This window comes from Talpa occidentalis, unplaced genomic scaffold (genome assembly GCF_014898055.3).
Source record: "Talpa occidentalis isolate TD23 unplaced genomic scaffold, MPIMG_talOcc4v2.1 talOcc4.8, whole genome shotgun sequence".
Taxonomy (NCBI): domain Eukaryota; kingdom Metazoa; phylum Chordata; class Mammalia; order Eulipotyphla; family Talpidae; genus Talpa; species Talpa occidentalis.
Window position 1 is genome coordinate 61,991,887 of NW_023605194.1, and position 137,043 is coordinate 62,128,929.

The 137,043-nt window shown below is 38.6% G+C and overlaps 3 protein-coding genes, 1 non-coding gene and 1 pseudogene across 4 annotated transcripts; 3 read left to right on the forward strand and 2 right to left on the reverse strand.

The window, feature by feature from the left end:
- Window positions 1-15,322: 15,322 nt before the first annotated feature.
- On the forward strand, window positions 15,323-31,991 carry LIPN (lipase family member N). The gene is made up of 10 exons (XM_037496512.2): window positions 15,323-15,495; window positions 15,827-15,942; window positions 16,917-17,034; window positions 19,422-19,620; window positions 21,783-21,892; window positions 23,441-23,577; window positions 25,271-25,417; window positions 26,888-26,959; window positions 27,487-27,558; window positions 31,510-31,991. The coding sequence occupies exons 1-10, from the start codon at window positions 15,450-15,452 to the stop codon at window positions 31,741-31,743; spliced, it is 1,251 nt and encodes a 416-aa protein (XP_037352409.1). The 5' UTR covers window positions 15,323-15,449; the 3' UTR covers window positions 31,744-31,991.
- Window positions 31,992-53,626: 21,635 nt separating this feature from the next.
- Window positions 53,627-53,731, forward strand: LOC119234949 (U6 spliceosomal RNA). The gene has a single exon (XR_005122722.1). It is a non-coding gene; the product is annotated as a U6 spliceosomal RNA (small nuclear RNA).
- Window positions 53,732-62,211: 8,480 nt separating this feature from the next.
- Window positions 62,212-89,433, forward strand: LIPM (lipase family member M). Its single transcript, XM_037496526.2, has 10 exons — window positions 62,212-62,315; window positions 64,449-64,657; window positions 68,319-68,436; window positions 77,464-77,662; window positions 78,486-78,595; window positions 82,919-83,055; window positions 83,171-83,317; window positions 85,157-85,228; window positions 86,302-86,373; window positions 89,015-89,433. The coding sequence occupies exons 2-10, from the start codon at window positions 64,511-64,513 to the stop codon at window positions 89,285-89,287; spliced, it is 1,275 nt and encodes a 424-aa protein (XP_037352423.1). The 5' UTR covers window positions 62,212-62,315; window positions 64,449-64,510; the 3' UTR covers window positions 89,288-89,433.
- A 2,424-nt stretch (window positions 89,434-91,857) lies between these two features.
- ANKRD22 (ankyrin repeat domain 22) lies at window positions 91,858-119,351 on the reverse strand. The gene is made up of 6 exons (XM_037496640.1): window positions 119,207-119,351; window positions 98,941-99,132; window positions 96,726-96,833; window positions 93,880-93,957; window positions 92,608-92,706; window positions 91,858-92,131 (listed from the first exon to the last, which is right to left on the reverse strand). The coding sequence occupies exons 1-6, from the start codon at window positions 119,225-119,227 to the stop codon at window positions 92,054-92,056; spliced, it is 576 nt and encodes a 191-aa protein (XP_037352537.1). The 5' UTR covers window positions 119,228-119,351; the 3' UTR covers window positions 91,858-92,053.
- Window positions 98,413-98,832, reverse strand: LOC119233934 (ubiquitin-conjugating enzyme E2 variant 1-like; annotated as a pseudogene).
- Window positions 119,352-137,043: the final 17,692 nt, after the last annotated feature.

The following is a 137,043-nucleotide window of genomic DNA, read 5'->3' on the forward strand; positions in this document are numbered from 1 at the left end:
AAAAAAAAATGAATCCAAATAAAGATGGGAAATTAATTCACGTCTCAATACTTAGTTACAATAGTAATGAGGTTCCGGCTTGAACTAATTCTTAAAAATATCATTCTACATAGAAAGAGAACAGATGATGGCCACACACAACTTACAGGTGGGGTTCCAAGTCAAATAGTGGAGAACAAGACCCCTCTTCCTCATCACGAAATAAGGAACCCTACTGCCAGTCCCCAAATTGAACACAGTCTTACTCAGCCTTTATGTTGAGTTGCTAGGCCTTTAAGTACTATCAGCCACCGGCTTTCACTATTTCCATGTAAATTCATCAAAATTCCATTGGTGTAATAATTGTGGAAAAACTTTCTGCAAAAGCTGTTAATACCATAATAGATGAATTGGGCAAATTCAGCTAACCTGTCAGTTCCATTTTTTGGTTTACCATCTCAATATAAGTTTTCTCTGCTCATAAAACACACCCAAAAACAAACAAAAAAGACAAAATCTAAGTTCTTAGTTTTCACAGTGCCCCCAAACTCTGCATGGATTGGTAGTCTTCATGAAACTTCACGTGGGAGCAGAGCGCTTTCTGGTCTGGGTAGAGTTTTCCACAGATGCTGCAGGAGCTGCCCTCATCCTCCTGTGTGAGTCCAAGGCATGGCTGCTGAGCAGTGTGTGGATGAGAAAGATTTACCAGAACTTGCATTCGAAGTGCTTCTCCCCTGAGCGCTGTCCACACTGTGTGCAGTATGATGCCCAAGACGGTGAAATTCTCTGTACAAAACTCAGTGGTAGGGTTGGTCTTCAGAGCAGACTGTCATGTTTGTTTAGGCAGGAAGATTGAGAGAAGCATTGGTGCGCTTGTGAGGCCAGTGCTTCTTGTGCGAGTGCAGAATATGGACTGGAGCTTCCCCAGCTTCTCAAACGATTATTTGCAGAGAGCAGAGGGAAATTTCCCTTGTCCACACAGGAGGTGGTGGCACTTGAGAGGCCAGTGTAATATTTGTGGGTAAATACTTTTCCCTATCTTTCATTTTACTCTACTTTCTGCAGACTTCAGAGAGCCCAGACACCTACTTTTCCTGCTCTGTGAGCTGAAGGCTCAGGGAATGTCCAAAACTTTTAATAACAATCTCTGTTCCACGCAAGGAGCTCTTGGTTCTGGTAGATCGTTTTGCATAAAATATCTGCTTTGATAGTCCTCTACAACTAGGTTCTACTCCCTGGAAAAGAACACAGTTGACAAAGGACATCCCGTTGCCCAGATCTCCTTTTCCATCTATAAAGTGGCTCAAATGATCTACCTTCTGCTAGATGTGAAAGTCCTTATCCAGAGTTTGAGGAAGAGAATCAGACCAACATGTCTGTGGGAGCAAGGAGGCAGAAAATCGCGTGGTGCTGGCGAGTTAAGTGCTCCAGGCTGGGAATAACCCAGTGAACTAAGTGCAGACTCTCCAAGAGAGGGCTTCCCTTTCAAAACCCTGGGGCCGTGCTCATGTCCCTTGTGTACTAGGGTAGACCACAGCTCCCTAGTGGGGCTTCCTTGTGAGGCTCACAAGGAAGGTGCTGTCCAGATGGTGAAGGAGGGAATAGTCTGTGGGAGAGATTGGAAATCCTCCTGTGCAGGATTAGGGTGATCTGGAGTGACCCTAGAGTGGGAACAGCTGCTCAGTGTTGGCTGCTAAGTGTTGACAGCTGCAGGTGGGTGGCACACCTTGTTGAGGGGCCTGGCCTCCCCTGAAGAAGCCTTCTGAGCCCCAGTGGGCATCAGGTCTTCCAGAGCACTGCCGGAGAGCAGGAGACTCCAGGATCCTGAGGGGCAATGCGGGCTAAAGACAGATAGACCACGGACCTGTAATTTATTTTCAGCAGGAGTCTCAAGATACATCACCCACACTCTCATCAATCAATTTAATGTATTTGTTTGGTTTTGTATTACATGTCAGGGATCTGAACACTGCCACCTTCTGACAGGGAGAAAACTTTAACAAGGGATCATTTTCCAGCTTCACTATAAGACTACCAGGAGCAGGACTTAGTGATAGGCTATCCTTGTAATCCCTACCAAAAGAAATTTCCAAAGAATTCTTCAAAGTTGCAGGTCATTAATTTAAAATTAATGCCCTTCTTATGTATTAGAGTCTGGAGGTATGGGATGAAACAAAGGAAACTGAGTCCTTACCTATACCATTTGTATTGAGTATAAGATATGTGGAAAATATATCTTAATTCCCAGTGAGGGGAGTGATAAAAATATCTAACATTGGGGCCTCCCTGGTGGCACAAGGGGCTAAGTCTCAGCACTCTGAAGCCACTGCAGCGCAAGTTTGATCCTCAGCCAGGGAGCTACCCATACGGCGCAGCAGACCTCTCTTGACTTGCCTGCTGCTCCCCTCAGCAGTGTATTTCAGTCAATCTGCCTGTTATGTTCCCCTCTGTCTCTGGTGAATCCTCTCACCCTTCACACCTCTGGCCTGCACTCCAGTTATTCTATGTAAAAATAAATAAAATTAAAAAAAAATCTAAGATTATTTAATCCTTACTATGCACTTATTGACTTACATAACATTGACCAAAGTAATTTATCCTTCCCACATGTCTGTTATAGCAGTACTATGCTCACCTTATTTTGCAGAAGACAGCCACTGCTCAGAAAACCTAAATACATGTTCAGGTCAAATATTGAAGAATTAGTAGCAAATCTAGGTCTTAACCACAGAGTTTTCTAAATCCACATCCCAGGCTATAAGCATTTTCCTGTGCTGTCTCCTTAAAGATAAAGACCCAGGACACCAAAAAAACTTTGTCCTGGCCAGGGAAGTTCATGCTTGCTAGAGAATTTTTACAACTCTTTACAGTGGGCAAGGCCAGGATTTTAGTCAGAATTAGTGTAAACAGAAACAAAAGCAAACTATGTCACCTGTGAACAGAAAGGGAGTTGCTGAAGCAGCAACAGGGGCAGAAGATGGAGTGGATAGTGCTAAGACAGAGCAGGAGTTTACACAAGTATGTAAAACAGGCTACCCAAGTTCTGAGTCAAAACTGGCCTGGATAGTATTCATCTGACAAATGTGTTGACAGGCTTGTTGTGATCATTTTTCCAAACCACACACTTTAAGGTAGCAGCCAGGAGTCATCCACTTGACCCTACCCAGTGTAATTCCTCTCAATGAAACCCTGCCCTGCAATATTGGAGAGTTATTCAAGCTTCAACAGAAACTCTCCTCCCTTCTATACTTACTAGAATCAGCAATTTTGAGAAGTCACCACCTTCTATCAGTAAGGCTTTTCCCTAGCCTCACATTTGAGATTTCTTATATGCAGCTGAATATTTTCACACATTTTGGGTTCACCTTCAAGATCCAGTCCTTACAGTGTTGGTACCAGCTACTGAATCCTGTTCAACAATATGGTGTCAGATGTCTATTTGATTTGCTAAAACAAACCAGTTGGGTGAGCCCTCCTCTCAAGCACGTCACGGATACTACTGAAAGTTATAAAGAGCATCATCATGAAAAATCACTGTCATTTCTGTGGCAATTTATGCTCTTTCTAAATAGCTTTCATAAGGATGGTTACCTTTCCTGTTATTGATTGAAGGATATTATGGACATACTGTGGAAAGAATGGTCATGTTAGTCATGTTAGTGTTAGACACAGAAACTCTGGAGTCAGCTCCACTGCTTATTAGTCGTGTGACCCTGAAAAAGTCATTTATCAATGATTCCAACAATCCCCTTTTCTACAAAATGGAGATACTCATACCCCACTTGCTATCATGAAGACCATAGATATGTACAAAGCATATATTTGTACAGCACAGAACTTAATCATGGAACCATTATTATACATTATTGTTTTTATGCCAAATTAATTACTCACTGTAATGCATTTTTCTTATTTGTAAAATAGAAATAATATTAATACTTCTACCTTTTGAGTATTATGTGATGATGTTTTGAAAGAATTTAATATGATACCAGTTATACAGACAGGGGTTAATAAATATTATGATTTATAAAATTCTACTTAAAAATAATGGCCTAATATCTTTGTTTTTATTTTTTTTATTTTTTAAAGATTTGGAGTATAGGCCAGAGGTGTGGGAGGGTGAGAGGATTCACCAGAGACAGAGTGGGGAGCAGAACAGGCAGACAAACTGAAAACACTGCTGAGGGGAGCAGCCGGCGCAACAGGAGAGGTCTGATGCGCCATGTGGGAATGTTCCTGGCCGGCCAGGAATCGAACCCCTGCTGCAGAGGCTGCAGACAGCTTAGCTTCATAGCACTGCGCTCAACCGGCTGCACCACGGGGGAGGCCCCCTAATACTTTTAATCATGACCAAAATCCTATATGGAAATTAGAATTCTTAATTTAGTATACCAATTACTTAAGTGATATTACAAAGTTGTATTTTATCATAAGATCTATTTACTTAATCTCTTAAGATCTGGATGTATTTCATCTTAATAATACTAACAGAAATCACCTCTACCTATCATTTTTAGTCACTCAATATTTGCCAGGCACTATACTAAGTGTTTCCATTGATTCTCACAATAGTCCTGAAGATGGATTCCATGTACCCTCGTTTTACAGATGAGAAGATTGAATGAATATTTATGACTTTTTGAAGCGACAGAGCCAGGGGTGAAGTGAAAGCCATTTTCTTTTCTTTTTTTTTTTTTTTTAAAGTGATAAGTGGTTTTATTTTATTTTGTGTTAAACATCAGGGTGAGATGGAACCGGATGAAAAATTTTTTTAATAATTAATTTTTTATATTTTAAATCATTATTCATTTTTAAATAATATTTGCTTGCCCCCACCTCCCCCAGGTGTAGTCCCCATAGAATTTCCTTCACCAGTGCACCCGTGCACCATCACCTCAGTCCCCTGTGCTCCTCCCTCCCTCCCTCTGATCCCTCTCCCTCCTCCCCTGCAGTGTATCTCTGATTTATAATTGTATGTTTTTGCTTTGTTGTGTTTTGTACTGTTATTATTTTTTTACACTGATGTTTTATTTGGTTCCCCTATACTCCTGCTATAAGTGAAGCCGTCTGATATTTTCTTTTTCCTTCTGGCTTTTTTCACTGAGCATAATTCCTCTAGTTCCATCCACATTGCTGTAAATGGCATGAGTTTATCTTTCTTGATTGCTGAATATTTCATTGTGTATATATACCACATCTTCCTAATGCAGAAAGTCATTTTCATACATTGTTAATTAACCATGGCATTATGTTGTCTCTTGAAGTGTAATATTACCAGCGTAAAAGAATGTGTCAACAATCATTCTCCACTCTTTCATTCAATAAATTAAATAACTTCTAGTATTTTATTCAATGCTGTACAGTCTGCTATGGGGGTGGAGAAGGGAAAGAAATAGAATGTGTGTATGAGGATGGGGGATTAATATTTGAGTTTCTGTTATGTGTCAACTACCTAACAAAACAAACATCTCATTTAGTCCTCATTGTGAGAATTATAGATTATAAGTTAGATATTAGTATCCCCATTTCTCACATGAAGAAGCCCAAGATCAAATAACTAACTGATTACTCTAGTTCTCAAGATCGCTTCCATATACTCCCAAGGTTACGTTCTAGGTATCGGTGTTATCATATGTACATGAAATATAACAATATATCATTACATACACTAAATTCCACATGAATGGTTAGGCACAAAGAGTTATTGAACCTTAAAGGAAAATCATAATAAGCTACAGAGTCAGAAGAAGACATCACAAAGGAGGAAAGAATGACCTAAATTGTAAAGGAAGCTTTGCATTATTCTACAGACATAAGAAGGGGCAGAGAACAAGCAGGCTACCTGGTTTCCAACTGAACTTGGTCATGCAACCAGCTGTCTGATGGCAGTAGATTTGCCTGTCTCATTCCTGATTGTACCCATTTACCCAGATACAGAGGCAGTGATCAATAAATAGTTGGGTGCCTGGGAGTGTCCTTTTTGTCCTCCAAGCACTTGATTGGGTCCTAGAGAAATTGGGGTACTTTTAAGAGAGCTAATTAATATACATTTGGCTAAGACTCATTTCTCAAGAATTACTTGGCATAAATAAAGGGGCAGTAGCTATGAGGGGGAGGTTGTTAAATGAGATCTCAGCCTTGGCAGAAGGCTGGCTGATAGGGATGTACATCTTTGGTGACTCTGGCTTATCAGATTGGCATATTACAACATTCCATCTTGTCAGTGTCCCAGAAATGATAGCACTTGTACTTGATTAGCCACATAACTGAAATTTACAAGAAGAAGCTGCAAAACATTATGTGTTTATTTAATTAAAAAAAATATAGTTGTCAAAGAACTATATTGACTTTTGGGTTAAATTAATACATTCTTTCTCTGTAACAAAACATATGGGAAATCCCCAGTATGAAAATGTTGCTTTAGAAGGAAGAACAAAATCAAAGGAGGTAGATGGTCTGACAAGATACATCATCACTTACACAATCATTCAATTACATCGAGTATTTCCACAAGGAAATAATAGTCTAAACACTTTATGTGAATGATCTCATTTAATCTTCAAAATAGTCTTACAAAATGGTAGATTTCTCATCTCTTAGTTACAGACTACTGAACTGAAGCTTGGAGGTATTGGACAACATAACACAAAATAGGGCCTCCCCTGGTGGCGCAGCGGTTGAGCGGTGGGCTACAAAGCTGCCCGCAGCCTCTGCAGCGCAGGCTCGATCCCTGACCCCCAGAGAGGGTCCCAAATGGCACGCAGACCTCTCCTGCCATGCCCGCTGCTCCCCTCAGCAGTGTATTTCGTCAGTCTGCCTGTTCTGCTCCCCACTCTGGCTCTGGTGAATTCTCTCACCCTCCAGCGCTTCTGACTGTACCCAGTGCTTGTATAAATAAATAAATCTTTTTTAAAAAAGAAAATGGCATATGCTCTACTGCTCTTTATATAATTAAATCCTTCATTATAATTGTGATGAATCTATAACAAGAAGTGTCACCTAATCAAGGTGAAGAGGGATGTTTTCTCTAAGGAAATTAAATTTCCACAGAAGTCTGCAAAATGTGCCAGATATTTCACACAGGGTACTAATGCAGATAGCAGCAAGCTAGACTGATTGGAAAAAATTAAGAAGCACAGGTAGAAAGTCAGACACCACAGGATTCCACTCATACATGGTACATAAATAAATAAAACAAATGAAATAAATAAAACAAAATCAAACTTTTAGGCTAGGAGACCAAATTAATGGTTACCAGAGGGAGGGAAAGATGGGTAAGAAGGGTAACTGTATGTTGATGGATGGAATTAATCTTTTAGTGGTGACTATCATACAGTAAATGCATTTAATGGTATACACTTGAAACCTATATAATGTCACAAACAAATGTTACTTCAAAAATTAATAAACAAATGGAAATAATATATCAAGGGGGGAAATGAAACACAGGAAGTCAGGGATAGAGTAGAGCAATGTGGACTAGAAGAGGTAGATAAAGACTTCTTTTTAGGCCTTCCTAATCACTCACAAAATTTTGAATGCAATGCCACTAAAGATTTTTAATCTCAAGGGTACCTAAATAATTAGAAGTGTGATTAAAAATGATAATATCTGCACGTAGAAGTGATATAGGAAATCTAGCTAGAATGTTGGAATGAACCACAAATCCCCCCCAAATAACCAAAGTAATACTAACTACCACCCCCCCAATGCCTATATCTCACTCTCAAGCTTCAAACTATACCACAAAGTTACAGTAATCAAGAGAGTATGTTATGGTAATAAAAACAGACACAGACCAATGAAATATAATTGAGAGCTCAGAAATAAATCTATGGACAGTTAATATATGGACAGTTAATATATGACAAAAGAGCAAAGACATTACAAAGGGGAAAGGAAAAATTCCTCAACACATCTTGGGAAAATTAGCCACATGCAAAAGAAGTAAACTAGATCATTATCTCACACCATACACAAAAATTAACTTAAAACAAATTAAAACCTTGGATGTAACACTGAAATTGTAAAATATAAAGAAGAAAACATAGGTAAAAATACTCTAAGACATTAACTTTATACATGTCTTTGAGGACTCAACTCCACAGTCAAGGTAAAAAAATGAAAATAAACAAATGAGACTACATCAAACTAAAAAGACTCTGCACAGTAAAAGATAGCATTGTTAATATAAAAAGACAGCTACCAAGTGGGACAAAATGTTTGCATTTCATACATCTGACAAGGGGCTAACACTCAAGATCTACAAAGAACTCATACACTTCAACAAAGAGAAAGCAAATAACCCAATCAAAAAATAAGCAGGGAAACTAAACAAATAGTTCTCCAAAGAATACCAAAGATGGCCAACAGGCACATGAAGAAAATTTTAATCATCACTTATCATCAGGGAAATGCAAATCAGAGCTACAATGAGATAGCATCTTACTTCAGTGAAAATTACCCATATCAGGAAGATCAAAAACAAGTGTTAGCAAGGGTATGGAGAAAAAGGAACTTTCCTACACTGTTGGTGGGAATGTAGGCTGTTTCAACCCTGTCGAAAACATTATAGAGGTTTCTCAAAATATTAAAAATAAATCTGCCATGTGACCCAGCAATTCCACACCTTGTTATGTACCCAAAGAATTTGAGAATACTAATTTGAAGGGGTAAATGAAATGCACTCTTTTGTTCACTGCCATACTATGTCCAATAGCCAACTTATAAAAACAACCTAAGTGCCCAAAAACAAATGAGTGGATTAAAAAGATGAGTTATATACATACAATGGAATACAACTCAGCTACTTTTTTTTAAGATTTATTTATTCATTTATTTATTTATACAAGTACCGGGGTACAGGCCAGATGCACGGGAGGGTGAAAGGATTCACCAGAGACAGAGCCTGGAACAGAGCAGGCAGACTGACAAAATACATTGCTGAGGGGAGCAGTGGGCGAGACAGGAGAGGTCTGCTCGCCATGTGGGTTGCCATGTGGGTTACTCCAAGGCTGGTGGGAATCGAACCAGCACTGCAGAGGCTGCAGACAGCTTCACAGCGCTGTGTTCAACTGCATGTGCCACCAGGGAGGCCCAAGAACACTTAAATATTAATAAGTAAATATTATCAAACTAGGGTCACTGTAATAAAGTAATAAGTTAATGTTTTTCTAGTTTTATTGACCTTGGGAACACTAGTGGATAGTGCACTTTTGATAAAAAGTTGTAGCTAAATGTTATGTTTGTGCACTTGTCTCTTTTATTGGACAATAATATTCAAAAGTTATGGGAGCAGAATTAAGGAAGAACTTGAGAAGATACTTTCAATAATGGAAAGTTTGTTAGATATTCAATTCAAATCAAGTAAATGATACAAAGTTATGCATTTGGGATGAGTCGTGGAAAACAATCTGTTTGAAGAAACACTTTAGAAAATGAGAACAAAAGAATGGGAATGCATAGCTGATTTTTTCATGCAGCCACTTGTAACACTTGACTGTTGACAATTGAAATATTGTTAGTTCTAGTGGAGATGAATTATAAGTGTAATATAATTATCAGATTTCAAAGACAGTGCAAAAAATTGAAACATGTGCACACTGAAATAATATTTTGTAGATTGCATATTGAAATAATATTTTGTATCTATTGCATTAAATGAAATATAATATACAACTTGATTAAATCCATTTCTTAAAACTTTCAAAGAATATAACTATAAGGAAAAAAATACATATATATACTTCTATTGAACATTACTGCATTAAACAACACTGCTTAGGAAAAAGTTTAAGGTAATTATATTCAAAAAATCTGTTTATTTGTAGGAAAACTTGAATAATTCTACATTGATAAGATGTTTAAATGTATGGAGAAATGAGAGAATATAGATTGTGTGAAAGATACCAGATTGTTCCATAGTAGTCACCAAGTTCAAAGATGATTTGGAAGCTGAATAACAGGAAAACTGATATTAAACCATACTTTTTTATTGTATTAGTGTGCAGTGGAATTTATGAATAATAGTTTTAAACAATAGTTCCAACTGGAACCTACTCTAATTTGATACAACAACAAAACAAGATTGGTTTTTCCTGTAAATTTACTCTTCTATTAAATTTTCTATGTAAAAATATCCTTTGAAACAGTCTGAGGAGCATAGAGGGCCAGTAGAATTTATGTCCAAACTGGTGGCCTGTTAAAATAAAAATACCGGACACAAAGTAAATAATAAATAATTAGGAATTCACTGTTAATAATAACAATGTTAACATTCCTCAGTAACTAGGCAACATTCTCTAGATTGTTATATTCATTTATTCACTCAACTGTATTTTTAATGTTCATCGTGATTAGGAGAGAAGGAAATTAAGTTATTATGATACTGAAAGACATCTACACATTTTCAGGGGTGCTGAGAAATTTGAAGGAATTTGAGAGTAATTTAACAAAATAGAACTCAGCAGAGAAAAAGAGCATATTATCCAAACAAGCAACATTACCTCTTTGCACATTCCAGTCACCAATTATTTACTTAGACAAATTGGTGAGACTGAAGATCCAACCTGAATTTTTGCCTAAGTGAGCTGTGTATGTTTTTCTTTTTTTAAAAAAAAAAAAATCTGCCACTTGGGGCCTTCCTGGTGGCATAGGAGTTAAGTCTAGCGCTATGAAGCTATCTCCAGCTACTATGTCAGGGAGCTAACCCTCCACACACAGGGCAGCAGACCTCTCTCCTGCCTCGCCTGCTGTTCTGTTCCCCATTCTGTCTCTGGTGAATCCTCTCACCGCCCCAGGCACTTCTGGCCCACACTCCAGTTCTTGTGTGCATAAATAAATGAAAATAAATCTTAAAAAAAAAAAGTCCCATTTGAATATACCTCCTACAGAAATTCAAATACAAAGTAGGCTCTAGAGAATACCATACATAGACTCTGCACATTAAGTAAGCAGTTAGGCAAGTAAACCTGTTGGGAGGAATGATGGTATAAATATTCCTCCTGTTGAGTGCTATGGCCCCTCCTCCTCATTCTCACAAAGCTTTGATCTTGCCTGCAATACAGTCCTGATCCTGCCACTTGGGATGTGGATATCATCAAGGACAATCACTGGCACTGCTGGTAATATCTTCTCTTTAAATATAAATGATCTTTCCTTTAAGCATTTTGAATTAGGGTGGATGTATGTTCAGGTAGCATAATATGGCCTCCTTTCAGAAATATTTAATCATTCAGTTATTTATGATGGCTAGAACTTTTTGTCATTTCTCTCTTCATAACAAACTCTGAAATTGTTTTTTTTTATTTTTTTAAAGATCTATTTAATTTATTTATGTATATAAGAACTGAAGTGTAGGCCAGAGGTGTGGGAGGTGAGAGGATTCACCAGAGAAAGAGTGGGGAGCAGAACAGGCAGATCTACTGAGATACACTGCTGAGGGGAGCAGCGGATTAGACAGGAGAGGTCTGCTGTGCCATGTGGGTTAGCTCCCTGGCCGGGGATGGAACTCTGGCCATAGAGGTGGGCCATCACAGTGATAGCACTGAGATTTAACCCATAGGCCACCAGGCAGGCCCAGTTACCCTGAATTTGGAGGTGAATTTAGTATAGTGGAACTGCAAAAGAAATTCATTAATTTAATTTATTTCGGTCACTTAATGTTGATACATTAAAGGGAACATGCTCCACTTTAATAGCTAGTCTCAAAAACATTATTTTATAGATAGCATGAGCATTGCCAACTCTGGTTTGTGGGTAAAGAAATAAAGTTTCTAAAGGTGATTTTAGAAAAGTGCCTTTTCTAAAGCCAAACTGCTAATTTAATCATTTTACACATTACACACACACACACTTGTGTTTTTATTGAGTCTTATTTGAGTTTTAAGATACATACTTTATTAAATAAATCATCTAATAAGAAAATACAAATTCTGTGTTCTTATTCACAATAAGTATTTTATTCCAAGGTAAAATCTATCTCAAGAGTGCAAGATTTCAAAATTATGTCTTTTTCTAAAATTCTAACTAGTTTCTATTGTGTTGGTTATGATCTTAATCTTTTTACATTTGAGTTGTTTTCAAGAGGAAATTATGCATCCTTTGATACAAAGTCATGTATTCAGAAAAAAAAAAGTCTGTGTAGAAAGAAGTAAAAATATAAGTAAAAAAAGATGAGACCTGATAGCAAATGTATTGAACTAGAACGTTAGAAGGAAAATTATTATTTTCACAGACAGACATCAAATTCAAGGACTTATGTTCAACCATGAATTTTCAATCATCTTGATAATCAAATGGGCAGCCATCATTCAGCAATTTGCTCTGGCTGTGATATGATCCTTAAATCAAGAAATAAGAAATACCACACAACTTCTGAAAAGTTCTTTCTTAATCTGTATTTTGACCAAGAGTCCTTTCCAGCTCAAATATCATCTAATTTTATGAGAAAAAGGCAGGCAAATGTTCAGCTTCTAGAGAGTAAGAGAGACTGTATTTCATAGAGCCAAGGAAGAAGTTTCAATGGATTTCACTTTGATTCATTTCAATGTATTGAATACTTACTAAAATAGCAAGTCTTTTAAGAAGAGTGATTAAGAAGTAATTTAAGAAAAGAATTAAAAGGATGCTCCAGATCATTCAGATGATCTTCAAAACTGAGAAAAGAATATGAGAAAGCAAAGGTATAGAAATTTTGAGGTTTGAGCTGCTGAACAATCTTTACAAGCTGATGAGATTCACTATATTGGTAGTATTTTCACATGAAGTCACGACAACAAATCAACATCACTAAAAATATCATCATGCTTTCTAAAACTCTCCAAAGAGCCCATTGACATTTTGTTAAAAGATACTGGTTTAACCCAGGACAGATTGCAAGCAAGTCCACACACCTCTACCACTGTATTGTCCATCAGCGCAAAGCATGACTGAGTCTTTCATCAAAGACTGAATGAATATGGAGTGCTACTATTCCCACAGTCAAGAGCTTCTTTTTACTCTTGTTTGTTTGATTAGCATGAAATTTCCCATTCAAGTGGAACAGATCTTAGGATCTAGACAAATATAAATAACATCTTTGTTTTTGAAAGGATTAGAAAATGAATCCAAACTAACACAACTGAAACTACTGAATCATGCTTAGACTTCCCTGATCTTCTCCATGTTAGGAAATGAAAGAGATTCTGTTGCTACTTGAACTCGATATCATACAAAGTAAAGTGGAAAAGTGAGGCAGATGTGCCTCTATTACATAATGTTTCAGGTGGGGTTTAGAGAGAATTGTCTTCATTCACCTCAAGCCTCAATTTCTGCCTCTGATATGGTAGGGGTAATATGGTATGTGGGTCAGCACCCACAGTGATTGATACCAAAGTTGACAGCAGACCAAACCCTTTGGCATATGGGTCAGTTTCCTGTGCCATGCTGCTAGTTCCATTTTTTTAAATATTTATTTATTTATGCATACAAGAGCTAGGGTACAGGCCAGAGGTGTGGGGGGTGAGAGGACCCACCAGAGACAGAGTGGGGAACAGAACAGGCAGACTCACTGAAATACACTGCTGAGGGGAGCAGCGGGCGAGACAGGAGAGGGCTCCTGCACCATGTGGGTTGCTCCCTGACCGGCCAGGGCATCAAACTCATGCTGTAGTGGCTGCGGATAGCCTCATAGTCTGTGTCTTAAACCCTTGCACCACCAGGGAGACCCCCCCAATTTTTTCTGAACCGCAAGTGTCACAAGTCAGAATGGCCTCATCTTCTGAATTTACTTACTGTCTATCACATCCCTACACACAAAATTGTTGACAGCAGTATTTTCATAGACATCACTTTATTTGACCCTCATAATAATGCTGTGGTTTGGGGCCTCCCTGGTGGCACAAGGCGTTAAGTCTTAGTGCTATCAAGCTATTGGCAGCTTCTGTAGCATGAGTTCTATCCCCAGCCAGGGAGCTGACCCACATGGCAAAGCAGACTTCTGTCTCACCCGCTGCTCCCCTCAGCAGTGTATTTCAGTCAATCTGCCTGTTCTGCTCCCTACTCTGTCTCTGGTGAATCCTCTCACTGACCCACCCCCGCACCTCTGGCCTACACCTCAGTCTTGTGTGCATAAATAAATAAATCTTAAAAAAATGCTGCGGGGTCAAAAAGGAAGGTATTATTACCTTTGATTTTGTCTATTAGGATCCTGAATACTTTCTACTTCCCCACTTGATGCACTGGTTTGAAAATATCACTGAGCCCTCCCATCAGTGACAAACACAGTGGAAACATGGAAGATTCTGCCAAACTGGTTTTATGGCACCATGTCGACCACTATTGCCCAATCTGCAAGCATTTCGTGTGTCTGGAAGACGCCCTAGGTGTGTGTCATCAACTAGGGTTTCCTCATGTCCACAGGCTTCCTGTCTTTCAACTCTCTAGCTTCTAACTGTTAATGTGACCACATTTCATTCTTCAGCCTGATGTTACACACAAAAGTTCAGAAGTTCCTAACCAATAAGGAGTCCTTGGGGAGAAGGAAAGTCCCATAACTAGGTAAGATCATCATTTCTCACAAGTGGGGGAGCATTGGGAGAAGTCAGGTGCAATGGCTCTGCAGAGGACTGCAGTGTTCCTGTTCTAGTTCTTTCACCTGTTGGCTCTGTGACCTAGGAAAGGTACTCAGTCTTTCTAAGCCTTTGGGGTTTTTTCCCCCCAGGATAATAACAGTACCTACTTCATGGAGTTTCTTCAAGGTTTAATTATCATATCTGAAGTGTTTAGAACAGTATCTGGCATAAGTATCGATAATATTAGCTATAATTAGTTTCTAAGAGTTTTGATTATATCACTATTTACAGATGTAAAATAATCTTTGGCCTGATAGCAAATATATAGCAAGCTATTTAACTTCAGAAGTAAAGTCTGAATTTCTAGAAGTTAGTCATTCATTTATTATAGTAAAGAAAGTTTCTCTGATATTACTCTTTTACTTATTCTTAGATTAAGAAAAATAGCCAAAGTATTAAGAACTTCCACAGCACTTAGCACTTTATGTATATTGTATTACTTAATTCTCTCTATAACCCTATAGGTATGTTACATTAGTGTCCCAATTTTACCAGCAAGGGAAACAAAACACAAAGCTACTGAATTACTTGTTCAAGGTCAGACGTCTTCTCTAAAATGAGCCTGAACTTCAAATTCAGACCGCTGGACTACAGTACTCATAAAATGAGCTCTCTATGCTCTGATGGTGTCAGCCTGGCTTTGAAGAGACATGCACTCAAACCGTGCCAAGGAAGGGAGGCTGCACATTTATAAATGCAAAATCGCTTCGGGTATCCACAAGAGAAATAACCACATCACTAGAACCTGATCCTAAGCTGTTTGGTTTGGTTGAAGCTTCATTGTTATTATTCTTTATTGTTTATGAGAAACTGGGTTAGACTAGGGGAGAGCTCCATTTTTATCTTTGCCACAGAATGGAAACTTGTCTTCTGGATCTCTCTGTATCCCGGCAATTCACAGGTGAGCAAAGACCCAACATAGTTGAAAAACTTCGATTTAAATAAGAGTGAAAAAGGCTTTTAACTAGCTTAAGTTCATTTATTCTTAAGAACTATGTAAAGGCAGTTTACATAGTTAAACATAATAGTAGTAGTAGTACTAGTAGTAATAATAATAATAATACCACAGTTAGCTCATTGTGTTTACTCTTTGTGTTTACTCTTTACTTCTTCCACACTTCCTAAGGTTTTTTTCATATATTAATAAAGTTTTCACTAAGGCATTGTTTTCATTTCATTCATCAACTTTGATAGGTAAAATTAATCTGTGTTTATTAAATGTTTTTTGTCAGGCTTTCCCATGATGTGGCTGTTTTTAACAACAACCTCTTTGATTTGTGGAACTTTAAATGCTGGTGAATTGCTTAATTTGGAAAATGAAGCAAATCCTGAAGTGTGGATGAATATTGTAAGCCATGGAAAATTTTATTTATTTATTTATTTATTTTAAGATTTATTTTTATTTATACAAGAACTGGGGTACAGGCCAGAGACATGGGAGGGTGAGAGAATTCACCAGAGATAGAGCAGAGAGCAGAACAGACTGACAGAAAACACTGCTGAGAGGAGCAGCGGGAGAGACAGTAGAGGTCTGTGTGCCATCTGGATATCTCCCTGGCCGGCCAGGAATCGAACACACGCTGCAGAGACTGCAGACAGCTTCACAGCATTGCACTCAACCTGCTGCACCAACTGGGAGGCCCAGACATGGAAAATTTTAAAGAACATCAAACAAAATAGACTAATGGCTTGGGAGGTTATTAAAGGTCCTGTTATGGTAGAAAATCTCTGCTAAGGAAGTGGTTTTTAACATTTCCCTAAAAATCAAGCTAGGTTGATCTGCTTTTTTTTTTTTTTAAAGATTTATTTATTTATCATACAAGAACTGGGGTGCAGGCCAGAGGTGTGGGTGGTGAGAGGATTCACCAGCGACAGAGTGGGGAACAGAACAGGCAGACTGACTGAAATACACTGCTGAGGGGAGCAGCAGGCGAGACAGGAGAGGTCTGCTGCACCATGTGGGTAGCTGCCTGGCTGGCCTGGATCAAACTAGTGCTACAGAGGCTGTGGATTTCTTCATAGTGTGGTGCTTAACCCCTTGTACCACCAGGGAGGCCCCAAGAATATAGTTTAGTCAGAAGAAAGGATCAAGGCTAAATTTTATCTCCACCTACCTCCCCTACATTTGCCAATCATACACATTTTTTTAGCATTCTGCTTTTTTAAAACAAGGTTTTCTATAGTAAATGAATTTTATAGATACCTTAGTTTACAGATTTTTAGATATTCTACCCCAGTGAGCATAGTCCAGATGTTTTGTTCTGGTTTCTTCTGAGGCCTTAGGGAAGACAAGTAGCTAATGCCTTTATTTTCACTGAGCAGAGTGAAATCATCACCTACAATGGCTACCCCAGTGAAGAGTATGAAGTCACCACTAAAGATGGTTATATACTCAGCGTCAACAGAATTCCCCATGGGCAAAAAGATGACAGGAGTACAGGTACAGGATATGTCTTTCCTGCATGTGACTAAAATTTAGTGCGCTCATCAGGAGAGTGATTTATTAAAATTGCTTGGAATTTTGAATTGGCCTTTAAATCGTTAACTGGGAGTCTGGTTCCCTCTAAATCTCTGATGACAGGCAAGAACGTAAAAATATAAAACAATGGGCAAGACTGATCTTGCTAATTGTAACCGGCTTTATTATTACGGTGTAAATGCAAAGGTGGAGACTACAATCTAAATTCATCACTGATTTCTCATGTGGAAACTCATTGTGTCCTTGGAAAGTGAACTTCCTCATGTTGGACAGAGGTTTGCTATATTTATAAAGTTGATTGTGGGGTACCCCAAGAGACTTTCCCAGGTTGTCACTAGACTCACTAGATCTCCCTCCACAGGATAAAAAAATATCAAGTTAAATGACAGCAGCATTTCTGAAACTTTTTCCAGGAAAGAAGCCTTCACATTCACATAAAATTTGACAGATGGTTTATGGGATGAAAGTGCATGGTGTTCATAAGACCTGAATTACAGAATAATGAACCAGCCTTGCAAAAGCAGAGGAGTCACTTTCTTGAAAAGGGGGACGATAACTGCAAAGCCTGTGAGGAAGGAGAGATGAGAATAAACCAAATGTCTGGCAAGGCTCAAATCTTTTGCTGGTGCTGAGTGTTACTAATACATCACTCTGCATCTTCTCTACTGACATCTACATTCAAATTTTTTTTCTTAATTTTTATTTTTCTGCTGTGTCATATGTGGGTCAACTCTGCCCATAGAACATAGCACTGAGATTTAACCGTGAGGACGCCAGGGAGGCTCCCAGCATCTGCATTCAGAAGCACTATATTGTTCAATATTCTTTCCCTGTGAGAAAGAAATTTGTAATTCCAGGGTTTCAGAATGAAAATGGGAGTGAGGCATGCATAAAGTTATCAGATAAAATAGGAGATGCTCATTTTAAGCTGAATCTCAGATAAACAACAGATACATTTTTCATGTAAGTCCCACTTTAGGAGATACAAAAAATTGTTCGTTGTTTATCCAAAATTTAAATGTATTAGGGTATTCTGGGTATTTTTATTTTCTCTTTATACTAAATCTGGTGATACCAGGTATTGGGGAGAGGAGGCTATGCAATATATATTTCAAAGCCTTTATTTGCTTAGAAAGGGAGATTTTTGGGAGAAGATTTAGAATTAGAAACCATGTATATTATTAGGTATAATAATGAGGTATGTTATTGTAAATGCTTTAATGAATTCAATCAGTTAAATTTATTAGTAACCCTGTAAGGTTGGTACTTTTATTTTTTTTAAGATTTTATTGATTTATGCATATAAGACTGGGGTGTAAGCCAGAGGTGTGATGGGGGGCTGGTGGTGAGAGGATTCACCAGAGACAGGGTGGGGAGTAGAACAGGCAGATCTACTGAAATACACTGCAGAGGGGAGCAGCAGGCAAGGCAGGAGAGCTGTGCTGCACCATGTGGTTTGCTCCCTGGCTGGTGGAATTGAACTCAGTGCTGCAGTGGCTGGCAATGCTTGATAATGCTGTCTTTAACCCCTGCACCACCAGAGAGGCCCCATATTGGTACTTGTAATAGTTATTTTGCAGATGGTGAAACTGAAGTAAAACAGCCTATGTAGAAGGCTTGAAGTCACACAAATAGCAAGTGACAGAACTAGAATTCAACCCAGGTGGACTGACATCAGAGCCTGTGCTCTTAATCATTAAATTATTGTCCTTTTTCTGACTTTTCAACCCTGTTCTCCTTATCTCCCTAAACACCCTTTCCTTCGGAAATTTGAGAGTTGGTAAAGGGATGTTGGGCTGACTTAATATCATTTTCAAATGCTCGCTAGTGGGCTAAGGCTGAGGGTTGTGCATTTGTGCTTACCTCTTCTCCTTTCCTGGACAGGTATAATATCCCAGTAAATGTGATAACTTTCATGTCTTTGTAAGTCAAATCTGAGAAATATGTAAATGTGAATGCAGAAAGCAGGGCAGTTACAAGCACATGCTTTGGCAGGAAACAGATCCGGGCTTGAGTCCTTATTGGCCGATGACCCCTTAGGAAAGTCACTTAACTACCGTAATGCTCAGTTTCCACATCTGCAGAATGAGGATCCTTAAAATAGTACTGCTTCATAGTTACTATTTAATAAGCTCATAGATGTAAATCAGTTGGCATAGCACCAGGTACCAAGTATGTGCCAAGAGACTTAAATCATGGGATGACATGCTCTCCAGCAATGACAAGGGCAAAAGGAAAGGCTGTTTTGTCTTTTGTATTTTCATGTGTGTGTGTGTGTGTATATGTGTTTCTATCATGTTTCTGAGATGCTCTATTTGTTAACTCTCTCTCTCTCCCCGCCCCTCCAGGTCCCCGGCCAGTTGTATACATGCAGCATGCCCTATTTGCAGACAATGCTTCCTGGCTCGAGAATTACGCCAATGGCAGTCTTGGATTCCTTCTAGCAGATGCGGGTTATGACGTGTGGATGGGAAACAGTCGCGGGAACACTTGGTCAAGAAGACACAAAACACTCTCAGTGACTGATGAGGAATTCTGGGCCTTTAGGTAACTGTATTTAGGAAAAATCATGAAGGATGTTTTAGACAATCTCTTTAAATAGAATAGGATGGATATTAATAATAGTATATTATAATTGAAGTCATATAGCCCCTTGTAGTTGCCACTAACACCTCAAAGAAGAGCAATAGCTGGAAGCTTTGATTTCTACTGACTCGCCCACCGGCAAATGATAGCATTTTAAAAGATCACTTTAACATCTAATTATATCCAATTCTATACATTATAGTCCTATATACATCCCTTCCTGACCTGAGGGACAGTTCAGGAAAATCCAGTGACCTGCACATGCCCTTATTCAACCAATGTTTATTGAGTGCCTACTAAGTACATTATTCTAGACCCTGAGCATTCAAGAGTCAGCAAAGGTGTTGCTCTCACAAGGCTTGCATTCATTCTAGCAATGCCACTACAAATCTTTTTCTCGTCCCATCAACTTTACAAAGATGATTTGTATCAGCTATGTCTTATTTAGAGAGCCGGCTTATATATAACATGATTTTCCTAAAACTCCAAAATTAGGTCTTTAAATATCTTGTTAATGGGAAAAGGAAAAGAATCTTTTTGTATTCTGACTTTTTCTTAGTAAAAGTGTATGCTACTGTCACCACAATGGGGCTGATGCCCCAAATCAGCTTCCTTTTGCAGGCCTCCTACTGGAAAAGACTATGCATTTCCACCACAGTAATGAAATATTTAACACCTGCTGACAAGTTGAGAGGAAAGGAAGGATAGAACAAATTGTCAGGATCAGAAGATTTGGGCAGGAGCAAACATCGGGAAATATTTTGTGTCATGGGTCCTGGGTTGGCAACCTAGAATTTTTTATAGTAAGGCATCACTCAATTCTCTTATATATTTTTAAAAGATTTATTTTTCTTATTTTTGCACAGAAGATTTGAGGCATAGGCCAGAGATGTGGAGGAAGGGGGACGGTGAAAGGGTTCACCAGAGACCGAGTGGGGAGTAGAACAGGAGGATCTACTGAAGTACACTGCTGAGGGGAGCAGAGGGCGGGACAAGAGAGGTCTGCTGTGCCGTGTGTCAACTCCCTGGCTGGGGATCAAACTCTTGCTGCAGTGGCTGCCAATAGCTTGATAGTGCTGAGACTAAACCCCTTGCACCATCAGGGAGGTCCCCATTCTCTTATATTTAGGGATATCAACCTAGAGATTTCATTACCTGGTCTTTTGATTTTAACAAACAGGCTTCTAGCTTATGGAATACTGTTGTGTAGGCCTTTGGTTCTCCTGGTTTAATGTCAGCTGAAAGGTACAATAGGATTTTGGTATATTTGAACGTAGCTCCATTTGGACAGAACTATTAATGATAGCAACACCTTAATGGATGTCTGTTAATAGTCGGAATCAGGGCCTCCCCAGTGGCACAGCAGTTGAGCGCTGGGCTGCGAAGCTGCCCGCAGCCTCTGCAGCACCAGTTTGATTCCTGGCCCCCGGCAGGGGTCCCACATGGCGCGCAGACCTCTCCTGCTGCCCGCTGCTCCCCTCAGCAGTGTACTTCGGTCCTTCTGCCTGTTCTGCTCCCCGCTCTGGCTCTGGTGAATTCTCTCACCCTTCCGCACTTCTGACTATACCCAGTGTTTGTATAAATAAATAAATAAATCTTAAAAAAAATAGTCGGAATCATTCCTTTCATGCTATCCAACCCTGAGGGCAGCCTGCTATGCAACAGACTCGACCATGTTTCATAGGTGAGGAAACTTGGGCTCAGAGCATCTGGATGACTTATCAAAAGTCACTTAGCTAGTCAATGGTAGAATCATAATTTGCAATTAACCTTGTTTCCAAAGCTGCCTATTAAAGGGCCCTAAAAGTCTTAAAGCTACAAGAGGAGTCTAAAGTAGAGACATGCAGGCAAGGTGAGGAGAGGAAAGTGAAAGATATACCAGAGAAGAGAATAAAATAAGGACTGGTAAGACTGACCTCAGGTAGGATGCTTACGTTTTGAGGTCATGCTTGTTGATAGAAAGCAAAATACACCAATGCAGCAAACAAAATCTATATCAGTCCAGATTTAATTGAATAAGTATACATGCCAAATTAGTGAACAGCACAGAATCCTTTGTGTAAAACTAAGTGCTCTGAGATTTAAACTTGATTGTATTTATCATATCCTGTTTCAATTTGCAGTTTTGATGAAATGGCCAAATATGATCTCCCAGGAATAATAGACTTCATTGTAAGTAAAACTGGTCAGGAGAGGTTGTACTTCGTTGGACATTCACTTGGCACCACGATAGGTATGTTTACGAGGGTCAGAGTTTTACAAGAGTTAACCTTTAAGTTGCAACAGACTAACTGCCAACAACACCCTTAATCCTGTGTGCTGTGCTGGGCCCATAGCTCTGATGCCCTGAGTAACTGTGAATTCCAGAATTTCAGAGACCGTGAGTAGGGCACTTTCCTCCACTTACGCTCACAGCACCAATTTGTATAATGGTGATATAATTTCTCAGGAGTAACCTGTGCCCAAAACCCAAAGAAGTGTTTCCAAAGAGTAAGTTTCTACATCTCCTCTGAACTGAAAAAGTAAGACTTAATGTCATGAAATCTGTCTTGAGAATGGTATATATGCCTCAATCATATCTTTCTCAAAATCCACATGATACTTAAAAAAATAAACATTTTTTATAGAAGGAGGGGCTTATACTTTTATATGAGCAAATTGAAAAATACAATAATGTTTTGTGAGTTGGAATACTAAAGTTACTATAATAAATCAACTGATTTTATTTATTTAGCATGTGATTCAATATTTAAAGAACAGCAATGCAATTTTAGCATTTTGAAGGCTAAAACCCTATTCTTTGAAAATGTACTTCTTAATAGTTTCCTGGACTCTTTTGGAAAGAAATCCTTAATCTAGCTCCAAAAAAAAAAGAGATAAAGAGGCTCATACTCTTAGAAATGTGAATACTTTGGTTTGGATGAAATTTCAGAAGACAATAATTATTCTTACAATGATGTCATTATCACTTACCATCAATAGCAGATATATATTTATCAGTACTTTATGTTTGTAGGCAGCTTACAATCTTAGAACATGCAAGGAGCCTCTGCTATGGCCATGCACACATGTGCGCGCACGCGCACACACACACACACACACACACGCAGTGGAAGGGGTCCCAGAAGACAACTCTGGGAACCTAAATGCACAGATATTCTAAGCTGCTATTCCTTTGTGGTTCTGGGCTCTGCCTCATCCTTACAAGATAGAAATGGGTACAGTGTTATTGCTGGAAGATGACAGTGAATGGAGACACCTGGTCCTTACTAAGACTGCTGTGGAACAAGGGAGTGTCCTTCCCATTTAGGAGCAGGGAAGATTTTGAGGGGTTGGTAAATATCAAGTGAAGTCCTGGGAGCAATGAAATCTCATTCTGCTACGAGGAAGTTATTCTATTATGGAATAACTGGAAGATAGTACAAAAGAATTAACTGTTTCACCTCCCACAAGCTGATTCTTCATTCTGGAAACTCCATGGCTGAGTGTGGCATCTCCATGTTGGGGGTGACATTGCGAGCATATTTGGCAAAGGAGCTTGCCCAGCTTACCTAGCAGGAGTGGTCACTTCAGCACCTTACCCCTCACTTCCACAGTCCAGTTAAATTATCCAGAGTAAGAGAACAATGGAAAATTGAGAGTAGAGAGGGTTTCCAATCCATCCCAAAATCATTGCAAAAGAAGAATAAAAGTGACAAAGCTAAGTTTCACTTCTGTTAGTAGAAACATTGCCTAAGTTTTTACAATTTTTACAAGATTGTCTTGTTTCCTATTCTCTCAGGGTTTGTAGCCTTTTCCACCATGCCTGAACTGGCACAAAGAATCAAAATGAATTTTGTCTTGAGTCCTGTGGTCTCATTCAAATATCCCACGGGTATTTTTACCAGTTTTTTTCTACTTCCAAATTCCATAATCAAGGTAGGCTTTTCCTTTTGTCAAAATGTATCCAAGGATCTCATATTAGATCACAGGTTCTTATTATTTCAAAATATATTCTGAACTAAAGGTAGAAAATTTAGACGAAATTTCCAGAAGCGAGATTCTGTGCTTAAGTGTATGCAGGGGCTGTGTGTCCATTTGGTGCATGTTTGTACCAGAGTTTACAGTTTCCACGGGCAATTTACACCACTCAGTCTTGAACAGCACTGAATATTTATAAAGAATTATTCACTGAGCTAAATGTTATATCTGTGAGGGTTTACTCACAAGTTTTCTTATTCCAGTGAGCAGGTCAGTGAATTCACAATGCCCAAGTGGAAGACATTTTTCAAATGATATGTTATGAATTTGATGTTAGCTAAGACTGATTAATAAACCCTTCCCAAGTGGAAATGTGTTCTAATTTACTAAAGTTAATATTCCACAGCCTGCATATTTACTACTCAATTATTTATTCAAATACTTATTATTTTCCAAACATAGGGAAAGTATTTTGATTACTAACTGTAGATTTGGGATTTTATTCATTAAAAGTATTTTTTTTCTGTTTGCCTTTTGTTTTTCTAAAAAGGTCACTGCCACAGTAAACTGTATTTTACCAAAATTACCCTTTAAATTTGTGGTCAAGAGTAAAATATATTTGGGGCAAAATGAAGTCAAGGAGACCCCTGTGACCTACTGTGGTTTGGGTATCACAATAATTCATAAGCAAAGTAAGCCCTCGCTTGGCTTGGAGTAGTAGAAATAGAAAAAAATACATTTATTTAGCACAAGGAAGAATTTGCAATGATTGATTCGATAGGATTGACTGAGTAATAATGGTTGTATTGTATTGTTGACTATAAGCTCAAAAGATGTAACTTCCTTTTTGTATGGTTGACAGTTTGAATTCAAAGTGCATTATATTGGTTAATTTTGGATATGTTCTACATTTGAGCAGAGTTGAGTAGATACACTAGCTAAATTAAATTTAGATATAGGCACATCTATCTCTAGATAGACCAGTTTCGCATTTGTATTGCTCTGTCTGCAGAGCACATATCATCCCTGGCTTAGTGCATTTTCATATCCCGATTGCCAAATTTTCTACTTCCTTTGCTCTCATTTTTGACCCTTCCTGGCATTCATCACATCTGCTGACCCTAGAAACTCCAGGTGTCTCACCAAAGATCCCTACCATGCTTATAAGTACTAAAAGTTTTAGCCTTGCAGCCTTCTATGACATCATCATCTATTTTTTTCTGTCCAGTGGCACCTGCAGTACACCATTCCCTGCTCTCCAGCATAACAGTTGGCTAACTCTGGGCACATGGTTAATAGGCATAGCTTTTTCTTCCTAATAAAGGTAACATTTGATCTTGAGGGGAAACTGTTCCACCTTTCTTACCAATTAATGAGAAATAAAAAAAAATGGCAATCTCCAGTTACATAGAATGCAGGGGAACTTCACCATGGAGAAGTGAATTTAGAGGATCCTTACTATGGTCTCCTTGTAAATCATATCTGAGGATCTCCCCTAGATGGAGATGACTCTTTCCCTCAGTGACTTGGGTTATTGACCAAAGCAACAAATGCAAATACAAATTTCTCAATAATCCTTATTCCTGGGAGGAAGGGATATCAAGAAGTCTGAAAGTGGTTCTTGAAAAGATAATTTTTTTTTTTTTTGCAGAGTACATTTGGTACCAAAGGTTTCTTTTTAGAAGATAAGTCAACAAAATTATCTTCCATCAAATTATGCAACAATAAGATACTCTGGGTGATATGTAGTGAATTTATGTCCTTATGGGCTGGATCCAACAAGAAAAACATGAATATGGTATGTATAAAGATTTGGGGTCATTTGATGCAAAAACAGTTTTGCATGCTTGCAATCAACTAACATTTGCCACAGTTACTTTGAATTTACAATTGATACAAAGTATTAAAAATAAAATCTTAGAAAAGCAAAGAAGCACACATAAACATTAAACTTATTTCTTGTGTTTCCTTTTTTTAAAAAAAATTATTTATTTATGCACACAAGAGCTGGGGTACAGGCCAGGGATGCGGGGGCTGAGAGGACTCACCAGAGACAAAGTGGGGAACAGAACAGGCAGAGTGACTGAAATACACTGCTGAGGGGAACAGCAGGAGAGACAGGAGAGGTCTGCTGCACCCTATGGGTTTCTCCTTGGCCGGCCGGGGATTGAACTCGTGTTGCAGAGGCTGTGGATTGCTTCATAATGCGGTGCTTAACCCCTTGCGCCACCAGGGAGGCTCTTTCTTGTGTTTCTTCATTGGTTGGGTGGTTTTGGCCTCAAATAAAATTTACCACTTAACTTAGAAAATATGAGGCAAATTTGAATGGAGATGTAATCTCTTTCCTAGGTGGAGTGGCAATTTTGCTTCACCAGCTCTTCGTTTCCAGGGATTGAATTGAAGGAGAGGGAGAGGGAAGAAAAAGCAAGACCTCTAGGAGGGAAAGGTAGAGTAGAAAGGGGAGGGACAGGGGCAGGGAAAGAGAGGAAGAAGAAGTTTACATTTGCAGACTTCTGTGGTTGAGTAGCTATCTCTGCCACATCCCAGTTGGTATCCAATGAGACTGTTACTGGAAGCTATTCCCAAAGGTTTTTCTCCACCAGCTGACACCACCCCTGTTCTTTACAAGTCTACCATTGTTCAAAGCCTATTTCAAAAGTAAAGATTTTTCATAATTTCCTTGGCCAGTTTCATTATATTTAAGGCATGGATTTATGATTATTATTATATCTCTATATTTTTGTCAGTAAAATGCTTATAAAATTGAACTGTAGTGCATATGCAAGTTGTTAGTATGATTTTTAGCGTGTTCATTGAGTAGATGAAAACAGAAATTCAGGAATGTTAACTAACTCACTTGCCCTAAGTCACAAAGCTTATACTTAACAAAATTAGAGCCTAAAATGCAGGTTTGCTGACCTTCTCCATGACGGTGCAGGTGCACACACCCCTCCGCTGACACATGCTCCTTCCTGGTTGCTTTGCTCCATAATATAGTGTCTATTGTCACTTCCACTTCCAATTAAGCAAGTCATCCCACACCTTCAGAGCAGGTGCAGGCTTGCTCTCAAGCAATGCATGCCACCGGTTACCAAGGCTCACTCACCCTCCAGTGTCTCACATGAATTCATGCTTGTCTATCTGATTCTGTCTCTCCATTTTCAACACCCCTCTGTTCATTTTATTTCTTGGTGTAAGTTCTCTGCCTCTGAAAGGCAGAGTCCATTGCACAGTGATCGTCATTGTAACATGTTTTATTTTCCTGCAGAGTCGAATGGATGTGTACATGTCACATGCTCCCACTGGATCATCGATACAGAACATTCTGCATATAAAGCAGGTTGTATCTTGGTCATAGGAAACCACTGGAATCCTCATTTTCATTATAGGTGAAAAGGCACATTAGACAGATTTGCAGCTGGCTTCTGTTTTGTCCTCATCACCATCTTTATGCTTTTATTTCCCTGAACTTTAAGAAAAAGTAAGAGGTCTAGTGCAAACTAAGGAAGAGACATAAATAAATGTCATCTTAAGTCAGAACTTGTAAATTAGTATGTGAGTTGAAGCAAGAGGTGTATTGGGAAAACCTCAGGGGAGCCGAGGCTTTCACAGAAAGAAAAATCTGTAAGATATGACTTCCCCCTAAAAAGCCTTTGTTTTCTATCAGTTTTTCCTCCAAGCCAAGGGAGACCACTGCTTCCCTCTCTTTTGAACTGTTTTTCATAGTAGTAGTGAGGTTTTTTAAATCCTTCTGTTGAACCAGAAGGCTTATTTTCTTCTCAGTGTATAGTGGTTTTCCAAGATTAGCTATTATTCAGTCACGATTCTCACTCTGAATACTCTTTTTTCTAAAATCATTTGTTTTAGCTTTACCGATCTGATGAATTCAGAGCTTATGACTGGGGAAGTGAAGCCGAGAACATGCTTCACTACAATCAGGTGAGTCACTCAGTATGATGCCCGAAGGTTGGTGTTGAGAAATTATAAGAAATAAAAAAATGAGAAGAGTCCCACCTGGCAGTTGTGCACCCCATTTGCATTGATACAATTTTTTTTTAAATGCCCAATTTTATTCTGTAATCATTGCAGAAAATTCAGAAACAAAAGAAGCATATATTTGAGCGTTACGAAAAATAGTAAATAGGCTTATTTTGACGATCATTTCACAATGCATACAAATATCCAATGATTTTATGGTTGTACACATGAAACTAAAACAACATTTTAGTTTCTTAATTATATCAATTATACTTCAATTTAAAAGAAGAATTTTAAAAAGAAACAAAAGAATGAACTCTTCCACCCAGAGTTAACTAGATGTGTCAATATTTTGTTGAATTTAACCCAATCTTTTCTATATCATATTACTTTATTTAATCTTTAATCTTATTTTTTAAATTTGTAGTTATAGCAAGACATAGCCTATGTTGTTGAAGTCCTTTCTAACATAATCCACAATAGATGCATGATAATAAAAATCATTATATAAAAATTTTTAGACAATGTAAATGAATTCACATTTTTGCATCAACAGAAAAAAAATATTCTTATGAAAGTTGAGTATTATCTACCCATGAAGGCTTGACTTTTAAGACATCTATTCTCCTCTAACTTTACACACCCAAATCTGTAGACTCCTCTACTATTATCAATCATGTTGCCACCTTTTTTTTTCTCAGAGTTAGGGACAGGATTTCTCGGTATTTGCTCAGAACACTAAATTAAACCTTCTATTGTTCTCCTTGATTGATAAATTTAAGGTGATGAATACAAATGTGAATCAATGAAATTGTTTCTGAGAATGAAAACAGTTAATCAGATCAGCCAATTTCTCAGGAATAGATTAAATTGTTAATGAAATGCTGCTGATAGTCTTTAAGACAAATATAGGAGCTAAAATGTGTACATTTGTATTATTTTTAAAATCAGTTTGATAAAGGTATAATTGACATACAATAAAATTCACTAATTTTGTGTATTCAATTTAATGAGCTTTGACAAATATGTTCATTTATATAAAAACATCAAAATGAAGATATTACCCACAAAAGTGGGTAATATTCTATTACCCACAAAAGTTTTTATTCTACTCCTCAGATTACATATATTTACAAATGCTTAGAAAAGGTTCAGAAAAAAATAAACAACAAATGTAAAGTGGTTATTTCAGAAAGCCAAAGAAAGGAGGAGGGGAGTGGACAGACATGAAGGAGTAAATGAGGGTCTCATTTTGGATTTTTACATATTTTCTTATTTATATACTTTTTCCTACCCACCCTCCTTCTTTCCTTGGTTTTAATGAACAGGTTATACTTTTATATTGTTTACATTTACAAGAAAATGGAACAAAAGAGCTCTCACACATAATAATATTATAGCTCTCTTTTCTAATATTTTGAAGAATAATTGACAAAATTGTCAGATATTTAAAATGCACAATATGATGACTAAAATATATAGCAGTTCTTAGAATTTGCTGATCCAGGCCTACCATGTTTTGTTTTTTAAGTCATTTGGAGTCAATTTTTTTTTTAAGATTTATTAATTTTTTTATACAAGAACTGGGGTACAGGCCATAGGCGCAGGCAGTGGTGGGGTGGGGGGTTAGAGGATTCACCAGAGACAGAGTGGGGAGCAGAACAGGCAGACTGACTGAAATACACTGCTGAGAGGAGCAGTGGGTGAGTCAGGAGAGGTCTGCCTCGTCATGTGGGTTTCTCCTGGGTCTCCTGGGAATCAAACCCTCACTGCAGAGGCTGTGGACAGCTCTCCAGCACTGCGCTCAACCCGCTGTGCCACCAGGGAGGCCCCATTTGGAGTCAATTTTTATTACATTCTAGCCTCAGCAATTTGCCCTCTCCTAAAGTTTCCAACATAATCTCTGTTCTCACTCTATATTTTATTGCGAATCAGACAATTCAACCATGTAAGATCCATGAGGGTAGGGATTTCTTTGTTTTGCTTGCCAATGTTTCTCACCTGAAAGATTCCTGGTCCTTTAATACTTACTTGTTGCATGAGTGTGAGTGAAATTTCTCAACTTCACTTTTTTCTACTTAAATTATCTCTGTCATCTTGATTCTCATTTTCTCTCTCAGAACATGAAAGTCCTTTTATATTCAATTTAGTCTGGTCTATACCCTTGACCCCATCTCTTTTCATCTCCTTTTCCTCTTGACTACTTTATTTTCTGAAATGAACTCCTTAAGAAAAACAAACAAAAACCTTCCTTCAACCTATGATCATTCCTTGACTTTGTTTTATCAACAATTTTCAATATTTGAAAGAGCTGAATAGCTCCACTTCTTCCTCTCTCCCACTACTCCCCAACACTGGCAAATGTAGTTTTGTTCTTCTTCATTTGTTTAAAACAGTCACTCTCTTTAAAGTCACCTATGACTTTTAGTTGCCAAATACAATTGCCTACCTTCACCTTCAGAATATTTTTTTTAAAGATTTATTTATTTGGCCTCCCTGGTGGCGCAGCGGTTGAGCTCTGGGTTGCGAAGCTGCCCGCAACCTCTGCAGCGCCAGTTCGATCCCCGGCCTCTGGGCAAGAGTCCCACATGGCGCGCAGACCTCTCCTGCTGCCCGCTGCTCCCCCCAGCAGTGTACTTCGTCACTCTGCCTGTTCTCTCCGCTCTGGCTCTGGTGAATTCTCTTACCCTCCTGCGCCTCAGACTGTACCCAATGCTTGTATAAATAAATAAATAAATCTTAAAAAAAAAAAAAAAAAAGAAATGGTGGGATCACCATAAATCCTTATTTAAAAAAAAAAAGATTTATTTATTTATTTATACAAGCACTGGGTATAGTCAGAAGCGCGGGAGGGTGAGAGAATTCACCAGAGCCAGAGCGGGGAACAGAACAGATAGAAAGATTGAAGTACACTGCTGAGGGGAGCAGCGGACACGGCAGGAGAGGTCTGCGTGCCATGTGGGACCCTCGCCCTGCGGCCGGGGATTGAACCCGCACTGCAGAGGCTGTGGGCAGCTTCACAGCCCGGAGTTCAACCGCTGCACCACCAGGGAGGCCCACCTTCAGAATGTTTTATGTAGTTACCATAGACTCCTTGAAACTCATTCCCCTAAACTGGACTTCCATGACGTAGAGATGTCTGACTTTTTGTATCCCTTTTTGGTTGTTCTTTTTGTCCTTTACACTGGCTACTCTTTTGCTTCCAGTACTCTCAAACTGTCATCATTCTCACTAGATTCTTACTAACTAGTCCCTTTCCTCCTTAGAGAATTTAGCCATGTCTATAGCATCAATTACTTCCTCTATGAGCCATCCACACTGTTTGTCTAGATTTTTTTCTTCACCTACTTTGAACCTACTCCTTTTTAAAGTCATCCCATAAACTGATGTCCATACAGTCATCCCAAGATGGGTTTCTGAGGAATGACCCTAACTTGTCCCCAAAACTTCTAAAGTATGTCTAAATACCTTGAATGCCTACCTCCAATTTTATATCCTACTGTATCACTCCACATAACTTGTTTTCTGGGTACACTGGACACCTTGCCCCCTGATCATGGTATCTGTGCTCTTCCTGCTTGTTAAGAAGCCCTCATCACTGTCTGTTAAAATACAATCACCCCACAGGATTAATTTCAAATGACCCCTCTTTATGTGAAGACCTCAGTTGGAAATAACTTCTTTGTTTTCACTTACCCAACTTTGTATACAAGTACTTAACTATCTCATTTGCTGCCTTCTTTGCAAAATCCTTGAAAATAGGAAGCATTACTCATTTTCTCCCTGTTTCCTTGGTACCAAACAGAACTATGGTCAAAGAAGATGCTCATTTAGTAGTTTCTATTTATTCTGAATTCAGTTGTTGCTATGAAGACCTTCCTTTCACGAATGACCTTTCTTTCTTTTCCATAGAGCCAACCCCCACTGTATGACTTGACTGCCATGAAAGTACCCACTGCTGTGTGGGTTGGTGGACACGATGTACTTGTAACACTCCGGGATGTGGCCAGGGTCCTCCCCCAAATCAGAAATCTACGTTACTTTGACCTGTTGCCAGAGTGGAATCATTTTGATTTCATCTGGGGCCTGGACGCTGCACAACGGGTGTATAGTAAAATCATAGATTTGATGAAGGCATATGCCTAATGTAAGATATCTACTTGTCAGTAAAAAGTTGCTTCCAAGCTGATAAGAGGTTTCAGGAAAATATCAAGGTCTGCATCCTCCACTTATTATTGCTTCTTTATCACAGCATGCCAACTAGGAATTATTGCAATTGTGCTGCTCTTTCTCTAAGAAATGCCCACTTCTGAAATCCTAGACTCCTTCCATCTGTCAGTGCCAGAGTCTCTTTTTTCATCCAGGATGATCTAGCAAACTATTCTCTGCTAACAGTACTGTTAGGAAAATAGTTAAAAGAGGATTTTTTCCCTTTCTCATTTTAAGCTTATTAGTGGCTTCATGCAAACAATACCTGCTTCCCACTCTCTTAGTCAAAAGTTAGAACATTAACATAGGAGTGCTAGTCTAGCAAAAAGACCTTATAAATGCAGTCATCTGGGAATATATTTTGGGTGCCTGTGATCTTGTGGCTTATTTGAAATCACAATGAGAGCAATAGTCATTTTGATCATCTATAAATAAAACATAAAATAAGTCCTGGCCCACATCAAACTAGAAAAAAACAGCAGAATGGAAAACTAACTTAAGTATTGTGTTCCAAATCAAAAAGAAAAATATAAAATTAAGGATGATTAAGATAAGCTAAATTACTAATTATTAAAAGTTTTTACTTTAGGCCACTATCTCTGATAAAGGCTCAATTATTAAAACTTTGTGAGAACAGTATTGGACATTGGCACTAGGCAACAGTTTTAGTTTTAGGTTATTACACATAAGAAATAATTTCTTTTTATCTTGTTCTAAAGATAAACTAAACTGATCAGTCATTGTGTTTTCATTACCAAACCAGAATCTATACTAGTGTATGCAAACCCAAGTAACATGTAGAATAGCTTATGTAAATATAATTTAGAATCAACAAGAGAGGCACAGTGAATATTCAAAATTTTATATTATTTCAATTTCTAAATGATGCAGACCTTGATTCTAAGATTTAGTACAGAGTTCCAAGAAGTAGCATGAAGTTTTAATGTCAGTTATCGTATTTTTCAAATGGTGTGAACTTGGAAACTTCCCTTACCTTCTATGAAGATGTAACTAATAAAAAACTGTGTATGGTCCTTAAAGAATCATCAATATATGATACACATAAATACTTTCAACAGTTTTTTCAACTTAAAGCAGCTAATGTAAATAAGTTCACTAGTATTTACAGGTAGGACCAGTCTTTTGGATGTTGGTTGGATACCACATAATTATTTTTCAATAAATAATCCATAATTCATCATTTTAGCTTTTAGTTTTAGTGTCTTTAAAATGGAATGAGAATTTTAAAACACCTGGAGGGCAATTTTAATTGTCAATGCTTCTATCTATGCCTTTATAGATTTTATTTGGCAAAAATTTGAATAATTTTATCACATTCTATAGTAACTTTAATAGAACTTTTCCAAGAAGTATAATGTATTTTTCATATAAGCAATGCATACTTTTTTAATTCACATTTGATCAAATTGACCATAATTTAATTGATATGATGCACAAAATAGGCATAAATATGTCTGAGAACAAACATCCAACTCTTTGCAAGCATACAACTCAATAAGAAGGAACAAAAAGATGTGACTGTACTAGATTAACCCATTGCTTATGAACATTTAAGAGGCATTTGATCTCACTTTTATATGTTTACAGATAGAAAAGGAGGGCATTGGTTAATGTCAGAATATGGTAAAGTGGAGGTTAGGTAAGAGAATTCCCTTGGGATTTGTCTTAGTATCGTTTCAGCAGTGTCTTGTAAACAATAATTGTGAATAACTCAGTGGCTCATAGTAGCAAACATTTACATTCATACTCGCAGAACATCAGTTCGTCTGGACTCACTCTGCTTTAAAGCTGAAGACAGCTGAGATTGGCTTAAAGCTGTGGATTAGGTCTATATTTCTCCACATGTCTCATCAATCTGGAGCTAGCAATATCAGGGTTTAACTTCTTTACTTGACAAATCCCAAGAGCAAAAGAGGGCCAGCTAAATCACACCAACATATTTAAAAACTGCAATTTGCTTCATAATTGCTAACATGTCTTTGGTTAATGCACATGACATCACTAAGCCTGATCTCAGTGGGGTGAGGTGTTTTGATTCACCTGCAGTGAGACACTGCAGATCATATTTAAAAAAACGTGGATAGAAAATGCTATCATATGGTGTGCAGAACTAGAGAAAATAATCCATCCTACTACAAAATTCTTCACAAAAGAGAATAGGGAATACAACAAAAAGTAAGTCCCTTCCTTCCTGATTGCACAGTCTTCTATTTAAACCACTGACTGCAGGCCCCCTGGTGGTGCAGGCGGTTGAGCACCGCGCTGTGAAGCTGTCCGCAGCCTCTGCAGCACCGTTTCAATCCAAGCTGGCCAGCGAGGGTCCTACATGGCACACAGACACTATCCTGTCTCCCCCGCTGCTCCCCTCATATTTCATCAGTCTGCCTGTTCTGTTCCCCACTCTGTCTCTGGTGAATCCTCTCACCCTCCGGCACATCTGGCCTGTACCCCAGTTCTTGTATAAATAAAAAACAAACAAATAATAAATAAATAATAAAAAAGACCACTGACTGCTATCCATGTTTTTGTGTATCTTTCTATAACTACAAACGTGCACCGTGCATATTCAAATGGATCCAGACATTCTCAGGTGTTTTTTTTAACCTGCATATATTGTACTATATATACTTTTCAATATCTTCCTTTATTTGCTTAACATATCTTGGAGACCATTCCCTATCAATGCATATGAACTGTTATTAAGGCTAGATGGAAGTCCATTATTGACAGAGATTTGGATGGATTAAGATCTTTTTATAATTCTACACAATGCTGCAAAGAATATTGTACCATTATTATTTTAGACTTTATAAAATATCATTTATGTTTACAGGATAAATATATTTGAACCAAAATTGTTGGTTCAAAGAGTATGTAGAATTTCTATTTGGGATGAAAATATTTTTAACTCTGTTGGGTGACAGGAAAATCTCACCTCTGACAGTCTTCTGTGTGAAACCTGCACCATCTTAAAAATTTCCTGGATGTGTACACACAGAAAGAGTATGTCTACTATGTTCATACTAGAGATCATTAATAAGAACAACTTTTATATAATATCCACAAACAGATTAAGTTTTCCTGTAGAAGGGTCAGATAGAGTTTTTTGTTCTCCCTAAATTAGACACAATGCCTGTGATGTCACATCTCCTCTAAGAGTTAAAATTGTGCCTTTTCCAAAAAAGGAGAAATGGGGGGAAAGTGACAATATCTCCAGAGAATACAAAGGAAATGCCTGGTAGTTCTTTAAGCCATTGACTCTATGGTCTCAAGGATAATGTAATCAGCACCTATGCTTTTACCTTAATGCATGTTGCAATTTATGTAGAGGTTTTCATTTGAAAATTATGAATACAACTCTATTAATGTAGAGTTGCTATAAAGCTAATTCTCCTAATTCATACCTGGAATAATTACAAATGCATTAACTCTAGATTTACACTCTCAAAGATTTTGAGCTTTGTTTTCCAAAAATCTCCCATATCATAATTTCTTCTTTAGTTGTGTTATTCTTTCCCCGAGTAGAGAAGATGACCACATCCTTCAGCCTCAGGTATTCTCAGCCTGCCTATAACAGGTGCTCAAAAAATTATTTATTAACAGAATAGAAGTATAGAAGGACAAAAATCAATCACTAAATGATTCTGACTGTTAAAAGGTTTAATGACTTCTAAGTAAAATGACTTCAGTAACAGAAAATCCATTAGTTTCAATAATTTTCCAATGCCACTATCTTAAAGAAGACATGAATATTCAGAGAGATGTAGAACAGATTTCTTTTTCCAGTTAATTGCACTCATCTGTTATTTATATTTAGAGGCATAATTGCATGGGGTCACCTGCAGGTCTTTGGAGCAATGATAAGGTGGGCAAAAATAAGTAAATTGTTACCCTATTTGACATTCAAATCTAATTAAGTTACAGTTTTTAGTCTATAGCATTGGATATGGAAAAGTTGGAAACTTCAAAGAATTGAGATTCTTTTACAGTCCTATTCAGACACTTCTCTTTTTAGTTACATGGGCTGCCATGCAATGGAAAGGCTATGAATTTGGGAGAATAGGCAACTTCTTTGTGAAAGTTTCTTGACTATGGGCTTGATGTAGATGCTCCTATTCCTTCAAGAATTTCACATTAGAAATCCAGGGACTTCTTCTAAGATCTTCCAGAGAAAATTATCTTCCAGGAAGTTTAACCCTAGCTATAGGGTAAGTGTGTTCTTGGACCTATAATAGAAAACATGGATAAAATCAGCTTCACTGAAGAAGAAATCAATGGCAGAGCTTCTATGGATTGATTACATCCTGTAATCATGGGAAGGCTCCATTGTTTAGCATGTAATAGCTTCTTTAAAGGCTTATTTTTTTCTGAAGTGTTTGAATATTCCATATAAATATGAAAGATGGGAGTGTGGTGAGAGTTTAAGCTAGAGATGGAAACAGAGATCACACTAGGTAGTAAGTGTTCAAGGTTTTCTTCCTCCATTCTAAGAATAGGAAATTACCAAAAGATATGATCTAAGGAAAATGCAATCACTGTATTTTGAAGATTATTCTAACTGTTGGATGAATTAGAAGGGACTACAAGGGAGTCTGTGAAATGTGTCGTCCTTGCCAAGTCTCCTGATTCAGGCTGCTTCCTCCTACAGTGTGCTCCAAAGAGATAATCCCGGATAATGTGGAGACAAGTATGTAAAAATAAATACTCAACTTCATTAATCAGCAAAATTCAAATAGATACCATATTGAGATATCACCTCACACCTGTTAGGATGACTAGCATGAACATAAATAAAAGACAACATGTGTTGACAAGAAGGTAGAGAAGTTGGAACACGTGTACACTATTAATGGGAATACAAAAGGGTATAGCTGCTATGGAAAGCAGCATGGAGAGTCCTCAAAAAGTTAAAAATAGAACTACTATATAATCCTGCAACTCTATTTCTGAGTATTGATTCAAAAGAACTGAAATGAGGATATTGAAAAGATATCAGCACTCTTATTCATTTCCATGCTATTCACAATAATCACTATATAAAGATAACCTGAATGTAACAGATGAATGCATTAAAAAATTACACGCACAAACACATGCAATGGAATATTGCTCAGCTTCTAAAAAGAAAGAAATTAGGGCCTCCCCGGTGGCGCAGAAGTTAACCGCTGGGCTGCAAAGCTGCCCGCAGCCTCTGTAGCTCCAGTTTGATCCCAGGCCACCGGCGAGGGTCCGGCATGGCGTGCAGACCTCTCCTGCCACACCCGCTGCTCCCCTCAGCACTGTACTTCATCAGTCTGCCTGTTCTGCTCCCTGCTCTGGCTCTGGTGAATTCTTTCACCCTCCCGCGCTTCTGACTGTACCCAGTGCTTGTATAAATAAATAAATAAATCTTTAAAAAAAAAAAAAGGAAAGAAATTATATTCAGGAATGTGGATAAAACATTATTATGAATGAAATAAGCTAGTCAGAAGGCCAAATAACCTATGGTTACACTTCCAGAGATTTCTAAAATAGCCAAGCTCACAGAAACTGAGAATGGAATGATGGTTTCCAGGAGCTGTTAAGGGCCACAGGGAGTTGTTAATCAACAGCTTCATTCAGTCCAAAGTAAGTCCAAATATATTCTGTACAACTTTGTGCCAAAAGATAAGAAAATATATTGTACTTTAAATTCTGTTAAGAGGGTATATCTCTTTTTGAGTGATCTCACTACAATAAAAAATTATCAAGCTATACCTTTATGTGTGCATTTTTTCTGTTATGTCTATTATATTTCAGTAAAAATTAATGTATTTTGAAAACTCCATTTTTTTCCATTCTAAATCAGTAACCTTAAAATTCCAAAAGAAGGGCCTCCCCGGTGGCGTAGCGGTTGAGCGCTGGGTTGCGAAGCTGCCCGCGGCCTCTGCAATGCTGGTTCTATCCCCGGCTGCTCCCCGGCCACATGGCGCACAGACCTCTCCTGCCACCTGCTGCTCCCCTCAGTAGTGTACTTCGGTCCTTCTGCCTGCTCTGCTCCCCCATCTGGCTCTGGTGAATTCTCTCACCCTCCCGTGCTTCTGACTGTACCCAGTGCATGTATAAACAAAACAAACAAATAAAATAAATAAATAAATAAATAAATAAATAAATAACATGCCTCTATAAAAATAAATTCCAAAAGAAAACAACACCCAACTCTTGCCAGTACCACTACTTTTTTACTCTAGATTTGTATATGGTAACAAATAGATTGTGTAATCACTTACTCTTTCTTAAGACTTCTACATAAAATAGCACACTTAAAACTTGTAATCCTAAGAGATAGCACTATGGTCATAACAGATGAGAAAACTGAATACAAAGAAAAGTTAGAAATGAAGGCCAAATTTGCCTACATTGCACAAGGTGTTATGATTTTCAACTAGGAAATCTGAAACACTAAAACCTACTTTGTAACGTATATATGCATATATGTGCCCAAAAGTATAAAAATGACAATGGACACAATGGCAAAGGTCCTATTTGTTATTACCTTAGACCAAAATTACTTAGAAAATTAAAGAAGGAGATAGGAAATTTGTTGTTGCTGTTTCACAAAATTTAAATATCAATTTGAGAATAGTGGATAAAACTGCTATCTGATCCAACTATCCCACTTCTGGTTGTACATCCGAAGGATTTATGATTATTGTCTCAAAGAGATATTTGCACTCCCAGGTTCACTGCAACACTATTAACAATAGCCAAGACATAGAAACAACATAAGTGCCTGTCAAAAGATCAATGGATGAATGGGTAATAAAAGTGTGGTACACATTTGCCTTGGACCTTGAGGACACTTTCCTAAATGAAATAAGTTAGAGAGACAGAAAAATACTGCATGATCACTTATGTGGAATCTAAAAATATCAAATTAATAGAAACAGAGAGTAGAATTGTGATTTTCAGGAGACAAGGGTGGGGAAAAAAGGTCAAAGGGCACAGGTTTTAGTCACAAGATGAGCACATTCTGAAGATTTAATGTACAGCAAGGTTAACAATTTTGTGCAATGGACTTATAAATTGTTATCAGAGAAGAGTTTTAATGTTCTCATCAAAGCAACAAAATAGTAATTATGTGAGGTGAACAATACGTTAGATCAATTATAACATTTTTCACTATTTTGCCTGAAATACTCCAAATTTGCATAGAGTCTAGTAATCCTTCACTTCTGAGGAATATGGCTACATAGTTTGTAGAAAAAAAAAAAGTGTGGAAAATTTGATAATGCTTCCCTTTTTTCCCCTTACATTTATATAAATCAGCCCTCGCATTCACAGCCCTGTAGCAGCCTTACTAAGTTACTATAGTTTCTCAAGCTTAAATATCTCTGGGTTTTTTTTTTTTTTTTCTAGAATAAGGTAAATTAATTTCAATCAAATACATTTATGTCAAATATAGATTATGACTCTTTGAACATCAGTGAATTTCTTTCAACAGTATTATCAGTTTTAAAGAGGTGAAACCTGACTAAATAACCTTTTGGATAATCCTTCCAAGAGAAGGAAGAAATTGACCAGGACCTTGTTCAGTTTGAACACACCCCATTCTCTTCCCTTTGGAAGTTCATCCATAATTTCCAAGGTCTGGCCAAAACACCACTATTCTTTTTTTTTTTTTAAAGATTTATTTATTTTTTTATTTATACAAGCACTGGGTATAGTCAGAAGCACAGGAGGGTGAGGGAATTCACCAGAGCCAGAGTGGGGAACAGAAGAGGCAGACTGACTGAAATACACTGCTGAGGGGAGCAGTGGGCGACAGGAGAGGTCTGTTGCTCCATGTGGGACCCTTGCAGTGGGCCGGGGTCAAACGGGCACTGCAGAGGCTGCAGGCAGCTTCGCAGCCCAGCGCTCAAGTGCTGAGCCACCAAGGGAGGCCCAAAGCACCACTATTCTTGAAAAGTTTTCCCCAAATTTCATGTCTCAGAATTACTTCCTCCTCTAAGTGACTTTTCGTTCTGCTCCAGAATTTCTTCTTGAAGAGTTTTACATAAATCTATCTCCCTAATTATTGTAAATTAGCTTGAGAACAGGATCTATGTCTTCCTTATCTTTTAACTTTTTAGTTGTTTTCATTTTGAAATTATATAGGTTGACAGGAAATTGAAAAAATAGTATAGAGAGATATCATGTACTCTACTCAATTTCCCCCCAAGGTAATATCTTACATAATTAGAGTTTACATAAAACCATGAAATTGACTTTGGTACAATCCACAGAACTTATTCAGATTTCACAATTTTACATGCACTTATGTGTGTGCAAGTGCTCACACATCTTTCAAAGCAATTTTATCAAGTGCAGATTGAGTGTCACATGTGTAGATTTACTACAACCACAATTTAAATCGAGAACTACCCATTACCACAAACATTCCCTCGTGCTATCTCTTTGTAGTCAGCCACCCTTATGACCTGCAAACCTTCCTTGACACTAACCCCTGGCAACCACTAATCAGTTTCCCATCTCTATAATGTTGTGTAGCCGGAATCATATAGTATGTGACCCTTTGATGCTGGCTTTTTTCGTTGTGAATAATGCCCTTAGGAACCATGTAAGTTGTTGCTGTATGTCATTTAAGTTTTGTTTTTTGCTGAGTAGTATTCTATGACATGGATCTATCACATTTCCCCACTAAAAAACATCTGTTGTTTCCAAGTTTTGGCTTTATCTTTTAACTTTTCAGTGTTAAAAGTTAACAGTGCTAAAGGTGACTTGATAATAGAAAATACTTAATTTTGATTCATTGATATAAGTTAATTCCCACCAAAGCTAATTCTGAGCTGAAACCTTCTCTTGACATGTATATTGTCAGTTTCTTTCCAAGTTTTTACTGATTTGACTATACAATCCTTCACTCATATCTTGATCTGACACTTAGAGATTGCAAAACATTGAAGAAGGGGTCATTAAATTTTTGAGTTCTAATAATGTGACTTAAATATTTTTGGGGGGGCCTCCCCGGTGGCGCAGTGGTTGAGCGCTGGGCTGTGAAGCTGCTCGCAGCCTCTGCAGCGCCAGTTCGATCCCCGGCCGCCGGGCGAGCGTCCCACATGGCACGCAGACCTCTCCTGCCACGCCCGCTGCTCCCCTCAGCAGTGTTCTTCTGCCTGTTCTGCTCCCCACTCTGGCTCTGGTGAATTCTCTCACCCTCCGGCGCTTCTGACTATACCCAGAGCTTAGTATAAATAAATAAATAAATAAATCTTTAAAAAAAAAGAAATATTTTGGGGGGCTCTCTGGTGGCCTAGGGGTTAAGTCTCATTGCTACAGCCTGAGTTTGATACCTGGCCATGGAGCTAACTCACATACGAAGCAACAAACATCTCCTGTTTCGCCCGCTGCTCCCCTCAGCAGTGTATTTCAGTAGAACTGCCTGTTCGGCTCCCCACTCTGTCTCTGGTGAATCCTCTCACCCCCTACCCCTCTGGCCTATACCTTAGTTCTTCTACACAAAAATATTTTTTTTCTTTTTTTAAAGAAATATTTTGGATAGAGAGATGGTATTCAGGTCTCCGTAAATTATGAAATACTTCTTCCAGCCAATGTTAAAGTGTGACAAGTCTTTTGTCCTATCAAAAACTACATCATCATCATCACATCCCCCCTCAAAACTAATTCAAATGAAATATTAATAGCAATATTGTATAATCATTAAAAATTATAAGCAAAATATAAATAAAAGCACCAACAATTTTTTTCTATCTTTATTGCTGCAAAAAAGAACATGAATTACTATAAATAACTGTGTTTTTATGGACATCTCATCCAATTTCCAAGCAAATTGCCTCTAACTCCACTTACAAAGCAATTTTGGAAGCCAAACAGTCCCTCTTTCTGTACTTCCTACCTTTGTCATTTTAATTTAGTGTGAATCATTTTGCTAAACAAATGAGTCAGCTGAGCTGAGAAAATTAATTTACTTGGAAGATTATTCACCTTTAATAAGTCTTCCAAATTTTTTCTCCCATAGTAAATTAATATTAACAAAAATATAGTGCTTCCTTAGTGGTGCAGGGGTTAATGACAGTACTATCAAGCTATGGCTAGCCACTGCAACGTAATTTCCAAACCCAGCCAGGGAGCTAACACACATGGCTCAGCAGACCTCTCCTGACTGCTCCCCTCAGCAAAACATTTCAGTACATCTGCCTGTTCTGCTCCCCACTCTGTCTCTGGTAAATCCTCTCACACCCTGCACCCCAGTTCTTTTATGCCTACACCCCAGTTCTTATATGCATAAATAAATAAATCTTTCAAAAATATAGATATAATTTAAGGAAAGTCAATTCCTAAAGCAGAGTATAAAAGCAAAACTATAAACTCTATCGAAATCTGAAAATACCGGATGGTCTCATTCATAGCAGCAATTTAGAAAGCCTAAATAAGGGACCAGGAAAAAGACTAATTATAATAAAGTAAAAATCAAAGTCAACAAGCAACTATAAACCAGAGACACAGCACTGGTGCTGGGGGTGTGGGGGAGGAGGGAGTAGGGTCAAAATAAGGGGGTGGGAATTGTATGGGGAATATAACCAAGATGAAAATGCACACATTGTGCAAAAATGAAAAATGGTGTAAATATATATATATAATAAAATAAAATAAAATATAAAAAAAATTTTTTCGATGCCTTGCCACTATACTCATCCCAAAGAAAACTTCTCTGGAACTCTGTGACAGGTTCCAAACACTGTCACAACATGCCACCAACAGTATGGGGTGGAGCAAAAGAAAATTTACTAATCACATACTTGGCAAGATTTGTCACAGGATATGTAGAAACACTTATGTTTATATGCTATAATGAAATAATACACGTGTATGATGAAAAGTTAAGAAAATGCAAATGTTATAAAATTATTTAATACTAACCTTCCTTAAGTGCTTTAATGCTAAATTTTTATAAATGGATTTATTTGCATTAGTTCAACACATAGCCATATTTTCAGTCATTTAAGATTTCAAAGGCAACTATAGAAAATTACAAAGTCGTTTTAAAAAAGCTTAGCTCTTTTAATATTAAAAAGATTTATTTTTCGGGCCTCCCCTGTGGCTCAGAGGTTGAGCGCTGGGTTGCGAAGCTGCCCGCAGCCTCTGCAGCGCCGGTTCTATCCCTGGCTGCTCCCAGGCCCCGGAGGAGGGTCCCACATGGCGCGCAGACCTCTCCTGCCGCCCGCTGCTCCCCTCAGCAGTGTACTTTGGTCCTTCTGCCTGCTCTGCTCCCCGCTCTGGCTCTGGTGAATTCTCTCACCCTCCCGCGCTTCTGACTGTACCCAGTGCTTGTATAAATAAAAAAAATAAAAATAAATCTTTTTTAAAAAAGATTTATTTTTCTAAGAAATCAAACATGATAAATACAATGTGAAGTACAAGAAATATTTGATAAGACAGACTATTTGCTTCTTAAGCAGAAAAAAAATCTTTTATAATTCTTATTAACACATTGATCATCTAAGAAAATTTATTATTTAAAAGAGAAAAACTCTAGTCATATTACTGTAGTATTGAGCTTATTTTTTAAATCTTATAAATAATTTTATTCCATGCTACCTATCTTTGACCATCTAACATAAATTTCTTTTCCACAAACTTTATGTAATTTTCTATGTTCCTTTAATTTTTCTTTTATTCTCTGTTATTAGGAAATAACTAGTCACTTCATTTTTGGAAAATTTGCTCCCCTTTCCTCAACACAAACATACAGTACACTTTTGGCAGTCTTTCTTCAAAAACATTCCATTCTGCTCCTATACTCGATACAAATTGTTTCCCATGTTTTGTATTACTACTAGTAGTTTTATTTTTTCACACACTGGTTATAAATTTTAATATTAACAAACTATACTTTCCACTGAAAACTATGAACCATGCAATTGTGAACTATCTTAGATCAACATGCTATTAGAAAACTAGAGAATGCGGGCCTCCCCTGGTGGCGCAGTGGTTGAGCGCTGGGTTGAGAAGCTGCCCACAGCCTCTGCAGCGCTGGTTCAATGTGCGCAGACCTCTCCTTGACGCCCGTTGCTCCCTCAGCAGTGTACCTCTGTTCTTCTGCCTGTTCTGCTCCCCGCTCTGGCTCTGGTGAATTCTCTCACCCTCCCGCACTTCTGACTATACCCAGTGCTTGTATAAATAAATCTTAAAAGAAAGAAAACTAGAGAATGCATAATTCAAAAAAATTATACTTTTTAGAGATACGTTTTTTCATAGTACAGGTTTTTAATGTCGCAAAAGATATGTTTACTAATAGACCCAATTAGCTTTTGTCTTCCAGTAAAAAATTAAGAAGCTAAAATTAAAAACTCAAGCTTCAGTTTAGCTGTTAATGTTTCAGTATATTACCTTCCTTGGAAATGATTGCGATACTCAATGAATATTCATCTTTTAATTTATTTGTTTTTTGTTTTGTTTTGTTTTTTTTTGTGGGACCCTCACTGGTGGCCGGGGATCGAACTGGCGCTGCAGAGGCTGCGGGAAGCCTTGCAACCCAGCGCTCAACGGCTGCGCCACCAGGGGAGGCCCTCATCATTTAATTTAACTAAGTATTAACTTTTATTTTACTCATATCTATTCTAATTACTTGCTTTTAAAAAGTATGTTTAGACATTCAACAGCTAACCATTATATTGCTATTTTTGTTGTTTTGTTGTTGCCAAATTTTGTGATTTAGAAAGAACATGAGTTTATTTGACTAGTGAAACCTGGTAGTAAATGTTGTAGGCTTTCATTACATTTAATGTTAACAACTCTGAAGATGCATCTGTTTTAACTTAACCAACAAATTTAAACTAGCTCTTAATAATCAAGTATTATTACAGATATCATGTGAATTTGAAAACAGTTGGGTTAGTTTTTATATTTCTGAAAACATTAGAAACACTTTAAGTTCTTATTTTTAACACAAATAAAACTCTTTTAAGAAATCACATATTCATAATATGTATATATCTAAACAAGACACAGAATTGTTGCTTTTATTTTAGAACTTTAGCCATGTATCAAATATAATAATATAAAATGCAAAAGAATAGCTAGATTAAAATCTGGCAGATAGAATAAGTCAGTGTTACCTGCTTGGATGACTGAAACTTTAAACTGAGGAGTATTTTTGTGCACTGTAAAAGGTTCTTTGGAGAAGCTGTTCTCAGAGTCATTTTGCCTCAGAGGCACCCCTGAATGTCCCAAGTCTTCCCTAATTCTAAGCAAAGTGATTCCTATCAGGGCAATATTTCTCAAACTTCATTTCTCATCCACAATGTTTGTCATATTTGCATACCACCTATAATATCACTTATTTAAGTTTTAACATGAGTTCACCTATTTAACTTAATTATTTTTTTTTAAAAAAGAAACTTTCTCAAGCTACTATAAATGAGAAGAAAAAGTATCATTTGCCAATACTTGTAGGTAACCATAAACATAACGATAATAAAAACGCAGATAACTGATAATAAAACAGATACCAGAACTAATCTGGGCACTTGGGTTCCAGATCTGCTTTCTTTCTGTTAAATGTGTGCTCTTTGTTTGAAAGGGAGATTAGCAAATGCTAGGAAAAAAGACATAAATCAAAGTTAGATTTTCTCCTTGAAGCACTCAGAACTTTGAAAGAAATTTGACTGGGAGACTGTGGTGGGGTGAATAATTACTCCTCAAAGATGACCAAGTCCTAATCCTATAATTACATAGAGAATATTTTTCCCTGTATGGCAAAAAAGAGTTTGCAATATGATTAAACTAATAATGTTGGTGTCACATCTATACTGGGTTATCTGGGCATATCCTATGTGATAACAAGTGTCCTTTTAAGATGGAGGTTAGAAGGTCAAAGTCAGAAAAAAGACTATATGATGCAGAACAAGCAGAATTGTAGTGATGCATTAGGAACCCAGGAATTCAGGCAGTCTCTGAAAAAGGGCAAGGAAATAGACTCTCCCCTGACGTCCTTAATAAATAATACAGTCCCAGGAACACCTGAATCTTAGATTTCTAACCTTCAAAACTGTAAGAGAATAAATGTATGCATTATGGTGATAATACTTAATGGGGATACCACAATATTACCTCAGTTTAAAATAAACAAACAAACAAATAAACGTGATTTTAAGCCATGAAGTTTAGTGATCATTTGTTGCAGTATCAGTAGAAAATCAATATACTCTGAGACCTGTGAATTAATGCTATTTAATACCTTGCCCATGTGTCAGCTAAAATCTTCAATAGCCCCAGTCATCTCTGCCCTACAACTGAGGAAACACTGCCTGCCTAAGTCATCAGGGAAAATAGTAGCCTCGGAGTAAAGCAACTGCAGAAGAATGCAGACCTGAGGCAGTGACGCCAGGGCAGGTTGCTAAGGTGATGGTTGATTAAAGGGAATGCTACTTGGTCAGTGTCTTGCTTCCTCAGCTGCTTTGGCCTCCTTTTATACTGTGGCACCCAGGCTGAGGAGACAACATTCTGGATTCAGCCCTCCTTTTGCAAATGAACTCTGCATGGAGGTAGGTGACAGCTATGGTTCTTTCTGCTCTGGAATTGCACTGCCTTCTCTTAGGTTAAAATGATGGGAATGATTATGTTTAAAAAATGTTTCTTGTATTTTTGTATAATTACAAAAGTAAAATCTGTTTATGATAGGTGTTTTAGAAAATAGAGCACTAACCAAGAAAATAGTAAATATCCAATATCATAATCGCCCAGAAAAAAACTCTTTGGTAGATATTCTAATAGATTTATCTCTGGTTCCATTTCTATTCATGTCTGCTTATATAAACTTGAATATAAAAATATACAATAAATGCAGTTTAGTAGCTTTCATTTTCCCCATGAAAACATGAGTACTTTTGTACTACTTTAATATGACCCTACAGTATTAGTATACATTACAATATGTTATAATGAGTGGGTAGACTTTGTTATAAGGATGAACTAGAATTTATGTAACCATTTCATTCACATGGCTGTTTATGGTGCTTCCCTCTGTTCCTCAGAAATAGTTTTATTCACCACTGCAGTTTCCTAGAAATAAATTTCTAAAATGAAAATATTTAAATTTATATATATGTGTGTGTGTGCGTGTGTGTATATTGCCAAATTTCCCATCAGAGTTATGAAAGTTTACACTGAATAGAATTGAAGCATGGCATTAGTTTCAGGTATATAACATAATGATCCAATATTTGTATACATTGCAAAATGATCACCATAATAAGTCTAATTAATATCAGTTACACACATAGTAACAATTTTTTTTTCATGTGGTAAGGACTTTTAAGATCCGCGTTCTTAGAGTTTTCAAATATACAATTCAGTATTAACTGTAATCCCTGTGCTGCACATGACATTCCCATGACTTTTTTGTTTCCTAATGGGAAGTTTTAATCTTTCAATCTCCTTCACCCACTTCACCCCCCAACCATCCCAACCTACCAATTTGTTCTCTGCATCTATGAACTGGGTTTTTTGTTTTGTTTATTTTTTTAGATTCCATATATATTTGACATCATATAGTCTTTGTGTTTCTCTCTCTGATTTATTTCACTTAGTATAATACCTTCAAGTTCATTGATGTTGTTGTAAGTGGCAGGAATTTATTTTTTAGTGAGTGATTGTATTCATACTCATAAGATGTAGCTCAATTTTTTTATTCATCCACCCACTGATGAACACTCAGATTCTTTGCATATATTAGCTATTGTATAAGTAAACCAAAGAGCACATCTTTTCATATTCATATTTTTGTTTTCTTTAGAAAAATGTGCAGAAATAGAATTGCAGCATCTTATTGTAGTTCTAGTTTTAATTTTTGAGGGATCCCATTCTGCTTTCCATAGTGGCTGCACCAATTTATAGTCCCAGCAACAATGGGGAAAGGTTACCTTTTCTATACATCCTCCCAATATTTTCTTGTCTTTTGGATAATAGTCGAATGAGTGTAATAGGTATGATGTAATATCTCATTATGGTTTAAAAAAGGGAACATTTTCTAAAGGGAATTAATTGCAAGTTTGAGTGAAATAACAGAGAGAAATGGTAATTTTTCTAAGGGGAAGAAAGATGAAAAGAATCGTTTTATTCATACTTCATGAGGTAAACAGGAGAATATGCTTGACATTCCCTTAATTTCAATTTCTTTTTTTGGCAAAGGCTATTGTTTCCATTTGGCCCTGCTTGATAAAAGGCTCCAGGGTGGTTCACAGACTGCCTGGAGGCTCAAGCAGAAGCCTTGACACCAAAGGATGCAAAGGGACCCCTCTATGGCCACTGGGCTACAGAAGCTCTAACCTGGCTTGAGAGTAAGTTTTTCAGATACTCACCAGCCCAACCTGGGGACTGCCAGCCTGCAGAGATTAGTCAGGTGGTCTCCATCATCTTGAAGTCATCCAAGAAGCCACAGAGATGGGGGGGGTCCAGAAGGGGTCTACCTGGCAGAACACAGGGAATGCAGATGCAAAAGGATCTGCTTAGATTGTTCTCCAGGGCCAGGCAGCTTCTAGGGCTTTCCACACTCATGTTGGAATGGCTTCTGCAAGTCCCAGATGAGGACCTAGTACCAAGCTGTTTTTGCATCTTCAAGAGACACTTGATATACTCCCACTATCCATCCAACCCAGAAGTGAGCCATGCCCTCCAAAGTGACAACATCACTATTGAAATAGGAGCCCAGAAAGAGGTAGGTGTTGGACACCCACAGATGCAATTTGACCAGGAGGTTGACAAGGCTGGCTCCACCTCAGTGGAATCATTCTGCATAATTTGGGAGCTCAAATTTTGTCGACAACAAGAAGCTAAAACCAAAGAGTGAGAGAAGGGATAGCAGATGATGATTCCCAAGGCTGTAACTGGAAGAGGGTAGAAGGTAGTCAGAGGCCAGAAAGGGCCTCCTTTTTTTTAATTTTTTTTTTTATACAATAGCTAGGGTACAGGCCAGAGGTGCTGAGGGGATTCACTAGAGACAGAATGGGTAGCAGAACAGGCAGACAGTCCCAAAGCCTGTCTGATGGTGTTTCTCTGTCTGATTTATTTCACTTATTGTAATACCTTCAAGTTCACTGATGTTGTTGTAAGTGGCAGGAATTTATTTTTTTAGTGAGTGATAGTATTCATACTCATAACACATAGCTCAGTTTTTTTATTCATCCATACACTCAGATCGTACACTCAGATTAACACTCAGATTCTTTCCATATATTAGCAATTGTATACATAAACCAAAGAGTGTATGCTGAGGGGAGCAGTGGCGAGGCAGGAGACGTCAGCCACTCCATGTGTCTGCCACTCTATGTGGAAATCACCCTGGCAGGCCAGGAATCGAACCCGTACTGCAGAGGCTGCTGACAGCTTCACAGAGCTGCGCTGCGCTCAACCCACTGGGGAGGCTCTTTTTTAAGATTTATTTATTTATACAAGAACTGGGATACAGGCCAGAGGCACAGGAGGGTGAGAGAATTCACCAGAGACAGAGCGGGGAGTAGAACAGGCAGACTGAGGAAAACACTGCTCAGGGGAGCAGTGGGCGAGATAGGAGAGGTCTGCCGCGCCATGTGGGAATCTCCCTGGCTGGGAATCGAACCGGTGCTGCTGAGGCTGCTGACAGCTTCACAGCGCTGCTCTCAACCCGCTGCGCCACCGGGGAAGAAGGGACCTCCTTTTGAAACAAGAGACAGACCTGCAGGGCCACTGGAAGTGCTCGCTTTCCTTCCTCTGACTTGACCTGCTATAGGAGAAAGAAGAGAAAAGAAAGAGAGTCTCTGGTAATGGAATAACTTCTTATTATGCAACAAACTCCAAATTATTCACTTGCTAAGCGCAGTTGTGTCAAAGCCCATGGCAGCCAGTACAATGAAACAGGGAGGCCAGCAGCTTTGCCATAACCTAACAGCAAAGGTAGTCAGTAGTGCAGGATCTACTGTTGGGATTCCCTATTCTAGGCTTATGATGTATTGTAACTTAAATATCAGGTAAAAAATGTTTAAGTAGACAACTTTATTCTCTGTCTTCTCCATCTAAAGCCTACAAATTGCTATTAATAGTAAGAACAGTAATAAATAACAACAGCATATTAAGTAGCTTCTCTGATGCTCCTCACACATATATTTTCTTTAGGCTTTACAACAACATAGCAAGGAATGTGTTATTATCATTTCACTATATAGATAAGAAAAGGGAAAATCAGGAAATTGTCCAAGAACCCACAGCTGATGTGAGACAGAATAAGAATTGGATGAACCCAGGTCTGTTGGTCTCCACTGTCCTCAGTTGTCTCTACTGGATGGAACTATCTGGTAGGTATCCCTATGGCTTCAGTCTTCAGTTGGTATTTTCTGACTCCGTGAACTAACACATCAGCACATTTACTTCTCTCATGACCCTGGGAAACATTTTTAAAAAAACCCAAAGTCTAACGAGTCCTTTCTGATCTTCAGTTGCTCCATCTTTGATTAGGTATATTACACACAAACTTCTTAATATTTTGCAAGAGCAGAAAGAGTGTTTTTTTTCTTCTATACCTACATTTAAGGACACGTTTTAAAATTGCTTAATGAAGTTTCTAGATCTTTATGTTCCTTGTGTTGATCAACTTTGGTGTATGATTAAGGATAAACTGCATATTCCCTACTGGAAAGATTTACCAGGCATATCACAGACAATCAATAAACATCTCAGTGCAGAAAAGCTCAGGGAGAATCTGGAAATCATATATATGGCAACATTTGTGAAGGGGTGGGGTAGATGACTAGCTGCTATGTTCTGGAAGTAGAATTCTACAAGCAAGATTACAAAAAAGGAGAGGCAACCCTTGAAAATAGAGGATGCATTGCGATTTAATTCTTTAAAAGAGGACTGTGGCTGTTACCAGCATGTTCCATAAATGCTAGGAGTCCCTCTTGATTCCGCTTCCTGTCTCTCTTTTCCTCCTCCACTCCCCTGGGTTGCTTTAGTGCCCCTCATACTGAATCTGGTCTGCAACATTAGGGCAAATTGTTTCCCTCTTCTGAATCTCAGCTTCTTCACCTATAAAACTGACTACTGATCTGTCAGTTTCAAAAATCTCAGCCTCAGTATGTTATACTTCTATAAATGTGATCACTTTAAAAATCAAGGCAGTGTAAAAGCATAGTTGAATAACTTCACACCTCTGTACCCCATCAGCCAGGGAAATCCCAGTGCTTGTCAAATTGTAGTGACACCCAGATCCCCATGTCTTTGGATGAGTTTTCCATTGTTCAGACTTGTGATGATTTATGTTGCTTTCTGACCCCAATTCAGGAATTGGGAAGTTTCCAAATTCTATCCTCCAGTGCTCCAGGACTAACATGATCCCACCCATTTCTCCACTACCTACATCAAAATTACCAAGAAAGGGTAATCAAATAAGTAGATATTTTCTAATTTTTTAAAGGGACCTAGATTTGTCAGAGAAGGGAAATTATGGAAACCTTCTTATCCAATGATTTTAAAACAGTTTACAAACAAGTCTTTTCAAACAAAAAAAAAATTACAGTAGGCTCCAACATACATAAAATAAATGAGTAGCAAATAGCTAGTGTATGGTTATAGTATAAAATTCAAATTTATTACTTTTATCCATTATGAAGTAAAGTGATAAGGATGAAGCTACTTCAGTGATCCTCAGAATCAGAAATTCTGACAAGTGACAACACTCTGACTGGCTTGCACTTTAATGTTTTATTATTATTATTATTATTATTATTATGATTATTATTATATGATATGGTAAGAATCTGCACAGAAAATTATTGAATTTTCTGTCTTTAAATAATTAAGTTAAATAATTAAGTTAAATAATTAAGTAGTTGTCTTTAAATAATTAAGAAGTTTTAAGCAACTTCAATCCCCTTCAATTAAGTAAGATAGCAGAGGAAGTTTTACTCTAAAGTGCTAGCACAAATTACTGAATACATGACCGCTTATATTTTGACCTTGCATAGACAACGTGTGCACCTGAGATTACATGGAAGCAAGATTATTTAAATAGGCAAAGTATTTGAAGAAAAATTTAATTTACATTTTAAAGATGCCTTGAAGTTCTGCAGAAAACAGATTTCCACAGAACAGTTTGAAAATAACTGATCTGACTCAAACAACTTTATAGATTCCAAGACCAAGAAGTGGACTTGACCTCCCTACAGTCGTTTAGCTGTGACCAAGGGACCACAGTCCCCAATCCCCACTTCATTGCTTCCCACTTGAATGTCTCACTAACGAAACAAATTTTTAGCAAAACTTCAATCCTTATGATGAAACACAATAAATTTCTTATGAATAGGGGAAGAAAGATGTTTGGGAAGAAAGGGATAAAGTTAGCTCCTAAGTTATCTCCTTTTTTAGACAATTTAAGCATATATCTTATTACTACTGATTTTATTTATCTGCATAAATGTACTTACAAGATTTAGGTAGTTTTAAGTTTTAATATTTATAGTTCATCATCTGCTGTTTTATGACAGATGTAAAAGTTGTAAGACCCTCATTTTCTCCCATGTTCTCAAATTCCCATAAGGATGCAATCACTAATCCAGATGCCCTGACCAAAAAGCACACTGTCAGACTTCAGAAGCCATGAGTCAGTTCCCATTCCAGGGCTGCTAAGAGACAGAGGCAACTTTGATGCTCTCATTTCCCTTCTTGCATAATACGTGCATGAAGAAGTATTCCTCCCCTCTCCCCCATCATATTTTCGGCAGGTTTCAACATCACCTGATGACAAATTGACTCTGCACAGATGTCTCTACAGTAAAAAAGAGCCTCGGAGACACTCTGACTTCTGCACTTCACTTTCTTCTCCCAAAATCCACTCCACCGGGGAGAAACTATGTCTAGCAAGCTGATTTCTTTTTTATATATTGATTTTGATTTTATTTTTACCAATTCTTCCATTACAAATACCTTCTTCACAATTTGCAAACAGTATGCAATTTTTGTCAATTCATTTCCAATTTTCTTTCCTTCTTGGCACATTCCCCAGGAGACCATTTTGACAATAAACATATGGACTCTCCAAAGGTGGAAAATGGGAAGGCCAGGATTTAAAGATTACAAGATAACATTTTTTTCCTATCTGCCAAGTGTATTTATGAAAATTATTTTGCTCTCATTGAAGCAATGTGTGGAGCTTAAGTTCTTCACTGCTGTTCTCATACCTCTTTTATCTCTGGGATCAAGAGGCCCTGGATGCTAATAAATTATGACTCAATAAACTACAGAAAATTCAGCTTCTCAGAGGATTTGCAAAATGTCTCCTTGCATGGCATTTGGTGGTTAACAATGTTTCCCATTTGGCATTACATGATCATATTCTCTAGGCTTTGCTATATTTGTCTTCAATGCAGCCCAGTTTATAATAATTAATATTTAAATTCACTTCAAAATTAAAGAAACTGAATCCACATAAAGCATCATTAGCAATCATAGAAATAAGTAACATAAGTAACATAAATAAGTAACTATCTCTTCGATCCCTGTGATTTGTCCTTTTACATTTTAAAATCTCAGTGAGGTCATAGTTATTATGAGTCATCATTTTATTACTTTTCTGGTGCTGGTGAATACAGAGATATCTTCAACCTTAAAAGCACCAGAATTGTTTCACTGTCTGGGTTAACTTCCTCTCTGTGGGGGAAGCCCAGCTGGTACAATGTGCCCCACGGAATTAGGGCTTCTCTCCCTCAGCAGAATCTGTGGGTGCTACACAATGGCATTTGGCTGCTTCTTGGAATCTTTTGGTTCACCTGACAAAATTATAAATTTCTCTGTTCATGTCAGCAGGACAGCTACTAAAATCAGGATAATACAGTGATGACGAACTTGACCCTTGTACAGGGATGACACATCCATTTTTGAAGCATTCTGTACTTTTGAAAATTACCAGATGATTTCACTCATATATGAATTATAAAGAGACAAAGCACATGAATTAACAGAACTCAAAAATAACTCTGTACTCTGACAACAAAATGGCTGCCACCAGAGGGCAGAGGAAGAGGCAGGAAGAACACATGAAGGGGTCAATTGGAAGGTAGTGAATGGTACTAGGTCTGTGGTGGTGGGTGGAGTGTGATCCAAACATTCATCAAATTGTAAAGCTAGACTCCTAAAACTTATGTTTCAGTTTCATTAGGTTGTGAAGTGAAATCAACACATCATCAATCAAATGATTGTCAGAACGACTTTCTCAAATATGAGCAGGAAAGTCAGGTTTGAGAAATTTGACCCTCCCTGACCTGATTAAAGTGCACTTTGAAAAGAGCACACAACTAGTATGTATGCATGTGTTGTCCTGAGTCTCCAGCATTTGTTGGTGATAATAAAATATTTCAGTCCTCTCATAGGAAAGACAATGAAAAAAAGTCACTTTTTTTTTTCTTTCCTAGAACACAGACAGCTAACAAACCATGATGGCAAGTTCGTAGGCAAACAACTTTTAAAGAACTTACCGGCAGATGCAAGAGGCTAGTAATTTAATTCTCTTATTTGGCAAGAGAAAAAATTGAAAAGAAGTTTATTAATAGCATACTTGTATACTTGGGAGACACCCAGTAGAACTGAGTAATTCACCAAAATGGCATAAGTCACCTCCTTATATAATACTGATTGAAAAATATGTTTATATATCTTTTCTACGTAGGATGTATTTTTCAGACTTATGATGACATTCTGTGATGACTCTAGGCCAAGATTTTTCAAGCTCAGCAAGGAAATTCTTTGTTGTGGGGTCTGTCCTGTGAGTTGTAATATGTTGAACAGCATGCCCACCTCTACCACTAGATGCCAGTAGCACACCCCTAGTGGTCACAACCAGAATGTGTCCAGACATTGCCAATCCTGGACGACAAAACGTTTCCAGATGAGAAGCATACATAGGAAGATTATGTATGTTCTCTGGAGATCGAGGATTTTGTAACATAAGATGCAAGTATAAAGGTGGCATTTATAGCAGTGGAACCAGAAAAGACTACATGATAAGTGATACTAATTAATTAGCTAAATAACTACTTTAAAAAAAAATCCAGAATTAATACCTACTCATTCTGGGGGAAAAAAATTCACATGATCTTTTGTTCCAAATAAAAAAATCATAAAATTACTGAAAAATATAGATTATATTTTTATAACTTGTGGTAAAGAAAATCTATTTAGAAAACAGAAAATCCAGAAGGCAAAAATGCAGCCCTAAAAAGAGTTAATTTCACAATATTTTAATATTTTATATGAAAAAATAACAACTGAAAAAGACATCATGATCAAAATTTTTAAGGTAAAGATATAATATTTGGAATGTGTCTAACAAACTGAAAATCAATATCATAGAAATTAAAAAGCCTGACAAATCATTTTAAAAAGCACAGAGCAAACAGGTTAGTAATTCAAAAAAGCAGTTCATAAAAGTAAATCAAATAGCCAAAACATAAAAAAAATTCAGCTTCATCATTACAGAAAAAGGCAAACTAAAACTTCAATAAGATAACATCTTGATTGTATCAGATTTGCAAAATTTAGAGGAATTGACCCTGAAAGAGTGGCAAAAATTATAGAACCGATGAAGAAAGTTGTGAACACATAATTATGCTGTGAGCACATAATTATGATAACTTACATAGGTTCAATCTTTTGGGAGCACATCTATAAATTTATTTCATAAAAATAATTCTCATATATGCACATAATACCTATGTATGTATACACATATATGTATTTACACACAGACCATTGTTGTGATTTATTTATAATAACTAAACTTTGCAAGCAAGTGAAAAGCCATCAGGAAGAAATGACTGGTACATCATCATTTCTTGAAATAACAGTGTGGTATTATGCAGAAATTCAATACAATGTGACAAAGTTTCAGAAATGTATGTAATACATTCCAATTAAATAAATGTATTCACATAAAGTTACATGCTTGTGTATATATAATTACGTGTATATGTAAATGTGTATATATATGTGTGTGTGTGTGTATATATATATATATATATATATAAATATATATATATATAAAGTGTCTAAAGGGATACACATCAAGCTATTAATGGGAAGTAACTCCAGGAAGAAAAGTAAGATGTCCATCTCATTCTATGCGCTCTACAGTATTTGAATTCTACAGTATTTGAAGTTTTACCACCAGTATGTATTCTGCATGTTATATAATTTTAAATAAAAGTGAGGAAGTTGAACTAAGGGATCTCAGAAGTCCAATTTCAGGTCTAACAAATTATGATAGTGAATCCCAGTTTAGAAATAAATATGAAAACTGAAGCCACTGATTTTGTGTCCATATCATAGACTCCTTTGAGAAGAAAAAAAAAGGGGGGGGGGAAGAAATGACTTTCCCATGGCATCCACTATGTGTTCGCTCCACTTGTACACATTTTCCTTTTCATCCTGACAGCATCTTATTCCAAGTGGGGCCCTGAGGAGTAAGTGCTTCCACAAAGATCACAACATCTGGAAGGGATGGAGTCTGGATTCAGTGAGTCAGGTCTGCAGGGGATATGATTGCTGTTCTCTAAACAGGGGTTGTCCTCGTTGACTGAGAAACTGGTTTGTCTGATAAACATTAGGTCAGAGAGCAAGAGGCTGTGATGGAGGAATGACTGTCCGGCAGTCTGACAACCTGGAGCTGCACGAAGTAATACTGCTGAGATGTGGTCCATGCTCACTTAGCACTGGCTGTTGATTTGTTTCTCAGTGAACCTTCAAGGCAGCCTGAGAAGGAAGGTGTCATTACTGTTCACCATTTGCAAGGGGGGACATTGAGTTTCTATAAGAAAGTAGTTTGCCGGAAGTTATGTACATAGTCACATATCACATAACCATGGTTTTGGACAACAGCAAACTGCATGCAATAAGTTGTTACACAGCCTAGGTGTGTAGTAGGCTATTCCAGCTGGGTTTTCCGTGAACACACTCTAGCACAGCTGCAAAACAAGGAAAACACTTGCTGAAGCATTTCTCAGAATATATCCCCATGGTCTAGCAATGCATGACAATATAGGAAATAATCAAGCTGTCTGTACAATTCCCAGTCTATCTTCTTAATTACTACATATGTTAAGTAGAGCAAAAATTATTTACTCCTGGCTAGACACTGGAAAGGAAAAGCTGGAAACAGTAAGATGATGATTAAGCAATTGCTAGCCCAATACTAGCTGTCAGAGCTAAGTTTGCTTGCTCATGTGTAATATGGCCTGGGACATTTCAGTACTGGAGTGCAGTCTACGAAACCATCATGTCTCCAGGTTCTCCTAGAGAAGAGACTGTTTGGGATGTCAGCTTCTCAGAGATCTTGGCTTGACTGCTCTGTGAGGGCAGAGCAGGGCTTGTTTATGGCTCTGTTCCTGTAGTGTGAGCACAGGGAAATCTTCAAGGTCAAAACTATTTGCATAATATGAAGATGCTATTTACCATTTCAACTCATTCTCACAATTGTACAGAGGCTGAATGATGTGATGATTTCATCACTGATGTTAAAGGGATAAAAATAATAGCCTAAGTAAGAGACTCCAATCTCAGTCTCCTCGCAAAGATCAGCAATAACACAACTATCCACAAATAAAACTGTTCTGAGAGAAACTTCAGCAAGTCCGTATAACAAATAACCTGAGTATAACCGCATGTAAAGAAAAGGAAAACAGTTTCCTCCTGCCTACATCATCCCTTCCCCCAGCCAGCATTTCCAGCTGAAGAGTTTAGGAGGAATCTCCAGCTGAAGAGTTCCCTTGCCAGGAACAGTAGAGCGAGGTAAACACTGAGCTTCCCAGCCTTCCAAAACACCACATGAAAGGCCCATTTTGGCTTTGCCCTGCTCATATTGGCTAAGTAAAGACATATAGAGACAGCTAGGTACAAAAAAGAGAAGCAGGAACTACCAATAACAGCCACACAGTAAGAGCTAGAGGTTCCTAGTGGAACATCTACTCTGAAAACATAGCAGCTTTGCCACTATAGAAACTAGCACGACCACCACAGACTCCTTGCGGATTTCACTAACCTTCTCTCTATAGGTGTCCGTGCTCATGCACACCAGCCACCTGAGTCCCTGTCCACACCTTCCCGCCTTGTTTCTGCCACATTAGCAGCCAGACAAGATCTCTGTACTGGCACAATTGCAACTTGCCATACTACACCCTTATGTCTGACCCTCACCACATGATTAGAAGAAACTGCTCAAGTTGAGCACTTGTACACCACCAGTCCAATGTCCGTCACTGACCTCCACGGAGGTGTGCATACCTAAGGGGAGACTTTGCCACCAGCCAAAGGCTCCACAACTGTCCATGAATTCACAGGTGGGCCCAGTCCTAACCCCCATCACTAGATATGTATCTGCTATTTGCCTCTGCGATTACATAGGTGCCAGAAACTTCCCCTCTCACCCATCAAATGTGCATACCACACTGACTCCAACCATCACTGTAACCTGCCCTGTTCCTTGGAGACACTACTGAGGACTCCGGCAGTCCTTGCAGTCTCTGCAGACCCCTAAAGTTTTCACCAAAACCCATGTAGTTGTTAATGCTGTGTACTCCAGTGTCCTGATGGAGGGGCTGCCCTCTCTGGTCCATGTACCACCACATAACCCACTCTTTGCAACCAGCACATTTAATCCTGGGGTTGCAACAAAGTTTAATATGCACCCACTGACAGGCAAAAGTTTTCCTTACCAAAATCCTTTCAAGAGATCTTAAAGAGGTGACTGTTTCTTCAGATGAACATATACCTATAGGAAGCTATAGGGATTATAAAGAATGATGAAAACATGATTCCACCAAAGGAATACACACCAGCCATTTCTTACAAAAAATGTAAGAAATGTAAAAAAGAAATGTAGAAAAGAAATGTAAACCCAGGAATTTCCCTACAAGGAATACAAAATAATTGTTCTATAGATACTTGGAGAACTACAAAAGAACACAAATAACAATTTTGTATTATTAGGCAAACAACATAGCAACAAAATGAGAAATTCAACAAGCCAAAAAATAAAAAATAAAAAACCAGAAATTATGTAGCTGAAGAATACAATGACTAAACTGAAAAATTCAATAAAGTTCTTATAGTGCACTTGAGCAAACAAAGGAATGAAACCTTGAGCTTGAAATTATCCAATCATAGGAGCAAAAATAAAATGAAGAAAGCATTTACTGGGACTTATGGGACACCCTTAAAAGAAATGATATACACATGTCGTTGCAGTACAAGACTGTGTTTCAGACCAAGTGGACCTAACAGAAGATCCAACCAACAGCAGTAGAATACACATTCTTTCAAGCACACATGGAACAATCTCCGGGATATATCATATGATAGGTCACAAAACAAATCTTCGCCACTGTCAGATTGAACTGTCATGCTAAGTAACTTTTCCAAACATAATGATATGGACCTAGAAATCAGTAATAAGAGGAATACTGAAAAATTTTTAGAAATGTAGAAATTCACACAATCTTGAACAATGAGTCAAAAAAGAAATCAAAAGGGAAATCAAAATAAATTTTGAAACAAGCTAAAATGGAAACATTGCATACCAAAATCTATGGGAAGCTGCAAAGGCAATAAACATCTAATTAAGAAGAAGAAAAGAAACATCTCCAATATATGACTGAGCTTTACACCTCAAAAACAAACAGACAAAAAAAAAAAAAAAAAACAAGAAAAAGAGCAAACCAAGTCCAAAATTATCAGAAGGAAGGAAATAAAGATCACAACAGAAACAAGTGAAATGCAGACTAAGAAAAACAGTAGAAAAGACAAAAATTAAGAATTGCTTTCTTGGGCCTCCCCGGTGGCGCAGCGGTTGAGCGCTGGGTTGCTAAGCTGCCTGCAGCCTCTGCGGCGCCGGTTCGATCCCTGGCTGCTCCCCGGCCACCGGAGGAGGGTCCCACATGGCGTGCAGACCTCTCCTGCCGCCCACTGCTCCCCTCAGCAGTGTACTTCGGTCCTTCTGCCTGCTCTGCTCCCCGCTCTGGCTCTGGTGAATTCTCTCGCCCTCCCGTGCTTCTGACTGTACCCAGTGCATGTATAAACAAAACAAACAAACATACAAAACAAATAAATAAATAAATAAAACATGCCTCTATTAAAAAAAAAAAATTAAAAAAAAAAAAAGAATTGCTTTCTTAAAAAGATAAATGAAAGTGGAAAACCTTCATCTACACTAAAAAAAAGAGAGAAATGGCTCAAATAAATAAAAGAAATGAAAGAAGTAACATTACAACTGATGCCACAGCAGCAAATCATAAGAAGTTATTATGAACAATTGTATGCCAACAAACCATATTAGAAGAAATGGATAAACATTTGAAACATCACTAATGTTAATGGTACCTTATATTTGTGAACTTCCTAAAATTTTATAAGGTGGTAGATTTTAGGTGTGAATATTTGTGTATTCAGTTTTTAACTCATGTTTTAGGTTATACTTTCTATAATGACAGCAGCCTCAATATGCTGCTATCATTTTAAAATCCTGTTGTTTTCCTTGTGTCTCAACTTAAATATAAGTACATTCTGTCATAATATTTTGCAATGATGTTTTCAATATTTCCCCAAACTTATAAATTTTAAAATTTAGCTGCAACTTATTTTAGCACTGGGATAACTTTACTCTAAAATAAAACAATTTCTATTTCTCTCTTACTGAAGAACCATCACATGTTGATTACTATAACTGAGAGATATTGATTGGTGTCAAAATGAGAATCATATACTTCATGTCTGACAAAATGGGAGGGCATCTAAGACAAAAGTTCATTTGGGGCCTACCAAAGGGGTTGAGACGCAGCCTATGGGGCTGTCTGCAGCCTCTGCAGCATTAGTTCGATCCCCAGCCAGGGAGCCACCCACATGGCGCAGCAGACCTCTCCTGGCTCACCCACTGCTCCCCTCAGCAGTGTATTTCATTCAATCTGCCTGTTCTGTTCCCCGCTCTGTCTCTGATGAATCCTCTCACCTCCCTACCCCCCACCTCCGGCCTGTGCCCCAGTTCTTGTGTGCATAAATAAATAAATCTTTAAAAAAAAAAGTTCATATGAATGAGAACCTGGAGTTCACTGTGGGACATGGGAGAAAGAGTGGAACATGAATTTGACTCACTGTGAAAGTTTTGGTCATTTGATCACAGAGTGATCTGGCAAGAGTATTGAACTGGACTTTCAGATAACTTTCAGGGCACACTGTACTCAAGAGCCTGGTTTATAAAATCTGAAAGAGTTGTTTTAATATAAGTCAGTTCAATATTGGGAAAAGCAGCACTAATATCCTTTAATGTGCTACTTAAGCAGAAAAAGAGGAATTCTTTCAGAGAGTCAAGGTTTTGTGTTTTTTGTTTTTCTTTTCTTTTTTTTACTCTCATGTTACTGGTTTTCTTTCTTTGTTTTACCTGTTTTAATTTTTATAGTTTCAATACACAGAGTACCTCTGTGAGGCTACATGTTGATTCTTCTTTTAGTCTTTTTTTTTTTTTAAGATTTATTTATTTATTTATACAAGAACCGAGGTACAGGCCAGATGCGCGGGACGGTGAGAGGATGCACCAGAGACAGAGTGGGGAACAGAACAAGCAGAGAGACGAAATACACTGCTAAGGGGAGCAGCGGGTGAGACAGGAGAGGTCTACCGCGCTATGTGGGACCCTCACCGGCTGGCCGGGATCCAACCGGAGCTGCAGAGGCTGCAGATAGCTTCACAGCGTGGCTCTCAACTGCCTGCGCCACCAGGGGAGGCCCCATTTAGTCTCTTCTTAGAACGCTTTTTCTTAATCTTTCTCTATTTAATATGTTGATTTATACAATGTTGATATTTATAGATATTGCATCTTAAGGGAGACCATTTTCTTAGTTTCAAGATCCTGGAGTGCTTCAGATTTTTCTTTATATATTGAAATGGTAAAATCCATTTTAAAATACCATAGAATTATTTGGCAGAAACTTCTAAAGACAAATATCTCAAGATAAACTATTCAAATTGCAGTTTATATTGGCACATTTGGATCTTCCGTCTCTCTTTATAATGTTTCTGATGTTTTTCACAGATTCTGGGTTGCTAAGGTGAAGAGAGCATTGTTAAAATTCCCCTTCCATTGTGGAAGAACTGTAGTTAGCTACCTCACATTTGCTCAAAATGTAGTTCTTTCACATGGACTTATGATGTCACTTTCCTGTTACCAAAATGTCACTTATGAACTCATAAAATTCCCCAAGAAATTGAGAGCTAAATTGAATTGTATTTTCTCTGAATTATGCTTATACCCCAAAAGGACATAATCTCTCAAGACTGAAAAAAAAAAAGGAGGGTAAATGAAAGTGTTCTCCTACTTAAAAGATAGGATTTATTCTGAACTAACCAATCTATTGGCATCAATTCTTTCATTAATAAGTCTATGCAGCATTCACAAGTGCACTGGGGGTACACTTGTGGGAGTTGAACATGTTGGAACAAATGTGAGTAATCTCTCAAAATTATGATGAAATTATTAAGAATTATTTTAACTTTTAAGTCCAACAGAAAACATTTTAAAGAGATATTTTACAGGAATTTTTGTAATTGTTTTTCATAATAGTTGAGGTTTTGGGCCTCCTTGGTGGTGCAAGGGGTTAAGCACAATGCAGCTATCTGCAGCCTCTATAGCATGAGCTGGATCCTCAGCTGGCCAGGGAGCTACCCACATGACACAGCAGACCTCTCCTGTCCTGCCCGCTGCTCCCCTCAGCAGTGTATTTCAGCAGACCTGCCTGTTCTGGTCCCCGCTCTAGCTCTGGTGAATTCTCTCAGCCCCCCTTATCCCTGTACCTCTTGCCTGCACCCAAGTTCTTATATGCATAAGTAAATAAATCTTTTAAAACAACAACAAAAATAACAGTTGAGGTTTTGTCCTTGAATAAGGAAGAGGATATTGAAATGTTAATTTTTTTCCAATGTGATAATAATACTGAGGAACAAATTACAATCTCTGAATTTTAGTTGTGGCCTTGCTACAAGCTAGTTAGATATTGTTGAGCAAACTAAATACACCTTCATAGTACCAAAAAATCGCTGAATGAGATTTTTTTTTTCTTTCTGGCTATATAACACTTTAAATTCTAAAATGTCAAAAGTGGAAGCAAAAATTCTTTTCTAAAATCTTAAAAGATTTTTATAGACATGCTGTGAGGTGTGGAGAGATTAACACAAAAATAGATTGTTGAATAAATTTAACTTATACCTATTAAGAAAAATGCAGCTTCCTTCCAAAGTTTGGAAACTTAACAAACCCATGGTTTTGAGATCAGGTAGCCATAGTTCTTAGCACAGTGTGCCATGTTCTTGCAAATTCCTCTCACTTGACTGAAAGGTTGGCTTAATATGTATTAACCTTAAAATAAATAATTTTTTTTAAAGTCTTAGTTTGCATCACCTCCGTGTGAACTCAGGAGGTACTGAGGACTTGGGACTCTGCAGTGTTAGATGAATTCTCCCTCTGCTCTTCTGAATTAGGTCAGTTTGTTCCTCTTTAGCCTGTATCAGGTCAACAATAATGGAAATGTTGAGATGAGTCCAGATAAGACCTGCAGTCTTACCTCATTACATTATGCAGCCAGCCCAAAGTGGGTGAGGCTGAGATTGTAGGCAGATACTTTCCCACAGACTCATCATTCCTGTTCCAGCTTTGCTTCCTTCCCCAACCACATTCCACAAGTCTATAAACTGGTGTGACTTGCTGTAAATTAAGCTCTGTAAAGTTGATGTAAAACTAAAAATGTATTTAACTGTGATTTTTTTTCTTAAATACTAACAGACTTGACTTTAAATGTCAGTAATCTATCCTCCTGATCTACTTAAATGTTAGTAGACTAAGGAATTGTTCATATTGCCACATAGTTGATTGAACAGAGACATTAATTCATGCAAATAACTAAGCTGTAATTCATTTTACAATTGCAGAGGATTTAATTACTAGGTAGCATCTGATTTATTTCTCAGCAATTAACTAGTGGTTACAACTCAAAATGAAAACTTTGGTTACTTGTGCATTTAGTTAACTTTTTAGATATGTTCAACATAAAGAAAGATTTCTTTTTTAAAATTAATATTATCACCCAAATGAAGATAGAAAATGTCCTAATTTTTAAAAAATATTTTAAGTGAAAATACATTTCACTACATTGATCTTCAACCAAATGATCTCAGAACAGTGATAACTAAAGGCCTAGAATGTAGCTATAGAAACTTGGAATGTTCCTTGCAGACTCCATATATTTTTTTCTACCAGAGCAAGATAAAAACTAGGGAAAAAAGAAAAAGATGCTCCCTAATTTTATTACCTGATGATGAAAAGCAGTCATTTTATAGGCAATAGCTTATTTACATAACTACAGGTTGCATCAAGGAAAGTTCTACACACCCAGAAGTTAAAGGATTGGTGAACTACAAGTTGTGTGAAGGAGGAGTAGGAGGGGCCACTGGGCCATCCCAGATAATGTTTGATTCCACCTTGTGTTCTTTCATTCCTGTCAACTAAGCTTGTTTAATTTGCTTCAGAATTTGGGAAAGAAATTACAGCTAGATAATATATGAAAGCGCATTTAAACCCACAGATACATCTGCTATAGAATGAGTTATTATATTACCAGAAAAAAATAAATGCAGATGTTGGACCATGTCAAAAATCTTGTCAAGAGAATGGATTGTTTCGCACAGAATGGAGCTATGGCTTCTGATCCTGGTGGCATATCTGTTGCAAAGAAATGTGAATTCAGGACGTATGCCGACTAAAGATGTGGACCCAGAAGCATTCATGAATGTTGTAAGTTGTGATTTTCCATAATTTTAGGGGAAGTAAAGTGTTCTACATGTTGTTTGTGAAATATGTATTATATTTGTATTTGGTAGAGATTTTTTACAACTGGCAAAGCATAGTAGTAAATTAGCATATTATACTAGGAAGAATACTAAACTGAGTATGAGTGGACCTGGATTCTCCTTGAACAAAGTCAGTAAATTTGGGTGAAATACTACATCCCTTTGAATTTCAATATAATTTAGCTTTTCCTTGAATTCATAGGTTCATTCTATGAGCAGAGAAATGATTGCAGTATTTTGTACTAAGTCCAGATTCTCAATCATTTCTATTTTCTGTGCTTTTTATTTTATTTTTTTACTTTTTCTCCATACGGGGAAGTTGTTAAGCCTCACTAACTATCAAGGTGCCACTTCTAGTACCATCTTATGCTATTCTGATTTGTCCTTTGTATCCTATTCTGGACATGTAACTCTGTTGACTGGCCACTATAGGACCCTAATGAATGTTAGAGAAACTTCCCGTGCATAAAATGCAGGGCTCATGTGATATCTGTTTATTGCAGGGAATTATTTTTGGCTTACTTTCAAATTCATAGTCAGGTTTTAATCATGGCTACCATATAGTAACTCTTATTCCGTAGCAGAAATTGTGATGAAAGCTGCAAAGACAGTCTTTTATTTCATGTCCATTGCCCTAGCCTATAGATCTGATCATCCCCAATTTTCAAATCAAGAAACAGATTAAAGAGGTTAAGCAACTTAATTCAGGTCATGTCGCTGGTGGATAGTAGAGCTACAATTTAAATCCAGACCTGCCTCAACACAAAACTTATAATTATAACCACTATACAATAGATCCTCCCAGATGAGAAGGAGAGGCTACCCCAGATGAGTAAGATGATAGTATGTAATGTTCACGTGTCATAAATTTAGCATAGATTTAACATGCCTTTGTAATAGTTAAGACTCTTTTTACGAAGCCTCCATGAATGGGTTCTAATACCTTGACAAGCAGTACAAGTATTATGAATCTACGATTGCAAGTACCAAGTTTCTTTTGACCATTCCAATGACAGATTGTCTTGAGATGGTTTGCCCAGATAGTTAGAACACTAGTGTAGAGGCTTAGGAGCCATCCTTCTCTCCCTGAGGATGCCCCACATGGATTTCTCAAAGGTTTGAGGCGGGGATAATCTCTTTAGCTGTAGCAGTGTTAGTCTTCCTGGTCCCCACCCTCTAGGTGTGCCTAGCACCTACACACTGTTGTGGTTTCAGAAACCCTAAGACTAAAATTCATTGAATTGAATTCTACCATTGAGCAACTATGCATGGGAAAGCAAAATAAAATAAGAAATTGCTGAAAAATTGTTCAGAGTCCAGATTGGTTTCACTCTGTATACTGTCTTATATGCACTATATCTTGGTATTCAACTGCTTTCACTCACTTGTTTTTCTAGCAAGTGTTAACTGAGTACCTTGTGAATCTCTGATAATGTGCTGTGCACTGAGGTTACAGAGAAATGTAGGAATATTAAAGCCCGGACCTCATGGAGCTTATAGTCTGGCAGGAAAGACAGATAGTCAATTACTTATTATAAGAGCAGTGAGATTAAAAAAAAAGAAAGAAAGGAAATATAAAATAGATGTGTCTAATCAAGGGATTTTAGAAAGGTTTTTCTGAAGAAAGATAAATAGGAATTATTTTAGTGTGTGGAGCCACCTTGGTAGAATGCATAGTAGAATTAAAAGTTAAATATTAATAGTTTGACTATATGTAAATGATGGATGGATGAATAGAAAACTTCTCTCAAAATGGTTTTACAAATCTATAATTTTATAGGCAATGCCTATACCCTTCAGAATGTAATTCCTTGGGGCCTACATTTTTCTGGTCACAAAGATATGTCCTTTCATTATCTTACATAAACCCTCATGTTGAGCATAGTCTATTGATCATCTGTCATCTACAGATAATGCTGACTGTGACTGTAGGTCTTTTTTTCCAGGATGTCTATGCTCCTGTGCTTAAAGCCTTCGCTCTTTTGGGTAACTCCTATTTAACTGTCAAGACCCAATTCAAATTCTCCTTCATAAGCCTTTGCCTGAGTAGGCCTGCTCATGGTACTCCTCCAGCTCAGAATTCCTTTGATTTTTCATTCTTTGATATCTTTCCCCCCTTATTTGACATATTGCTTACCATATATGTTCATTAAACCTTTGAGAGATGTCTCCTCTTCTCACATTTTACATATTACTTCCTCAAATCATCTGCAATTTAGTTCTCGAACAGTATTTCCTAAATCAGCACTGTCAGTTCTTTGGTCTTCTCCAGACCAACTGAATCAGACTGTGTACAGTGTGATATAGCAATTTGAAATTTAATAAATCCTCCAAGTAATTCTTATGCACACTAAAATTTTCGAACACTGCTCTCTAAGTTCCTTAAGGTTAAGTATGTAATGGTATCACACCATAAGATCTGGTTAACAATTTTTAAGTATAACAGTAGCCAATGCTCACTGAGTATCTACTATGTGTCAAGCAATCTAGTTTTAATGCATTATCTTTTTATATTCCTTGCAATAACCCCAAGGAATATGAACCACTGGATATTTATGAATAAACAGAAATAGGAATGGGTTGACTAAATTTCCTAAGACCACATAGCTAACTCTAATAATAGAGTCAAGATTAAAACTCAAACAGTAGGACCTCAGGGCCTTTCTCTTAATTACTATGCTGTTTTATCCCATATACCACATTGGGAATATCCTCTTTTCCTCCTTTTAAAGTGATATTGATAGAAATAGTTTCTTCTTCTCTGGGTGATAACAGTAAGCAAGAACAGTGAGGATACTTAGGAAATCTCGAGGTTCATATCTTAGAAAGAATTGCTACATGTAACACAGTATAAAACAGGGGTCCTTAAACCAGAGGTCCATATATTGACAACAAAGGATATGAATTCCCTAAAATTGTATGTAAAATGCAAATGCCTCAAAGTGTATATCCATTTTTATGTTTCTCACATTCACCAAGGGATCCTTCACCTAAAAATGTTAAGAACTATTGCTCTTGAGATTATGGTTTTAGAGAAGGAAAAACCTTAGGGAATGTATAACCTAGCAGTTCTTCTGAGCCATCCTAGAAGTACCTCATTGGCTGCATTAGAATTTCCTGATCCCTAATATGAAGTGAGCTCAGGAATATGTAAATTCTGTATATTTAAATATTCCAGGTGATTCTGATACAGCCAAGTTTTAGAGTCTGTTCTGGTCCAGTGATTCTCAAACATTAGAGTGTATCAGAATCCCTAAAAAGCCTATTAAAACACAAATTACTGGGCTACCTCCTGAGTTCTAAATTTGGTAAGTTTGGGTAGAAACTGATGCTTTGTATTATTACAAGTGCCCACAATGCTGATAGTTTTGGTTCAGGGCCCACACTTTGAGAATCACTATGCTAGTCCAGTCTCTACATTAAACATAAAGAAAATGAGGGCTGCAGATTAGTTGAATGATTTCTAAGATAACATGATAGACTAGGGAAAAGTAAGGGATTTCTTTTCTATGTCTTTAGCATCAAGGAATCTTTTATTTATTTTTGGACTATTGGGAATATAGCCATACAGAACTGAACTGAAAAAAATTGTGTTTTTTCCATAGAGTGAAATCATTCAACATAAAGGCTACCCCTGTGAAGAGTATGAAGTTGCAACAGAAGATGATTATATCCTTTCCATTAACAGAATTCCTCAAGGTCTAGTGCAACCTAAGAAGACAGGTATGGTTCATTCTATGTCATCCCAACATAGCAGACTTAAAGTGATGACTTTCTGTGATCTGAGTGTGTCAAAGGATTGAGGATTCTAGGTACAGCATGGATCCCACTGTTTCTGCCAAAAATTGGCTTCAGTTTCTCCCATGGTCCACATCAGCATCGCCTCATCACCAATTAGCTCAAATAAACATATATTGTTTGCTTTTTTTTAAAAAAAAAAAAGGAAGAAATCTTTAAGAAAATCCCATTTCTTGAACCCTTCTAGTATTTTCCCTAAGCCCCTCCTATAGAGAGACTCTAGAATGTCCTCTGTTGAGCCCTTGAGTAGACCACACCAGTTCCTGCTCGTGAAAAAAGAATGCAATTTCCAGCATGGCTCTGTGTGTCCACCTGCCTCCACTATATTTGTCATCTGAATAGCAAGTATGATATCCAAATAGAATACTTAAGATGTTGCCCAAATTTCCACTAAGTTCTTTTAAAGAATCAGGCACTGTATATACATTTTAAATTTGGGGGTATACATTTCCATAATTTGTGTAAACCCATTTTTCATATGTGAAATTTTTAGCCATTGCTGGCTTTTTGAATAATCTTTTTAATTTTTTACATCATTGTTCATTTTTATTTTTATTTTTTTAAAGATGTATTTATTTATGCATATAATGCATACAAGAACAGGGGTACAGACCAGAGGTGTGGGAGGTGAGAGGATTTACCAGAGATAGAGAGGGGAACAGAACAGGCAGATTGACCAAAATACACTGCTGAGGGGAGCAGTGGGCGAGTCATGGGAGGTCTGCTGCACCACGTGGGTCACCTCCCTGGTCGGGGATTGAACTCGTGCTGCAGTGGCTGCAGAAAGCTTCATGAGTTGTGTCTTAACCCCTTGCACTACCAGGGGGGCCCTTCATTGTTCATTTTTAAATAATATTTGCTTCCCCCCACCCCCTCAGGTGTAGTCCCCATAGAATTTCCTTCCCAGTGCACCCGTGCACCATCACCTCAGTCCCCCGTGCTCCTCCCTCCCTCCCTCTGATCCCTCTTCCCCCTCCTTCCCTGCAGGATGTCTCTGATTTATAATTGTCTGTTTCTGCTTTGTTATGTTTTTGTACTGTTATTATTTTTTTACACGTCTTATTTGGTTCCCCTATTCCTGCTATAAGTTGGCTTTAAAAAAAAATGTACCTTCATCACTAATTAAATGTCCTTAGCCTTCATCTCTACTTGGCTCTGTTCATTTTGCTACTCTAGCTTTATGTTTATAGTAGCAACTACATTATCTGTCATAAATACAGAGAATATAATTTCTTAATGTGTTCTCTCTAAATGCCAGGAACAATTCTAAATGCTTTAATTGCTTTAGTCTCATTTAACTTTCACAATAATCTTAAGAATACAGAGAGTAACTTGCCCAGAAACCTGTGCTAGTACTTGTTAGCGTGTTCCAAAACCTGCATTCAAATCAAGATCTGCTTGCCACTATTGCCCATGTTCCTAACTAGATCCAGCAAGTGCTGGGCAAATGTTATTGGGTCTTGTGTAAAAAAAGCTTCAGAGCTCATTTTATTACAATTTGCTTTTTTCTTTTCAAAGATTTATTAATTTATGCATACAAGAACTGGGGGACAGGTCAGAGATGGCAGAGTGGGGGTGGTGAGAGGATTCACCAGAGTGGAGAGCAGAACAGGCAGATTGACTGAAATACACTGCTAAGGGGAGCAGCAAGCGAGACAGGAGAGGTCTGCTTTGCCATGTGGGCTGCTCCCTGACCAGCCAGAGGTTGAATTCATGCTGTAGAGGCTGTGGTTTTCTTCATAGTGGAGTGCTTAAACCCTCGTGCCACCAGGGAGGCCCCTATTACAATTTGCTTTTGTGGAGCTTTTTGAAAATCAGCTGTATTGTTTTTTCATGCCAGGTACATAGCTATGCCTTATATGTATCCAGCACACTCCCACCTCAGGGCTTTTGGACTTACAGCTCTCCCTCTGGACCACCAAGTCATCCCATATCTACATAATTTGTTTTCCCCAATTCTTCTTTCAAGCCTCCACTGTTTTCCTTTCCCTGCTCTATCTTAGTCTTTCCTGATCACCCTATTCAAACTAACAGTCCTTTTGCCCTATTAAGATCTAGCCACTCATTCTTGGTGACTTTTCCTTTTAGTATTTATCATCACCTGGTATTAAGATCATACCTGAAGTTTCCCATGGAAAATAAATATTTGGTTGTTTGTTTTTGCTCTCCTCTCAACCAAAATATAAACTTGATGGAGTCCAAGACTATAGTCAATACCTAGAAGAGTGTCAAGCACATTGTAGGTGCCAATAAATATATGTTAAATGAATGAATGAATTTTGTGTAAATAAATGCAAATAAGCTTAGGGGTCCTGCAGCCCCTATTCATGGATGAACTTTGTGTTTTCTTAGACTGCTGTACAGTAATTACTGCAAAGCAGTTAAGGGGTCTAGGTATCATTAGCCTTTCCCCAGGCAGTCAGTACAGAATACTCCCCTCTAGTGACCGATGTTCTTACACTCCCATTAGTCTCTTCAAGAAGGAAATCTCCCAACATTGGAGGAAAAAGATTTCTGACCATCTCAAAAGAGAGCCAATGAAATTCATACTGAAAACAGCTGGAAAATATCTATAAGCTTTAATAAAATCCTTTTTATCCTACTATATCAAACAATTATTGCTAGCTTCAAATATTTACATCAAGGAAGAAAATAAGTCGGTCCAGCCTCAGAAATGACGGTCTTTTTAAGTATAACTGACTGACTGTCCATAACTTAATGAAAGGCCATGATCCTGAGGTATGTTTGAAGTGAAAGAAATCACTTACATGCCAATTCTATCATCAGGTGAACCAAAAGTGTTGTGTCAAAACAGTCCAGCTGGCCCCAGCCTTGGGAAATAGCTAAGGACTGTGAGGGGGAGCATTGATCCACCTTGGTTTCATACCCTCATAACACAATTCAAGTCACCTCCTTGTGGGTTGGTAGGATGAATTCAATAACCAGACATAAAGGGAAACCTAAAATAGCTCTGAGTTCCCTTCCCTGGTACTGCACATCAGCCTGTTTCCAGAGGAGTAAAATAAGATGAATGGAATTCATGAAGACTGCCAGAGGCTGGAAGGGTTTGTTGTATGCCATTCGCAGCGACATGGATGGGACTAGGAGGAATTATGCTCAGTGAAATAAGTCAGAAGGAGAAAGAAAAATATTGGATGGTTTCACTTATAGGAGGAATATAGGGGAACCAAATAAGACATCAGGGGAAAAAAATAATAGCAATACAAAACACAACAAGACAAAAAACACAAACAAATAGACAATATAAATCAGTGACATCCTACAGGGGAGGGGGTCAGAAAGTAATCTGAGGGAGGGAGGGAGGAGCACAGGGGACTGTGGTGATGATGTATGGGTGAATTGGTGGAGAAAATTCTAAGAGGACTATACCTGAGTGTGTGTGTGGGGGGGGGGAAGCAAACATTGTTTAAAAATGAACAATGAGGGCCTCCCCTGGTGGCGCAGACAGTTGATCGCAGCTCTGTGAAGCTATTCGCAGCCTCTGCAGCGCCCGTTGGATCCTGGCCCGCCAGGATGCTGTCCCACATGACGCAGCAGACCTCTCCTGTCTCGCCCACTGCTCCCCTCAGCAATGTATTTCGTCAGTCTGCCTGTTCTGTTCCCTGCTCTGTCTGTTGTGAATCCTCTCACCCTCCCGCGCATCTGGCCTATAACCCGTTCTTGTATAAATAAAATAAAATCTAAAAAAAAAGAAAAGAACAATGATGTAAAATATATATAGGGCCTCCCTGGTGGGGCAAGGGGTTAAGCACTGTACTATGAAGCAATCCGCAGCCTCTGCAGCATGAATTCGATTCCCAGCTGGCCAGGGAGAAACCCACATGGCACAGCAGACCTCTCCTGACTCACCCGCTGCTCCCCTCAGCAGTGTATTTCAATCGGCCTGCCTGTTCTGTTCCCCGCTGTCTCTGGGGAATCATCTCGCCCCCCCCCCCACCTACCCATGCATCTCTGACCTGTGCCCCAGCCCTTGTATGCATAGGTGGGTAAATCTTTAAAAAAAAAAAAAAATATATATATATATATATATAAATTTATTTTTTTAAAAAAAAGGCTTTTGTTCTACAGGGAGGCTGCTTATGGACACAGTTCCCAAAGCAATGGAAGTTACCATTTAATAAGAGGTCCCTCAAAATCTGATGAGGTTTGGGGGGCCTCCCCGGTGGCGCAGCGGTTGAGCGCTGGGTTGCGAAGCTGCCTGCGGCCCCTGCGGCGCCGGTTAGATCCCCGGCTGCTCCCCGGCCACTGGAGGAGGGTCCCACATGGTGCGCAGACCTCTCCTGCCGCCCGCTGCTCCCCTCAGCAGTGTACTTCGGTCCTTCTGTCTGCTCTGCTCCCCGCTCTGGCTCTGGTGAATTCTCTCACCCTCCCGCGCTTCTGACTGTACCCAGTGCATGTATAAACAAAACAAACAAGCAAACCAGCAAACAAATAAATAAAAAAAGCATATAAAAAAAAAAAAAAAAAAAATCTGATGAGGTTTGTGGCTACATTCCTTGTGTTGTTAATGAGGCACTGAAACCCAGAGAGAATTACTTGTCTTATAAATTTACAGCAATAACAACAGTAACAGTAAAACTGCTCTTAAGACATGAACTGTGGTGTGAAACTTACATTCATAATCTATCTCTAATTCTCATTATCCTATCAAGACCAGATTTTTTTTTTCCTTCTAAAGATGCAGTATTTTCTTACTCCTTCAGTATTTTTTTTTTTTAAGATTTCTTTCTTTATTTATTTATACAAGCACTGGGTACAGTCAGAAGCACGGGAGGGTGAGAGAATTCACCAGAGCCATAGCAAGGAACAGAACAGGCAGACGAACGAAGTACATTGCTGAGGGGAGCAGCGGGTGGCAGGAGAGGTCTGCGCGCCATGTGGGACCCTTGCCTGGCAGCCGGGGATCAAACCAGAGCTATAGAGGCTGCGGGCAGCTTCGCAACCCAGCGCTCAGCCGCTGCGCCACCAGGAAGACCCTCCTTCAGTATGTTTTTAAAAAAATTCAACTGAGTAAATTTTTTAGACTTATTGAGTGATTCATCAAGCAGGTAGCATCCAGTTTAACAGAGAGAAAGGAGCTCCAGGCAAAATGGAAGTGGTAGAACAGAAGGGTCTGGAACCAGGAAGTTATGTTAAGCAAAAAAGGGGATTGGTCACTCTCCTTTAGGAGATAGCAAGGGTCAATCAGGCAGAGGACAATGAATGTCGATGTGGTGATTACTGATTGCTGGTTTTAGATTCCATTTCTGGAAGAGCTGAAACTACAGTTCAGTTAACAGTTGGTTTGATGATATAGAGCTTAGTCTAAGCAACTCATTTGGGGCCTGTTGTACTGTTTTTAACAAGTATTCATTGCTAATATAAAAAAATGTGTTTACACAATTCACTGACTTGTTAAAACTTCTAAAGACTTAAACCTTCTTTAGCCCTTATTGATATTTTTATTTTGATATAATTTCAGATTTACAGAAATATACTGAGAATAGTATAGGGACAATCCTTATACTCTTTACTCTGATTTACCCGTGAAAATTATTTTGTCTCCATTTGCTATATTATTCTCTTTCTCTCTCCCACATACTACTTTTGCAAAAACTTTTGATAGTAAATTTGAGGTCTCATGTCTATTTCAAGATGCATTTCTTAATGTGAGATAGAAAAATATTTTTACCCTAGTCATTTTAGTTTTTCCCTGGAGCCCTGAAAAGTAGATTAACAAGGGACAGATTAACAAGAGAAAAGCAGACTTACTAGCATTGCATACAGATGAGGGACCAGTTAGAGATGAGTAACTCAAAAGGGTAGTTAGAATCCAGGACTATGAACCTAACTTAGTAGGGGAAAGGAGGAGGAAAAATCTCACTTATGGAAAAGCAAATGCCTTGTTGGAAAAATTTATGGGCCTTTAGGAGAACAGATGAGAGATATCTTCAGTTGTGACAATGTCTGTCTGGTTATGGTGCCAACTTCTGTGAAGATTAAAATTGCTCCCAGGGAGGGGTTTTTTGACAACTGAGTTCTTTCTGGAGGCTCTGCTATTAGGCAGATAAGGGATTTCAGAAATAATTCTTATATCAATGTGGCATATTTGAGGATGGCACAGCTTGATCCCCTTCACTGTAAAGGATGGCATCTTCTAAAATCACAGTTTATTTATTAAAAACAAGAAACATTGATTGATATTAGCATCTTATGCACAGTTCATGCTCAAATTTTGTCATGTGTGCCAAAGTCCTTTAATAGTCTTTTTCCTTACCTAGTCAGTAATTTTATATAGGCTCATACACCACATTTGGTTGTTATGTGTGATTTCATTTCCTTTGGAATTCCAGAAGTGGGATTGCTGGATTATTTGCTAGTGCTATTTTTCATTTTTAATGACTCTCCACAATGCTTTCCATAATGACTATATCAATTTATAAACTGGAAACATTTCTCAGGTTTTTTTTTTTCTTTTTTTTGACCTTGGTGTCTTTGAAGAGTTTTGGACAGTCATTTTACAGGGAAATCTATGATTTGATCTATCTGGAGTTTCTTCGTGATATGGTTCTGGTTATACTTTTTGGCGGGAATACCACAGAAGTGATGCTGAGTCTTTCGTGGCATCATATTACAAACCACATGGTGATGACATAGTCCATACTGGTGATGCTAGCTGTGAAATGATATTTTTCTTTTTTTCTCAAATTCATTAATGTTTAATTGACCAACATGTTGTTTATACTTTAAGTGTACAATGTGATGGTTTGATATGTGTATATATTGTGCAATAATTACCACAATCAGGTTAATCATCTCATCCATCACCTCCCGTAGTTAGGACATTATTTCTATATTTTTGGGTATGTCGTGAGTCTGCTTAAGATCTACTTTCACCAAATTTCAAGTACACAACATAATATAATTAACTATAGTCACTATGCTGTATACCAGAACCTTAGAAATTATTCACCCTAAAGCTGAGGACCTGTGTACTCTGACAGCATCACCCCTTTCTTCCACCCCCCCACCAACCCCTGGTAATCATCATTCTACTCTTTGTCTCCATGAGTTCAACTTGTTTGTTTTAGATTTCACGTATCAGTAAAATCATAAAGTATATGTCCACCATCTGACTTATTTCACTTAGCATAATATCCTCCAGTTTTATTCATGTTGTCAAAAATGGCAAGATTTTCTTCCTTCTTGTGACTGAATAATACATATGGACATACAAATTATACATATATACATACACATATATGTATATACTTTTATACATAACGTGTTTTCTTTAGCCACTCACTAATCAATGGATACTTAGGCTGTTTGTATATCTCTTAACACTGCAGTGAATATGGGGGTGCAGCTATTAAGATACTGGTTTCATTTTCCTGGGAATCCCAAAGGAAGGATTGCTAGATCATATGGTAGTTCTATGTTTAAATTTTGAGGAACTTCCACACTGTCTTCCATAATGACTGTGTCAGTTTACATTCTGACCCATAATGACCCATAATGTTCAAGAGTTCCCTTTTCTCAACATATCCTTACCAACATTTGTTATCTGTTCTTCTTTTTGATAAATGCCATTCTGGTAAATGTGAGGTTAACTTTAACAGGATGTGGTTTTGATTTGCCTTTCCCTGGTGGTTAGTGATATTGAGCAGCTTTTCGTGAATTTGCTGCTCATTTGTATATTTTCTTTAGCAAAATGTCCATTCAGATCTTTTGTCCATTTTTTTAATCAGATTTTTTTTTTGCTGTCAAGTCATATAAGATCTTTATATGTTTTGAATATGAACTTATTATCAGATACATGGTTTGATAATATTTCCTCTCATTCTGTAGGTTGTCTTTTCATTCTGTTAATGGCTTCACTTGCACTGCAGAAGCTTCTTATTTGAAGTAGTCACAATTGTTTATTTTGGCTTTAGTTGCCTTAGCTTTTGCTATCTTATCCAAACAAATCATTGTCAATATCAATGTCTTTCCTGTTTCTTTCAAGGAATTTTATAGCTCTAGTTTGACATTTAAGTCTTTAATATTGCAAGCTAACTTTTATGAGTGGTGTTCTGTTAGGGGTTCAGTTCCATTCTATAATATTGATTTTAATCACTTGTTAAAGTGTTATGTCAAGTTATTCTGCCTTAAAGTTAGAATAATCATGGAAGATGATTATTTCTCTATGCTAGACATTGTACCATATGTTCACTATGAAATATTTATTTAATTATAACAGAAATCATGCTTTTACTATTACCAGATATTTTCACTCATATGTGAAATATAAAGAAATAAAGCAGGGCCTCCCCTGGTGGCACAGCAGTTGAGCACTGGGCTGCAAATCTGCCTGCAGCCTCTGCAGCATTGGTTCAATCCCTGGCTCGCCAGCGAGGGTCCCACATGGTGCACAGACCTCTCCTGCCACACCTGCTGCTCCCCTCAGCAGTGTACTTCGTCATTCTGCCTGTTCTGCTCTCCGTTCTGTCTCTGGTGAATTCTCTCACCCTCCCATGCTTCTGACTGTACTCAGTGCTTATATAAATAAATAAATAAATCTTTAAAAAAAAAAAAAGAAATAAAGCAATCTGACAAACAAAACTCAAAAAAACAACTCTTAGACTGACAACAAAAATGGTAGAGAAGGAGCATGGGGAAGGTGGAGGAATGAGAGAAGGGGCTCATATTTGATGAATGCTACTAGACCTTTGGTAGTGTGTGTGGTATGTTGTATGCTTTTATAAAAGTGTGAAGTCATACTAACTTATATAAATATACAAACCAATGGAAAGTCAATTTTAAAGAGCTCTACGTTTCTGACAAGGAAATTAAGACAGAGAGTTTAAGTTGCTGGCCAGACAAATCAGGCTAGCAAGATGCTGAGTCAAGACTCAGCATCAAGAAGGAACACAGGTGATCATTTTACACAGTTAAATTCTCTTTTCTTAGGTTCCAAGCCTGTAGTCTTACTGCAGCATGGCCTGCTTGGCGACGCCAGCAACTGGATCTCCAACCTGCCCAACAACAGCCTGGGCTTCATCCTGGCAGATGCTGGCTTTGACGTGTGGATGGGGAACAGCAGGGGAAACACTTGGTCTCGGAAACACAAGAGGCTGTCCATCGATCAAGATGAGTTCTGGGCCTTCAGGTATATGAAAATCTTGAGAGTGGAGGTGAATATAGATTTCTTTGGGAGAACTGGGTAAAGATTGATGACTTCTACTTTTTATTTAATTTTCTGTGCTTGGGTCATTAATATATTACATGATCTCCCCCAATTATTTTAATTAATTAGTGTTTGGGAGGGAAGTAGTAGGAAGGATTGGATTCCTCTCATAGAAATTTTGGGTCTGGCTAATAGAAATGGTGCTTGCGGTCCAGTGATTGAGATGGGAATGAGGAAGTACAGGTTGATTGCCTTGTAGATGGGTGTCCAGGGACTAACTCTTCAGGAGTGATGACAGGAACCAGTACCCCTCGGAGATGGGCCCACACATATTAAAGACATAATAAGGTCCATGAATTTCACTAATACATCTGTCATACTCTTGCAAAAGTCTTTTAATGTTTTTATTTAATTTACCTAATGACATTTAATTTGCATTTTATACATTTCATCAGAGAAGGGTCCTGGCAGCAATGTTAATACTTTCAAATAAAACAGTCTGCATGGCCCTGTGCTGTTCTGCTAACAGGATACCTCCACTACAAGATGGATGTGCTCAGTAACTATTCACTGAAGATGGTAATCGCTCTATAACATCTGGAGAAAACAGCAATTTGCTAACAGCCTCTGACCTAAAAGGGCACCTGTACATCATAGGTTAAAACAAGTCCGTTTTGAGAGTGGTGAGGGGCACATAAATGAGTGTTGGGGCTGATGACTGAAGAGCTTGCTTGTAAAACTTGGGAGTGACTTTGTATGCTTCTGATTATAATTTTTCCTATGACTTTGTCTTTTCCCCTTGTAGTTATGATGAGATGGCTAGGTTTGACCTTCCTGCAGTCATAAACTTTATTTTGCAGAAAACGGGCCAGGAAAAGATCTATTATGTCGGCTATTCACAGGGCACCACCATGGGTAGGTTCAAAGGAAAGCAGGTTTGTATGCTCAGAAGAAATGTGAGCATGTGGTATGCACTGTGCCTAGGAGCAGTCATCTTGTATTTCTCTCATATCTGAGCCTGTCCTCTTTGGTGACCTTATGGGCTTCAGGAAATGGGGATGAAATTGAGGGAGATCTGTGGGATGGTAGAAAGAGCAAGGCCTTTGGAATCACATAGACGTGGATTAAAAATACTGACTCTACCATTTTAGGTAAATGTCCTTGAGTAAATTATTTAACCTCCCTGTTCTCAGATATCTTATCTATGAAATGAAGATATGAACTCCTTTCTTGGGGTGTTAGAGACATTTGGACTATTCAATATGGTAATATGTAGAAGCTCCATGAAGGCAGATATTGTGTCTAAGATGCAACTATAAGAACAAGTCCTGAGAGATGATGCTCTCAATTCATGCCTTGAGCACATAAAGCCCTGATCTCAGTGTTTGGCACATAATCAAGTCAGCACTGTCATCATATTAAGAACAGAAGTGACAGGGGAATTTATTTGAGTCTTTTTCTCCTAATGCCAATGTCTGGAATTACATGTTGGTTTTCTTTTGCTTTCGATGAATTTGTGAAGAAAACCTTAACTCAGGACCCCTGCAGGATACAGGTCACCGACTTGGGGACATGAGAGGGAGACTGTGGATACACTGCTCCTGTATCAGACCAAAGCCAATAAGAAGAGTGTGCTTGGCTAAGTTAGAGTGAAGGAAGATCAGGGGAGAGACAGTGTGTACCTCGAGAAGCTCTCAAGAGGGGACTTTGCTTTCAACCAAGCCAACCTCAAAGTTAAAGCCCAGGGTAAAGGGGGTTAAGGAGACACACGAGCATGCATTTACTGGCAGTAAAATTTACTCTTGAACCAGATCAGGATTTATACCTGTTATTATGGAAATTTGAAATTTTGTAAACGACTTAACTTATTGCCCTATCTCTTATCTGGTTTAATATCATCTTTATATCATCACATTGGTATAATAGTAATAATTGCCTTTTATGAGCAACTGCATCATCTTGCTTCATTCCTGCACAAAGTGCAGTGAAGATGTGCAGCTCTACTCACAGACAAATAAATTATAGGTCAGTGGAGGAATTTGGCTATAGTTACTTACACAGAGAGTAGATCACAAAGCCAAGAAGTATAACATCTGTCCTCAAAAGTTTGCTCTAAATCACTGTATGATGTGGCTCAAGAAAAGCTAAAGCTCACACACACATTCTTCTATTGAATCCTTCTAAAAGAACTTTGTCTCCATACTTATTAGATTCTTGTCATATTCCTTTAATTAAAAAAAAAAAATAAACTACCTACAAAACCCACAGTCATAATTAAGGTCAATAGTGGGAAAATCCCAACTAGCTGTTAGTTAACTATGTTTTTTGTTCCCTTACTTCAACAACACACCACAGCAGCTTAAACCTTTGGGTTTCTGAGACCCAGCAAATCATACAGTCACTTCAACCGCTGATATTAGTTTGCCAGGGGATTTAGTTCTGCAAAAGCCACAGTGATCATCACATATTATCCCACAGTCACGAGTTCACCTTTTGCTAACTGTGTAGGCATTTACATAACTGTGAGAGTCATTTACATAGCTCCCTGAAATTCCTCAGGTGTAGACTCTGTCCTCAAATCAATAGAGGATTTAAGTACTTGCACTGAGAAATTTCAAGGGAGAAAGAAGTCACCCTAGGAGGGGGATGTCAATGTCTGTGAAAGCCCAGTGTGTCTAGGGGAGTCTCCCGTACATCCCATTGCTGACGTCCCTCTACCCGCACACTGAGACTCATGGCAAACTGGCTGCAAAGATTAAACTATAGGGTCTGCAGTCTGGATCACTTTTATTTAGAAGCTAGTACAGGTAGTTGAGCACATAGGATTAACCCGACCCCTAAGTAGGTTAAGCACAGCACAACAGTGGGCTATTTTTTTTTTTAAGTTAATATAGATTTTTTTTTAAAGATTTATTTATTTATTTATTTATTTATACAAGCACTGGGTACAGTCAGAAGTGCGGGAGGGTGAGAGAATTCACCAGAGCCAGAGCAGGGAACAGAACAGCCAGAGTGACGAAATACACTGCTGAGGGGAGCAGCGGGCGCAGCAGGAGAGGTCTGCGCACCATGTGGGACCCTCGCCAGTGGCCGGGGATTGAACCGGCTTTGCAGAGGCTGCTGGCAGCTTCGCAGCCCAGCGCTCAACCGCTGCACCACCAGGGGAGGCCCATCAGTGGGCTATTTTTGATGAATTCTCCCCCTTCTCTCTTATTTGTGTAAACATGATACTGTCTATATCAGCTGGGGAAACTGTTTCATTGCAGCTTCTTAGGTACGACCATGCTAAGTAGGCTTTTTTTCTTATAGAACATTCCCAGAAACTGTGATCCTTACTCACTATGACATGTGAAAATAAAATTGAATTTTGGAGCTTGAGGGCTGTTGTAACTTAGAGTCTAAGTTTATTTTGTTCATGTTAACTGATGCTCTGTAGGAAATGAAAAGAGTCTGACTTTCACATTTTCCTTTTGGATTTTTTCATTAATATTAAAGTGATTTAAGTTATCCTAATTGTCACCATATTTCATAGAAAAGAAAGTAAAATATTATATCTGCTCTTAGTCTAATATCCAGAGACCTTTAAACACTTTTTCTCTTGGCATTCAAATTGTTCAGCTTAACATAAAGACAAAGATGCTAATGATGAGGCTAAATGCTGTTTCGAGAGAAAGGAGGAGGCAGGAAAATATAGGACTCTTCTAGTAGTCTGCCATGGAGTTGTCAATATGGAGAACTTGAACTTGATTGGCATCAGGAAAGGATTTGGCCAGAGAAATTATTTATAGTTGCAGATCTTAATATATGATCAGAATTAAGGTGGTAAATAGCTTAATGGTTTTTAATATATTTTCACCCAGTTCTACCTATGGTACAGCCAGATAAGCAAGAGCTAATAACAACACATCATTCTTGGGACTCTATACAGATTAACTGGCACATTTAATCATATGGGGGAAAAGCAGGGAGGGAATCATTTTTCTTACTATTTGCTTTCTAGTAACCAGTCAGAAGTCATGTGATTCCAGTTTTTCTCTATACATCATCCCTCCCCCATAATTTGCTTATACCAATCTAGTCACAGAATACTTAGGCCTTTTAGAAATAGGCACATAATGTTTCAAATGTAAGGACCCTGCTCTGGTATTATATGATAACCTTTTCCTTCCAAAGATTCCATGTAGAATATCCCTACAGTAAATCAGGGGATTTGTCTCCATTTTATAAATTAAAAAAAAAAAAAAAAAACCTGAGTCATAAACTGATATAACCATGGTGCCATGCTTATTCTGTAACAACTAATAGTCGGATCCAGTTAATTGAATAACTTGTATATGAGATTGTTACAGTTGGCTCCTAGAAAAATTAGAGATCAAGGAAAACCAGAAAAATAAAACAAAAACTGTTCTTCTTAATACTCATGATGTTACAGAGCATGTTCTTTAAATTTGTGTGTGTGTGTGTGTGTGTGTGTGTGTGTGTAGAAGAACTGGGGTGTAGGCCAGAGGCGTGGGGGTAAGAGATTCAAGAGTGAACAGAGTAGGGAGAAGAACAGGGGGATTCATTGAAATACACTGCTGAGGGGGGCTGCGGGCGAGACAGAAGAGGTCTGCTGCACCATATGTGGGTTAACACCCCGCCCAGGGATTCAACCCAGGCCTTAGTGGGGCTAGTGCTGAGATTTAACACCTAGGCCACCAGGGAGGCCCCAGAACATGCTTTTTAAAAAAATAAATCCAGCAACCTTTAAAATTAAAAAAAATTTCTTTTTAATAAAGTGGTATCTCTATTTCTCTGTATCTTTCACTGTAGATATTTATTAAAAATATCTCACAGGAGTCTGAAAATTAAATGGGGTAAGACCCATGAAAGTCCCCAGCAATGTGTCTAGCAACTGGATGGATATATACACACATATATACATATGTAGGCGATCTGTATCCTCTGTGTGTGTGTGTGTATATATGTGTGTGTATGTATTTCTCAAAGCCCAGGTTATGAGGCTCAATAATGCAATTCAATCATTCAATGAGAACCTACTACAAGAGAGCTAGGTGTCTTAGGGAACACAGAGGAGATTTTACTGCTGGTATTTTCTTCTCAAAGAGTTTCTAATTTCATATAAGAGTTAAGACATAATAAAACGCAATTTTGGAAACATCTTGATAAAAGTAAAACAAACGTTTTATGAGTTCTAGGAGATTCAATAACCATGCTGACATTTTTTTTCTCTTGTAGGCTTTATTGCTTTTTCCACCATGCCAGAACTGGCTCAGAAAATCAAAATGAATTTTGCTTTAGCACCCATAGCCACTGTTAAATATGCAAAAAGCCCTGGAACTAAATTTCTGTTGCTGCCAGACATGATGATCAAGGTATGTGACTCTTCATATAATTCCTCGCAGCTCAATTTTCTAAGACATTCTCTTAAATTAGAGTCACTTCTTGACTATAATGTAATGAATATTATTCCACTTCATGTTTTTATAGGCATTGTTTGGCAAAAAAGAATTTCTGTACCAAACCAGATTTCTCAGACAGTTTTTTATTTACCTGTGTGGCCAGGTGATTATTGACCAGATTTGTAGCAATATCATGTTACTTCTGGGAGGATTCAACGCAAACAATATGAACATGGTAAGTAGGAACATCATAAATTCTCAATTTCCCAAGCCAGGTTAGGAGTTACTCTTTGCGGGTAAGTTAATCCTATTGAAGATTTAGAGAAATGTAATCCTAATATTTCAGTTTTCTCTGAAACATAATAATATGCAGGAAATGCTTCAGCATGGACTGAGGCAAGCTTAACTTAATGGCATTGCTAGATATGATCTTCCCAGATTATAGATGGATGAGATCTGGGAGCACCTTTGCCACAGAGGTTATAGATGGGAGAGGTCTGAATGTAACTTTACAATTAACAGATTAAAATCAGTAGTTACATGCAAAAGAATGAAGCTTGACCACTACCTCACACCATACACAAAAATCAACTCAAAATGGATTAAAGAACTAGACATAAGACCTGAAACCATAAAATACATAGAAGGAAATATAGGCGAAACACTACGTGATATGCACATCAAAGACATCTTTACAGACACATCACCCAAAGCAGTGATAGTGAAGGCAAAGATAAACAACTGGGACTACATCAAATTAAAGAGCTTCTGCACAGCAAAAGAGACAATAACAAAAACAAAGAGAAACCCCACCGACTGGGAGAACATTTTGCACACAACACTAATGACAACACTAATGATAAAGGACTGATCACAAAAATCTGCAAAGAGCTGATGAGACTCAACAACAACAAAGAAAATAATCCAGTCAAAAAATGGGCAGAAGAGCTAAAAAGAAACTTCTCTGAAGAGGAAATGCTAATGGCCAACAGGCATATGAAAAAATGTTCAACATCACTTGTCATCAGGGAAGTACAAATCAAAACTACCATGAGATACCATCTTACACCAGTGAGAATGGCACATATTAAAAAAAACTAGCAACAACAAATGTTGGCGAGGGTGTGGAGAAAAAGGAACTCTTCTGCACTGTTGGTGGGAGTGCAAACTGGTCCAACCACTATGGAGAGCTGTGTGGAGATTTCTGGATCTACTAAACATAGAGCTTCCATATGATCCAGCAATTCCACTCCTAGGTATTTACCCAAAGGACACAGAAACATCAATTCCAAAGAACACCTGCACCCCTATGTTTATAGCAGCTCTATTTACAATAGCTAAGCTTTGGAAACAGCCCAAATGCCCAAAAATAGATGACTGGATCAAGAAGATGTGGTACATATATACCATGGAATATTACTCAGCATTCAAAAAAGATAAACACATGCAATTTGCAGCAACATGGATGGCGCTGGAAGGGATCATGCTCAGCGAAATAAGCCAGAAAGAAAAAGAAAAATACCAGATGGTCTCACTCATAGCAGGAATCTAGAGAACTTAAATAAGAGACCAGGAAAATGAATAACTATAAGAAAGTGAAAATCAAAATCAACAGAAAACTATGAACCAGAGACAGTTTTTGGGGAGTGGGGGGTGGGAGGGGAGGGATTGGGGTCAGAATGGGGGGGTTGCAAATGTATGGGGAATATAAAAATAAAATTTATTATTTAAAAAAAATAAAAATAAATAAATAAATAAAATCAGTAGTTAGAACCTCGTGGTCAAAGGAGTGAATTGTCATATATCAACCTTCTCTCTAGAGCTTGGAACCTTCTGGTTTGTAGTTTAAGTAAGACAGTAAGATGCCTGGGGGTTTCCATTTGGCATAGGCATAGTTAACAGATGGTGGATGTCACAATGTGGCTTCCCCAGGAAGCATACTCTGTCATGGAGATGAGTGTGTACAATATTTGGAGGTTATGCCCTTGGGATAACAACTGGAGAAAGGAAGGAAACAGCAACATGAAAAAGTGAGTTTTCCCATGTCCCACAAACCAATCATGCTTTGTTACAGAGCCGAGCCAATGTGTATGTCGCTCATACTCCTGCAGGAACTTCTGTGCAAAATATCTTACACTGGAGCCAGGTAGGAATGTAGAATTTGTGCTCTTTGTTAACAGCCATTGTCCAATTTGTCTGAAATAGTCAAAAGGATGCATTTTTGGCAGCCCAGAGGCTATATCACATTTATTATAAGATGAAATGCAGTCCTGTCGATGTTATTTCAACTATGAATTTGATGTAGAGCATTGGAACCTGTCAGGAGATGGAAGGAAAGGATTGACCCAAGAACATGTTTAGTGCATCCTAAAGGTGTGAATTCAGATGGTGCAAGTGAGGCCTTTCTGTCTCCAGTCACCTCAAAGGTGAGGCTGGAGAAGGTCTTGTTTCCACATTTTCTTTTGGGGATTCCCCAGCAGCATGGTCAAGTAGTAACAAAAAGTGCTGAGGGGAACCTGGTTACCCAAGAGATCTTCAGAGGGATCCTTAGTGCTATAGACTTCACCTGCAATCCCAGGAGGGGAAGTCCTGATTATCAGAATTGAACTGTCTGTAGGTCCTGGGTAGTGCATCTGAAGTACAACATTTGGAACTGATTCAAGGACAATGTTACAGTGATTCTTTCACACTGAAAGGAGCACTGAATCTAATACTACTCATTATAGATGTTCCCATAGTGTAGCTGATTGGCTGTAGAAATAAAGATGAATATTAGGACAGAAAACTAAAGTCAAAATTTTCTTCTAAGGTCATTGTTATATTTTATATGTGTGTGTGCATGTCTGTGTGAGAAAGAGATTGATTTTATAATCAAAACCAAAGAAGAATTCTGAATTGGATTAAATTTTGCTCACTCTCTCCCAGAAACACCACATCACACACCTCCAAGGGGCTCTTTCCCGTTGTAGCCAAGAGTGGTGCAGTATTCCCAGCTATGTAGTCTTGTAGAGATGCTCTTCCTGGAGTTGTATAATGAGGTGGTCAAGTAAATTTCTCTCCATGAAAGGGCTTTATTCTTACCTTTATACTTTCTGGAAAATTATTCTAATGCTGAATACAAGAGGAGCCTCAGACTTTGCTCTCTGAGCATTTCTACCCCTTCCCCCACTTTTATCCAGAGACACGTTTGGATGCCAAATAAATTTTCTGTTATTTTAGGCAGTGAATTCCGGAGAACTTCGGGCATTTGACTGGGGAAGTGAGATCAAAAATCTGGAGAAAGGCAATCAGGTAAGGAAATCAAACACCATTTTGCTGAAAATGTATCTTTTTGAAATAAACGCATGAGAGGGATATAACAGCTGCAGTTTATTCTGGAGGAAAAAAAAAAAAACAAGAACTCAAGCAGAAAATAATAATTCAAGTTTGACTCTATTTGAAAATGGGAAAATTCAAAACTTAGCCAAGCTTTTTTTAGGATAAATTTTAAAAGCTTGGGGCCTCCCTGGTGGTGCAGGTGGTTGAGCGCTGCACTGTAAAGCTGTTCATAGCCTCTGCAGTGTGGGTTTGATCCCAGCCGGCTGGCAAGAATACCACATGGCGCAGCAGACCTCTCCTGTCTTGCCCGCTGTTCCCCTCAGCAGTATATTTCGTCAGTTTGCCTGTTCTGTTCCCTCCTCTGTCTCTGGTGAATCCTCTCACCCTTCGCACACCTGGCCTGTACCCCTGTTCTTGTATAAATAAATAAATCTTAAAAAAAAAAAAAAGGTAAAAGCTTTTATAATGGAGGAGGAGAACGCTTATGATGAGGCTGCCTTCATGGAAAATGCGCTGAGATTCTCAGCAGCCAGATGGGGTAGATTTAGTGAAGGGAAGAGTAGAATAAGGTGGCTACTGGAAAGATTCTTTTAGAATAACAGAGAACACAAAAGAGGATAGGAAACATGAGGTTGTTTCATGCTACAATGAATAATAGGGCATTAGATAGCAAGTGAGGGTTACCATGTTAGTCTGCCTCTACACTATAACCTTGTGTGCTCGTAAAATAAATAGATTAATTAATTAATAACAACCTTGTGTGATTGTGGCTAGGTTGCTTTGATACTTCAGACCTCAATTGCATTATCTACAATAAAAATTACTGGGCTAGTCAATCCCTGGAGTTCTCCTTGGTCACACTCTTAATAAATCCATAAACTGCAAGAGAAAACTATGATAAAAAACATGTACCTATATTCCCCATGAAAATTACAGTCAGGACCTGCCTGGTGGCCTAGTGAGTAAGTCTCAGCGTTATCACCACTAAGGCCTAATCCTGCCAGGGAACTAACCACCTGGCACAGCAGACCTCTCCTGTCTTGCCTGCTGTTCCCCTTAGCAGTGTATTTTAGTATATGCAACTGTTCTGCTCCCCACTCTGTCTCTGGTGAATCCTCTCACCTCCTAGACCTCTGGCCTACATCCCAGTTCTTCTATGCAAAAATAAATTTTTAAAAAAATTTTAAAGAAGAAAGAAAATTACAGTCAATGCTATGGGGAAAAAAATAAAAATGAAGATTTTAGCGACTCAGAAGTGTATAAAATGAGTATAAAATCTCCACTGAAGATTATTGGTTATCTTTGTGTGTGAATGTAAATAAATACTGACCATACAAACATAAAGCTGAGGGAGCTGAGCAGACATCAGCAAGTATTTGGGCATTTCATAGCATAATTAGCATCAACTTCTATATATCAATCTAGATAGGAAAGGCAGAAAATTGGACAGACTATATCATGCCCTGAATAGCAAACTTTAAAGTGCATGTATAACTATTTCTTTTAGAGCCTCAGTCACTGCTTCCCAAAATATGTCTTTACAGAAAGCATTCCAGGCTAAGATAGTTTTAATTTATCAACATTTAATAATTAATTGATAAAACCATTGAGCTCAAAAGAAAGTGGTAACAATACATTATCATTAAAACAAAAACTACATGTACAAAATGGTGTTCCAAAATCACAGAACCTTGGTGCTAAACCTCACACCACTTGGGTCTTTTCATCTGTGAGATAAGAAAAAAATTACTGGTTCCGTGGACTGTTCCAATCTTTCATAGCTAAGGTAGCTCTAACTTCAAATTCTTGACAAGCCACACAAAGGAATTTGGGAGCTTGGCTCCAGGGTAGAGTTTCTGAGAGGAAATGTCCCTGAACATTTGTGGTGGAACTTGTGGGTGCTGATTAAACCTCAGGAGCTCAGTAGGCTGGTCTGACCTGGTAGTTCTGCTCAAGTAAGGGAAATTCTCAGGAATTAGGACTCCAAGATACCCTTCCTTAGGTGATGCAGGTCTGGAGCAGGATCTACTTTTACCTCCCCTTTGTTCAAGCTACTGAGTTTCAGTGCCTTTGACTTCCCCACATTTTTGATAAGCAGTCAAACTCGGAGCCGCCTCAGGGTTTCCTGTTGTCACTGAAAGTTTCTGTGAAAACTTGGAGGGCTTCTAAGTAACATTTTCCACTTTCTTGCCTTTCTCTGTTGAATACCTGTAATACTGGTCTCACAAAAAGTTAGTGAAATTAAATTTTAAAAGGGATATTACCTGTTAAAAGCAATATATGGGTAAATATTCATTAATGGGGAAAAAAGAATTGAATATTTGATGTCTGAAGTACCAGGCTATTTACATGTTTTCTCATTCTCACCTAGTAACTTATTAGAGATATTATCCCCATTTCACAGATGAAGAAACTGAGGATCAGTGAGGCTAAGCACTTTTGCCTTTAAGGAGGGTCTGAAACAAAGACTCTTAACGCAGTTCTATATGGCTGTAGTGGTCAGGCACCTTTCATCACAATGTAGAGTGTATTTGCCAGATTTATTTGAAATGTAAATTATGAGTTTGGAAGATCACATGACATCTACAATTAGACTTTTTTTTTTTCCCCCTAGCCAACTCCTATAAGATACAGAGTTAAAGACATGACAGTCCCTACAGCGATGTGGACTGGCGGTCAGGACTGGCTTTCAAATCCAGAAGATGTGAAAACTCTGCTCTCTGAAGTAACCAACCTTATCTACCATAAGAACATTCCAGAGTGGGCACACGTTGATTTCATCTGGGGTTTGGATGCTCCTCATCGTTTGTACAATGAAATCATACATTTGATGAAGCAAGGGGAGGCCAACCTTTCCCAGGATACTTGTGGGGTCACCTTGTTCTGAAGCATGGGATACTGATAAGTCTTAGGAAAAACTTCATGGGATACTGGGGTGGGGTCCACCAATGGATAATTTTAAGGAAGATTTCAAGACTTGGAAACCTATTATATCAGTAGGGGGCGGGTGGATAAAGGAGGGCTGAAATAAGGTATACATTTCTTTGGATTTCCTGCATTTGACACTAAAACAGACATTTATTTCCCAGTTAATTAACCTCCTCATTGGATAAATATGTTTCATGTGCTATTATATATTCCACCATCTTGAAGAGTATGCATTACCTGACAGCTGGAAACTAAACTTTCTCAATATCATTCCAATAAACCTCCTTAAAAAACTCTTTCGTTTTATAAGTCTTTTTTTTTTTTGGAGCAATAAAGTAAAAGGACAACTTTAGACAGAAACAGAGGTCCTGTAGCTCTGGATGGTTGCTGGCTTTGATAAAATAAGCGAGACAAATTCACTTTATAACCATGGTGACACACCTATCTCAGGAAGTCTTGTTGCTTTAACAAAAAAAAAAAAATCAATGTACAGTGTAGATAAAATATATTTTAAGCATCTTGTAAATAATCCTAAGAGTTATAGCCAAGTCTCAGAGAAGACAACTTTGTAGTGTATTTATGAGTTTTGTAATATATGTGTCACGCATTGCGTAAAGCATGCTTGTGTATTTCAGTACCGAGTTTCTAGTCCAAGCTTGTTTGAAAGTTTACAGCCTGTTACTAGGAGACTTAATGACTAGAAATGTCTGACCCAGTTTTCTATCTTCAAAAATTAAAAGGTAGGAAGAAAATTTTATAATGCCATAACCATAAAAAACAAATTGGCATGTATTTTATCCTTTGATCTTGACAAATTTACTATTAGGCAATCAGCCCAAGTATTTAATCTAGATTTATTTCTTTAGAAAATTGTCCAACTTTCACACATTTTTAAGATGACAGTTATAAATTACATGAGTAATAGTACAATTTTGTAAAACTCTGGAACCAAATTGAAGGCATACTGGTATGTGAATTTCACTAGTCTTTTTTTCAACCCCAGAGTTACCTGGTAACTCATTTCAATGTGAATGTATTTTAGATGATCTATTAAGAAACTATATGTATCTACATCTTAATCTATGTCTACATGTTACTACTTCTCTCACATTATACACCTTTTAAGAGCCTGGATGCTGTTCAAAATATATTCCTGGATTTGATTTTAATTAGACCTTTGCTCTTTTTAAGGCTGGTAAATCTTTCATTTTTTAGACATTGTAACCACAATGGTGATTTTAGCCCATGTTTTAAATTATTCATAAAACCAATTCAGTAATTTTCTTTTTTTTAAGATATATTTATCTATGCATACAAGAACTAGGGTATAGGCCAGAGGTATGGGAGGTGAGAGGATTCACCAGAGACAAAGTGGGGAACAGAACAGGCAGACTGACTGAAATACACTGCTGAGGGGAGCAGCGGGTGAGGCAGGAGAAGTCTGCTGTGCCATGTGGGTTGCTCCCTGGTAGGCTGGGGATAGAACTCCTGCTGCAGAGGCTGTGGACAGCTACATAGTGCTATGCTTAACTCCTTGCACCACCAGGAAGGCCCAATTCAGTAATTTTCAAATGTATTTCTTTTTATTCTGTTTCACTGACAAAGGACTTGAGGCAGATATTTTTATATTCACAACCACTCCTCTAGAAGTGTAATCCAGATAGTTCATTACCCAAAGAATTTACAATAATTTGTTAATTTTATCAACAGAAATATACAGAACTAACAAGTTTAATAGCTGCCTTGTATTCACAAAAGAATCATAAAGATAATTTTGAGCAAACATCCATAGAGTTATACAATCTTGCTCAAAACCAAGATGGCTTTTATTTGTATCCTGATACCAAAATATCTAGGGCTCCCTGGTGGCACAAGTGGTTGAGACACAGCCTATGAGTGGCCTAAGCAGTGGCTGACCACACCCACTGCAGCACGAGTTTGATCCCCGGCCAGGAAGCAACACACAGGGCACAGCAGACTTCTCCTGACTCACATGCTGCTCCCCTCAGCAGTATGTTTCGGTCGATCTGCCTGTTCTATTTCCTACTTTGTCTCTGGTGAGTACTCTCACACCCCTGCACCTCTGGCCTGTACCCCTGTTCTTGTATGCATTGTATGCATAAATAAATAAATCTTTAAAAAAAAACACAAAATATCTAGAGGTAAACTAATAATTTGACCCTCTGGGGGTGAAAGTGTTCTGATTTTTAAATTTTATCTATTTCTATGATTTAAACAATGCACCATTGACAACTGATAAGTGATTTTGTTGAAGTTGTTTCACCAAAAGAATATTTACATATGAATTCCCAAGCCCAAACACATATATACACCCTTCTATACAACTATAAACATGAGTTTTACTACTCAAAGAAACACTTTTGTCTCCTGAGGCATGACTTACACAGGACACATCTTCATACACTCAGAAGAGTGGACTCAAGAACTCTGATCCTCTTCTCCAGGAGAGACTTAGTTTGAAACATCTGCTTTGGATTGACATGGAGAATCCAAGAGCTTTAGAGTTTCCTTAGAAGGATTATACCCATGGTCAACTCCACTGAGCAAAAAACATTATAAACACAGAAATGTTGCCCACAGCAACCATTATTAGCCCCATAAAATGATGGCACCCAGGTTGATTGGCCCACAGACCAGTGGTCCAAAGCGGAGAGAGAATCCAGTCCTTTAACTCTTTGTACTTCTCCATCTGAGGTCACAAGGATTATGATGCTTTTCTTAGCATTAGTTCAATCTGGAAAAACTTTAATCTCCGTGCAATATCCAGGGAGCTCTCACCATTCTGAGGAGAGAAAGGAAGTCTAGTTATTTCTCTTCAGTATGGTCAAATATCAATGCAAAGGAACGAGCAAACAAGTTAGACTGACTCTCAGGCTTGGCAAGTTCTAGCAGTAATAGAATAACTTCATTCCTTAATGAGGATGATTAATTTTTCTCTTAACAGCATCAGAAGCAGTTGATTTATTTCCACAAGGTGAACGGTCAAGGTAAAATTGTGCCATTGGAAGGACTGCACACCATGGCCTACAGGTCCTTACCTTATTCTTTTTTAAAAAAAGATTTATTTATTTACACATACAAGAACTAGGGTCCAGGCCAGAGGTGTTGGGGTTGAGAGGATTCACCAGAGACAGAGTGGGGAAGAAAACAGGCGGATTGACTGAAATACACGGCTGAGGGGAGAAGTGGGCAAGTCAGGAGAGAGAGCTTCATAGGATGCGTCTTAACCCCTTGCACCACCAGGAAGGCCCCCCTTACCTTATTCTTTATCATGGGGTCTGCATGGGCTTCAAGTAGCAGAGGGATAAGAGTCTGGTTTTTCATTTCACAGGCGTAATGTAAGGCAGTGCACCCATACTGAAAGACAAAGGGCCGAGGGCTAATCATTGAACACCACATACACGGTAGCATCTGGCTTCTTCACCAAGTATTTCCACTTTCCTAGTGTACAACTAAACAAAAAGTTTGCAAACCATCTATGTGCAATTATATTTCTTGCACTTAAAAAGTCTTTTCTGCCTCACTGTATATATTATGACAGCCCTAAAAGTTATGAATATTATCCTTTCTTATTTTCTATTCCAAACTGAAAAAAAGAAACACAATTTATAAGAACTGATGCTGAATTATCCCCAGGTTTCTTTGTAGAATTCTATATGTCTGGACAATGGCCCTCTTGGCTATGTCAATAACTTTTCCCTTCCAGAGTCTCCATGTGGATATTTTTGCAAATATTGTCCTCTGTTGTTTCTGATCTGAAAAGGCAGCTGGTGCCCATGTGGGTGCACTCATGCACAGGTCAGGGCAGTTCTACAAGGGAGTCTCCCCTACCTGGTTTGTTGTAGCTTATGAGATGCATGAGAGAATAGCACACCTACTCTGTTGGCACTGATTTCAAAAGTAACTAGGGGTCAAAATAAAATTGCGTGCAAAGTTCTGCCTTTCAAAAAGCAGTCAAGCAACCACAGTGTTGATAAGTGAAGAAATGATATCCTTGACTATCAAGCTAACAGAATTAATTCTGGATCTTATTCCACAGAAACTCTTTCACAATTATGGAAATTAATGCTATAATCATTTATTTTTATTAAAATGATGGCATGATAAATGGAAGATAGGGACTGAATTTTTCTATGTGGGATAGAATCCAATTACCCAGGAATACAGTACACTGCATTACTTAGACCTGGAAAATGGCTCTGAATATCTGAATACGGTTTTTGGAAAATGTAAGAAAAAGTATGTGTCTGTGTTGCATTCCCATTCCAGATTCTTACCTACTAAGCCTCTGTTTTCCTTAATTTCTCACCAACAGAAAGTTCTTAACAATTGTTCTTTAATCAAAAAAAGATTATTCCCATGAGCTCTGTGACAGAATACAAATAAGCCTGACTAAAAGCCAGGGGGAAAAAGAGTGAACTAAGTGTAGCTACGTCCTGGGAAACCAAGCAAGCAACTTTAGGATGACAAGTAGCTGCCTGCAAATGGCATTTGGGTATGGTTTTAAAATTATGAGAGATACAAACTTACACAGTCTGCAGCATTAACTTCAACGCCAGCATCAAGTAACATTCGTATAAGGGTCTCATTCTGCTTTGTCTTTGATATCTGTAATAAATGACACAAGCAAGATTTATCTACAAACATTTTCTTCACCTTATGTCTGGACTATTGTAATCAATAGGCTTTGTTTTGACCCCAACATGCCTTTGTGTTCATGTAACTTTCTAAACATTTCCACCATCACCCCACCCTCCATCAATATTGATTAGTTCCCAGAGTGAGGTCCTAGAATAGAAGTATCAGCACCTGGAAACTTGTCCCAAATACCATGCTCTACTGAGGACAGGGTACAGGATTCTGTCTTTTCCTGACTCAAAATCCTCCCGAATCCTGAGAACAAAAGCAAGTTCATTAGCATGGCCTACAACATGCCTTCCACAGAGTTCAGGCTCTACTCATGGCCCCAAGAATGTCATTCCATACCTCCAGCCTCCCCTGCTCTACCACACTGGTCTTTTTTCATCTTTTATTCCCTCCATTCCCACCAGACTCCTTCATTCAGGAGAACAGTTTCACAGAATAGCCCCCTTTTCACCAGTAAATTTATCTTTCCTATCTTTGCCCACAGGCCTCTTCCTCTAAGAAGAGATTCCTCATCCACCCGGTCAGGTGTAACCCCTCTCTTCTTGACTCTACTAATGCTGATCACCTCTCTACACCACCTGCTTTGTGGACATTTTACATGTCTTTCTGTCATCTGATTTATATTCTCCACCACTTTCTAATTCTCATGGGGACAAGGACTATACCTGTATTGGTTGTCCTTGTATCCCTGATACCCAGCTCAGTGTCTGGTGCATAGTAGGTCTACAATCATGTCTTGAATGATTGTGTGAATGAATGAAATTAACTAGGCTCCTAGAAATCCACTTATCCCGCCTGATCCCCTAAAATTCTGGCCACATGCCAACACGAAAGTTGCACCAACATTCTATTGCTTTCGTGTCTTCAGCTCTCCCTCCACATGGGAAAGTCCTGGACTTCCCACCTTTATCATCCTTGAAGTTTCATCTATAATTTTTCTCATGTTACATCTCTGGCATTTCTGAAATGTGTAGCTTCAGTGTCAATAAATAGGGCACTTGTGCTACAGAGTGGCTTCATTGCAATTTGCATTTTCCCCTAGACCTCTAGCTTTTAAACTTTAGACAGCCTTAGAAAGCAAGGTTGTATGTCAACAAATTATGAATGAACCTTGTTAAACATAGTTGTAATTCCTTCCTCATCATCCCTAAAGATATTTGTAAATAAATGACATTCTCTCACCCTTGCCCAAACTACAAATATTCAAATGTTATATACTAAATATACAATTACTCTTTCAAGAACTTTTCACAGATGTAAGTAGATTATGTGCTTATCATTGAACTATAGCTTTCCTGTCCCAAACCCAAGCACCAACATTAATGTTACCATATTTAATTACAGTTCTTCAAATCCTATAACATTTAAATATCCAAGGAGGTAATTACATTTCTTACTGGCAGACTTTGTTCTGGAGCTGACATTAACAGGGACAGCTAACACCCAAGATCTATTAACTACAGTGAGACTGGAGTGTGGTAATTTAACCTGAGTAAATTATGTGTCTGTTTGAGTCATCTCTCAAAGGTGGAACTGGCCACAAGGTCACAAGGGAATCAGATGGAAAAAAATGAATGAGTCAGTGCAAACCTGTCATTCTATTAAAAAAACGAAAACATGAACTTCACCTTCTACTCATAATATGGCTGCATTCCTACACCAACTACATCATTCTTTATTCAACAAAATTACTGCAAATCAAAGATCCATTCAACTGTGAGAAAATCTAGCTTCAAATACTCTACAAAGATCTGGATAAAATTCTCAAGGGTCTGTTTTTAAATTCACAAACAGTTGGATCCTTCAAAATCAGAAATTCAGAAAGATATGTTGTACAAAACAATATTTACCATATCTTATACAAGAGAACTGTTTTTTAATATTCAGGACTTTTGTGCTTCCTTCAAATGATTTGTTTCATTCATTTTTCGAAATAAATACTGAACTTGGGCCTCCCCAGTGGTGCAGCGGTTGAGTGCTGGGCTGCGAAGCAGCCTGCAGCCTCTGCAGTGCCGGTTTGATCCCCAGCCACTAGCGAGGGTCCCACATGGCGCGCAGACCTCTCCTGCCGCCCGCTGCTCCCCTCAGCAGTGTATTTCGTCAGTCTGCCTGCTCTGTTCCCCGCTCTGGCTCTGGTGAATTCTCTCACCCTCCTGCACTTCTGACTGTACCCAGGCTTGTATAAATAAATAAATAAATAAATCTTTTTTAAAGAAAGAAAGAAATACTGCACAGATTATTTTTATATTAATTAACTGTTTTTGCCACCTCTCTTCTTTCTTTACTTCAATCACAGCATTACATGTATGTTGGAAATGTCATTTATAAAATTCAAACAAAGTGTTTATTTTGTTATTATTCCTTTACGCTCACTGGCCTGGCCAACTTGACAAGACAAGTGATGCTATTGAGCCCTGGTCATTGGCCTTTTTTTTTTTTAAGGATTTTTCTATGCATACAAGAAATGGGGCACAGGCCAGAGGTGCAGGAGGTGAGAGGATTCACCAGAGACAGAGTGGGGAGCAGAATAGGCAGACCAAAATTATACTGCTGAGGGGAGCAGCGGGTGAGATAGGAGAGGTCTGCTGTGCCATATGAGCAGCTCCTGGCTGGGGATGGAACTCATGCTGCAGAGGCTGCGGATAGCCTCACAGCGCTGTGCTCAACCCCTTGTGCCACCAGGGAGGCCTCTGTCATTTGCTCTTAACTCTCACAGGTGCTGTACTCACCATGAGGAAATACCCAATGAGCAGGACAGGCATTAAGAGGATAATGAGTAGATAATCAAAGAAGGTAAACCTTTTCTTCACAGCATAATGCAAGCAGGTTCTCTCTTTCTAAAAAAGTAAGAAAAGGATTTTTTTTAATAAAACATTATGTTTCAGATTTCATATTTAGCTTACCATATCAAAATAAAAGTTCGAAAGTCCAAATGTCATCTATAGGTAAAGGCTTTGCTTTTCTCTAGCTAACTCTTATAGGTTACAGAGTTGAAGACATGATGTTCCCCACAGCAAAGTGGACTTGTGGTGAGGACTGACTTTCAAATCTAAAAGACACTGGTGTTTACTTGGTGTTTTATGGTACTTCTGGCCTTCTGGGTTTATGGTACTTGGGGTTCCTCTTCCTGTGGCATATGTCTGATGAATAAGTTCAGATTTCCACTGACCAGAATATTAAACACAGTCCAGTCTAAAGAAAAGGCCAAGGAGAGGGTCACAGAAAAACCAGAGAGGTGAAATGTATATTTTACACATGATCAAAAAATGGATGCTCACACCCATTTTAGTGTTTGAAAAAAAAACACATTGAGATATAAACACAGGACTAAATTCAGTATGAAAAACTACAGTTGCTTCTAGATCATCTATACTGAACTCTGATTTATTTTGTGGTTTGGTCATAGGAAAATCACATGAAAATTTTTCCATGTTCCGACATGCACACAGGCAGTGCTAGAAGACAAACTCCTAGGGACTGTGAGGGTTATAGACTTGGGTGAGGGTGGGTGTGGGAAGGTTCATAATAATAAAACAAGAGTTTTGTTATTTATTTATTTATTTATTTATTATTTCATTATTATGAACAGAAACATGTGCAAATAAGTATAACTGAAAACAGACTCTTGTCATGGAAATACCAACCAGAGCAGTAATAGGGAGAACCAGAGATAAAAGAGAGCTTAACTTCCACTTGGGGGAGGCACTGTTATTCAATAACAATACTTTTTGTATTTCTAATATTATGGTATAATATGTTCTCTTTAAAAATTGTGAAACTATACAAGAAAATAATGGTAGAATTTTAAACACCTGTTATCAAACAGCTCAGAGTTCACTGTGTTTGCATTTTTACTCTATTTCTTCCAGTTTATTTACTGTCTTATTTCAACTTTATCGAGGCAAAATTGATATAATTTTTTAAATATGTGTATGTGGAATTTCATTTTATTTTATGTTTTTTTTTTTTTAAAGATTTATTTATCTATTTATTTATTTATTTATACACTGCTGAGGGGAGTAGTAGGCGAGACAGTAGAGGTTTGCTGTACCATGTGGGTTGCTCCAAGGCTGGCAGGGATTGAACCAGCACTGCAGAGGCTGTGGACAGCTTCACAGCGCTGCGCTCAACCTCTTGCACCACCAGGGAAGCCCTGTATGTGTAATTTTAAAAGGTCAGAAAATATTTCATGAGAAAAATCATCTTACTTTTTTTTAAATTTGTTAGGCATGATTTATATATTTCAAGTGGACATTTAAAGTATCTTAAGATAAAATGCCTTTGAACAGGAGCTTCCTTTCCAGTACTTTGATTCTGACAAGACTTATCTAGAAAACTTACTACTGTGGAAAATGAAGAGTGCTTAAATCCAATGTGGGGGCACAGAGAAGGAGGCCCTGTGGTTTCTCTTTGTGATTAATTGCTCCAGCACTATCCTTCAGGGCTGAGCGAGTTTCATATTTTCTTTAGTTATCATTAGGCCCTGAAACTCTCCTCGGACAACTTTGATGCTATCTGAATCCTGCCATTCTGCTCACACTGACAGGGCTCTTGGGTCCACCACTCCATTAGAACTACTAACTCCAATTTAATTTTTGCTGCAAACTTACAAAGGGGGTGTTCTGGGTATTTGTGTACACATTCTATTTTAAGGCTGTATATTTAGTTTTCATAAAATGTTCTTAAGGGCCAATTGTCATCCCTGTCCATCTTTTGTCATGTCTTCATCATCTTTGAGACCCCAAAGCAGCATCTCCTCCTGCTTTCCAGCCCTCTAGTTCTTCCAACAGTCAGAAATTACAGGACTTTTATTACCCACCCCGTGGTGGCTATCATCTTCCATTGCTATGGCATTTGAGAAAATGGCGTTCTCTACATGCACTGAAGGGAGGAGAAAGGAATCACCACAGCTAGTCACTCTACACTCGTGTGTCGTAGCCTCACCCGGTTTCTGAGGTTCACATCAGCATTTCTTCTTAAAAGGAAGGAAATGATTCTCAGGTGCCCTCGCCGGCAGGCACAGATCAGGGGGGTGTCTCCATTGAAGCCATCTTGAACGTTGACGCAGTTGCTGTCCTCCCTCACCCACCGCCACACCTGGCCAAAGTCGTTCTGATAGGCCGCCTGGCAGATAGGCTGAGAAGAAAAGCAGACTTTGAAATATAGGGAGAATGAAATCACACAAAGAGTACTTACTTAGTATCTTAATATGCAAGAGTTTCCAAATTGTCATGGGTTGGTAAATGGATTTTTGGTCTCAGTTATGTCTAGTCTTAAATCTAGAACAAACATAAATGCATAGGAACCTCACGTGATTTCCTAAATAGCTTGATACACAGAATGATTCCCTGAATGGATAAATGACTGCATAGAAGGATGAAACAGTGCAGATTTGCTCAGTAGGAAACTGGGTGTGGTGTTCATCTCTAGATGAGCCTATCAGAAAGGCAGAATTTCCCCGGAGACAGAACAGGCACATTGGAGAAGTTTAGGGCCGCACTTGACAATGGGACAAGAACCGCATGGCCCCTGTAACTCAGCAACTCAGCACAGTAGACAAAGAATTACAAATTGTGCAGTCAAATGCAATTTTTCATCTTTTTGTTTGTATTCAAAAGCTTATAAGTAGCTCTGCAAAGCTCTGTGGGAGTCTAACAACTAGACCTAAGCAGGCCTCATCTTGACCACTTTCCCTCCCTCGGCTCTCCTTCAGGACTTATCTCCTTCCCTCAATCCCAGGGTTCAGTTTCCTCCAGCAAGGCCCTTCCTGCTCCCTCTGCATAAGCCACTTTCCCTCTCCCTCTTCACCCGGCTAACTTCTAACTCACCCTTCACGTCATAACCTAATTTTCATTTTATCTTATGCTTTCCTGACTCCCGGCACACATCCACAGCAACTGGCCTACCTATAGCTACTTTTTGGATTATTTAAAATTGTATGTTTCCAGCCAGCATGAACCAAGAGGCACTGAAGTTGAACTGAATGAGGAAAGGCACTGAAGCTCCAGATAAACTTCATGTGGGTAGAGAACACATTGTTCAATTCACCGCTGTGTTCCCAGTATATAACACTGTCCTGAACACATGACCTACAAATACCAAGCATTTCTAGACTGACTGTAATTAGACAATGCATTAAAAAAAAAAAAAGCAGTTAGAATAATACCTGGCATGTGGATGGTGCTCAATTTTTAGAAAGAACTACTATTCCTTATTAAATCATCCTGTAAATTGATAACAAAGTCAGATCTCTGCTGTGTGCCGTAGTAATGGGGACGGGGGAGAATCTGTATAAAATATATTATTCTTAACCATATGAAATTTATCTACCAGTTAGGGATATAGAGAACACCCACAAACATGCACAAACTAAACACTACCAGAATAATGATAAAGGAGTAAGGACTAGGACAGACCAGCAGCTGGGACAGACCAGTGCAAAGTTGATGGTACATTTGTTTAATAATCAACTTGGATTCTAACATGGACAAATAGCACAAGAGAACTTTTTAAAGTCGTATTCTGAAGTGACATCCTAAACAAAAGGCAACTCATAAAGCAAATCACTGTACCCACAAAAGAAATGAGTGTGGTTAAAGTGTTGCAGTTTGCAGTCAAAATGTTCAACTACACAAATCACACTTTCTATTACCCTAATGTCTCCCTACTTATTCTCATCACCGTTCTAGCTCAGCAGAATCTGGGGCACCAGCTGGCTGACAGAGAAATGACTGTGGCACGTGAACAAACACACCTGGCATGGTTGGGGGCTGGGGGAAGTGGGGTATAGCTGAAGTTCTGACACTAACTCCCCGGATGACCAAAGATAATTCTCTTCCCCTCAGTATGTCTCACTATCCCCAGTCACAAAATAAAGGTGTGAGTTCCTTTCGGGTATCCTGTTCTTTGCCTATCACACCCTGGACCTGGAGTGCCTCCTTAACCAATACATCTTCCACATCAACTGCCAGGGTATGATTTAGTGTTTTCCAAACACAAATAGTGCTCAAAAATGTTCAGTGAATTGGACCTCCCCTGGTGGCGCAGCGGTTGAGCGCTGGGTTGCTAGGCTGCCCGCAGCCTCTGCAGAGCCAGTTAGATCCCCGGCCACCAGCGAGAGTACCACAAAAAAAAAAAAAAAATGTTCAGTGAATTGCTATTGTTTTAACGGTGATGTCCAGAGAGTAATATTTAAATTATAACTCAAACAAAACTAAATACAAGGCAATGTAGTCATTAACTCTGGATTTTGCCAACTAAACACATTAGAAGCAAAATAATGTTATTAAATTATTTTAATATAAGGACAAAACAAAGTTATTTTGACAAAATATAAAAGGATATAGTCAAAAAGGGGGGAAGGCAATCCTCTACCTTACACAGATTTAGCAACATGAGAAAACTGTGTCATTGTCTTTTTTTGTAATTTCATCACAAACCAGTGAATATTTGCCACTGATCACTATTAATAATGGACTAGTATTTGGGATCTGATGGTCTTCCATGCAGAAGTTGATAAAAGGGAGCTATAGAGTTCATTTTTCTTTTCTTAAATAAATTTTAAAATCATTTTATAACATTTAAAAAATTGGAATATTACTTATAGCAATTTGCCTTTCCAATTTCTCTTTAAAAATTGAAATATTTGACAACACAGGGCCCACATTCTCAAAGGACATCAAATAAATCCCCCTCTGCTTGGGTTCCTCAAAAATCTTCGCTGAAGTGCTAAAACAGGAAGGTGAAAGGTGCACTGTTCTCCTGCCAGAGTCATTCAGTGCTATTGAGTGCTTAATCAGTCCCACCTGAGTAACATCACTTAACATTTTATTTATATTTTATTTTTTTAAAGATTTATTTATTTATTCATGCATACAAGAATCTGGATACAGGCCAGAGGTGAGGGGCGGGGGTTATGAGGATTCACCAGAGACAGGGCAGGGAACAGAACAGGCAGACTGACTGAAATACACTGCTGAGGGGAGCAGCAGGCAAGACAGGAGAGGTCTGCTGCACCACGTGGGTAGCTCTCTGCCTGGGGATGGAACTCGTGCTGCAGTGGCTGCAGATAGATTCACAGGTTGCGTCTTAACCCCTTGCACCACCAGGGAGGCCCACATCACTTAAATCAGCTTTGATCTTACCTTTCAAAGCTTCTAGATTTCCTATATCCTAGACATGGTTTTTGGAAAGTGTCTTCCGGGTTTAGACATAAGTCCTTGAATAGGTTCTATGCTGTTACAAACTCCCGGTGTCCACTAGGGGGCAGCTCAGCGCCATAAAAGCACTGACGACAAACAGGAGGGAAGTCCCCACAGAGAAATACTGGTTGACAGTCTAGAAATGAGAAAAGAGGGGTCAGACCACTTGGGTTGAGGAGAGAGCTGGGTTGTTTGTTTGTTTGTTTGTTTGTTTGGTTTGTTTGGTTTGGTTTGGTTTTTTAAAGATTTACTTCATTTATGCATACAAGAACTGGAGAACAGGCCAAAAGGGCAGGAGGTGAGAGGGTTCACCAGAGACAGAGTGGGCAACAGGCAGACTGAACAAAATACAATGCTGAGGGGAGCAGCGAGCAAGACAGGAGAGGTCTGCTGCGCCATGTGGGCAGCTCCCTGGCCGACCCGGGATCGAACTCGTGCTGCAGAGGCTGTGGACAGCTTCGCAGTGCTGTGCTCAATCCCTTGCACTACCAGCGAGGCCCGAGGAGTTTTTATGAATTCTGTTGTCCTCTGAAGTTTCTGGAACTGGAGGCAACACTGGGTGTATAGGAAACCAGTGGGAAATGACTTCTACGCTCAAAACTCTTCTGTCACTCCTCACTGCCAAAATGCCAACTCATATTATCGTTCATGCCAGGACCATTGCAAAGTAGCCATTAACTGCCCTTACTTCTTGTCTCACCCATCCAACCACCAATCCATCCTCCAAAAACAACAGCTTCACGTCACTTCCCTGCTGAAAATCTTCAATGACGAATAGGATCAGGATTCTGTCCTCAAGCTGCCACACAAAAATCTTCAAATTTCACAAGCCCTGTCTTTCCAATTTCCTCTCCTATGACTACCTTATTGATACCCTTCATCTAAGGAATAAAGGTCCAAAAGTTATCACAGCTTTGTCCCCAACCTGACTGTATGCTACTTGAGGGCAGGCATTGCATCTGTACTTGTTCAACACTGTGTTCCCTGCATCCGGAATATGCCTGACGCAGAGTGGACATTCAATATCTACTTGGTGAGTAAATAAGTGAATAAATAAATTATAATATGAGCTATTTTATTGAATAGCTCAATTTTTTTTCCATTTTACCCTCACAATAATCCTACAGCCTAAGTATATTATTGTCCACATTTTGTACAGGTAAAACTGAGGGAGGTTGTCTTCTTTGCCCAACTGAAAAGTGACATTGCCGTAAAGCAAATCAAAAGGCATGTCTAGAGTGTGTACTTCCTGGCTTGATTTGCTTCAGGCAATTTGAAAAACAGCCTTCAAAATGCCATGTGGCTATGAGACTATACTTGAAATTTTGGGGGATTTCATTTCCACCCATTATTAAGCTACACTATACCGTCTATACTATAAGCTACACTATACCACTATAAGGATACTGCTCTGCCCTGGCCCACTAGTGTCCAAGCCTTCTTGGTCATATATCCAGGTTCCTTCTTGAAACTGACAAAGAATTAGTGACACTTACCAAGAGATAAAGTGGTGGTCAGAGAGGTTATAAGAGAACAGACCATAGTACAAACTCAAAGGAGGGGATGTTTCAAGGAAAAAAGATGGACTTAAGAGAATTAGTGTAAGGAAATATTGGTGGATTTAATAATTAATGACCACCCAGAGATCAATTTTCATAGAGGGATGGGACAAAAGGCAGAATACATGGGTCTGTGAAGAATTAGAGAATGTGACTAAAGGAGAAATTTAGGGTAAATTTGGTGGTGAAAGCAAAGAGCAAGTCCGCAAGTGGGTAGAGGGGGATAGCAGGCTCCAGCCGACAGTCTACACATCCGCAGACAAAGCAGTGGTAAGTGGTTATAAATACAGGCTTTGGAAACAAACTTTCTGGGTTCCAAGCTCAAGTTCACCATTTAACAGTGGTGCATTTGAACAACTTACACTCTTTCTGCTCAGTTTCCTTCTCCATTTAACAATCACATCTTCTTTGTGAGGTCACAGAAAGTATTATGCGTGACTATGTAGGTGAAGCACTCACTCAGGTCTGACTCATAATAAACCCCGAATTAACTTTGCTATACTTATAATTATTAAAACATAATTAGCTCATGAAGATGGGTTATGAAAGAGTAGATTATCATTCCAATGGGCGTAAAGAGATGACATGATAGAGAACAAAAATGGAAACATTTGCCTTCCTAAATAAAACACAATGACATTCTGACTCTAAGACCGAAGTAAGAAAGGAACAACACAAGTAGGATAAACAGAGCTTTACATTGGCTGAGATGTTGCTAGAAAGCTTGTGGTATGGTCTTCCTGCTTTATGTTAATGTGTATTTATTACAGATAAATAAACATAGAGTGCTCAATAAATAGTAATGATGTTTAGATAAATGAATGTGTTAATTACATAGCATACAAGGTTGAGACATGGGTGAAAAGGCTCCTGAGCTCAGTAGGGAAGATTTCTCCATAACAAAGTGATTCTATACAGATGCATAAAGTTGTGAAATGACATGAAGCATCTAGTTGTCAGAACACATTAAAAGCTACAGTGAACCCAACCTTGAATATACAGGTTTGTGACTTTTTTCAGCAAAACTATTGTCTAGAAAGGGTGGAAAAATGAAGGGGGCAAAGAGCAAATGCTAATAAATAGGTCTGTCACATGAGGGATACAGGACAAGAATCATTAGCCATGGAATTCAGACTAAATGGGTACTATTTAGAAACCAATGGTCTTGATGAGAGAGGAGACAAACAGAAACACAGCAGAGGGTTATTATACAGCCAGTACATTGATCTAGTGGGGAAAGTGGTCAGTTACGATGTTCGGATAGAGAACAGAGAAACAAAATTTTAAATGTTAGAAACTCTACAGGATGAGAGTTGAGAGGAGCCACGTAGGAAGGCTGATGTGGAGCAGGAACTTCAAGTAAAGGCTGTGCTGGGGCCTCCCTGGTGGCACAGGGGTTAAAATCTCAGCACTATCAAGCTATCCGCAACTACTGCAGCACTAGTCCGATCCCCGGCCAGGGAACTGATCCACAGCAGCAGACCTCTCCTGTCTCGCCCGATGCTCCCCTCAGCAGTGTATTTCAGTCGATCTGCCTGTTCTGTTCCCCACTTTGTCTCTGGTGAATCCTCTCACCCCTCACACCTCTGGCCTGTACCTTGGTTCTTGTCTGCATAAATATTTAAAAATAATAAAAAAAAAATAAAGGGGTGGGCTGATTGAGGTCACTGAGCATGACCCTAGGGAAGACAAGAAAGGGAAAAGTGTGCATCTGTGAGCAAGGAAGGTGGAAACAGGCCCTGGGATATGGTAGACAATGTGAGAGAGCAGTGCCAGCAAAGACTTCAAGCAACAGATTGATCACTAATAAGGGGTAATAGTGACCAAGGAGTAGAGGCTGAGGTAGAGATCACTATGATATTCAAGTGAAAGCCCTGAGAAAGATAAGACTAAATAGGTAAGCGGGAGATTGAATAGAAGGAGTAAATATTGCCCTGTCTCAATTTCCCCCTCACTGCTTACTATTTCTCACAACCCAACTTCCTTCATGTTACATAAAAGCTAAGTGGGTCTGAAGGAGGAAGTTGGGAAATGGGTTAGGCAGTCAGTTAGGAAGTGGGTGCTCCAAGCCCCTAAGTCCATTTATCAGCCTGACTGAGAAACTCAGTTGGAATGAAGAGGGTGCCCTTCTCTCCAACCTCCAAGACTTAAGTCCATTTATCACTCTGACTAGAGAATAATTCTGGACCAAGAGGGTGTGCCCAACCCAGTAAACTGTGGAAATTCAGGGGCCTCCCTGGTGGTGCAAGGGGTTAAGACACAGCATTATGAAGCTATCCACAGGCACTGCAGCACAAGATCAATTCCTGGCCCTGGGAGCTACCCACATGGCACAGCAGACATCTCCTGATTCACCCACTGCTCCCCTCTGCAGTGTATTTCAGTCAGTCTGCCTGTTCTGTTCCCCACTCTGTCTCTGGTGAATCTTTTCACCTGCCCCCCTAACTCTTTGTCCTGCATCCAAGCTCTTGTATCCATAAATAAATAAATCTTTAAAAAAGAAGAAGAGTGGAAAGTTCAGAACACCAGCACGATAACACAATGCTGATGCAAGTGACCAAAGCTAGTTTTAGGAAGGTAGGCCAGGTAACATGGGCAAACTCAGTGGGTTTTGGCAGCCTAGGAAACCCCTGTGGGCCCAGCCAATCAGCAAAGGACATAACAGGGAAACATGCAACAACCATTATAGCCATGTAAGCACCTACTTCTTACTATCTCAGTGGCTACCCACTTAGGACCCCTCTCCACTCAGAGAAATTTCCTGCCTTTCCTCTCATCTATCAATGAATCTCTTGCTTTTCTGTACTTTAGTCTCAACTTTGAATTCTTTCCTTGCTGAAGATAAGAACCGAGAAGGAGCTCTCCTGGGCTCCTCAGACTCTGGGCTGCTCCAAGCCCTGGTTCAGGTCTAAGACAACCTTTCAAAATGACCCTGTGCCTTTTTTATTTGTTGGAAGGAAGGAATTTCCTAAGAAATTTAAAAATCATAGTATGTGGTTTTACAAAGAAAGATGTGTATTAATTGTACAAATCAAATAAAACATAATAAGCTTTCATTACAGTTCCTGGAGATTCCTTAATTTGAAGATTCAGATAGAAAAATATCTTTCCTTTTCTGAGAAGAGGTTTCACGAGTGCACAAGGCTCTTTACTAGAATCATTTTGCTTCAAAATGTCCAACAAATGCTCCTCAAAATTGTTATGTGCCATTTTAAATGGGTTGAGTTTCTGCATAGAGATGGTAACAAGCAATTTACCAAGTCCCCTCAGCCTCAGGCAGAACTCCATGTGCTCTTTCTCTAGATGGGGAATGAAGGCGAGCCCCCTTCTCTCTAACTCTTAGGGGAAACAAAAGTGAAAAGTGGGTTGGTGGGGCAGGAGAGAAGCTGTGCTTTTAGAGGCATCTGTAATGGTACAAGCAGCTCTGGTGCTTTATATTACTAAGATCATACCTAGTATATTTCTAGCTGTGACAGCTTATGCTTGGAGCTATGCCATACCTGATTATGTCAAAGAATATATGCGGGATATTGTAGTTACTCATCAACCTGCTGAATGTGTCCTGTGGTACCCAGAGACATTGCCCACATTTTAAGGCTGGAAAGGTGAGATAGGAATGGGATAGTGTGGAACTTTAGCACCAAGTTTTTGGTTATTTTTAAAGCCATAAACATGAGAAGACAAAAGTGCACAAATTAAATTTCCAGAGTTTCGAAAGTTCCTTGATTAACATGAGTGTAAAAATTGCAATGTTTCATCATGGTTATACTGTCATTACAAGGAATTGTTTATTTCATCCCTGCAGTCATTTTCAGTCTCACTGTACCCTCAGAATCACAGGGAAACTTTTTTTTTTAAGATTTATTTTATGTATACAAGAGCTGGGGTGTAGGTCAGAGGTGCGGGGGTGGTGAGAGGATTTAACAGAGGGAGAGTGGGGAACAGAACTGGAGGATCCACTGAAATACACTGCCAAGGGGAGCAGCAGTTAAGACAGGAGAGGTCTGCTGTGCCATGTGGGTAGCTCCCTGGCTGGGGATCAAACCATGGTATAGTGACTGGTGATGGCTTGATAGTGCTGAGACTTAAACCCTCATGCCACCAGAGACGCCCAACATGGGAACTTTTAAATAGCACTCATGCCCTAACCTGTTCCCACAGATTCTTATTCAACTGGCTAGCTATGGGGCCTGGGCCAGCATTTTTCAAGTGTCCTAACACTTAGCCAGGATTGAGGACTAGGGTCTAATGACCTAGTTGTCATTCTTTCTGCATTTCAATATCTTCCTTAACTTTACTTCCCCAGCCAGGCCACAGGTGGACCAATATGACTACTAAGAAGAGATTTTCCCCCCTGTACTAAGTACTTGCTGCTACGGAAGTCTAACTTCAGGAAGACCGTATGCAGTCTCTCGTTAGGGAGATTGGACTTGAAATGAAAACATTTCAGGGACCATATAATTCTTGCTGCAGGCAGGGGGGGGAGCAAGTGGGTTTCTTGGACATGAATCATGACGAATTCTGTGTGTGATACAATTTGAAAGGCATCAGGGGGAAAACAGGTGGTTCACAGGGAAGAGTGAGGAGATTGGCCAGAAAGAGAGGCAAGGGCATGTGGACCAATAGTGGTTGCCCAGAAAAAGGAATGGGACTTTGAAAACCAGGCAAGAATCACAACTGCCTCACTCTCTAAGAAATGGGGGATATTGAACACAATGTCAGTAGTGATCAATGCAATTTTAATAAAAATAAAGCATGATGATGGGCTAAAAAGTACCTGGGCAAGGACATGCTCACTTTATATTGAGTGACTGGGGCAGTTATCTCGGAGGAGGTGACACATGGGTGGATGCACGTTTTGATTTAAAAGGACACCAGCCACACATCCCAAGCTAGAATGTCATGAGCAAAGATGAGAACAGATGACATTGGGGAAAAAAGTTAGTTCATCAGTGGGCTCCAATAATCCTGTTTCTGTGTTTCTATCTTCTCTCCAGACATGCTTTTGGAGAAAGTAACTGTGGGCCTGGTAACACTGTACCTCTTTATACCTCGGGCTCCCCCAGGTGAGTTATCACTGTGCCTTTAAATGTGGCATGACCTTTCAGAAGGGACTAAATGTCATCTATAAAATTTTCACTGGTTGTAACCCTATTAGTCTATGGTAATTCTTGGTTCTTTAATTGCTGCTGCTGCTTTAATTGTCTAGTGTTTTCCTCTGCCATCAATGGGAATATAGCACTGTGTGGATGTTGGTGACAACCAACATGAGGAGCATACCATTTCATTGGCCAAAGTCTTTGCAGCTCTAAAATGTGTACACTGGGGGCTCCCTGGTGACGCAGCGGTTAAAATTTCAGTCCTATCAAGCTATTAGCAGCCACTGCAGCTAGTTCAATCCCCTGCAAGGGAGATGACCCACATGGCACAGCACACCTCTCCTGATTCCCCTTCTGCTCCCTTCAGCAGTATATTTTAGTAGATCTGCCCGTACTGCTCCCCACTCTGTTTCTGGTGAATCTTCTCACTCCCCTTCCCCCCACACACGCCTCTGGCCTACACCCCAGTTCTTGTATGCATAAATTTAAGAAATCTTAAATAAATAAAATGTGTACCTTAAATCTTAAATAAATAAAATGTATACCCCCACCCTTTAGTACCTAGGGAGTCAAGGGCACTGACCTCTACACACTTGAGGAACTGAGTAGAATTTATATTTGACTCTCTATAAACTCAAGTTAGTAAGGACTCAACAAACTGACATCCAAGGTAGAGGGAATATGTAAATGTGGAAGCCTGGATTAAGAAAAATCTGTATAGAAATGAACGTTCCCAACTCTACTTTCTAAAGACAGACAATGGAAGGATGTATAGGATGTCACATGGCTCAAATTGACCAGAGAAATTATCTCATCTCTCCCTGTGCCCATCAGCCAGGACATCTCTTAAAGTATTAGGAATTAACTCAGACGTATAATCTTTAGAAAAAGAATTCACTTGAGATTGATAGTTTCTTCCCATGTCTCATCACCTTTATATTCATAAATCTGTATTCTCATTATTCTATTTGACAGACACTTTTGAGCATCTACTCCTACTCCTTACTAGGTACTATTATAGTCAGAGGATATAAAAGGAAATAAGACACTGTGGAGACATCTGGGGGAGGGGACACAGGAATGCAGCTCTCAGAAGAGTCTGGGGCAGGGCTAACCCTTTGGAGATGTCTGCAAATGGATGATATTTATAATCATGGGGAAGAGTGAGTTCATCGGGGGAGAGAATGCAGAGGGATGGTAGGACATTAGGTCATTCATTATTGGAAGGCACAGCTTTGTCAGAAAAATTAGGGAATTTTATAGAATAATCTCTTAAGCATCTCTGTCTGGAGCTTATAACACTCAATATGCAGAACATCCTTATCCAAAGGAGAATTTATTTTAATACAACCTTCCTTTATTCTAGAAATAAAAACTTAGGGAGTTCCAGTTTCTATATATGAAGTTAGCTAATCAATACATAATGTGATAAATGAGGAGAACTTGAGTTTGAGACTTAAACAATGATGAGCATACAAAATACCTTGCAATCCATGTTCTGTTTCTTTGAAAGCATGGCAGGGGGATGTATACTGGCTAAGAAACTGTCTTTTAGTCTCAGAAAGATCTGAATTCAAATCTTAGCTCCACTAATATGAAGAAGAAATAAGAGGGGGAAGAAAATCACCAAACAAACTTTTTCTAAGGCAAGAAAATGAATCATGTAATTTAAATATACATCTTACATGATAAACTAAGACTTCTTTTCATGTAGTTGCATATGTATACTGCAATAGCAAATTATTTTTGCTAAACAAATTGAAGGTTTTCTTTTAATGAACTGAAAAAATTCCACTTTTTTTTAATGCATAGTTTATTTTGAATTTTTTCATTGCACTTCCTTGTGTTTAGAATAAAGTCACAGGGCCTCCCGTGGTGGTGCAGCACTTGAGCGCTGGGCTGTGAAGCTGCCTGCAGCCTCTGCAGCACTGGTTCGATCCCTGGCCGCTGGGTGAGGGTCCCACATGGCACGACAGACCTCTCCTGCTGTGCCCACTGCTCCCCTCAGCAGTGTATTTCGTCAGTCTGCCTGTTCTGTTTCCCATTCTGGCTCTGGTGAATTCTCTCACCCTCCCGCACTTCTGACTGTACCCAGTGCTTGTATAAATAAATAAATAAATCTTTAGAAAAAAAAGTTAAAAAAAATAGAATAAAGTCACAACTTCTCATCTTGACCCACAAGACCTTTGTGATGGGTCCCTGACACATCTCCAGCAATAGCTCCCAACTTCCCATTGCCTCCTGGGCACTAGGACTGTCCATCAAGCAATGTTGCCCCAGTATGGGGAGGACCACATTACACCAACATACTAAACTGACATTAAATTGGCTGGCATATTGTGATAATGAAAAGCTGTGGTTAACTGTGTGTGTCTCCAAATTCTGTGTAGATAATGCACCACTCACAGCCTGCATTTAGAGGCGCTGCTTTCACTACTGAGCCTTTCATACTTACCCCATTCAATTTCCAGGAAGCCCATCTTTTCATGCTGTAGATTCTCCAAACATATATTCCATATATAATTAGATTTTTATATATTATGTATATTTATACCCAACCATACCAACTTACACGCTCTCTCTTTATACTATTGCTTCTTTGAGTTATCTTTTCATTTTTTATAATTTTATGTGTATTTTCATTCCATTATTTCCTCCAAGAAGTTAGAGTCTACTTATCTTTTTTATTTTATTGAGGTAACATGGGTTTATAACACTGTGTATGATTTAGGGGAACAGGTTGACACCTGCTTAGATGTATGTCACCACGCCACAACCACTGGGTATGAGGTTCATTTTCATTTCTCACTATATACCAGGAGCTAGCATGTAACTAGAATATAGTATGTGATCAATAAATAATGCTAATTAAATAAATGGATGAATAACTGAATATGTATAAATTTTCAGTTCTCATTTCTGTTGATGTATTGAAGTTGTCATCTCCTTTTGGAAATGACACTTTCCTTTTATCATTTGTAAAATTATTTACACTATGCAAGGAAAGAATTAAGACATTAATTTGAATGGAAGCCCTTTACTGCTTTTTTGTGTGTAGAATGCCTAAAATTTGCTAGAAGGTCAATGTATAAAAGAGGGAGTGAGGGAGCAGGAGAGAGAGAGAGAGAGTGCAATTGAGATTACAAGGGAAACTTGTTTTTCCGTTGTGTTTGCCTTTTCTTTTCCTGAGTCATGGAACGACACAATGCAAAATGCTGAACTCAAACTCACCTAGTTCTCCTGTTTTATAGTATCATAATTGTGAACCAGAGAGAGGTTGACGATTACCTAAGTCCCACAGATTTCTGGCACAATCATAAATAAATCCGAGATATTCTTGACTTCCAGTTCAGTTGTCTTCCCATTAGCCACAATTATTCCAGTCTCCTCTGAATGAGTGTGTGTGTGTGTATGTGTGTGTGTGTGTGTCCCTCTACTCGTAGATAACCTCTAGAGTAGTTTTTCTCAAAGTTTAAAGGGATACATTATTATGATAGAATTTTCAAGAAACTCCTTTTTGGGCTTATTTTCGTAATTGACAGGGTCAATATTCTGCATATCTTTCTTTTTCTCAATTTTTGTAATGTTTGCAGGGCAACATTTCTCTTGACAATCTGAGTAGAATGTAACTCACTGGACTTTGAATTTAGTTTACCCCATTATCTTCACTAAGGGAAAATGGGGAAGAGTACTGACAGAACAGAAGAGTGATTAAGACCAACTCTTCTTTAAAATATGACTTCCCTGTTAAGATAGGAAGAAATAAATGAACTAATCATGTTTATCGGTAATATAACAAGAATTGCTCTGAGTATATAAACATAGGTCTTTATCTTTAAAGGTAATTAGGATAACATCCCAGTCACTGGTCCCTAGCCAGTAAACACTTCAGCTGCATAACTCTAGGCAAATTACATAAACTAGTTTTGACTCAGTTTTTTTTTTATTTATAAAATAAGAATAATAGTGATTCTCTTATGTGATTATTATATTAAATTATTTAACATACATACATACATGCATACATACATACATGAAGTCGTTGGTATAGGATACCGGATATAACAAGCTTAATTAAATGTGTGTTGTTACTGTGTATATTATGAGCAAATAAGTTTCATAAGGATTTAAACGAATGTACCTTTTCAAAAAATCCATTCTCGATTGCTATGCTTGATTATTCCAAAGCTAAATTCTCACTGACCTCTGACATGTCCTCCCTCAATAGCAGATTTTAAGTCCAACTCTGGGGTGCTCACTCATTCTCTCCTTCTTTCTTAAGGATGTATATTGTATAACCATTAGCAATACAGAGCAGTGAATAATAGCAGACTATGCACCTCCAAATTTGCCTATTAGCATAATTACCATTTTGAGCTGAAGGCAATTAAGAAGAAGCAGATGCAAGGGAAGCTCTCTGTACTATTCCTACTTAGCTGAAAGCAGGATATAAATTTATAAGATGCTCTCCCTCTCTTGTCTACCAGGAAAGATCAAATCACCCTTGTCGGTAAAGATGTGGCATAAAAGGAATCTACATGACAAAATTTACTAACTAGTCTTTATTTTCCATTAGATTCCCCCACACTCTGCCTTCCATTCAATTTACCACCATAAAAATACAAATTCCTTTTCCTTTATCTCATCACCTCTCTAAATATTTCTCATTCTTTGGTTAAGATGCTATGAGTCCAAGCTCTAACCACCTCCTTTGAGTTTTCACAAGTACTCCCATGTGAATGTACAATGTATGTGTTTAAAAAAATAAATCTGTCTGTTTTTTCTCTGTTAATCTCTCTGTTTTCAGTCTAATTTACAATACCCATCAATGAATGTCAGAGAAGAAGAGACTGGAAAAATTGTGACTAATGGGAAGGGCATTGAACTGCAAGTCAAGAACATCTAGAGTTTATTTATGATTCTTAAGACACACCAAAAGCAGTATTAAGTGGGAAATATATATCAATGTGGGCCAATATTTAGAAATAAGAAAAAGCTCAAATAAATAATCTAACCTTACATCTGAAGGAACCAGAAAAAGAACAAGCAAAACCAAAAGACCATTGTAGGAACAATAATAAGAATTAGAGAAGAAATAAACTAAAAAAATAATAAAAAGCACAGTCTGTAAGATCAATGAAACCAAAAGCTGGAACTTTGAAAAAAATAATAGATAAATATCTAATGAGCTCACAAAGAAAATTAAAAATAAAACTAATAAAAATGGAAATAGAAATGAAAGGAAAGTCACAACAGATATCTCAGAAAAACAAAGCATCATAAAAGAAAAATATGAATATCTATGTTACAATAAATTGAAAAACCTAGGACAAATGGACAAATTCTTACAACCTTCACACCAAATCATGAAGAAATAGAAAACCTCAACAGACCAATTATAACCAAGGTCATCAAAATTCTCCCAAAAAACAAAAGCCCGGGACCAGATGGTTTCACTACAGAAGTCAACCACACCTTTAAAGATATTTATTTATCTGATATTTACTCTTCTCAAACTCTTCCACAAAGTTGAGAAAGCAGGAATACTTTCAAGCACATTTTAGCAGGTCAACATAACACTGATACCAAAAGCAGAGAAGGACAGCAAACAAAAAGAAAACTACAAACTAATATTTCTGATGAACATAGATGCACAAATCCTCTACAAAATCTTAGCAAACCAATTTAGCAATTAACTGAAAGAATTATACATCATGACCAAGTGGGATTTGTTCCAGAGACACAAAATTGGTTGAACATTCTAAAAATCAGTTGATGTGATTCACCACATCAATGAAAGGAAAGATCAAAATCATTAGATCATGTCAATAAATGCATTTGATAAGATTCAACATTCATTGATAAAACCTTCCCCAAAATGGGGGTAAAAGAAACACCCTTAAACGTAATAAAGGCCATAGATGACAACCCCAAAACTTTTATCATTCTCAACAGAAAGAAACTGAAAAATTTTACTCTAGGTTCAGGTACAAGATAAGGATGTCCACTATCACCACTACTATTCAAAATAGTATTGGAAGCTCTATTTCAAGCAATAAAGCAAGAGAAAGCTGTATAGGCAATCTAAATTGGGAAAGATAAAGTAAAACTATCCCATTTTCAGATGACATGATAATATATATAGAAAATTAATTCTAATGGCTACTAAAACAAATGGCAGGCCACAAAATTAATTTAAAAAAATAAATCACATTCCCATGTGCAAAGAACAAACTTGAAGAGAAAGAAATCAAGAGAATAATACCATTTATCATCACATTAAATACTTAGGAATAATCTTAATATAGGAGGTGAAGGACATATACAGTAAAAAGTATAATACATTGTTAAAAGAAATAGAAAACACAAAAATAGAAAGATATTCTCTGATCATGGGTTGGAATAATTAACATTGTTACAATGGCCATCTTACCTAGAATAATATACAGATTCGATGGAATCCTTATCAAAGTTTCAATAGCATTCTTCAATGAAATAGCACAAATAATAATAATAATTAAAGCTTATATGCAACCCCAAAGTCCACAAAGAAGCAAAGCAATCCTGACAAAAAAGATAAAGAATGGCAGTATCATATGGATAGACTTCAAACTATACTGCAAAGTTATAGTAAACAAAACAGTATGACATTAGGCTAGATCTAGATACAGAGACCACCTAAAATAGAATTGAGAGTCCAAAAATAAACCCAAACTTTTACAATTGGTGGTGGGAAAACTGAACAGCCATGTGCAAAAGAATGAAATTAGATCACTATCTCACACAATATACAAAAATTAACATGGCTTAAAGACTAAGATGTAAGATCTGAAACCATAAAACATATAGAAAAAAACATAGGCAAAGTACTCCACTACATTGTCATCAGGAATATCTTGGGAGTTGCAACTCCAATAGCAAGGAAAACAAAAGCTAAAATAAACACATGGAATATAAAACTTAAAAACATCTGCACAGTGAAAGAAATGATCACCCAAGTGAATAGGAGGTTATATTTGCACATCATATATCTGACAAGGGGCTAATAGCCAAGATGTACAAAGAATTCATATGACTAACACAAGAGCAACAACAAAAACCCATCCAATCAAAAAAAAAAAGCAGAACTAATACATACTTCTCCAAAGAAGACATACAGAGAATCAACAGGAACAGGAAAAATGTTCATCATTTGTCATCAGTAAATGAAATCAAAACAATAGTGAGACTTGCTTATGTCAAAATCCAAAAAGAACAAGTGTTGGCAAAGACGTGGAGAAATAGCAACCCTCATACACTGTTGGTGGTAATGTAAGCTGGTTCAGTGCCTATGAAAAATCTATATGGAGGTTTCTCAAAATATTAAAAACAGAGCTACCACATGATCTAGCAATTCTACTCCTGTGTAGGTATCTACCTGAAAAATGCAAAACACTATTTAGAAGGGATATATGCATTCATGTGTTCAGTGTAGAACTACTTAACAAAGTTATGGAAACAACTTAAGTGCCCAATGTCATGTAAGTGGACTAAGAAGACACACACACACATACACACACACACACACACACACACACACACACATACCCTAGAATACTATGCTGTTATAAACAAGGATGAACTGTTTCCATTGACAATATAGATGAAACTAGAAGGATTATGCTAAATGAAATTAGTTAGAAGGAGAAAGACAAATAACAGATGATTACACTCATATGTGGATTATAGAGAAACAAAACAAAGGATCAAAAAATAAAAAACAAGCTCTAGAAATTTGACTGTAAAAATGAGGCTACCAGAGGAGGAAAGGAAGGATGAGAACAAAGTGTAGATTATGGTGGACAACTTGAGTGCCTTGCTAGTGGGTGTGGAGTGGTAACATACATCTGAAGATGTGTAATCCCATACCTCTGAATAAAACAGTTTTGTAAACCAATGTTACCTCAGTGAAAAATAATTAATTAATTAATCAATTAATTTAATGAACTAATCTGTACATTAAAAGTGGAGTTTTCTACAAAGTGAACAGTAGAATTTTACTAAGAGGTTAAGTTGAAACTTCAAGGCAGTGTAGGTCCATAAAATAGGGCATGATTGGGTGTTTCTTATCCTCTTACTACAATATTTAGTGTTACATATTAATTATACCTAGAAAACAGAAAATAACTGGTGCAGGACAAATGAGAGATTGGCCTATGACAGGTGAATAGGTTATGTTTGAATATTTAAGATATTACCTAAGAGCTTTGACTTTAAAATTATAGATAAGAGTTACATAGAGCACCACATCCCATAACTATAAGGGTAAGACCACGCTGGGTTTTATTTTCTGAATTCACAGGTAACTCCCAAAAGTGACCACAACAAGAAACAAGGAAATTTATCTCCCAATCTAAGAGAACCCATTTCTTTTCAGCATTTTTCATCATCCACTGCTCAAGTCAGATTATTCTAATCCTGGATGCTTAACAATATGGTGGTAGTCAAGAAATCAAGAAGGGGGAGATTCAGTAAATTGTGAAATTATATGTCAGAAAGGTAGAAAACTGTTTTTTTTTTTTTTTTTCATGAAATGACTAAAACTGTCCAGGTACCTCATATTGCTGATTCTAGATTAAACAGACATGCAGGCAGAATCAAGTAGAAGGCCTCAAAATTATTCCACTTGGATTAGTGTGTTATATAACAACAATACCTTAGACTATCTTTGATTCAATTTCAACTATGAGCTTTGAATTATCTCTAAGTTTTTTGGAAAGTTACGATTTTCTTAGAAATTGAGATAATAGCATGTTTTTAAATACCATCGTAAATTCCAATTTGGCTTGTCCTCAATATATCTGAAAGGTGGAAATACTTACCCTACCTCTGGGGATTCTGCATTGATACATAGAAGTAACTCAGCATGTCTTGCTTTGCCCTGCCTTGACTCAATCACTTGCAAAAGCAACAACTAACAAGCTTTTTTAATATAGTTATTCTCAGGACCTTGACTATAGCCAGGCCTCTTACAGTGTGGTCCACAAGGACCTGAAAATCATAATAACCTGAGGCTCCATGCAGACCTATAGGATAATAACCTGCATTTGAACAAGATCTTCAGTTAAGCTCTATCGACATTAAAATTTGAAAAGTGCAAGGCTAGAACAGTGTTTCTCTCCTAGAGTGGTAAACTGATAACCTATCTCAGAGTCACCAAGAATACTCTCCTAAAAAGTAATTTTCTGGACCTGACCACAAGTAGAGTGAAGCTGCATTTTTTTTCTTTTTTTTAGTTTTTATATTCCCCATACAATTGCAACCCTCTTATTTTGACCCCAACCCCTCCTTTCCCCACCCCCTCCAGCTGCATTTTTAACAAGTTCCTCTCTCTGACACTTGGTCACTCTCTAGTTTGAAAATTAGCAGTGTAGTGTTTTTTAGTGACTTCATTTATATATACATGAGCTCTTCATGAGACTAAAGTCCCTGAGTAAGACATATTCAGAATTGTAAACTAATCAGAGAACACATTGAATATAAACACGCACAGACACACACACCACACACACACTCATGAATTTAAAATAACTGCAAAAAGAAAAACTCCCTTTAATATCAGAACCACCCTAAGTAGTTCTGTTGAGCATCTGCAATGAAATGAAGACTAACCTGTTGTATTAGAGAGGAGAGGAAGTTAAGGGAGAGGAGAGGGAGTAGTAAATTATGAATAATGATGACATCACACTTCTGCTCTGGTTTAAAACATCACTCTCTCATATTCCTTGGAAATATTATCAAAAATCTATTTGATTCTAATAGTTTACTTTCAATACAGGAGAAAGAATTTTTGTATCCACCAGATGTGAAAAGAAAAATATCAAAATATCAAAAATATATGGGTGTTAACCCTATTCTGTATGGAAAAGTCTTTATTAATGATTATTAGAGGTGAATTTCCTCTCAAATGTCAAGTAAAGTTACTCTGTATTCTATATATTCTAATGCTAAAAAAAAACCAAAAAGCTAGTCTATCTTTTGTGTGTTTACAAAATCCTGTAATTTGGTACCAGATCCACTTTTCCTCTGGACGTCAAACATCAGAAAAACACCACTCAAATTCATTTTGCAAAATGCAAATTATCCCTGAAAAGATTTGGACATCTGGCTAACATTTTAGAACTACAAAATAATTTGCCATAAGATATTAAAAATATCAAAAAAAGATTAGCACACAGGAGTAAGACTTAATGTTCACACATAACGTGAAGCAGAAGAAATAGAGACATACTGACAGCAAAAGGAAATTACCTTTGAAAAGAAGGAGCAACGTTTAATACCTTTGAAATCTTACTCTCAGAAAGGTACATACCTCAGAGTACAGAATTCCCATGCTGTTCCTTCAGATGGTTACTTCACCACTACAGCCTTTTGAACCTGCTGGAGGTGTTACTGATTAACATCCAAGTCCTTCCCAAAGAGAGAAAAGTACCTAAAACCCAAGGCAGTGCAAGTTCTTTCTTTCCACGCCAGTGAGCTCTTTTCCAGCAATGCAACCGGTAACGCGCCTACTAGAAAACCCAACCCAATGAAACAAAGGTATTAGTTAACCATGCAGTGATCCAACCCAGGCACCACTAATGTTACAACCCCGAGGAACCGGTTTCTGAGTCATATTTGGTCTGAGTCACATTTGGTAGCATGTGGAAAGAAACAAGTTGCAGGGAAAGGAAAGGTCTCACGTTGGCAGGAAGGACTCAGCGGTTTAGAATGTTTAAGACATTTCCTACATGAAATATGGTCTTCTGTGGCAATTGAGAAGGGGTAGAAATGAACAAATTTTCTTGCTAGAGCCATAAATGTCTTCCATAGAACTTGACCTTGAAAAATAACCTTCATATTTTTTCAAAGGATTATTTACTATTTTTAAGCACAGAGGTGATTATTCCTTGATGTTTTGATTAATAGAAACTAATTAAATAACAAGTAAATTATGGTTGGTTAATAAGCTATATTATTTTATATAAAAATTGTGTTCTTTTTTCTTATAGAGGCATGTTTTTATTTATTTATTTATTATATTTGTTTGTTTGTTTTGTTTATACATGCACTGGGTACAGTCAGAAGCGCGGGAGGGTGAGAGAATTCACCAGAGCCAGAGCGAGGAGCAGAACAGGCAGAAGGACCGAAGCACACTGCTGAGGGGAGCAGCGGGTGGCAGGAGAGGTCTGCGCACCATGTGGGATCCTCCTCCGGGGCTGGGGAGCAGCCGGGGATCGAACCGGCGCCGAAGAGGCTGTGGGCAGCTTCGCAACCCAGCGCTCAACCGCTGCGCCACCGGGGAGGCCCTAAAAATTGTGTTCTTAATCACGTTTCTAATTCAAAAAACTCAACCCTAAAGAATCAGTATTTACACTGCCATTTACGTCATAATTAATTAAATTATATTAAATATTTAAATGACATTTATGGCATTACCATAGTTATTTTTTTCTTTTTAAGCACTCCAATTAGCAGTCTAACAATGAATTCTTTCCCAGCTACCTAAATGTTCTTGCAAATCTATTAAATTAAACTTATTATACAATAAATAATAAGTTGTCTTAAATATTCTAATATTGTTTGAGTCAAATTATTTCATAATATTCAATTTAAAAATCACAAATCTAAAATCAATTACTCTAATCAACTACACATTTTAAATAGAATGACCAGGTCAAATATGCCAATATGCCAAATCTTTTGAATATTGAAATCATTTTAGGTAGCAAATATAATACCAAATACTCATTCAATTTCTCTGAACTTAACACAATCATAGAAAAGTGTTAAACATTTCCAGAATTAAAACACCCATACACCGTGGAAGAAAAAGTTCAATCATCCCAAGCAAATTGTTGTGATTGTTCCAATTAGTTTAAGTTCTTTAGCTCCCAAAATTATAGGCTAAGATCCAAGACTTGTATATGTATATCCAGGGAAATTCATCCTACTCCATTATAGGACATGTCTAAAAAAAATAAAGAGCAGATCTAAAATGGAGTTGTTCATTGCTCATGCTGCCCCCACCCGGACTTAATACCTGACCTAATCACAGATTACAGCCTCTTCCAAAGTGGATTCTAAATCAATCAATTTGGAGTTTCCTGGTTAGCCCTCAGGAGGTAATCTAATGATAAGAAACTCTGTCTTTCCCTGAGGTAAGGCAACTTTTCTTTTGCTAATAACCTTGTCTCACCCTCTTTCTGACTATAAAAACTTTCCATTTGGGGCAAGCCCCTCACAGAACCCTTCTGCTTAAGATGGGATGCTGCTAGGTTCATGAATCCTTAAATAAAGCCACTAGATCTCTAAATTCATGCAAATGAATTTTGTCTTTCAACAGATATAATGAGCTATTTTCATAACTGTTACAATAAGAATTACACACTTCAGTATGGTCTTGGCTTTGGGGCCCACTGCCTAGGAGCTTAAGAATTAGCTAATTCTTCGGTTGGAAGAGAGGCAAGTCTGAAATACCCACTAAGATTGCAGCTGGCTTCCTCTCTGGTATGAGTTTATTTTGTGCTTAATTTCTCAAGGCTTTCCCATTGACTTAACATTAAGGTTATTTCCACGGGGTACAACACTATCTTTTATAATTCTTTTATAATCCTTTTTAGCATCTTTTGTAACCTCTTATAAGTAATTTTTTTTACCTTACTTTATGTTTAAACAATATTTGCTTCCCCCCACCCCCTCAGGTGTAGTCCCCATAGAATTCCCTTCCCCAAGGCACCCGTGCACCATCACCCCAGTCCCCTGTGCTCCTCCCTCCCTCCCTCTCACGCCTCTCCCTCTTCCTCCCCTGCAGTATGTCTCTGGTTTATAATTGTCTGTGTTTGCTTTGTTGTGTTTTGTACTGTTAATTTTTTTTTTTTACACTGATGTCTTATTTGGTTCCCCTGTATTCCTGTTATAAGTGAAACCATTGCAACAACAAATGTTGGCGAGGATGTGGTGAAAAAGGAACTTTTTTACATTGCTGGTGGGAGAGCAAACTGGTCTTATAACTAATGTATGTGGGTAGAACTCTTGACTCTCACTACCTCTCTGATAATGTTGCTTGCTGCTAGCTTCTTTCTCCAAGCTTTTTCCTCTCTGAACTCAAAAGATTTCCTTAATTTCCTATCCAGGCCCAACTCACCTAACTGGATTCTAATTGTTTTACTGGACTGCATTGTGAAGAGTAGCACGTCACTCCAAAATATGCTTCTTCAGCATGAAGACAATTTTGATTTGATTATATGTAAGAAATTGCAGACATACAGGAAACTCTGAAGATTAAATAGCATTTATCCTTTCTAAGGGGACATTTATCTATAAAGGAAATCTCCATTTGCAAATGTGTCTCTCCATTTCAGGAAGAGAAGGATGACTCCAAAACTCTAGAAGATTTTATACATGGAGAAGTCACAAGCTTAAATCTATACACCATCTTACCTTCATTTTCCATGTTTACCCTGTTTACCTGGTCATCTTCCATACCTGCTTCCCAACCCCCAACATTTTTCTTTTGACATTAGATGATATTTCAGGGAGTTTTACTCAGCTTTCCTGGGCACTTCCCATGTATACAGGAGGTGTATATGTTATTAATCTCCGGTTTTTCTCTTGTGAGTCATCCTTTATTACAGGGGATTCTCAGCAACAGAATCTAGGACAGAGGGAGGATTATTTCCCCCCCACTACAATCTGATTTTAAATACACAATACTCATAATTATGAAAGATGAACAGTTCCAATGTAGGTTGACTCTAAAAACAAACCAATAAAAAAGTAATTGACTCATTGTGATTGGTAAAACACTTACATTTAACTCTAGGTCACTCTAGAGCAGGAGTGATTTTCCCCTTGGTAGGAATGTCAGATTTAGCAAATAAAAATACAGGTTATTCAGATAAAAATACAGCAAATAAAAAAACAGGTTATTTGCATTTTAGATAAACTTCTAAAATATTATAGGTGAAATTTAATTAAGATGGGTGTTTAACTGAAAAATAAAGATATTTCAGAATATCTGGAGAAATTTTGGGTTGTTAACACTGAATCCTGACAAAACTGAAGGGTACCAGGTACCCCAAACTGTTAAGGAGAATCAAAGCCTGTTCTAAGGGTCTGGCCATCTGTGCCCATAAAGACAAAGAAAGCAGAGTTTAACTACTGTGCTCAAAAACCTTTAGTTAGTGAGTGGCTCAAAGGCGAGAAAGAGAAAGAAAGAGACAGAGAAAGAGAAGAAAGGATTTCAAACAACAGACTCCTGGATCAGGGCTTCCCTTGTGGTGCAAGGGGTTAAGTCTCAGCAATGTCAAGCTATCGCCAGCCACTGTAACATGAGTTTGATCCCCAACGCGGCCAGGGAGCTAACCCACATGGTGCATCAGACCTCCCCTGTCTCGCCCTCTGCTCCCCTCAGCAGTGTATTTCAGTCGATGCACCTGTTCTGCGCCCTACTCTGTCTCTGGTGAATCCTCTCACCCCCTATACCTCTGGCCTACACCCCAATTTTTGTATGCATAAATGAATAAAAATTTTAAAAGTCTGTAAAAAAATATATACTAGACTCCTGGATCAAATTTCAAAAATCACCCACCTCCTCAAAGATAAATGTCCAGCCAAACTGACTGGGCACAGAGCAAGGCAACTGAGGCCCAAAAGCTTGCTAGGAGTCCACTCCACCTCCCAGCTAAGAACCACAAGAAAAAGATTAGGCAGACCTCAGAGAAATAGCACTGAGGAGACCTAAAATTCAAAATGTACCAAATAGTACCCTACAAGGTCAAGATGGGGCTACCATCATCCTGCTCCCCTGCCTAAGTGTTAAAGTCCCAAGAGCAATCTCTCCACATGTCTCTCTTTCCTCCTTCATCTCATTACCTATATACCTCAGTACTTCCTCCTTCCTGGCTTCTCTCTGTTCAGGAAGTCCAGTTTTGGACATAGTAAGAGTTGTAATCCAAGGCGTCTGAGATGTTGGTGGTGTGGAGTGGGGTGAAGAAAATGGTACCCATTCCTGCAGCCACATCAGTGCTCTCCCCTCATTTGCAGTGACACATCTTCTAATATCACCAGGACTGGGGGCATTTTGCTGGCATCAAGAGGGTAGAAACTGGGGATATGATTGAATACCTTACAGTGTTCAGGACAATCTCTCACTATAGAGGATTATCCTGTCCAATATAGTGCTGATGTAAATAACCCCTCCTTTAGGCCAGCAGGAGAAATTAAATGTGAAGGAAGAGGACTTGATAAATTATAGTATTAGAATGTGTGAACATGAATATTTGGAATCCTTATTTTGTAATATACTTATTTTATATATTTATTTTTTTAAGATTTATTTATGCATATAAGAACTGGGGTGTAAGCCAGAGGTGAGGGAGGAGGAGGGTTCACCAGAAACAGTGGGGAACAGAACAGGCAGATATACCAAAATACACTGCTGAGGGGAGCAGTGGATGAGACAAGAGAGGTCTGCTGCAGCATGTGGGTTAGCTATGGAATCCTATTTAAATGAGCTCAGGAGACTACAGAGTGGCCAAGCATGCATAAATCAGCAAACTATAGGACCTTCTGCCTTGTGATTCCCTGTTTCTACCTCTAAACTTATTTGCATGAATTCTGGTTTTTTAACAATTGACAGGGATTTAAGTAAAGGATTACATGATAAAGTCAGCAATTTGACCATTTTTTAAAAATAGTTTATTTATTTATTTATTTATTTAAGATTTATTTTATTTATACAAGAGCTGGGGTACAGGCCAGAGACAGAGCGGGGAGCAGAACAGGCAGACAAACCAAAAACACTACTGAGGGGAGCAGTGGGCAAGGCAGGAGAGGTCTATCTGCCATGCCATGTGGGTATCTCCCTGGCTGGCCAGGAATTGAACCGGTGCGCCAGAGGCTGAGGACAGCTTCACAGTACTGCGCTCAACCTGCTGCGCCATGGGGGACCCTTGACCATTTTATTGAAAGTGTATTTCAGTCAGGCAAGTGAGGAAGCATCAAACTAGTCAAGGGATTATTGCACTAGGTCAACTGAGAGACAATGGTACCAAGGCAGGATAGCAGCAGTGGGGATAAAAAAGGAGAGGATGAACGTTGGAGTTTAGGAAGTAGAGACAGAAGACTTTTTTGACTATGCATTATTAGGCAATGATGAAATAATTTTCTAAGCCCAAGATGGTGTCACTTCAGCCCTGTCCTCAGTGCTCTATCAACACACCAACTCTTTTTTTTTTTTTTTTTTAAGATTTATTTATTTATTTATACAAGCACTGGGTACAGTCAGAAGCACGGGAGGGTGAGAGAATGAACCAGTGCCAGAGTAGGGAGCAGAACAGGCAGACTGATGAAATAAACTACTGAGGGGAGAAGCGGACATGGCAGGAGAGATCTACACACCATGTGGGACCCTCGCCGGCAGCCAGGGATGGAACCGGTGCTGCAGAGGCTGTGCCACCAGGGGAGGCCCAACACACCAACTCTTAAACAACTTGTGATCCTATAAGTGTTCTGTTTGAACGGAAATGCAATATCTCCAGGTAGTCCATCCTCAATCACCAAGGAAAAGTAAAATTTTCATTGTTCTAAATTAGGGCATCTATGCAATCTTGGCCAATCAATGTAACCCAAATGCTTTTCTCCTTTTTCTCTGGCTGACCTCCTGGCCTTATATAAAAATCACTAACCTCCTTGCTAATCATGACCTGTTGTGTTTGTAACATTCTGTAAAACTCCACTGTTACTCAAATCTACCTCAGGAAGACTGTTCCACTGCTGTGAGGCACAGTACTCCCCCCAAACCATGGATTATTTTTGCTTGAACGAAGGACATCATAAGGTTGCTAAATTGTTCTGTTTTTGTCATCTGACAGCTTTTGTCTCCTGGTGCTAAATACTTCTCTGTATTTTGCTCTTTGAGCTGACAGGAGCACTCTGCAAGTTACGTTTCTTTTTTTTTTTCCAAATGACCTCCTGTTAACTCTCACTGTAGGGAAGAAAATCTGCCACCCCCAAAATATGTCTCTTTGGCATAGCATTAATCCATAGGAGGCGTTACAGACCCTGACTCAAAAGAGTGGGTCCTTTGTCCTCTAGGGAAAGAATTCACCAGAGAACCCTAAGTGTAATTGAAGGAGACAAGGCTTTACTAGAGACTCTGGCAAGAGGGAACCAGTGCCAAAAAAGGAGAATTTAGCTTGGCTCAAACGGTGTTAGTGAGTGCAATGTTAGGGAAGAGAACAGCATGATAGTGTGTTCTGGGTTAGGCTACTCCCATATATGCCCAATTACATTCCAATTGCACATGTGTGGGCTGTGAGCCTTCTAGCTCCAGGAAATTGGGAAATAAGGCTAGTCAGGATCTAACACTTTTTTTTTTTAAAGATTTATTTATTTATTTATTTATTTATCTATCTATCTATCTATCTATCTATCTATTTATTTATTTATTTATTTATTTATTTATTTCTACAAGCACTGGGTACAGTCAGAAGCGCGGGAGGGTGAGAGAATTCACCAGAGCCAGAGCAGGGAGCAGAACAGGCAGACTGATGAAATACACTGCTGAGGGGAGCAACGGGTGGCAGGAGAGGTCTGTGTGCCATGTGGGACCCTCGCCAGCAGCCGGGGATTGAACCAGCGCTGCAGAGGCTGCGGGCAGCTTTGTAGCCCAGCGCTCAACCGCTGCGCCACCGGGGAGGCTCTAACACTTTTTTTTTTTAAGATTTATTTATTTATGCATACAAGAACTAGGGTACAGGCCAGAGGTGTGAGGGGTGAGAGGATTCACCAGAGACAGATTGGGGAACAGAACAGGTGACTCTACTGAAATACACCGCTGAAGGGAACAGTGGGCGAGTCAGGAGAGGCCTGCTGTGCCATGTGGGTAGCTCCCTGGCTGGGCATCGAAATGGTGTTACAGTGGCTGTGGACAGATTCACAAGTTGCATCTTAACCCCTTGAGCCACCAGGGAGGTCCAGGATCCAACACTTTTGATCTAGAATGGTGCCTCATGGTCATTGAACAGGGTTTGTCGGTCCATGATTTAACTCACCTGTTCAAATAGGACATGGGGCAACTCATCCTACCTGTTCACAGTTTCTCTTCCCTCGGTTGTCGTAGAAGGACTGCAAATAGGGTGGAAGCATCTTCCTCACTGTATGAGAAAACCCTAATCTCTAACTCTTGTCAGTGGAGAAGGCAGTGATTTATAGCTTCATAAGCATCATGGTCTCCTGTGCCTTTCCTGTGACCTCCATGGCTGACCCGTTGACCTCCACGCACCTTGTCCTTTGTCTTTAACTTAAGATATTTAAGATGGTAACTGAAACCATTTTGCTGAGATACTCAGTTTTGCTGGATTTCTCCCACAAATTCAGTAGGTATACATGTTACTATTACATTTTTATTTGTTGTCTATTTGTCTGATCTTTATTTGATTATTGACCAGGTGAAAAGAACCCAGGGGGGTGTAAAAAGATTTTCCCCACCTTTCCTACATTCTGAAAGAGTTCACTTAAGGGAAACTACAGGCCTAAAGGGAGACCCACTCATTCCTACTTGTTCACTGATGCTATCAGCATAATCCAGAAATATACCTTCTTAGAAACAGCAGTTGGTCTGGCTCTTTCCCACACCCCAAAGCCAGCCTCAGCATACCAGTCAGAGGTACCAGCACCTGCTCTCTCCCTACTCTGACCCAACTTTCCCCTGAACTCCTATGGTAGCAGCAACCAGACAATGACCCCTCCTCAAGGCCTGGGTCTCCAAAATTTCAGATTCCTTGCCCTAACCTCCTAAATTCTAAGAACCCCAACCCCTGTTTTTTGTCCCCCAGTCCAAGGAGTGGTAGCTGCTTCTGCAAGTCTCTCTTCGTTTACCTCAGTTGTCCCTCTTTACCTTTTCAGCCCTCTAACACTCAACCAATTTCTCATATATGAGTCTTCTGTTAGAATAATTAGTGTGGTTTTGTTTACTGGATTCTGATGGATACAGTATTCTAGAGATATGTAGAAACCTAGAAGTAGCATTCTAATAATTTTCAAACTGCTATAACATACACGGGGATTGACGGATTAAGAATGATATGCAGGTGTCGGGCTTGGGGAAAATGGTAGACTTTTAATAACTTTCACTGTTAAACTATAATTCAGCAATGAGCTAGAGCTTTATCTGCAAAGGAAAACAAAGTTTTTATTTGGGGTCTTTAGGAATTGTGATTGGGAGACACCACTAGAAGGCCAAGTAAGTGCTCAATTATGGGGGGGGGGAACACAAAGCTTATATGAGAGGATCTGCCTCCTACATGTAAACTAATAAATTCGTAAGAGGGGAAAGGAAAATATGCAAAGGGGAGGACTGTCTGCATATTTTTGTCTGAGCTGCGATTGTACTTTTGATCTCTGTGGTAGACTAGCATCATCTCTCCAAACTCCCAAATTCTGGGTGTCAGGTTGCTGGTTTAAGGAGGGTGAGCTAGGCCTTTGGAAATATAGGTTACCAGGAGGTCAGACTTTGTAGTAGTGCATAAGTTGTAGGCCCCTAATGGGCCCCCTGACTCCATTTTGGATGTTCCCTTTCTCAATTTAATTCCATTATTCCCTTTCTCTTTAAATTCCATGATTTTGTCTAAATAATTTCAGGTATTGAAGTCTACTTACCCAGCCAGGAATCGATCCCAGGCTGCAGTGGCAGCCCCAGGTACTAATCACTAGACCGCTGTGGCTGGTGTCTCAGGAAGCTGCAGCAGGAACTACGCTGGCTCTCAGGCAAGTAAGCAAGAAGAGGCAGATTTGCTTAGAGAGCTAGACAGAAGGGAAAGTTTATTAAGGAGAAAAATCACAGAAACATAGTAGAACCCCCAGGGTCTTGGCCTAGGGCAGAGAGGGGCAAGGAAGCCACTGTGGAGTTATGCCTCAGGGGAAATACACCTTCTTTCCCTCATTATTCTTTTTTTTAAGAGTTATTTATTTATGCATACAAGAACTGGGGTATAGGCCAGAGGTATGGAGGGTGAGAGGATTTACCAAAGACAGAGTGGGGAACAGAACAGGCAGTGACTGAAATACACAGCTGAGGGGAGCAGTGGGCAAGACAGGAGACATCTGCTGCGCCGTGTGGGTCAGCTCCCTTGTCAGGGATCTGGTCGGGATCAAACTTGTGTTGCAGTGGCTGCAGATAGCTTCATAGTGCTGAGTCTGAATCCCTTGTGCCACCAGGGAGGCCCCTCCCTAATTATTCTAAAGGCCCATGAGGCTCTTTGTGATTGGTTAATTCTCAGTGGTCTTAATCACTCTGCTACTGTGCCAGGAATTTCCTTGCTTTACGAGCCCTTCTATGAGATCCTTTTTATTCCCCTTGTTCAGAAATGTCCTGCTGCCCCTACTTGGGGAGCAGTGGGTGAGGGGGAGGTCATTAATCCACTTTGGAATTTGTTGCCCTTATATCTGGAGCCTCCCTTATTCCTCTGAGGCCTTTTTCTTATTCTATTCTGACCCTAGAAGTTATCCTCTTGCCCTATGACTCAATTTCTTGCTCATCATCACATACTGATATGAAAACCCTGAAAGAAGAACAAGATCAGGGAAGGTCTGGGGAGAGATGATTTGTTCAGGTTTGCACAGGTTGTGTTGAAGAGCTATCTATAGCACATCTAAGTAGAGATATCTGACAGGAAGTTTGTTACATCATTCTGGAAATTTTAGAATAATAATGCAAAGGGGTGGTCCCTAGGAAAAGGGGAGGTTCCACATTCCCTGCCCAACCTAAGGGAGGGTGGAGCTGAGAAAGGAGAAGAAGCTGGAGAGACTGAAGAAAGGAAGAAGCAGGATGGAGAGCAAGAAGGAGACCTGCAGGAGGCACGTGGAGCAGAGACACATGTGAAGAAGCTGCACTTGCTTTTGGCCCTGGACTGGTTGAAATAGATGTGGGTGAGAGATCTATGGGGAGGTTATCAATGGCAGCTTTTATTTTGGCTTTGATTTTGCTCTTTTCCTTCCAGACTTATTTGACTGCTTCTGACCCTTTTCTATGGGTTCCCCACTGTAAGGTGGCAGGTTTTTGGGTATTGATTTTGGCCAGTTCTGTTTGGCTGGATGTTTACCCACATGGGGATGGGTAACTTTGGTGCTTGATTTAAAAACTATATTTTCTGTCTTTTCTATACCGCAGACTAATTGTATTAAATTTCCTTTCCACTAAAGGTCGTACATGTTTTGTCTTGATGTGGCAGATGGAAGAACCTATTTAAAACAGGCAGGTTTGGGGGTTGTGGATGCCCCTCTCCCTGCCCTGCAACAATAAGAGCTGTTCTAGAGATAAATATTTTGTGAGTCCCTATCATATAGACCAGTAATCCTATGTGTCAGAAATGAGATACTTTTTTAAGTATACTTTTTTAAGTTTAGATACTTTTTTAAAGTCATTTTTCCCTCTGCAACCTGGGTAAGGTCCTTGGTTATGTAGAAATATTTCTTCCTTAAATAACACAAGGACCTTTTCTATTCATTCTATCACCTTTATTGACAATGATATCTAACTATGTACTTTGCTAATGTTTCTGAGCTTTATGTATTGAAGTCTTGCCACCTCTTTTTGTAATTCTCTTGCATGTGAATGCTTTTTATATGGTTTGTTTTCATAAATGAAGTCCAGGACTTAGGCTAAATTGCAATAGCAATTATTATATTAATTATTTGCAATAACATGTTTTTACTCCCAAGACTGAAAAATTCTTATCAAATTTAAAATAAATTTGGAACTTTCCAGTAAATAAGAAATGCATGGTAATGGAAGAATAAATGGGGTCAAGCAGTCATTAAAATAAAAAACAATTTTAAGCTTAAATTAAAATAGGTCATTTAATTGTTTAGCATTTATGCAATACTTAATTCCACGGTGTGTTCTTTTTCTGTGTCATCATATACCTTGTGATTTTAGAATTAGTTTTTATCAAGCTGCTTTCACAGAAACACAAAACAAATATACTCATATTCCCACAGTCATTGGAAGGCTGTGACTGATGTCCTAATAGTTGAGATACTTAAAATTGGAGGCAAGAATTTATATTTTCTTGTCAAAAAAAGGTAAACTAAGAGGTAAATCCATTACTGGCAATCCTATTACATTGTAAATGAACACCTACTTCTGTCAACTGTCCATTCTACCTCCAGCATCTCAGAAATATCATAAATTGTAAACCTCTTTCAATTTTGCAGTGAAACCAGTTTCACAGTCTGAGACAAGATAATACTCTTTAGGGCATGAGCTTACAGCTCTGACATAGGTTGGATGGTGCTGCCTGTTTTGCAGTTTGATCTACAATTTTCTCTGATTCCTAGTGCCTTTTAGGGTTTAAAACAGGGATGACACATTTATTCCCTTGTGGGGCCCTAATATTCCTTTCCCCTCTATGTTTATGAAATAAAGTTTTTATGGGATTTTGTTTGTTAGTTTTGTTCTATTTTATAATAAAGGGTTGGGTTTGGGGAATTTTTTAAAATTAAACTGTTGTTAGGTCTGGTTAACTAGATTCCTATCCTCTCTCTTTAGAAGTTGACCTACTCGGGGCCTCCCCGGTGGCGCAGCGGTTGAGCGCTGGGTTGCGAAGCTGCCCGCGGCCTCTGCGGGGCTGGTTCGATGGCTTCGGCCACCGGAGGAGGGTCCACATGGCGCGCAGATGCTTCAGCAGTGTACTTCATCCCCGCTCTGGCTCTGGTGAATTCTCTCACCCTCCCGCTCTTCTGACTGTGCCCAGTGCATGTATAAACAAAAAACAAACAAACAAATAAATAAAACATGCCTCTATAGAAGTTGACCTACTCTCCTATTCTTGTTAATGTCCAGACATTTTCAACCAATCATCTGTCATAGAATGGTCCTGAGGCCGTAGCATCATATTCCACGACCAATTCAAAGCATTCCTTCCTTTTCCTTATAAATCATGAATGCACCAAAACAATTAACAGAGTTGCTTGTGGACCTGAAATAAAACATCCTATCATGTTAACATTTTAAAATTGTTTTGAAACTGTTAAGAATTGGCGGCATCAAAAAGATTTAAAACCCATAAGCCAGGACTTCATACATAGCCAATCATTTTAGAAGACACTTGTCAAACTAAGTTATAAAAGCTTTTTCCATGTTCTTAACCTCTCTTTCCCTTCCCCACTGTACATTTCTCACTCCCACATTATACTGCATGCCTGCTATGTTTAAAAAGGGGAAGGAAACTGTGACAGACAAGGATTCTTCATGACATTAGAGTTTAAGAAACATCACACATCTTTATTTTTTTAAGCAGATTAGAAATGATTTGAAGGTTACTTTCTAAAATTTTGAAGTAATCCGATATTGACCACATTCCCTGGATTTTCTCCTTCCTTGAGATTACCTTAGTGTCTAATACTCAGTGATACTCAGTGCATCACCACTGTCTTCGTTAGCATCACTTTATTGTGATTATGTGATGTACCTGCTCATAACGTGGATTAACTTGCTAAAATGTAAATTTTGCCACACTCATATCAGAAGTCTGAATCAGAGTCGCTAGGTGAGGACCTGGGAATTGCATTTCAATAAGCATTACAGGTGATTCTGAAACTGGGGGCCCATTGAGAGAGGGTGATTTTTGTCAGTCTTTCTGATACAAAAGACTAGAGAGGAAGTAGCACAGTGACAAACTGAGCATTTTGTCCTACCTCAAATACAGTTTTGCACTTATAGCTAAGTGCGTTTGAATTTGATATTCTAAAATTCCTCATATAAAATTAAAGAAACTGTAAAATATGTGATACTCCTCCCTGAATTAATACCTCTACTCTCTCAACAGCTATATTCAGGTTTTGATGGACATTTTTGGAGCCAGGACTGTCTGATCATTTCTAGTCCAGGAAAGAAACTTAAGAGAGTCCTTTTATAACAGAGACTTCTCCATAAAGGGGGCGGTTCTATGTTCCCCACCCGCATTTACATGCAGCCCATGGACTAGCTACTGGTTGCTTGGGCAGAGCTAAGTGTCCAGATGAAGTTGTATTACCCTGAAGGAGGATGGACTGGGGGAGACATGTGGAAAAGGAGGGCCCACTTGCTTTTTGTTTCTCTTATGTACTCATATATTTTCAGTGGGAATGATATCACACACAGTCACCAAAGGAAGAATTCCTTCTTGAAGGGAAAAAAACTTAAAATTTTTTATGAATTATAAAATAATTATAGATTATAGATTAAAATATAGTGCATAAATCAATATATATGTAATAGAATGTATTAACATTTTATAGAGGAGGGGCAATTAGGGAAAAAATTGTCTAGGGAGGTACAATGACATAAGGGTTACGATACACTGCTTCCCCTGAACTTTACTAGAATTTGTTGAGTGCTTATTATTCGATGGATACATATCAAGAATTTCACCCATATTACTTCTTTTAAATTTACTTTACAATAACCCTAAGAGTTTGGTACCATTATTATTCCTATTTTTATTTTTTTAATTTTTATTTTTATTTATACAAGACCTCGGGTACAGGCCAGAGTCATGGGAGGGTGAGAGGATTCACCAGAGACAGAGCGGGGAGCAGAACCGGCAAACGGACCAAAAGTACTGCTGAGGGGAGCAGCGGGCGAGACAGGAGAGGTCTGCCTCGCCATGTGGGAATCTCCCTGGCCCACCCGGAATTGAACCGGCACTGTAGAGGCTGTGGACAGCCTCACAGCGCTGTGCTCAACCCACTGTGCCACTGTGGAGGCCCATATTCCTATTTTTATTGAAGAGAAAACTAGGACTCTGAGAGGTAAAATTTTCTGCAGAAGTTCCAGTGGCCGAGCATAGGTAAAATTCTTCCCCTGGACTATTTTACAATCCCCCACCTCTAAGAGGCAGAGATTATTTGGTCTTGATACTGGAATTGTCAGGCCTAGTCTCCCAGCCAGGAACGGATTCCAGGCTGCAGGGCAGCGCTGAGCCCCAGCAGCTAGACCCCCCACAGGTTGGTGTCTCACGAAGCCGCAGTAGGAACTTCGCAGACGCTCAGGCAAGCAAGCCAGCAAAGGCAGGTTTGTTTAGAAGAAGAAAAAAGTTTATTGAGGAGAAAAAGAGCAGAAATAAAGTGGGACTCCCAGGCCAGGGAACCAGGCCTGGGAGGGGCAAGGAAGCCAAAGTGGAGTCGTGTCTCAGGGAATATATACTTTCTTTCCCTGATTATTCTAAAGCTCCACCAGTCTCTTTGTGAGTGGTCAGTTCTCGGCTGTCTCACTTAATTTGCTACTGAGTGGGGGATCTTCACATTTCTTATCTAACAGGTCTGTCTTTCCCCATTTGTTGCATCTTTATCTTTATGGCCTAGTCTTCCGGGAGAGCATCTCCATACTTTATCTTTATCACCTGAAGAAAACCAGGACCATCCTTAACAAGATTGTCTGTGGTCCTAGGATGTTTGTTTTTCCCAGTGGAATTGGTTACATTTTCTTGGTTGTCCTTATCTCTGAAGCCTCCCTAAATTCTTCAGAGGTCCCCTCCTGCACTGTCCCTAAAACTGCCTAATAACCCTAGCTTGCCCTGTCTCAGATTTAATATCCTTTAGTCCTTAGAGACAAGTAACTTTCTTGCCTCCAGGATGGTTTCTTGGTTTCCAGACCTTGGCTCACTTCAGCTTCCGAGGCATCGCTGAGTTTCTGAAACTCCATGCTACTCATTGTGACCTTAAACTCAGTAGGAAGAGAGAGGAAGTGCCCCCTCCTCCTCTGTGTTCTTGAGCTGGTCAACCAATCAAATTAATATCAGGCAGATCGATAGAAGAAAAGAACAAATTTAATTACCTACTTATAATGAACCCACATGGACATAGATTTTAAAGCCAATGGGGTCATAAATCTGAGTTTAGGAATGGGATAGGGGCGTGGGGCTTTAAGAAGAGACTCATCAGAAGTCTCCCCCTGATGGGAAAAGGAGACTCATTACAAGGAATAGATGCTCGCCCTGCCATATGGATAGATTTCTCTAATAAAAAGGTAATTCCTGCTAAAAATCCTCATTCTGGATAAATCTCCAAAGTCAGATTCTTCCAGGGAATTGCAAAAGTTTCTCAAGATGCTGCAGACTACTTCAAAATAATTCACATACCAGAGTCACTTGGCTTGGGAAGACCTGTTGTGAACTTCTTGGAGACATGGAGGCAGGGGTGCATTCTATTTAATTCCCTGACCATTTAAAAATCCAATTCTACCAACTGTGTTGCATTACAACGAAATGCAACATTAGCAACATTAGCAACTGATCTAATTAGTGGCTAACAGAGCATAATTCCAAAATTCTCATAATGTTCCTCTCACAGAACAAGGCCCTCTACACTGGCCTTGAGGCAAGAGCTATCACTTGTCTACAGTCAAATAAAAGCAGAATTAGCAAGGAGCTAGTGTCAGGTTTCCTGCACATTTTCCCACTTCCTCACTTTAAGACTCCTCTTCCCCTGGCAGCTTCTGGTCTCCCAGGAAAATGAAACCACCCTGCCTCTTGCATAACTGTGCAACCCAAGGGACCCAGCAACAGGCAGGTCCTCCACACCCAGGCGTGAGAATGGGGGTGTGCATCAGGCACTGCTGGTTTGCTCAGTGAGCTTCTAAGTCAGGTCATTCTACGGGCCTGATGGCTCCTCTAAGGCCAGTTGTTGTAGAGTCTCCCCCTAGACACAGACCCGAGTCTAAGTCAAATTTAAACATAGCCTTTATGAGACGGCCGGTGACTGTCCCTCTTATAGGGAGCAGTCTCAAGCAGGGGGTGATAAGGGTTTTTAAAGCCAAAAACCGCACCTGGGAGTTTGCAGGTGCCACAGCAAGTGGGGGTACAGAAGCCAAACTGTGCTGTTACAAGCAGCAGAGCGTTTCACCACATCCCATGTTTCAGGTACAAAGGGTACATACATCTTATTTTTGATGGGAACCCAGCCTCTATTGTTTTGGCCTGGAATTTTCCCATAGCCCTAACTTGTCTTCCTGAGCTAACTCAAGCTTAGGCTTTGCGTGGTCTACTACATTTCACATTGTCCCCATTTTACAAGTAACTGGATGTTGGCCTGGTCTGTAATGTGACAGGGTAGGAAACCAGATTCCCAGTCCCTCCTCTGACTCCCTACATAAATATGAATCTAATTAGGCTCTATTTTCTTCATTATGAAATGAAACGACTGAACAAGATTATTTCTGAAATCTTGAAGTTCAAAGTTATTTAAATATATATCCAAATGGCATCCTAACTAAATACTGCAAAAAACTAAAAGATGCTGTGACATTATTGAAATGTATCCTGGCTTTAGAATCTAAAAGAAAAAGGTTTTAGTCCTGGATTTGTCACTAAAAGGCTGATGATTGTAGACAATTGACTTGTACTTATCTGAGCACCAGATTCTCCATCTGAATAGTGGAAAGAGAGTCACCAGAAGTAAAAGAGCTAATGATTTGAAGGGCCTCAATCATAGTGAATGTGGGAAATTGCCTGCAAAGAAAGCCACCAATTCTTCCTGTTCCTGTGCATGCATACTGCTCTTCCCACCTGTAGGGCATAGTCTTGGGATTTGCTTTGGCCAATAGGCTGTGACAAAAGGGACATTATGCCAGTTCTGCAGTTAGGCCCCAGGCTACCTGCCAGTTGCTTTATTACCTTCTCCTGGGATCTACCATCCATGTTAAGAAATGCAAACCAAACTATCAAATGACAAAGGTCACATGCAGAGAGAGAGAAACCCAGACAAACTCCAGTGGCCTTGACCACCCAAATATGAGTGACACTGTCTTGAATGTTTCATATCTTCTAGATTATTCAATTTACTGGCATATAAATGTTCATAGTGATGTCATGATTCTCTGAATTTCTGGGATGTTTATGATTATTTCTCCTTTTTCATTTTTATTCTAAATAAATTTAAGTTTTCTCCCCTTTTCTGTTTGTGAGTCTAGTCTAGTGTGTTGTTCGACCTCCATACATTAGAAGGTTTTTCCTGCTTTCTGTTCTGGTTGACCTCTAGTCTGATACTGTTGTGATTAGAGAAGATAATCAATGATTTCAACCTTCTTGAATTTATTTTTTTATTTTTTTTAAAGATTTATTTATTTATGCTGGGGTATAGGGCAGAGGTGGGGGGGGTGAGAGGATTCACTAGAGACAGAGTGGG

Bases quoted from the DNA above. Each gene is read 5' to 3' on its own strand.
- LIPN (XM_037496512.2), top strand. From the start codon at position 15,450: ATGGAAACTTGTCTTCTGGATCTCTCTGTATCCCGGCAATTCACAG. The intron at 19,621-21,782 runs GTAACTGTATTT...TTCAATTTGCAG, and splicing joins GAGGAATTCTGGGCCTTTAG to TTTTGATGAAATGGCCAAAT. The intron at 27,559-31,509 runs GTGAGTCACTCA...TCTTTTCCATAG, and splicing joins ACATGCTTCACTACAATCAG to AGCCAACCCCCACTGTATGA.
- LIPM (XM_037496526.2), top strand. From the start codon at position 64,511: ATGTCAAAAATCTTGTCAAGAGAATGGATTGTTTCGCACAGAATGGAG. The intron at 68,437-77,463 runs GTATGGTTCATT...CTCTTTTCTTAG, and splicing joins AGTGCAACCTAAGAAGACAG to GTTCCAAGCCTGTAGTCTTA. The intron at 78,596-82,918 runs GTAGGTTCAAAG...TTTCTCTTGTAG, and splicing joins TTCACAGGGCACCACCATGG to GCTTTATTGCTTTTTCCACC.
- ANKRD22 (XM_037496640.1), bottom strand. From the start codon at position 119,227: ATGGGAATTCTGTACTCTGAG. The intron at 96,834-98,940 runs GTGAGGCTACGA...TTACTTTTTTAG, and splicing joins ATGTGAACCTCAGAAACCGG to AAAGAGAGAACCTGCTTGCA. The intron at 92,707-93,879 runs GTAAGTTTGTAT...TTTGTCTTTCAG, and splicing joins AAGTTAATGCTGCAGACTGT to TATGGGTGCACTGCCTTACA.